At 33.6% G+C, this 144,179-nt stretch overlaps 4 protein-coding genes and 2 long non-coding RNA genes across 6 annotated transcripts; 2 read left to right on the top strand and 4 right to left on the bottom strand.

Moving 5' to 3' along the window:
• Window positions 1–11,769: 11,769 nt before the first annotated feature.
• LOC123666527 (protein lethal(2)essential for life-like) lies at window positions 11,770–12,714 on the bottom strand. The gene has a single exon (XM_045600603.1). The coding sequence runs from the start codon at window positions 12,547–12,549 to the stop codon at window positions 12,136–12,138; it is 414 nt and encodes a 137-aa protein (XP_045456559.1). The 5' UTR covers window positions 12,550–12,714; the 3' UTR covers window positions 11,770–12,135.
• Window positions 12,715–13,869: 1,155 nt separating this feature from the next.
• LOC123666644 (carbonyl reductase [NADPH] 3-like) lies at window positions 13,870–15,269 on the top strand. The gene is made up of 2 exons (XM_045600736.1): window positions 13,870–14,503; window positions 14,782–15,269. Exons 1-2 carry the CDS (start codon window positions 13,870–13,872, stop codon window positions 14,988–14,990), a joined length of 843 nt encoding a protein of 280 aa, XP_045456692.1. The 3' UTR covers window positions 14,991–15,269.
• Window positions 15,270–15,387: 118 nt separating this feature from the next.
• On the bottom strand, window positions 15,388–28,991 carry LOC123666439 (dual specificity protein kinase splA). Its single transcript, XM_045600530.1, has 16 exons — window positions 28,975–28,991; window positions 28,499–28,640; window positions 27,226–27,375; window positions 26,465–26,551; window positions 24,963–25,152; window positions 23,048–23,182; window positions 22,482–22,523; window positions 22,329–22,398; window positions 21,694–21,860; window positions 20,657–21,421; window positions 20,381–20,519; window positions 20,182–20,272; window positions 19,460–19,623; window positions 18,657–18,812; window positions 16,512–16,615; window positions 15,388–16,104 (listed from the first exon to the last, which is right to left on the bottom strand). Exons 1-16 carry the CDS (start codon window positions 28,989–28,991, stop codon window positions 15,809–15,811), a joined length of 2,715 nt encoding a protein of 904 aa, XP_045456486.1. The 3' UTR covers window positions 15,388–15,808.
• Window positions 28,992–30,149: 1,158 nt separating this feature from the next.
• Window positions 30,150–35,704, bottom strand: LOC123666646. The gene is made up of 3 exons (XR_006745299.1): window positions 35,550–35,704; window positions 33,631–33,732; window positions 30,150–30,222 (listed from the first exon to the last, which is right to left on the bottom strand). It is a non-coding gene; the product is annotated as an uncharacterized LOC123666646 (long non-coding RNA).
• Window positions 35,208–35,858, top strand: LOC123666645. The gene is made up of 2 exons (XR_006745298.1): window positions 35,208–35,296; window positions 35,589–35,858. It is a non-coding gene; the product is annotated as an uncharacterized LOC123666645 (long non-coding RNA).
• An 8,983-nt stretch (window positions 35,859–44,841) lies between these two features.
• LOC123666440 (collagen alpha-1(I) chain) lies at window positions 44,842–88,893 on the bottom strand. The gene is made up of 20 exons (XM_045600531.1): window positions 88,828–88,893; window positions 82,716–82,811; window positions 81,885–82,058; window positions 66,711–66,841; window positions 59,794–59,958; window positions 58,924–59,052; window positions 58,065–58,451; window positions 57,744–57,867; window positions 56,811–57,427; window positions 56,603–56,723; window positions 55,965–56,083; window positions 54,042–54,204; window positions 52,059–52,157; window positions 51,542–51,652; window positions 48,641–48,799; window positions 48,047–48,161; window positions 47,066–47,202; window positions 46,624–46,826; window positions 46,053–46,386; window positions 44,842–45,969 (listed from the first exon to the last, which is right to left on the bottom strand). Exons 1-20 carry the CDS (start codon window positions 88,844–88,846, stop codon window positions 45,224–45,226), a joined length of 4,149 nt encoding a protein of 1,382 aa, XP_045456487.1. The 5' UTR covers window positions 88,847–88,893; the 3' UTR covers window positions 44,842–45,223.
• Between the last annotated feature and the right edge of the window lie 55,286 nt (window positions 88,894–144,179).

A 144,179-nucleotide genomic window follows, 5' to 3' on the forward strand; every position in this document is an offset into this window, starting at 1 on the left:
AGAATACCTTCCTTCTTGAAATTCCCTCTCACTCCTCTTCCTTTTATACTAAATCTTTCACTGTTCAAGCTTCTCGACTTTGGAATTATTTACCCTTGCATATTAGACGTGTACAATCGCTTTCTATTTTTACTATTTGTGTTTACCTGCAAACGAAAAAAAAACCCGACTTCAATTACATCAACGAGTAATACAGCGTAGATCAACAAAAAATAGTCAAGTAACTACGCGTATCAAAGATTACTCAAAAAGTAGTTATCAGATCTCGATAAAATTCGACCACATGATAAATATCAGCTTTCGATAAAATTAAAATTTATTAAAATCGGGTACACCTAGTAAAAAGTTATTGCGAATTTTCGAGTTTCCCTCGATTCCTCTGGGATTCTATCATCAGATCCTGGTTTCCTTATCATGGACCAAATTAGGAATATCTCCTTTTTATCAAAAAAAGAATTATCAAAATCGGTACATTCAGTAGAAAGTTATGCGGTATAATATAACGTAGGTCGACGAAAAAAGCGTCATGTAAAAACGCATTATTAGATATAACTCGAAAAGTAATTGTTAGATCTCAAATAAATTTAAATGGGACCAAATGACATACACCACCTTTCGAATAAAAAAAATTGTCGAAATCGGTCACCCGCTCAAAAGTTCTGATGTAACATACATGTGCTCAAAAAAAGAAAAAATGGGTAGTACTAGGTACCGTTGTGTTGTGGGGTGTAAAATTTTTTAATCTCAGAATCGTGAATTGACACTTTTTAGTCGTTTTCGAGACGGAATCGGGAAATTAAAAAAGAGAAGAGTGGATAAAAGCTTTCAGAAGAATGTAAGTAAATATTATTATGACGATGCGATACCGGGAACGTATCGAGAATATACAAACTCCACATTTTCTGTTTGTGTTTTATTGTATGTTATATTTTAAACGGTTTTATTTAGCTCACCCCGTTTGTTTTATTTTTTATTCTTGGGTCAAATTTAGTAATTCAAATTTCACCCTCTTCCTGTCAACCGATTAATCTGAAATTTTGTATACACTTTGGATTTTGGTGACAATACAATTATGTTTATTTATTATCATTATAAATTTAAGATGGCCGCCGCTACAAAATGGCGGATAATTTATGTTTTATTAATCCCATCAATATGGGTATCAAATGAAAGGACTCAACAAGCAGAATACAATATACTATAAAAAATTGAAATACAAGATGGCGGCCGCTACAAAATGGCGGATAACGTAGGTTTTATCGATCCCATCAATATGGGTATCAAATGAAAGTGCTCAACAAGTAGAATACAATTTACTATGCAAAATTGAAATCTAAGCTGGCCGCCGCTACCAAATGTCTGATAACAATTTTTTATCAATCCCACCAATATGGGTATCAAATAAAAGGGCTTGACAAGAAGAATACAGTGCACTATACAACCTCAATATTTAAGATGGGCCTTGCAATAATGAAGCACTAAATGAATTAAACAGAATGCGAAATAAAAACTAAAAACTAGAAAATAAAAATAGGTAAAAAAACTTTTTAAGTTAAACGGTTTTATGTTAAACATACATTGCAATGTTTAAGATAAATGTACTAAAAACCAAAAAATAATAAAATAGATACAGTCGTGGGAATTATAAACATATGCATAGACTAGACTAAAATAAAACCGTGGGGCACGTCAATTGTCTACAAATTATCGACTTAATGTGCGATAGAAGAATCGTTTAATTCGTCGTTAAAATAGGCAGTTGGCCCGCAGACGGTGAGGAAATTACTTACTATTTTCTTGCTCATGGAAATTCCAATAGTTATACACTCCATGTAAATAAAAGAGATGTTTCAACTAGTTTATCGTTGGACATTCACACTGCTGGCTGGCGAGGAATCGTTTCACTGCTCGTAGTTTGTCTTTAATCGACAAAACATATGATAAAAGTACTACTCGCTCACCACTATGAAACCCTAAAACTCGCTTATAATCGAGCTTGCTAGCTTGTTTCCACATTCTAGCCCTACTTATCACACGTCCATCGTTGTCGGTTGAACAACTGCCTAATTATAGTGTAACATTACAAAACAAACATTTTAATCAACGATTGTAGACAATTGACGTGCCCCACGGTTTTATTTTAGTCTAGTCTATGCATATGTTTATAATTGCCACGACTGTATCTATTTTATTATTTTTTGGTTTTTAGTACATTTATCTTAAACATTGCAATGTATGTTTAACATAAAACCGTTTAACTTAAAAAGTTTTTTTACCTATTTTTATTTATTAGTACATTAGATAACAAGCCGTGGTAGCCTAGTAAGAACACTCTAATCGGCAGTGCTCATTTTGTTCTACTTAAGTAGCCATGTCCACTATTAAAAAAAGTAAATCAACAACAACATACTTATCTCAGCATCGTTATTGATAACAGATTTAGCTGGAAGCCTCACATAGACCTCGTCTGCTCTAAATTAAGATCTCTACTTAGTAGATTGTGTATATTGAAACATAAGCTCCCATTTAAAATACTGTATCTAAAAATGGTTCAATCTGTTCTCAGTTATAGACTAAGTAACTATGGTAGGACCGAATCCTGTTCGTTCACCATGCAAGCGATAGTAGTACGTTGAATCCGCGTACACGTGATGCTATTAGGTACGATTAATTGTCTTCCTTCACATGTGGAAAAATAAGTGTAACGCAGTAACGATGTCCGAATCGGAAAAATAATAACCACTTTAAAATTTTAATTTGTAAAATGCCGTTTCGATTGTGTTTTTGAAGTCTATTTGAATAAAATTTTTTTTTGAAAAAGAGAGGTTTGATAACTAATTCGAGTTTCAATATCAATCATAAGAAATGTTCTTTCATATCAACTCAGATAGTATTGGACGTAACATAAATCAAGGTCAGGTATGACCGAGCGAACAAAACACGAAGCTTTTGTTGAGGCTCTTCTTGAGTTAATACTTCAGTTCATCGACAAGTAATACAACGTAATAATAATAATAATAATAGTCCTCCGATGGCAGGTTGGGGCCCAGGCCACCGGTAGTTAAGGTTCCAGGCTGAGGAACCTCCTCACAATGCGGGCCGTTTCAAGCAACACTGCCTTTTGAATCCGACCCTTGATCCAACAGTCAAGTGAGAGTTTCTTAAGGTGTTGGTCGAAACTCTTCGCTAATAGACCATTAACCGATACAACAATAGGAACAATTATTGTTGAGTCTACATTCCACATGCCGGTAATCTCGTGGGCAAGGTCTAAATATTTACTTAATTTTTCTTTTTCGGCCTTTACGAGATTATCGTCATGTGGAACTGTAATGTCAACAATAATTGCTCGGCGCGCTGATCGGTCTACTAGCACTATATCAGGTTTATTGGCTGCAATAAACCTGTCAGTGACAATAGATCGATCCCAGTAGAGCAATGCACGACCATTCTCAAGAAATGGCGTTGGGCTATACCTATAATAAGGCAACTCATTTTCAACAAGGCCGTAACGAATAGCAAGTTGTTGGTGTATAATCCTGGCTACTTGGTTATGTCTGTGCAAGTACTCACCGTTAGCAAGATGACTACAATACTTTTTTTTTTTTTATCTTGTCATTAAATTTATTATTTTAAAATATATTTAAATATGAAAATACAATTAAAATATCACAAAAATGACTAATAACAAGAAGATAAAATGAATAAAGCCAGAGGACGACGCGCACAAAAAAGACCAAAGGTTCCATCGAGCTCCGAAACACAGTCGTCAACGACAGATGACGAATATCAAACACCGCCGTCCACCGCGGAATCGGATGCTTACGATGCTGACTCATCTACGAGAACATCTAACCGTCGACGAGTCATACGCCCGCCACCAGCTTGCTTGGAGGTTCAGGGACAATGCGCTCCCACAAGAAATCCCGCTGCCGGTGGTGCTGTGCGCCGCATGAGATGGACTCAAAAAATGAATGAGAGTGTCAAGCGAGCGTACTATGAGGCGACAGGTGGGGGAATTAACCTCACTGCGTATCGTTCAACGATGTTGTCTCTGTTTCAGGCGCTTGAACCAACCGTCACCGTAACCGCACAACGACTATCGGATCAAGTACGAGCCATTCAGCGTTGTCACCTCCTGGATGAATCAGTACTTGAGCGGCTGCGTACAAATTTACCACAACTTAATACTGTTAGTCACATTCGTGATATACAAACATCACAAAAAGAGCAAAGAGAGGTAATAAATTTTAATATAAATCATATATCTCCTAACAGTGTTGATTTGTCGGTAAACGAACAGGATAATGAGCCTATGAGGAGAGCTTTGGAGGATGCTATTTTGAAATATAGATCCTTGCCACCAAATATTAGGCCACAGCTACCTCGTTTGCCTATTCACAGACGTAATTTGGCTTTAGTAGGTGTTATGGATAAAATTTTACAACCATATTTAGACAGCACTCAAAATTTATCCGATACTCACTCACTTCTGTACTGTGGAGCTGCAGCTGTTTGTAATGTAGCTAATGTGAAGTTTAAATCAAATAAAATTACTTTACCATCCCATACAGCTCCAGCTTGGCAGGCCAGAATTGAAAAACGAATAAATTTAACCAGAACACTAATAGCCAAATTAACATGTTTCAGGGCAGGTAACAGGCGTCCAAAAATCATGCGGTTTGTACACCAGGCTTTTGCGGGTACAAATATAAGATCCAACGAGTACATAACATCAGTCTCAGACCGCATAGATTTTCTGAAGCAAAAACTCTGTGCATGGGCAAAACGCATTAAGAGGTATAAAAAACGCAGGGATCGATATCATCAAAATAGCATATTTCAAAGCGACCAACGAAAGGTATACAGGAATTGGGAACAGTGCACTACTAATGTGGTCAATGGTAATTTACCGACCCGAGAATCGATAATTTTTGGCGAAATATTTGGTCGAACCCCATTGACCACATTGAGAGTGATTGGATGGATGTTGTCAGGAGGAGGTGCAGCTCACTTCCACAAATGGAACAAATTAAAATAAATTCAGAAGATATAAGTTATGCAATCCGTTCAACGTCGAATTGGAAATGTCCTGGACTGGACGGATTGCATAACTTTTGGCTTAAATGGTTTCGTAGTTCGCACCCCATCCTGGCATCACAATTTCAAAACGCAATTTCAACTAATACTTTACCAAAATTTATGACGACTGGTACCACATTCCTGTTATACAAATCGGGATGTACCGCTGATCCTAAAAACTACCGTCCTATAACTTGCTTACCCACCATCTATAAGCTACTTACATCTGTTCTCGTCACAAAAATTACAAAACATATTACTACAAATAATATTTTGGCTACGACTCAGAACGGATGTAAGTCTGGTAGTCGCGGTACCAAGGAACTTCTCCTCATAGACATGACCATATGCCAACAGGTACGTCGAAACCGGAAAAATCTGGCTGCCGCTTGGATTGACTACAAGAAAGCGTATGATTCAGTGCCTCATACATGGCTTATGAAAGTAATGGAGCTATACAAAATTGATGCTGCTTTGTGCTCTTTTCTGAGTACGTGTATGAGACAGTGGAACACTTTTTTACGTCATCCGGGTGCGGTTGATGTTTCAGGATCGACTGAACCGATAAGGATTATGCGGGGTATTTTTCAAGGTGATAGTTTGAGTCCATTGTGGTTTTGTCCAGCCTTGAACCCTTTAAGCACTTTATTAGAGGATTCAAGGTTGGGCTTTCACCTTCGTAGAGGAAGCAAAGCAATCTCTCACCTACTTTATATGGATGATTTGAAGCTTTTCGCATCCAAACTACCAGACTTATACAAGTTGTTAAAAATAACAGAAACCTTTAGCACTTGTATAAGAATGGAGTTTGGTGTGGATAAATGCGCTGTCATCCATGTAGAAAGAGGAAGAACTGTATCATCACAAAATTTAAAACTTAACAACTCTTTGTCTTTTAGATCTCTCAACGAAGGTGAAACCTATAAATATCTCGGAATGTCAGAGGCATTGGGCATTGATGACGGAGCCATGAAACAACTGGTAAAGGAACGATTCTTTGGCCGGCTGAAGAAAGTTCTCAATAGCTTTCTTTCGGGCGGTAACAAGGTGCGTGCCTTTAACAGTTGGGTTATGCCCTTAATCGTTTATACCTTTGGCATTTTGAGATGGACTCAAACGGAATTAGATACCCTTGATCGCCAAGTCCGTAAACTGTTAACAGCGTACCGAATACACCATCCTCGATCGTCTGTGATGAGATTATACATCCCACGAAAATGTGGGGGTCGTGGCTTTTTAAACGCTAAAAATCTCCACAATCGTGAGGTGTATAATCTCAGACAGTACTTTTTAAATATGAAAAGCGATATGCACATGGACGTTGTTGCAGTTGATAGGGGCTTTACTCCGCTGTCCTTAGGCAAAGAGAAATGGCGTAAGCCTATAGTAATGCGTACCGTTGATCGCGTGGCCGTATGGAAGAGCAAGGAATTACATGGCCGGTTCTACAAAGTTCTGACAGACCCAGATGTAGACCAGCCCAGCTCTATATCCTGGTTACAACACGGGAACCTCTTCGGAGAAACCGAAGGTTTTGTCTGTGCAATTATGGACGAAGTTATTAAGACGAATAACTACCGGAAACATATCATGAAAGACGGAACTCCAGACATATGCCGGGCTTGCCATAAGCCTGGAGAATCCATTAGACATGTTGTTTCCGGTTGTATTCATCTTGCTAACGGTGAGTACTTGCACAGACATAACCAAGTAGCCAGGATTATACACCAACAACTTGCTATTCGATACGGCCTCGTTGAAAATGAGTTGCCTTATTATAGGTATAGCCCAACGCCATTTCTTGAGAATGGTCGTGCATTGCTCTACTGGGATCGATCTACTGTCACTGACAGGTTTATTGCAGCCAATAAACCTGATATAGTGCTAGTAGACCGATCAGCGCGCCGAGCAATTATTGTTGACATTACAGTTCCACATGACGATAATCTCGTAAAGGCCGAAAAAGAAAAATTAAGTAAATATTTAGACCTTGCCCACGAAATTACCGGCATGTGGAATGTAGACTCAACAATAATTGTTCCTATTGTTGTATCGGTTAATGGTCTATTCGCGAAGAGTTTCGACCAACACCTTAAGAAACTCTCACTTGACTGTTGGATCAAGGGTCGGATTCAAAAGGCAGTGTTGCTTGAAACGGCCCGCATTGTGAGGAGGTTCCTCAGCCTGGAGCCTTAACTACCGGTGGCCTGGGCCTCAACCTGTCACCGGAGGACTACTATTTTTATATTTTTAAATATTTTTATTTGTCTTTTTTATAAATATATTTAAAAATGTAATCATAAGAAAATATATTGAATAAAAGAAATAATAATAATAATAATAATAATAATAAAGCCTTTTTTATTTCCGCATGGAAATAAAAAAGGTAAAAAATAACATTACATTCGGTTCAAGTAAAAAATAACAAAAAAGACAAAAAGGTGTGTTTAGGGCATGGCTCCTCTCTGGATATAGGCCTCCTCCAACTGCTTCCATATTTTTCGATTGGCCGCGTTCGTCATCTAATCTTCACCGGCTATGTTTTTAATTTCATCGACCCATCGATCTTTAGGTCTTCCTCTGTTCCTTTTTCCACTGGGTCCCTTCCATTTAGTGACTCATTTAGTCCATCTCATGTCTATACTACGGGCGATGTGACCAGCCCAACTCCATTTGAGCTGTTGTGCGTGACATTCTGCCTTTATTAATTTTGTTGTCTTACAAATATCTTCGCTCTTGATTCTATCGCTAAGCTTAATTCCTAGCATACTTCTTTCTATAGCACACTGACATGAACGAATTTTATGTTTAGTTCTCTCATGGAAAACCCAAGTCTGTGCTCCATATGATAGACATGGTAACTTTGGTACTCCATATGATAGGTATGGTAACGTTTCTTTTTCAGTTTTAATGGAAGTTTTGATTCTAGGATTTCTTTGAAGCTCCAGTATTTCCTCCAAGTTATGTTGATACGACGCTCTATTTCGTCTTCATGTCGCGATTTCTTGAATGAGATTTGTTTTCCAAGTGTATAACTGTCCACATACTCTATCAGTGTTCCATTTACTATTAGCCTTTTGTGTACTATTTGTAGAGACGTTAGTGTTTAAATGTAAACCTATTTTTTTCCTGGCGTTGTTTAGTTCGCAAATCATTGTTTCCAATTGTTTTGATGTTCTTGTAAAGAGAATGATGTCATCTGCAAATCGTAGGTTGCTTATGATCTCTAAATATATTTTTATTCCTTTGGTTTTCCAATCTAAATTTTGCATTATATCTTGAAGCACGGCTATAAATATTTTCGGTGATAAAGGCTCTCCTTGTTTCACTCCTCGCCTTATATTTTTGGTCCAATTTTATCTAATTTTACCCTACTTGTGCTGTTCTTATATATGTTTCTGATGATGTTAATATATGTTGTATTTGAAACGCCTTGGTTTGAGAGTGCTTGCCATATGCTCTTGTGTGAGATCGAATCAAAAGCTTTCGCGTAATCTATATAAGCTATGTATATAGGTTGGTTAAACTCTTGATGTTTTTCAACTATTTGGTCAATGTGTGGATGTGGTCCATGGTAGAGTAACCCGGGCGAAAGCCGGCCTGTTACACTGGTTGGTGCTTCTCTATGCTGGTCGCTATTCTTTTTTCTAGACACTCGGCAAATAATTTGTATATTGTTGGTAACAGGCTGATAGGGCGATAGTTATTAATGTCTGAGGGATCACCTTTTTTGTAGAGCAGAATTATTCTTGACTCTCCCCTTTTCTCTGGAATCTCTTGTATTTCTAGTATTTTATTAAACAATGTTGTGATAAGTCCTATTAGAATGTTTTTTCCATTTTTAGGGCTTCATTAGGGATGTTATCGGATCCTGGGCTCTTCTCTGTCCTTAATTTATCTATACTTTTCAGGATTTCTGTAACATCAAAAGGTGTAACGGGTGGTTCTGCTTGTTTTTCTGTTTTTTCGTAAGTATTTTTTTGCTCTGTTCGTCCTGGTAGAGATTTTGGTAAAAGTTTGAAGCAATGTTTATTATCTCTTTTTGTGTTTGTAGTTTATCTGTTGTATTCTGTGTTTTCAGTGTTGGTATCCATCTTTTTTCTACGTTTAGTTATTTGTATGCTTTCTTCTGGCTTCCAGTAATAAGCAGGTTGTTTTCAATAATTCCTACCCTGTATTTTTCGTAGTCTTTTCTTAACATTTTATTTGTACTTTTATATAGGCCTGTAAGTTCCTCTTTTTCTTCTTTGTTTTTGCATGGTTTTGATTGCAGTGCAGAGCGTCTTTTAAGTTGTTGTTTAGTTTCTTCAGTTAAGATATCTTTCTTGGTTTTCTTTAAGGTAGCAGAGGTTAGACTCTGTTTAATGGCCGACTCTATTTTGAGATAAAATGTCTCTATATTATCTCTATCTTCCCACTGGATTTGATGATTATACTCAAAAATAGAAATCAACAAACTGAAAATCAAACTCTAGATAACAAGAAAAGAGCTCTTTCAGAGTCACCAGAAACGACGACACCAAATTCCAAAAAGAAAAAGCAATTAGCGAACATAAACATAAACAACAATATAGATAGTTACTTATTATTAAAAAACCAATTTTGCAATATAACTCCGAACAAAACACCGCATACCCTCGAGATTTAAAAAATAAACAATAGCAATCAAAACAGGCCCCTCTTCATCTCCCAACACGACCAGTCACCGCGGGAGAATACGACTGCAACCCTCCAACTAACCATCAACTCTACATATGCACTTACAATGTTAAATCATTGTTATCACCGCAAAGAATGATATTATTGAAACATTCATTATCAAATAAAAAATACGATATTTTAGGACTGTCAGAAGTTAGAAGAAAAGGAAATAAAATTATAGAGGATGAAAACCATATTTTCTGCTATACAGGAGAGACCCAAGGACAACATGGTGTAGGATTCTTAACAAAAAAGGAATATAAAAATAATATAGAAAACTATGTGGGTTTATCAGAGAGAGTGTGCCTTCTAAACATGAAGTTCGACCCAATAAAAATATCGATAATACAGGTGTATGCGCCAACCTTAGAAGCACCTGAAGAGGAAATAGAAAATTTCTACGACCAAATCGAAGCGGCTCAAAAACTTTCAAAAGGAAAAATTATACTAATGGGAGATTTTAATTCAAAAATAGGACAAAGAAAACCATTAGAAAATACAATTATGAGGCCATACTGCTACGGAATAAGAAACTAGACTAGAGGAGATAAACTACTCAAATATGCATTAGCTAACAAATTCACCATAATAAATACAACATTTAAGAAAAACCTTAAAAACCTATGGACTTGGACTTCACCAGACAATATAAAAACCAAATTGATTACATTATGAGCAATTGCCCTAAATTATTCTCAAACATGGAGATTTTAAAAAATGATATTTTTCCTACTGATCACAGACTACTCAGAAGCACAGTTCGATTGGGAAAACCGAGGCGAAGCAGAACGCACTTTAGTGAAGATCATACGGATTTAACTTACGAGAAAAATCAACAAGCATATATAAGAACTCTACAAGTAATATAACGTAGGGAGATGAAAATATAGTGAAGTAATTACGCGTTATCAAAGATTACTCAAAAAGTTGTTATCAGATCTCGATGAAATTTAAATAAGACCACACGATAAACATCAGCTTTCGCTTGGACGCTCGGCGACGACGAGTCCTGGGAGGCTATTGTCTCTTTCTGCGAGACAGTAATGTCCCAGAAGGAAAATAACGAGCGGGTGAGAGAGGAGGCCGCCGACGACGCCTCTCTCCGCAGGCGAGGAACGGGGGTGCGTAGAAGACGCTACTTAATGCACCTCCAGCAAAGCTCCTGTGCCGTGTCGGGCCGGGATAGGAACCCGGTCCCGCTAGACACGGCGTCGTCGGGATTGTTCAGAAGTGAGCTGGACAGTCCCCATGGAGGAGAAGTCTGGCCTTTTCGCCGAGGCCAGTCTGTCGCTGGAGGGATCCTGTTGCCTGCAGATCCGGAACCTTCCAATTGAAGCGGCTGGAGGCTCCCGCAGGGGTTAGGGGTACCAAAAAAAAGTACCTAGGCCTAACAGAATATCATAGCTAAGTATTACTGTTTTTAAGCAGTGTTGTGTTTCTGTTAGTAAGGTAACAAGAGCTCCTGGGGGGAATTAGGGATAGGGTCGGCAACGCGCTTGCTATGCTTCTGGTGTGACTTTCATAAGCTATGATAATCACTTATCATCAGGTGAGGCGTACGCCTGTTTGACGACCTAATACTATAAACATGAACATAATAGCAGCATCCAAACATATAATTATATGCTTCAATTAGAATATGTTTATAGAAAGATTATAGTATAATAACTATTAGGAACACTTTTTATTTGACTTTTAGAGGCCTGAACTTTGTATATAAGACTGGCCACATAACACACAAATTAAAGTCAAAAATAGTCACTCTAATATACAGAATTATTAGAACAGCCTGGCTTTATGTTCACCATGACAGATGAACTTTAAGATCAAATCGAAAAATCAAGCTATTTCAGTTTGGTATTGGTACCAGTGATGATCCAAGATTGATATGTGTGTTTTATCTACTAAGCCTCTCGAACAAAATAAATTTTGACAACAAATTAATAATTTCAATAGTATGGATGTTTCAAAAATCAAGTACATAAATAAGCAGTAAAATGTATCGTTTAGTAAGTTTATTACTAAATTTTTATAGATTACATATATATAAAGACAGCAATTAATAAATCAATTATTATGTACAGAGAATTATGATAGATTGCAGAACCTGGTTAAAGTTCAACTTATTTAAAATAATTTTAAATACTTTATACAATAATAGTTAAACAAATTATTATAATGTATAATATAAATATTAAAACATATTTAAATGCACCAATTTCTAGAAACGCTGAATGTTATCACGAATTTAAATCATATCACTTGCACCCTAACCTTAACCACAATGTTCACAAATATTAGGTTCATTATTTTATTTTATTACCTAGGTAGGTATGTTTATTTATTTAAATATTACAATTTTGATTTAACACTGCCTTCATGAGAAACTGGTATAACTGTATCCCGACGAACAATTGGTTTCCTAGGTGCAGTAATTGTAAGAATACCATCCGAAGATAGTTTTGATTCCACAGTTTCTGGCCGACAATATTCTGGTAGAGCGTATCTCCTCACAAAATGCCGCGAAATATAACCATCTTCATCCTTTTTCTCTTCGTGTTTGCCTTCAACAACTATAAATCCATCAGCCGTTTTCACTGTTATTTCTTCAGGTGAAAAATCTTTCGCGTGTAAACAAATGAGATACTTATCTTTATCCTTTTTTATTGATGTTTCGTTTCTCCATGGAAAATTTTCTATCCAATCAATAGAATGCAAAATCATTTCGTCCCCAAATAAAGGTTTCGCAGCTGGCCAAAAAGACATTATTAACCTTTGATGTTCCAGAATGTTCAAACTTAAGTAAATAAACAAACGAATACTATTCAGCACAGGCACAGTTGATATAAGAACGAGTGAATGAAAGTGTTTGTTAAGTAGAAATTCGATGAGCCTTTATAAATAATAGTCCATGGTTATCAACTTATCAGTGTCAGTGGACGTATGCTTATTCACACTGGCAATAAAATTGAACAGTGCAACCAACCTCAAAATAAGTTCAGCTTCAGCGCATCAATCGTTTCTTTTTCCTATAAGTTTTAACTGTTTTAAACCCCATATTTGTTTCTTGTACGGTTTACTGATTTTAAGTACCTACCTTTTGTTTATTATTCTGAGTATACAGCATAGATTATACACTATACCTATATACATTATACATTAGCAGTTAGCACCAGTAGCACAGTAGCTAGTTATAAACTTAAAGTGCATATTCCTAAATTTGTTGTTTTGTACTTTGTTTGTTACATTATTACGAACCAAATTTGGTGTCTCCGATGTTTGTAATTATTCGTGTTTATTTTTTATTTATTTAAATTATTATACAATAAATACACTAATACAAGTGTGTACAAAAGGCGGGCTTGACGCTATAGCATTTTCTACCAGCCAACCTTGATAAGTGCAAGAAAATATAGCGTTTAGGTGTACAATAAAAAAATAAAAATAAAAAATAAAACAAATAATATAGGTAATAAAATTATTAAATGTTTTCCTCGTAATATTTAGAGTGATGACATCATTATTAATTATAATTATAATCATATTATAATAAAAATAATTAATAGGTGTAGGTTAAAAAATATGAATTCTTAATCTGTGGTCTATGTTAAATTTAAAGTTAAAACTCAATTTTCCAAATAGGTATGTTATTACCACAGAGTATAGTAATACTTATGTTATTACGTATATTATTTGAATTTTGAGTATAAGAGAGAATATACAATATAGGTACCTACTACACAATATCTATGAGTATGTATAATTGTATAATACGTATAAACTATAGTCCTATACGCATATAAAATACTATTTTTTATTGAGAATTATTGTTTGTAATTTTGTATGATCTACTAATCTACTTATTTTCAGATCTACTAAATACTATCAGACGAATGAACTTCTAAGTAGGTACTCGGTAACATTTTACATATTTTATTTTGATAAAAGTAGTAGGTACGCGAAAGATCAGATGTTATCATTGAATATTTTTTACCTACTCATAGAATTTAAGATATAATATGCTGTTATCTATATTAAAATAAATTATAAGTAGTAAATACATTTTATACTAGGGTCGATCATACTATGAGTGAGGAAAAAATTGCTGTTGTAACGGGGGGAAATAGGGGTCTCGGTTTTGACATCGTCAAAGGTTTGTGTAAGGAATTTAAAGGTTCTGTTTTATTAACCTCGCGTGAGAAAAGTAGAGGTGAAAAAGCTTGTCAGGAACTTCAAAAACTAGGTTATACGCCGCAGTATCACCAACTCGATGTCACCGACAATGATAGTATTTTGAAATTTTGTTCTTTGTTTAAATCAAAAAAGATTGATTTATTAGTTAACAACGCTGGAATATTGTTTTTAAAAGATGCAAAAGAATCTATACAGTACCAAGCGGAACAAACTTTATTCGTAAACTTTTTTGCTTTAGTTAACTTTACTGAAGCAATTTTGCCTCTTATAAACGATAATGGTACCATTCTGAATGTTTCGAGTTCATCAGGCCATTTGTCCAGGATTCCTTCCGAGAAATTAAGAAAAGAAATAAGTGACCCTAATATTAATTTAGCTAGTTTAAAGAGTTTGATGCATAATTACATAGAATCTGTTAAGTTGAATAAACATATTGCCGATGGTTGGGGCGATTCACCTTACGTGGTTTCCAAAGTCGGCTTAAATGCCTACACTTTCATGTTAAATCGGAGACTTAGAGAAAGAGGTAAGTAGAGAAAATGACTACTTCCTATAAAATTGTAATTCGCTTTTATAAACAAAAATGAGATATATATTAATTACCCGCAATTACCCGCATTATACGCAAAATATATTAATTACCCAGAAGACAATGCTAAAGACCCATACATATACCTATTTATTATTGATTTTAAATTGAAAAATTGCTCAAAAATTTGGTTTTAATAGCTCTATTTATGATATTCAAAAAGAACTTTTCTTAAACGATAAAAAAGTATTTATTAATAAAATGTATTATTTCAGGTATTTTAGTCAATTGTATTCATCCTGGGTATGTAATGACTGATATGACCCGTGGTGCTGGAACAGTAAGTCCAGAGGAAGCTGCAAGGGTCGTATTGAAATTCGTCTTGAATGCTAAATCTGGAGGTTTATATGTATGGTCCAATGGTGAAATAGTTCCATGGGACGGACCTGATCCACGCGGTTATATTGATGGAAAACCTGTATAGGAAATCCCATTTAACATTCGTAGCATTTCTTTTGTATACCAATAATTTTGAAAAGTATATGTAATACTCTTTTTTGTCACACATTAGTGGTAAATTAAAATAATACATTTTTTGTATAATTATCTTGTGAGAAACTTATATGCAAAAATAATGTGTTATTGATTATTTGATTGTTATCTTTTACAAGTGTAATGTTTCAATTTGCTTATTTAATATGCAATCAAAACTAAATAGGAAATTTTATTGAAAATATATTTAATTATTATTAGTTTTTTACTATGCATAAGTTTCATTCATTATAATTTTGACCATTTATAATTTTTACAATTTAAATTAACCATAATATGATGTAATAATATATTCACGGTAAAGTAGGTTTGTGTATTAAAAGAATCAGTGATAATACTTCAATTTTAATGATCTTTTCAATGATGGATAATGGCTCAATAATGTACAACTGAACCGATAAATTGGCATCTCATTTTAATATAGAAAAAATAATCTGTTGTAACAGAGCTATGTCCTAGCAAGAATATAATATATAACGAATATACATATATCTTCAGTCGAGAAAAGAAGTAACAGAAACGAAATCTAAGAAATATGATAATACATGGGGAGCCGAATTGACAAAAGATGTTATAATAAAAATCAAACATTTTTTAAATAAAACAAATAGGTTAATTTATTTTACAAATTCCTTTGTTATCATATTTCTCTCGTTTAAAATATGCTCTCTTAATACAAAGATTTATCGATCACATCACCAACGGAAAGAGAATAATAGAAAATATAATCCGCTGCTTTTAGTGGTGGGTCTACTTGGCGTCGATGCACTCGGCGGGGTGTTGGGCATTCTTTGCTGGTGCGAAGCCAGGGGGTAAGGGGATGGTGTTGTATGGTGTCCCATGCTGTGGCCACAGCTTGGGCCACTGAGGGACCTTTCCATTAGGCTGTACTTGTAAATGGTTAAAACGAGCAAATAGCTCCTGTTGCTGCTGGTTCAAACTTCCCTGGGCGGGTGGTGCCTTGCCGAAGTTAACAGAGGTCGACATAATCGCAGGGTCCATTTGGGTCCAGTCAGAGAACATTGCAGTGTTTGAGTTGTTGTAACCTAGAAATAATTTAATATTTATTAAATTCATAACAGGTTAACGATAGCCACAGCACAACTATTGCTTGTAGAAAACAAAAGTGAGGTATTTGGTAAAATTAAGTTTTGCTTTACCACTACGCATCAAATGGATCTTTACACATTTTAGATTTCGAATGTTGACTTTTAAACTCGATAACTTCACAAAGAGTATACTAGATAATATATTTTTTACACATTAAAATATTTAAACACCCTATTATTAAAATTTTCTGGTCTGATAATATTTCATTTATATTTATTAGAGAAAGATTTTACAAAGAACAAGTTTAGTGTTTAAAATATTACAGAATGTAGCAAAACATTTCAACAAATATCAACACATATGTTTTATAACTATATAAAATAGATATAAATAAATAGTTTACCTTGATGATGAGTCTGGTGGCGAGGCACACCAATGCCAAATGCATTCATGTGACTAAAGCCGGGAGGAGGCAGACGCGACCGACGAACGCGATCCATATTGTCACTGGATATAAAACAAACACTAAATTAATATTTTATTAGCTGATCCGGCAAACGTTGTCTGTCATATAATATTTATCATTTATTTTTAAGAGACGTCGAATAATAGATTACGACCTATTCTCAGACCTATCAAATATACACATAGTTTCATAAAAATCGGTTGAGGCATTTTAGAGGAGACTGAATCGAGATTATTAGACACTAATATTAGAAAGCTGAGGAATTTTCCTGTTTGTTTCTTTGAACATACTTATATCAGTACTAGGATGGCCCATTTTTTTAAAATCTATTTAAATAATACGTGAAGCAAACCCTTTTTACAAAAATTGCGTGGACAGAGTAGGATGAAATTTCGCACACTTATGGTTTATAGAGGAGTGCAGAATGCTAAGATATTTTTTTAATTATGCATAAAAATATATTAAATCAATAAAAAAATCGCCGCGTTGGCGCAACGGTCACAGCTATGGATTGTGCCTGTTGCGCTAGCGGTTGCGGGTTCGATCCCCGCAAATGACAAACATTTATTATTGGCCATACAGGTGTTTGCCGTGGTCTGGGTGTTTGTGCAGTCCTTGTGGGTCTCCCCACCGTGCCTCGGAGAGTACGTTAAGCCGTCGGTCCCTGTTGTTATCATGTACACCTGATCGTTACCCATAGTAGGGAATAAATCTGCCAACCCGCAATGGAACAGCGTGGTGGATTAAGCTCTGATCCTTCTCCTACATGGAAAAGAGGCCTATGCCCAGTAGTGGGATATTACAGGCTGAAGCGAAGCAATAAAAAAACATTGCACACACTACCATGTATTTGACACACACACGCATATTAGCACTGGATGAGGTCAGAAATCAGGAACAACACACACTACTGGGAAGTGTTGAATAAGAAACGTTAACTCTTTTGTTGTCATAGCCTGTAGTCAAATTGAAAATTTAAAAAAAAAGGTTCTTTATTTTCATATTTTTTTGGTTTTCTTTAATTTAAATTTTTAATTATGGTTCGCATTTCAACCTCTGGGCGACCACTAGTAACAATAATTATTTATATCCACAATTAAATTAGTAATATTTTTAGAAGTAACTAGTTTATTTATACTTTCAACAACAAAAGCATCTGCTACTGAATTAAAAATATTTTAAAATAAAAACCTTGTCCACAGAAAAGGATCTACAAATCTTTTCAACGAATCCAAATATTAATTTTTTTTTTGTTAATTATTACTTTTGAAAATTACTTCCTTATATAAAACTACAAATGTCGAACCGAAGACGGGCAGCAGGATCTTCGGTGCGACAAAGCCAGCCCTATGGGCAACAAAACCGCCAGCCCAGTGTGGTGACTATGGGCAAAACACATGAGTTCACGCCATTTTTGGCGCGAAATTGTGGAGGCCTATGTCCAGCAGTGGACTGCGATAAGCTGGTGTGTGTGTGCGTGCGTGTATGTGTGTGTGTGCGTGTATGTGTGTGTGCGTGTATGTGTGTGTGTGTGCGTATATGTGTGTGTGCGTGTATGTGTGTGTGTGTGTGTGTGTGTGTGTGTGTGCGTGCTTGCGAGTGTGTGTGTGCGCGAGCGTGCGTGTGTGTGTGTGCGCGAGCGTGCGTTTGTGTGTGTGCGCGAGCGTGCGTGCGTGCGTGCCTGCGTGCCTGCGTGCGTGCGTGTGTATGTGTGTATGTATATATTCTTTTGTGTAAAATTCCATATACCCAGCACCGGATGAGGTCAGAATTCAGGAACAACACACACACTATTGGGAGGTGTTGAATAAGTAACGTTAATTAATTAATTAAATAGTATTAAGGGTCGTCCATTAACCGTGTGATTTTTTTTTTGGTACAAAGTATATTACAGTTGATAAAATTAGTCAGACAAACATTAAGGTTGCAGGGTTTGTGGGTTGTTTGCGTGGTTTAAAAATCGAGTATTAAACGAAAAATAAAATCACGTGATATTTCGTTTTTTTTTTTTTTTAAACTGCCCCACTGTCGAGCCTAACGTTATTAATGGACGACTCCAGATGTGTATGTTAATGCACTTACCCGCTGGAGATGGTGTTGAGCATGACCTCGGTCTCCATAAGCTCGGCGAGTGCTTTCTGCGTCTCCTTGAAGGGGTCGAAGTCGAGGTCATCGTCCCCACTGGCCGCCGCACTCTCACTCGGACCGGAAACGTCACTCGTACGCATGTTGTTCATTCTGTAACAAAGTTAATATTTTAGTTAATTATTAATTTTCTACTTATTGTAATAATTTAATAATCTTAACTGAGGTAGGGCACACCAGGAATTTTCTGCTTAAAATATGGAGCAGAGGAGAGCTAAATAATACTGTTTTTAAGCAGTGTTGTGTTACTGTTTAGTGAGTAAGGTGACCAGAGCTCCTGGGGAGAATTGGGTATAGGGTTGGCTACGCGCTTGTGATGCTCCTTGTGTTGCATACGTCTATAAGCTATAGTATCGCATCAGGTGAGCCTACGCTTGTTTGCCGACCTAGTGATATATAAAAATAACAAAATAAACTAAATTTTGTTTATAACACATTACATTTTCTTATCATTTTTTTTTCTTTTTATACAACTAGGTCGAAAAATAGGCGTACAGCTCACCTGATTGGAAACGATTACCGTAGTTTATAGAAGCCTGTAACATTGGAACCATCGCAAGTGCCTTGCCTACCGTACGCCTGACCCACCCCAGGATCTCTGGTCACCTTACTCACCACAGGAACACAACACTGCTTGAGAGCAGTGTTATTTAGCTGTGATCTTCTGTAAGGTCGAGTTACAGAATTACTAGAGGAGCAGGAAATTTCCTGCTATGCCCAAATATGTCTCAAGATCTCACCTCTGCTTATGCTCCATTTCCAGTCGCTCGGCACTAAGCATGGCGTGTGGAGGCAACATATCAAGGCGTCGCTCATCACGAGCCAATAGAAGTCTCATCTGCTGTGCTTTATGGAAGTCCGTGAAAAACTTATCCATGTTTTCAGCCTGGTAGCGACCTTCACTCTGGAATTGTTAGAATTTTTTTTAGAATGCTCATCTCTTCTATACATAGTTATAATACAATGTCTACGATTTTTACCATTAGATAGTCATATTAATAGAAATATGTATATATAAAATAGCATATGTATATATAGAAGACGCTTTGGGACAGCGATCATAGCATTGATTATAGCCATACAGATGTTTGCAATTGGCTGGACGTTTGTGTTATTGTATATTGTGTTACGGGACCCCCGACACAGGACATTTTAGTGGAGGGCTGTTGAGTGTGAGGCGTTTAATATTTATTTATTTGTTTTATTTTATTTATTCAGTTAGACTTCAATCAATTCTACATAAACAAGTCGGAGCTTGTCTTCCAGCCTTCTATTGTTACTAAGCAAGCTATGTAACTTAAATAGACTAGTAGATACAAACTTTTCTGTTTTGAAACTACAATACCTAATAATAACATGATAATATAATAATTATCCGCGCAAAATAGGCGCACTGAGACGTCGAGTTGCGGAAAAGACCCCGTGAACAACAAAAATATAATAATTATAAATTTCAACTTACAGTCTGTGGTGATTCGAATCCGTTAACGAGACCACTCGGCATCTGTGGACTTTGCATCTGCGCCATTTGCTGATTGTGTAACATGAATCCACTCATGGAACTGCCCAAAGAATTTCCCATGGAATTGCCCATAGAATTGCCCATGGAACTTCCCATCGAATTTGCAGCCAAACTGTTCGTGCCCATTGAATTTGCCAACGTATTTGCCGAAATAGGATTGGACAATGAGTTTGCAGTTAATGTATTTGTCATAGTGTTCCCTAAAGAGCTTGAGCCCATTGAGTTGTCTACCCTCATACCGAACGGAAGCATATTGTGATTTGGATGATAATTAGCACCTGAAAAGACACCGGCCATTTTTATGTCATGTTTTATACTACAATTAAGCAGTTTCAAAATCACATCCATGCATACACATAATGTTTCAAAATATTTTTGATACAATTATAAGAAAAATTCTAAATGAATACTCTACCTAATAATTCACTAGCAGACTCCAGTCCTATACTAGAGTTTGGCACATAATGCTTTGGTTCAACCATGACATTATGCTGCCGAGCCAGCATTTCATTCTGTCTCATTAAAAGGTTGCTCCGACTGCGCTCTCTGAGTAGCATATCCTTCTGGTCCATCAGACCGTGGTTAATTTGACTAATCTGCCTATCATTACCTAGATAACTCATTGTATCCCTGTCTAACAACCCGTATCCATTTACTAGGGGACTCTTCATTTGAGGCAATAAATGGTTATTATCTACTAAACCTGCGAGCATTTCTCTATGCCTTTGCATCATCATAACTTCATTATTTGCATCGTTTAAGAGATTGTGTGTGTTGTCGTCGTCTAAAAGGCTGTGATCGCTGTTGTCTAATAAATCGTGGTTTTCCAATAGACTGTGTCTGTCCGATTCTAATTCATCTAATTCATTTGATAAATAGCTTTGTGAGTCATTTTCGAACACTGAATTCTGTTGAGTCTGAAGGCTAGGACTATTCTGTTCTGGTTTGCTTTCAACTGTTTCTGTTTCGCTTTTTTCATTTGTATTACTATTACTATTCTTCTGTTTTGATTTGCTTTCTGATTTACTTTTCTTGTTGGGCTGTCCGTTTGTATTACTGTCCTTATTACTTCTATTTGGTTTGCTTTCTGTGTGATCTTTGCTGTGTTTTGTTTGAGACTGTTGTGATTGGAGTTGCGTCGGACTTAACGATTCTGATGTGCCATTTTCTTGTGACTTAACTGAAAATAATCGTTTGATAATAAGTAAACTGAACTGTCAAAATTTTATAACCATAAATTTACTTCAAAACAAATAGTAAGTCGACAATATTACACCTGTTGAATGAAACTTAAACATATTTCTATCTATAAATAAGACAATTGTATTTCAATGACGATGCTACTATTTTTATTTAGAAATTCTATTTTTCTAAAACAGAGATGCAAGATGGACTTGGTGCAATAAAGCACCATTTTTATTTTTCAAGTTTGAAAATAAATGGTGCACTAACCAATGTGGGGCTTGGGACTGTTCTGTTTTCTGGCCGGGCTGTCTGATGGTGGAGATGTACCGAGGCTAGGCCAGGCCTCTTTGCTATTCGTACTATTACTGCTATTGCTGCTATTACTGCTGCTACTGTTTGTGTTGCCGTTGCCATTAACCGATTCTTTCTTTGATCTACAAAAAAATAGAGACTTATAAACAAATTCGCTTCATAGTTTAACATATTATCTTTAGTTTAAACTAATGTGATTGATTCGTTGGTAGTATATTCATTTAGTCGTTTTTTATAGTTTAATAGAACAATCAGCACACACATCAGCCTATCGCAGTCCACTGTTGGAAAGAGGCCTTTACAAGTTCGCGCCAAAAATGGCGCGAACTCATGTGTCCCATGGTCGCCTCTTACGACACTCACGGGAAGAGAGGGGTGGCTATATTCTTTGTTGCCATAACCACACAGCCGCTTACGAGTAAGCATAGCAAAGGACAAGTAAAATTTTTATCATTATCATGTATCCAAAATATTTCCTTTTAATTATGAGTAACAACTATTTGAAAAGATATTTAATTGTTTTATACAACCTAATATTTGTTATTACTCATTACTTAGGTTTTTTTTTTAATGAGATTACATATACTCACTTAGATGTGCTGACTACATTTATTTGAGAGGATGTGATTACTGTTGTCGGTATAAAGTTCGATTGATTACCTGCAATATTAATAAGATTAATTAGATCAACTTAATTAAAGAATCAGTTTTACAAATCTTGACAAATAAAGATTCTGTCTTACCATCTTTGGAATTGCCTTTTTCTGTATTCGTACTGGAGTTACCTGTGATAGAAATATAAAGAATTTAAATAGTTTTAATCCCTTTAAGACACTAATGGTACACGACGGCTAAGAGTAACAAAATGTAGAAAAATATTATGGTATGAAGTGCAAACTTAGATACTTTAAAATTGTTTGTTTGTTTTCTGAAAGAGATTGTTGTTTATCGATAAGTCCGTCTGTTGAGCATTGTTCATTTATTTAATATCTATTTTTTTTTAGTGTTTCCAATAAATAATTCTAAATAACAATCTCCATAAGCTAGATAAGTTTTACATGATACGGTTGACAACTAATTGTGTATGGTGAGTGTTGCGGTGGGTGGTCTCTGTATTATAGTTATTGGCACGGACATTGAGTGCTTATATAAAAAATTTGTGATTTTTTCTGTTTTTTTCGGGCTGCACGATGCGGCAAGTGATCCTCACTCTGTCGCCGAGCATTACATATAATACGATCCCGCCCAGTATCTATCTATCCCGCGGGGTAGCACTGCCTACTGGGCAGCGGCAGACTGAGGCGCTCACCGTCGCTGCGCTCGTCGGGCTGCGCCGTCCGGCAGTCGCGCTGCTGCTGCAGCAGCTGCTGGTGCAGGCGCCGCTCGTACACCTGGTGCAGGCCCGCGTGCATCTCCTCCTTCGTGAACGACGCCTTCGGATCACCTGGACACAACATATTATTTACACTTCATTTTTTTATATGACTCACTCAGAGGGCCGCTCTGGTGTAGTTGTCTGAGTAGTCACCTAAAACACCGACAGTTTGCGGATTCGATTCCCGCTCGGGATGGATATTTGTATTTGAACAAATATATCTGTCTTCGTGGGTCTCCCCACCGTACCTCGGAGAGCACGTTAAGCTGTTAGTTCCGGTTGCTATCGTAAACACCTGATAGCGATCGATACTCATAGTAGAGAACATATCCTAGGCCTATGCGAAACAGGGGATGTTACAGGCTGAATGCACTCAGAGGTATCTCCACTATGATTAAATTCTTTTTTGTATTTTTTTTCCCATGTAAATAAATAAATTTTGTTTTTGTACTAATTGGTACAGCACATTTAATTCTAGCATTTTTCCTTCACATAGGTTTCAAACTTTGGAAGTGAAAACCGCTTATACCATCAGGCGGACGTCGACGATCTCGTTTGCCGTCTTTGTAATATAAAGCGGCTCACCTGATGGTAAGCAATTACAGTGTCCTATAGACGAATGCCACGCCAAAAAGGTCAACAAAAAGGTAACCTGAACTCCTACATAGCATTAGGGCATTAGCATCGACACTGTGCTTGCGACGCTTCTGCTGTTTCAGACTATTATAGGCTACGATAACCGCTTACCATAATATGGACCGTACCCATACACTCTCAATTGTTTATATAAACTGTTTTCTATACTTTGTAAATATCAGAATTATAAATTGAAATACTATGGGAAACACAAAGATATTATAAAAAATTTGCTAACAATAAGTATTCCCTATTTGTACTTTTACTAATATACATATTCACTCCCACATTTGTATTACCTATCCTCATTCATAAATATTCATTCATTATCATTCAAAGCAATTACTATACAATATGACAGTGTTTATTTACGTTTTCACAACTTATAAAACTCAATACTATAGTTACAGCATGTTATGACAGTCAGAAGTTTCATAATTGATATACCGTAACAGAAATTATTGCCGGGCAGTTCAGAGAAATGTGTTGGGTCAATGCCAATTACTATTAGCACTCAGAGTTATTCCGAGAATAGCAATTTAGTATTGACATTAATAAGTATGAACTAGCTAAACAACTTTTTTTTTCATTTTGGTAAAAGCATGTGTTCTGCTTATAATTAAGGGCCGAAGAAATGATTGACGGAAAGTTCCATGTTATAAATATTAATTTATGTTTCATAAAGCAACATATTACTCATTCATTTATTATTATTATTGATTCGAGTGTGTTTGATATTCTTTCACACTATCATTTTTGAACTAAGACCAAGTGCATTAATTTAAAATATTTTGAATATAATTGTAAAAAAGTGAGTCTTCTGTACAAAGCGTTCATTGATTTTAGATATCCATTACTTTATAAATCTAAAATTCCATGCTTCATATTATAAATAATCAATGACTGCAATAAAGGTTTAAAATAATTAAGTATTACTTTATATAAAAAAGGTAGTAATTGTAATCTTGATTTTGTAAAATTAGAGCTCATTCATCGAGGGGATAGAGACAAGTAAGAACAGACAGGAAAAAAGTACGTTTTTATGCTTTAACTAAACGTGAGATGATTTTAACTGACTTTAAAAAAGGAAGACATTCTCAATTGTTTTTTTTTTTATTGTGTATTACCTTAACTTTTTACTGGGTGTAACATTATTAATGATTCTTTTTTAAACTCAGTTTTGTAGTAAATAAAAGAATGTCGTGGCACGTACCCAGCTCGTGCAGATACATGCAGTCGGGCTTGGGGCAGGGCGTGTTCTTCATGAAGTTGGCGCAGTACTTGGTGGTGCCCAGCGAGCCCTTGAGCACGCGCCCGTCCAGCGTCACGTTGTTGACGCCCTGGATGGCGCGCAGCGCGTCCGCCGGCGACACGTACGTCACGTACGCGGACGCGGACGGACCCTGGGGACAAACGTTTTACTTTCTTTTCACTTGTTACACAGCATCCACGGGCTCATAACTTTCACTGCCTTCTAACGTCTAGCATTACATTATACCAATGTTTTCGTACACTATGACCTCGTATTTTGCAGAGGTCATTGGCTTCCATATTGATCGGCTATGTTGACTTTTATATATCCGATCTTCATAGCATCCACACTAAGTCATCCCGACCCTCCTCACCGAGTCCCGAGAGCGACGAGTAAACCTTCCGCGAAAGGAGACGCCTCGTCCCATTCGAAAAGTGCGAGCACTTTTTGTTACACTTGTAAGCATCGGTAGGCTGACTTGCCCGTCATCTGCAGGGTGAGTGTGTCGATTTTATTATGTTTTATGCTCGTTCTTGATGTGCCCTTTATATCAGAAATGCGAGCCCTGGCGACACCTATAATCGATTAGGGTCCTCCGGGCGACAAAAGCTAATACCTATTCTTTCTGCGTCGTCGCTCATGAAGAGAGCCACGCCCCACGTTCTTATGCCAGGTTAGCTACGCTCGCCTTTTGCTCCGAGTAACTCTGCGAACGTGGTATATTGCGGGATTTCTCTGATGCATTTTTTTCATGTCGATGGCCAGATAATGAGTAAACGAGGAACCGAGTAAACCGAGTTTTTCAAGACATCAAGCGAGGATCTTGAATCACTCAGAATATTAATTCAATCCGACCTTGATTCCTTCGCCATTCTGAACGCTCTGAACAATGCATATATTTCCGACTGCAAGAGAGTTGTGCGACTCGAGTCGAAATACTGACTGGAAATAATGGATTGCCTGGTTTCCCTACCCTCTTCCCACCAAGTGATTGCAGCTCACTTATAGCTTTATTTACATTTAGTTACTAACTAGCTGACCTAACCGTAGGACGAACATTGTCCTGTCCTGACTAGCATGAATAATGAAGGTAATAGCTATCTTTTCTAATGGATATCCTCAGCATTAGAGAAACTGCCAGTGCGTTGCCGGCCTTTTAGGTAAAAAATGTCTGTAGACGGGGCGCTCGAAACTCTGTTACTTTTTCGTTTTTTTTTTTCGGCATTTTTTTTTTTATTGTCATTCCATAAGAACCTTCTACATATAAAAAAAAAATCTCATTAATAATAACGTTTTCCAATTTGGTGCTTTACAACACATTAACGAATCATTTTTATTTATATATACTATACATAGACTGAACTTAAATAGTTTGTTTCAGGGTTAAGAATATAATTATCAACTAGTAAGTGACAATAATTTAACACAGAAATAACAATATAATCGAGAAATTAAGCCCTCACCTGTGACCCTGCATATGCAGTACTTTGGTTTATAACTACTTTGTGAATTTTGCCATATTTGCCAAAGTACTCTTGCCGTTTCAGAATCTGCAACAAACAAAATATATGTTATAATTCAAACTATTTGTATAAAAATTAAAATTAGCACTTAATATGTGTAAGCATGGAGGGGATAATGTTCTCGCCGCAAGTATCTGCTTAGGTAGCTTGTGTCTTTGCATCAGTATATCAATATTTATTTTTATGCACAGTATTATAGGGATGTAGCAAGAGAGACTCAATGATTCAGTTATGCGTATGTAGTTTTCTTACATAAACAATACAATCGCAATATGCGAATTTGATTGTACAAATTACAATAAAATCCGCATATTGCGATTACATATCATTGCGATACAGTATTTATATTCAAGCTAACAATTTATTAGCAAAGTATATAAAAAAGGAATTTTTATTACTCAATTTCTTGTGACATCATATTAAAATTTCAAACTATTTTAAAAATAATTAATCGTGACACACACACACACATACACACACAGTCTAAAACAAGCAATAGGAACGGACATCGTTCGTAGGATATCAGCTGCACCCTAGTACATATGAAAATACCATATAGACAAGTCTCCCTGACTAAGATAAGATAAGGTAATATAATGTAATGTAATGTAATGTAAGGTAAGGTAATGTGATGTAAGGTAATGTAATGTAAGGTAATGTAATGTAAGGCAATGTAATGTAAGGCAATGTATGCAATGTACCTCGGGGTCTGCGAGGCGCACGGGCAGGCCGACGACGAACACGAGGTTGTTCTGCACCACGCGCACGTTGGCGAGCGCGCGCCGCGACTCCAGCGTCTTGTTGCGGCGCTTCTGCTCGCGGGCCTTCTTCTCCGTCTTTATGGCGGCCACCTGCGCGCCCCGATACGAACTAGTTAGGTATTAGCGCCCACTTGCACATCAGTTTGGCGGGTTAAGAAATTGTTAAGTATTCGGTCCAAATAATTAATTCATTATTTATTTATTTATCGAGTATAACATACTACCTCAGTGTTAGTGGCCACCTCCAAAATGTGTACCTGAGAGCAGGTGAGTGGAAAGAGGTAGGCTACGACATAACTAATCTTATAGTGGTGATTTAGCACAGAAAAGAGCTCCATGCAGGAGCTTCATCTTATAATAGTGTCAAAAAATTAAAACTTCCACTTCAGTTCCTTGACCACATATTTAGTTGTGACCTTGTTTTTATATTACCAAAGCAGTAAGTAGTAAGCGACAATGGATAGAATTAGAAAATATTTTTAATCAAAGATGCTTAACACTTGACCAAAAACCTAATAAATATTTTTTTTAACAAAAAACAGCTCTTGTTAACACAACTAGCTCACTCTCTCACTTTCATGGTTAAAAAAAAATTTTTAGTGATCAAAAAAAACACGTATTTCAACTTTAAGTAATGGTTGGTTTATTTTCTTTCATATTGTTTTTTTTTTTTTCTATTGATGTATTATCGAGTACGTAAGAACTAAAATAAATGCTTTCATGCATATGTAATATGATTACGTCATTTAAAGTTAAAATTATTGATAAAAAATGTATGTAGAATAAAATACATATGTACATTATATTTCTACCTTTCATGTGAATTATACATATATTAGTAGCGAAATGTATAAAAATGATATTCTACTATATTATATACATTAGCTATATGAAAAGCTACTTTATATTTACAATCATTTAAATAAGCTTGACCACTAGTCCTACTTTATGAAATATAGATTTGTTTGTTAGCTATAAACTATTTTGTTGAACAAGTATATTTAAGAAATATTATACAAAGGGTGATATTCAGCTGTCAAATGACCTCACTGAGATTATTAATAAAAAGAATGATTTGTTTTTTATTTCGCAGGCAACTTGTGGATATATTTTAAATAGTCATGGTAGTCAGACTTACATAACGGTATATACATAATACTAATGAATAAAAATACTGTAACTTACACGTGAGTTAAGATAGTCACGTATATACCTGCTCTTGACTGAGAGGAGTGAAGTCTGCCGGGTTTTCCGGGTAGGCCTTCCGACACGCTGGACAGAGACCGTTCTCGCCTTCCCGAATACGATTCCAACAAAACCTGCATATCTGGAAATATAAGTTTAATCTTTTAACACTTTTTGATATTTAAAACTTATAAAAAAAATATTCAAAAATAAATCTAATACAACCAATATTAAAACATACATTAAATATCGGCTATTCTCAATCATGGGATACTGACACCAGTGATAAGGTTTTTTTTTTGCGATTCCTTGATAAAATCTTTCAACTGTCATGATAGTTTTAGTTAAAGATACATTACAAGACCTAATACTATTTTTAGGATAATAATACAAATATAATCCAATTAGACAAAAAACATATTCTTGGTTAACTTTGATTATCATAAAATAGATATAAAGAAGTCAATAAAAAGTTGTTGTAGAATAAAATAAAAACTAACCTACTTATTATTCTCATTCATATTTTGTTTACTCAAAACTTTTTATACTAAAATCTTATTTAGAGTAAATTATGTTAGTATAATTAACATTAAATATACCTACTATAAACGAAACATTAAAAAAAATTATAATGTAAAAATATTAAAGAAAACACAACATTCATTTTATATTTTGTTACTTTTTTTTAGTTAGAACCTAAGTTTTATTGTCAGGACAGAAAAATAAAATTTTGTTGTGATGACAGAAATATTTTTACATTAAGATTGTAAGAAAATTAGTTTAAATAAAGGCTTTAATTGTTATTTTTCTTGTTTTAGGTAAGAGAATATTGTAATTATAATGTAGTTTAAATGCTAAGAATTGTAAATATAGAAAATATGTGGTAATATAAATAAATTTCTTGTTTTAGAGAAACGCAAATATAGTCTTTATTTTGGGATTTCTATTAAAAGGAACAGAAAAAGTATATTTATTAGTGTATATATATATATATATATATATTTTTTTTTTTTTTTGCGTGAACTGCAACTGCAATAGAGTGAACTGGCTGACTACAAATAAAATTATAAAAAAAAAGTATATTTAAAATTCTATAGAACTTGTGCCAAAATTATATTGTAGCATAGGGGAGGTTGGCTGATCATGCTTAACACAGATTATATCTATAATCCATATAGGATGATCAGTCTGAACTCAAAAATTTTGTGTATTTTACCTTATGCATAAGTGAATTTTTGTAATTGTTACCATTTGTTTAAAATGTTTATTTTTAAATAAAGCTATTAAATAAATTTTAAAGTTAAATAAATATGGGAAATCATTCATAAAAAAAAAAAATTAAGATTAATAGTATATACACAAAATTCTTAATTAATTTAACTTTCCAGCTGTCTACATACACAGTTTCATCAAAATTAAATCGATAGTTTTTGTGCCAAATTAGAATTGATTTAATAAAATTGTAACATATGAGAAGAAAAGGATAAGAGCTCTGAAAGAGATAAGAAGAAACTTGCGTTTGTGAAGATACAGCAGAAATTGCAGAGTGACAGCATAAGAAAAGAGAGTCTAACAGATATAAGATAATCCTTCTATTTAACGAGTAGAGCTCAATAAATTGAACCTAATTGAATAAAACTATTTATAGTATTTTATATAGAAAAAACAATATCTCACTTGATAGCCACATGTGCACGGATAGAAGTGGAGATCGTCCACCTCCAAGGGTTCCATACACAGTGGACATTCCACCTGAAACAGAAAAAACCAGAAATTTATAAACTATAATATTTATGTTAATGTAACTTGACATATACTTCTATAGTATCACTGTTGATATCATGTACAAAATAATGTAACTATATATAATATAAACTTGATACACATTTGCATAGCATCACTACATTTAGTATATTTTTTCATATAATATCAAGATGTTATATGAGCAAGCATGTGGTATTGTTAAGTTACAGGTAGCAAACAAGTAAAGAACTCAAAATTAAAAACTGTATTTCTGATGATATCCTATCACTAGAAGTACGGCTTTCCTCCATATCTTAATTTTGTTAGGTTTTATCAATTAATTATAACGCAACACTAAAGAAAATTTTCTGACATATCAGATTATTTGAATCAATGACTCCTATTGAAGATGAGATTTTTGATGTCACTATAAATTAATAACTGTTTAAAACATTCTTGACATTTAAATAAAGTAATTTTAACTAACACAAATTCACAATTTTTTGAATATCGAAAAGACTTTCTAAAACAAAATATGTGGATTTCAACTAACAATTTACATTATTTACGTAACTGCTAAATTAAAAAAAAATGTTAACATCACCATAACATAAGATATAAAAATTAATTTCACTTATAACAATGATTTATGTTGTATAAAAATATGAATATTATTATTTAAATGATTTGAAATTGCAAAAAGTAATAAAAACCACTTTGTTTACAATATGTCATGTGGACCACACCCATCAATATCTAGTAATCTTAATGTATAAGTCATTAATATTAATGAATAGTTTGACTACAGTTAGACAAATTTATTAGTTTATTTAGTGACTGCTCAAATGTTTATTAATTTAATACAACATAATAGAAGACGATTGTTTTTACAATAATTTCAGGATTTTTACAAAAAGTTGTCTATTAAAGTTATACGCTATAGCCTGTAGTATCCCAAAGCTGGGCATAGGCCTCTTTCCCCATTTAGGAGAAGGATAAGAACTTAATCCATCACACTGCTCCAATGCAGGTTGGCAGATATATTCCCTACTGAGTAATGATCGGTATCAGGTGTACATGATAACAACTGGGACTAAACGAGCTCTCTGAGGCACGGTGGGAGACCCACAAGGACTGCACAAACACCTAGACCATGGCAAACATATGTATGGCCAATACAAATGTTTGTCATGTGTAGGGATCGAACCAGCAGCCACCAGCGCAACAGCCACAAACCAGTGCTGTGACTGTGCGCAAATGTGACGTCAATATTAAAGTTAAAGCTATGACTAATAAGTGAAGGGAAAATCAAAACCAAAAATTTCCTTACTCAAGCCAGCTTCAAAAGCACTTTGAATCATTATTTTACATATTAAAGTTTTATATTTGTTTTCAATGAATTAATTATAGTCGATGTGAAGCTTACATCAATTCAGAATGTAAATTTGAATGTAAATTCTACAGAGAAGAATGGGAATGAAACTGTCTTACTCTCTTAAACAACAACTCATTAAAAAACCTGTCTCATTATAAATTTTGCAATTTCTTGCATGAAATCATATATTCAAAGGGTCCTCAGTGAAGGAAATAAATACCCCACATTCAAACCTCTCTACAGTATAATTGTTTAAATATCGGTGTTTAACTATAGAAAAATATTGCACTGATTAGGACTTAAATAAAGGCCTAGACCTAGTTTTAATCATAGATTGCAACCTATTTCACATCTCTAACATAGCATGGTGACAGCTTGACACAATAAAAGTATAACATTTTCTTTAATAATATTTCCAGGAAAAAACGAAAGAAATATTAAGGTCCTTACAATATAATAGCTTAAAGATAATATTAGCTTAACAAATTACTTTTGAATTTATCTCAATTCTCTCTTCTTCATCTTTTGATTGCTTTTAAATAGGAAGAAAGGATCAACACCTTAATTTGATTAAAATACTACTTAATAGAATATCATATTATTAAGATTAAATATTGTGTTATACAATTGTCATTTTTTTTAACCAAAGTTTCAAAAAACAATGACGTAGAAGTGTGTATTGCTTTTTTCTTTTTAAGGAAGTTTTCTGTAACTTATATAAGAAATATAAAAATTATAAAATTAAACTCATCAACAAATATTTTTGATATTGCCTTATTCTTTAGGTCTATAATTAATTTTAAAAAAAAAATAAACAAAGTATTTGTCACACTATAATGAAACCAATGAAATCAATGAATATTATCAGAGATTAATAGAGAACTGACAACATTCAGTTATGTTTAGATAGTATTACGAAATATTTCTAGTTGTCTAGTGCAAATAAAAAATTAAACAAAACTGTGTTATTCCTGATCAATGTTTGTTGATATTATGTTATTGTGAAACAGTGTTAATATTTATAAATTTCAACTTATTTTAATACTAAAAAAAATTCACTCAACTTTAAAGCCTATATTTAATGCTTGTTAATTAATACTGGTCTAAATATTATTAGAAAAAAACACTATTATAATACAAAACGTAAGTGATTTGCATTGTGGTAAGAACAATATAAACATATCACATATCATATTATAAAAATTTAACTACATGTTTTAATAGGAAAGACTGACCCTAAATATATTGGGATGAAAATCTACAGTAAGTAATTAAGCCACGCTTTGGCTTATTACTTTCAAACTTTAACAACAAAATGATGAATTTAAATATGGATTTTTGATACTTTTTTTTTTATTAATTTTATAACCTTATATTACTAAAGTCATTTTGAATTCGATCTCTGACTAAAATTACTTAGATTCCATCTTCTAAATTTGTGTTCAGATAGTAAGTTATACCTAGCTGTGAAGTTAAGCATTGCAATGAAACTTACAGGTCAAAATTGTGTTTCCTCACAAACGAAAAAAAACCGACTTCAATTTCATCGACGAGTAATACAACGTAGATCGACGAAAAAATAGTCAAAAATCGGTACACCCAGTAAAAAGTTATTGCGGATTTTCGAGGGTTTCCCTCGATTTCTCTGGGATCCCATTATCAGATCCTAGTTTCCTTATCATAGTACCAAACTAAGGATATCACCTTTCCAACAAAAAAAGTATTGTTAAAATCGGTACAGCCAGTAGAAATTATGCGGTATAATACAACGTAAAAACGCATTATTAGATATAACTCGAAAAGTAGTTGTTAGATCACAAATAAATTTAAATGGGACCAATTGACACACACCACCTTTCGATTAAAAAAAATTGTCGAAATCGGTCCACCCGGTCAAAAGTTCTGAGGTAACATACATAAAAAAAAAATACAGTCGAATTGAGAACCTCCTCCTTTTTTGGAAGTCGGTTAAAAATATTCTGAGAAATGATAATCTTTTTATCACTTTAACTATGTTATGATTATAAATGCCTAAACTTTACCTGCTCTTCTCCACTCTGATTCAACACTGACATCCTAGCCCTAAGAGCTAAATGTTCTGTTCCTCTCACTAAATTAGAACAAACAACCCGTGCTTCTGTTACCTGAAATTAAAATATTAAACATATAACATAAATTTTTACATATAAACTCATAACACAGACTTGAATACATTGGAATTTAAATAATCTGCTGCATAATTAAAATAAAATATAATTAGAATAAAATAGTATCAATAAGAATGATTGTTTTAAAAAAAATTGATAAAAATGATATATTAAAAATATATTTTATTCAAAAAGAAAAAATATTAACATGTTTAGTACATTTATAAATGAAAATTAAGTCTGAATATGTCAAGAATATGTTTGGTATTTGATGAGATGCAATCAAAAGCTTCAATGATATATTATGTAAGTAGCATTAGAAAGGTGTTCATGATGCTGGGGGTCAGCACTCTGTTTTATTGCAAATTAATTTGTAACGTAATATTATAACAAAAATAGCATCATAATGCTATTCATATTATAATAAATTAAATATGAAAATTAAATCTAAAAATTAAATCTGATTCATAATTATGAATAGCATTCGTGTGTGCTTATTATTTTTTTGCATACAAAACAATATATTATAACCAAATAATATGTATTTTTATTTCATTTAAATATTGCGCGCCTTTGTCAAAAATTATGATATTTTTTATAAGGTAGATTAAAATAAAAATGTGGTAATGTAATATTTGTCAAGGTATTAAATAAAATTTCAAAATAATTTATGATTTTTAGGTTATGTTTTTGGTTTAATGTTTTTTATTGTAATAAACACTAAGAATACTATAATGTATTGCCTATAAAACATAATTATTATTGGTTCTTTTATTTAAACTAATTTTTTATTTCTTATTTCTAACAGATTACAATGGTATAGCTGTTTATCAATATCATAATTTAGATTAATATGGATAAACTTACAGTTTTTCTAATCCATATTTGTATAAGATTTATTTTGCAAAATAAGTGAATATCACTATTTATAAAATGTGATATGACAGCATAATTATGATCAATGCTCAAATGGATTTTCCACTACCTCATATTTAAAACATAATAAATTACACATAGAATCAAAACAATGTAAATGTCAATGTTTTAATAATTTCCATAGTGTTTTAATATTAAATTGTAAAGCAGCATCCAAATAACATGTTTTTACATTACTGTCTGTATTAATTTTATTTATTTGAGTGAAAGTTACCTTCTTTTAATAAGAAACAATTTTTTAAACACTATAAACAATACCTGTTCAAGGACACGAAGATATATTTAAATATGTAAAGGACACTTTGTTTTTATGTGAATCACAATAAAGAACTTTACCACATATATTCTTCACAGAAATCACTTACAAAATGTAAGTTTTGTTTGGACAATGTTTCATTACACTTGTGAAAATATGTTAAGATCCAGAGGTTGGCTATGAATTTTAGTAAAAGTAAACAGTGTAAGTATGATTTCTAGCAATAACTTAGAAAGATAAAGTGATTGCAACAATGACTCAACCTAGCTTTGACAAGTTCATAATTTGACATTTTACTGTGGAAAAAACAATTCTATTCACTATTTCTAGTCGGGTCTGGAAATATTCCACGGTAGTCCATCACTCACGGTACCACAAAAATAATAATGTAGAACACTAGTACACGGTTTATGTAGCATTTGATATACCTACTATTACGCTAAGATACGTCCGCCAGCTGCCATTCAAAAGAATATGTGGCATAAGTCAAACTTTCATTTCGTACAAGGATGCACTAAAAATAATTATAAACACTCGAGGCACAACATCAAACATTTGAAAAACTGTACTCTGCAGTAACGTTGACCGATTCCATTTTTGAAGAAAATAAATCGATGTTTACCTTACGTCTCCTCTCAATGCAAATCTTTTTCTATTGCAGAATCAAGACTGCTAACCCTTCCGCTAGAGTCGAAGATGAATCCTCTAGAGTAGGCCTACAATGCGGTACACGATTCAATTTAAATTAAAATGCAAAGCTGAAATAAATACAACTGTCCCGAAGATATTTTCTGCAAGTTACTATACATTTGTTTTATGAAATGGCCTAATCTCTTTACAAGATTCCGTTCTGTGATTCCATAGACAACTCATTTGCTTTTTAATTTTGAATAATGAATGAGTTAATTGAAAATTACATTAAATATAAAAATAAGTCTTTCAAATTATGTAGTATTCTAAAAATCAAAGTAAAGATATAATAAAGGTAAAATATAAATCTGTAACATTTTTTTTTGGCGTAATGGTAGTTGTTTTTTATATGGCAATAAGCATCATATTGTTATCATTTTTACGTTTTGGCAATTTGATATATTGGAGATAATGTCACAACATCTCTACATATTTTTATATTCACAATTATATTTTTATACATACTTATATACATGAATATAAAAATATGTAGAGATGTTGTGACATGATCTCACAAATAAGACCGTGCTCTGATGTTTTGATGTCGTGGAGTGTTTGCCATATCGGTGCCTACACACGTTAGCGGGTTTGATTCCCACTCGGAATGGATATTTATATTTAAATTCTTCCGATATGGATGTCTATCCTTGTGGGTCTTACCACCGTGCCTATTATCATAAATACATGTGATCATTAACTATATATACGTCTATGTATGCAACTTTCCATTTATTTATGCCATTTACGTACATATACTTTATTTTTATTTTTACATTATTTATTTGTCTAAATATATTGTAATGTGTTTAGATAAAACGTGTACACCAAAACCATCTACATATATACCATTTCCTCTGCCCAAAGGTTACCTGGAAAAGATCGCTCATAAGCGATAAGCAGTGGCGTAGCGTAGTGGGGGCGGGGGGGGGGGGGGCGCCCCGGGCGGCACTTTTTAGGGAGCGGCAAAATTGAACAACACTTAAATAATAAAAACAATTAGTAAATACTAGCGGCCCGGTACGTGCTTCGCTACGTATAAAGTGAAATAATAAAAAAAAATTACATCAAATTCACTTATTAATACAAAAAAAAAAATATATATTAATTGCTACGCTATTTTAAAACTTAATCCAAAACATTTGGATAAACAGTATTTTTTGTTTTTCCATTTTGAGAAGCAATAGTCGAAGACTTTTTCGTAGTCCACAAATGCCATACACAGCGGCTGATTATATTCTTCTGTCTTTTGTATAATCTACCGAACAGTATGGATGTGGTCTACAGTGCTGTAGTTATTTCGAAACCCCGCTGCTCCGGTAGTTGGAATTCGTCGAGTCTTCTGGCGAGACGATTCGTAACAACACTCGAAAACAGCTTATAGATATGGCTCAGAAGTGAGATCGATGTGTAATTCTTTGACAGAGACTTGTCACCTCTCTTAAAGAACAGCACCAAACACACTACTGGACCACACCTCTGGCGTGGTACCTCGGTGGGTGACGGCGTGAAAGAGTCTCGCCAAGACTTTTAGGGCAGGTCGCCCTGTGGCTTTAAGTAGCTCAGTCGTAACTACGTCATCCCTATTCTACTCAATCAGAGTAGCAATTTCTCTCGTATTTGAGCAGTGGAGGTCTTGGCGTACAAGTTTTCGTATCTTCTTGGAAAGAGCCCTCTGTTCTGGTGAAGCTGCTTGAGCAGTGAGCAACTCGCGCCTCCGCCACATTAGATCCAAGGCTTCGGAAGAGAGTTGGACTGCTTTGTTGACTTCGTCGGCAGAAAGTGCCTACGACCTAGTGTACACACCGTCTTCACCACGTTGTCGGTCATCTCTTCCACGTTGCCAGTAGTTTCCAGCGAATCGAATCGGTTTTGAAGTTCCCATTGAAACTGCTCGGAGCCACATAGTAATTGGGGCAGCGTACGTCGGAGAGTAGATTTCACTAAGCGGGCCCGCTCTTTTCGGTGGTATATATTTAAAGTACTCCGCAATAGCCGGTGGTTACTGCCAGTGTTAAACCAATTAACCAAGGAGACATCTCTGAATATATGCCTTTTATCCGCTATGATGAATCTATCTCGTTCCTCATCATAGTGTTGGGGCTTTGCCATGTAGGTACACCGCCTTTGGGGCTTCTTCTCAAAAAATTGAATTCATCAAGAAGAGCCCCTCTGACTCGTAGTAGTTGACGAGCATCTGCCTCCTGCGATTCCTGTGCCCCTCCCCGTGTGGTCCGATCCTCGATTCGTCGCGGTCTTGTATTCCCACTTTAGCGTTGAAGTCTCCCATAACAACGTTGTAGAAGGCCGAAGTAGTCCCATGCATGGCCCTAGTAATATCGTCATACAAGGCTTCGACTTTATTGTCAGATTGTGCTGAGGTCGGCGCATAGAGCTGTATCACTTCTAGGGAGTACCTGTCAGTGAGTTTAAGTACAAGGTACGCTACCCGGTTCGACACATTGCTGACTTCCACAACGTTGTTAGTGAGAGTCTTGTGGACCAGAAAATCGACGCCACCTTGGGAAAGCCCATCACCTTCACGGAAGCAGAACAAGTGCCCGGAGTCCAGGATCATCGTGTCTTTGCCCTCTCTTCAAACTTCAGACAACCCCAGTATACTTGGGTTGTCTGGAAGAAATGGCTAATTAGCCATAAGTCCGCCCATTGTACTTCACTGTCTGTAACTATCTTTATGCTTTGTCTGTAATATATTTGTGGTGTACAATAAAGTATAAAATAATAAATAATAATATACTTCACTTAAGTTTAAGTTTAAGACTCGATTTTACTTCCAGTTCGGTAAGGTTGTGGTCCAGCCGTAACATGCCTCCATTATACGTAACCGGTACGTAGTACCTGTAGTTTTGAGTGGCAGCCTCCCGTATCCCGGTGATCCTCAGCACCCTTCGCCCCACCGTTACCGCGGCCGCTGCTGTAGCCGGGAATAGTGGGGCTACCGAGAACTGAGGGCCTAAAATTCTACCGCGAACTCATGAGGGTTTTTGCCCATAGTCACTACGCTGGGCAGGCGGGTTAGTGACCGCAGGGCTAGCTTTGTCGCACCGAAGACGCTGCTGCTCGTCTTTGGTTGTGTATTTAAAAAGCTAGCTATAGGATGGCTATACCGCCATCGGTCGGTTTCACTACTTCCACAGTGGTATTGGAACTTTGCTATTTCATATTATTAACTAGCTGACCCGGCAAACGTTGTTTTGCCAATAAACTATCTACTATAATATAAGTGTGCGGGGATTTACTTATAAACGAAAGCGTTGTAGACAATGAAAGTATGCTTTATTTAGTGCACAGAAAAATTAAAATAATACGTATAACAGTCACTACTACGATCGGTACATAAATAAAACCAAAAAAAACAATGGCCGAAAACAGTATAGTGAGTAAGACAGGAGACCGGCTTTATTGTCATCCCCGTGATGTTTGCTGGATGAGAGGTGACAACATAATGTAGACCTCTAGCGGGGATAACTGATCGATTGATAGTTATCGACCAGCGAAGGCAGGAGATCAAATTGAATTGAGAAAAAAATCACAATTAGAGGAAATTATTAAAAATAATAAAAAATAAAAATTGCGATGGAAAAATAGGGCTTGATCGTAGAAAGGTTGAAAATTAAGTGTAATATATTTTTTTTTATTCTAAGTCATGACAACATAAATATAAAAATCCTGCCAAAAAAAATAAAGTTTATAATTAACAAATAAAATATAGGGGTTGATCGTAGAAGGTTGAAAATTTAGGGTTGTATGTATTTTTTAATGATGTATCATAAAAAAATAAAAATATAAATAATTCATCTAAAAATAAAAAAAAAATAAAAAGTTAGGGGTGGACTACAGTTAACATTTAGGGAGATGAAAAATAGATGTTGTTCGATTCTCAGACCTACCCAATATGCACACAAAACTTCATGAGAATCGGTCTAGCCTTTCGGAGGAGTTTAACTACAAACACCGCGACACGAGAATGTTATATATTAGATTAATTTATTTATTTTACATGAAATAGTATGTCTTAATAATGATCACTAATCTAATAAAATCTAATAAGTACTATTAATTATTTTGTATTGTTATTTAATTGATTGAAATTTTGATTTGGGCAAATTGAGATAAGGATTGATGAATTTTGCATGGAATTAAATAAAGCTTTATCATTATTATTATAGGAACTTTTCTATCCCTTAGTCACCTCTTACGACACCCACGGGATGAAAGGGGGTGGCTAAATTCTATATGTCGTAGCCACTCAGCTAAGTAAGTTTTAGTATACTTTAAATTGAAATACCTAAATAAAGGGGCGACAAAATTTTCTTCCGCCCCGGGCGGCCGACAACCACGCTACGCCACTGGCGATAAGGCTGCCTGTTAAACTTATCTCCTGTTTTTATTTTTGCAATTTTGCTCACTCTTGGTATACAATAGTTTTTAATTATAATTATGATCTTTACTCATAGTAGGAATATATATGCTAACCCGCAGTTAAGTAACGTGGTGGATTGAGCTCCAATCCTTCTCCTACATAGAGAAAGAGGCCTATGCCGAGCAGTGGGATATTACAGGCTGAAACGCGTGAGATCATACAGCTATATCCGCACGGATATTGAGAGGGTGTAGAGTCGCTTTGGGCATCATGCATGGTTTGTAATCAATTGTAATACAATAATTGTAAGCAGTAATTTTAATCTTTACAAAAATAAATAAAAGGTAAGTATCGATATCTATTGTATATTAATATGGTAGTCATTGCATCGCAAGTAGTTGTGGTGGCATCTATCGCGCGACATACAACTATAGAAAACTGACGTTTCCTACATCACGATATCACAGTCATCAGAGCGATTGAGTATTTAAACAAGAACCCGACAACAACCGTCGGGTGTTAGTCCTCCAGACACAACATCCGTCTGATCGGGGGTCCTTCCCTTTGCGAGGGTGGATGAGGAACTTTACACCCTATACCCTCGCAACCCCCAAATAGTCATTAAGGTCAATAAAAAATGATTTTTTAATTAAAAAAAACTAATTAAAACTAAAAGCATCAATTAGCGTCCTTGGGGCGAGGGAAGGAAACCATTCAGCAAAAGCGCACAAGTGGCAGTTTTGGCACGAAATATTATTGAGCAATCTTTGCACGAAATTATGATTACCTCAATCCTGTGCCTCACGTTCACCACAAGAGACCCACAAACCGTTCATGTGTTGGTTGAAGGTCAGCGCTCAATATTACTGCCGATAATTGTATAAGCTGGTATAAATATGTCGGAAGTAAAAGGTCAGACTGGTTAATTTTAATATGAGGTAACAGAAGATAGTTATAAGTTAACGAGGAGGGGGCCGAACTTCTCAGCATTCGATTGATTCGCCGTGTGGGTGCCGAGTCCATCGTATGGCTGTGGCTTACTCTCTCACAACGGTCTCGGTCATTGCGCAACCACGGACCCCAAGAAATACCGCTTCTACCGGGACTACGAAATAGCTATTGGCACGGTCAAACACATTACGGTCGATATAGTCATTTAGTCGAGTTTCTTAAGCGTGAACATATTATCAACAAGATCATAAATTACATCAATTTCGTCTGGTACATGACCTGCTGGCATTTTCCCTAACCTATCGTGAGCAAATTTTAGGTACGTTTACAATTTAACTAGGCCATACTATCCAACTAGGCCGCAACAACTTCGAGAAGGAGGTCAATAGAAGGATTCGGTTGAGCTGGGCCTGCGAAAGGAGAACAGCTCGACTATCCTGACAAAAATCTATTCAACATCTTAATATCTTATCCGGTCGACACTGACCACTTAGATTAGAAACAATTGGTTGTAAGGCTCTCAGTCATACCACTTCCTTTTTTTGTTTTCTAGTCAACCAGCAATTACAATTGCTCCAACGTAAGTATTTTTTTTTTTCAATTTACTTTCCATCTCCTTTTTACCATCTCTTTTTTTTTAGCAAAACTGAGTGCTCCCTAGCACAACTGAAAGCCATTAAACCCAAGAATTATTTATTATCACTATCAGCTCATCACTAAGATCGTTTTGATGACATGGACTAATCCGCTAAGTGAACCATTTCAGTCAACCTCATGAGGTATGACTCGGACTACACTTCAGCTAGACCAGTCAACTAGAAATATGAACTTAGACTATAATATTCTACTATGACACCATACTTCACATGTTTAAGCATCTAGACAAGTCAATCTGGTGTGGCTTGGACGACACCTTTCGTCTTTGCAAATAACCAGACAAGCCAATCTTAGTAGAGACGTGACCAGGACGACACCTTTCGTCTCTGTTGCAGCAAGACAAGCCAATCCTTGGCAGGATATGACCCGGATGACACGTTTCGTCTCACTTACAAGTAGCAATCATCCAGTCAGCTATCCGAACGGACCCGACTCGGATGACAACTTCGAACGTCGAATGATGCTAAGTACATCACAGTGACAAGCTGACCCACTGCATGGGTGTGGCTCGGACGACAAATTTCGTCTACCCTCAGCTTGGTCCAGATCGCATCTTGCTTAAAAAAACAAGAAATAAAAGTAAGTCAAGCGTATTGTTTTTAATAAATAAAAATGCATAGTTTTTCCAGTATTTTCGTAAATGTAGATTGGTTACAAGTGTGTCCTTTTCACGCATTTTATTTTTTTGTGTTGCCTCCGCGCGCTCGCAATACTGTTAAGCGATTTGCCATACTAGGTTTTTGAGGCGATGCTGCGGAATATTCTGCCATTCCTCTATTAGAGTTTCTTTCATTTCACGTAGCATGATTGGAGGCGCATTCCACTGACGTACACGTCGTCATCCTTCGCCCCACGCATGCTTACTAGAGTTTAGATCTGGGCTGCTTGCTGGCCATTCCATGTGTGTGTGTGTGTGTGATACCGACTTCTTGAAAATAGGCAAACACTATCTGTGTGTTGTCTTGCACAAAACGGCATTCTCCCCATATCCACTAAAAATGGATCAACGTAGTAATTCAGAATTTCAGTGACATTCACCACTAGCTCAGTGCGGCTTTCCAAGAAATCCAAGTCAACACGTGAAAAGAGCCTTCATCGTATGGTACTTTTTTTCTTTACAGGTTTAATGGCTATAGCACTCTCCCGTTGTTCTGTACAAAATTCTTCTTGAATTGAAGTTCTGTGTTCTGCCGGGCAAAACCATCAACTCAGACTTCTACTGTTAAAAGCTGATGCAAAAGATGAAGTAACAGAAAAGATGTGGTCTTTCATCACGACGGTGGTGTTAGGTTAGGTAGCATCAGGAGAGAGCTGTCGAAATTACCTACTTGTCGTATATATACTAACACCGGGTAGTGTTGAAATTATACCCGAAAAAAATGAAGCAGTATTAAAAACAGCTCATTACTACGTAACTTTAGACACATTTGGAAAAAAAAGTTGAGAAGATGTGGGTTAAGAGACTTACAAACTGTAAGCTCAGGTGAATCGGTCATAGACACGACTGACGATACAAACGTACACACGACTAACTAATTGTATTAATTTATTAAAGCGTTAGGGCAAGTAGTGCTTACTTGGTTGTAATATCGATTCTGATATCACAGTTAAATGGAAGCCCGCTACTTTAACAAAAGTTTTTTGTTTAATAAAACACTTTTTTCGGATTTTATCGCGGTTTATTGTTAACTTTTGATTCCCGACGTTTCGGATACTTTACAGCAACCATGGTCACGGGAAAACAAAAGTTTTTTGTTTAATTATGTATATTGAAAAAATATGTTTTTAACAATGATGTTGTTTAATAGGGTATTCAAAATATATAAATGGCTATGTGTAAATAAAACATGAGTGTATAAGCATATTATATTTTTTTTTTTATAATAATTAAGAATAAATTCTTACATCACGAGTTATAAAATAAATACATTTATGCCTTAAATTAAGTCCAAAAGTACTCTGTACAATTATTGTTAGCGATGTACAAACGAGAACGACAAATAAAAAATGTCCAAGAAACAAAAAAAAAATGGTCTTATCATGAACTTTCCTCATTAATCTGTGAGAAATCTACGAACAACTTAACAAATTGTGTCTGAATCACAACCAATAGTATGCATCTTAATTTCATCTCTTAATTTATTTTAATATTACACAAACTATTTTATATCATTGCTCTTCACTTAATCCTAAAACAAGAACCATTCTTTACCTTACATTATAATTACAATTAAATTAAGACTATCTAATTTCTAACAGGTGTTTGTTACTGGACTGTTGTGCTTTTATCTCGCAAGATTGCCACGCCCTTTTCTTCGGGTAGATACAGTTAACAAGCAACGTTACTAAACGTTCAATATATATTTTGTGCTAATTTTATTCTGATCTACATATAAAAAAAAAAACATATTCACAAGAGAGACGGAAAGAAAAACGATCGATCTAGTTACGTTGCTTGCTTGTATATACAGTAATCTCATAAGGATTTCAGATTTTGTGAGCAAACTATATGCGTGAGCTCGGGGTTCATCGCTCCGTAAAAAAGGCATTACAAAAAAGGCCACTGTGAAATCCACAATGTGCTATTACTAGCCTAGCGTTATTACATGCCCTATGTACTATAAGGTGTAGCATAAGAAATTATATTGGCATTTATAAAAGAAATAATAAAATAAATAAGATAGTATAAAATATCACGAAACTAAATTCATGTGGCAAATAATATGGCATCAGAATTTAAGTACTTTTATTAAAAGTGGGGCTGGCCCGAAATCATTAGGTTTCACTTGAGAATACATTTTACAATAAAATGATCTAGACATTTACATGTAAGTTAAATGAACGTAATGTAAGAATAGAATATTACGTTTGTGTTTAAAGATATGGAAGACAGAAAAACATTGCTATCAGATCAAAAACGAATTCAATATTCGTTAATATAATAAACTAGTACATTACTTCCAGGTGCTATACTGGCCACTCAGCCAAAATAATTAAATTAAACCAATTTCCCTAAAAAGAAATTCTAAACCTAAAATGGACAAAAATATTTTAACATAACAATTATGTACTTTCGTGTAATTCAATGGGACCAAACTGTGGATTCTACTGTAACACATACACTTCAACACAGGGCTGGGCATTTAATTTCAAAATTGACTAGATATCTGTGTGCATAGGAATCATATATAAAAATAGCTAAGTAAAGGAACGAATACACTGAAATTCTGGCATGTCTGATTACATAAAAAAATATAAAATTTATTATTGCCATACGCAAATATATTTCTAAAAATGTACTTTAAATTATGTAGACTACACGATAACACATCTAAATTTGTACAATTTGTACAAACTTCCGCATACGTTAAAATAAAACTCGTATTCATTCACGAAATATATATCGTCGAACAGAAGCGATATCGGTATACCAATACACCTAACGAAATTAGAAAAATTCGATCTCCCGTATCAAACAAATCTCACAATAACACGGACTAATTAAGGACACTAAACAATTTGATCTCTCGTTCACTGGCGTATCGTAATACATTAAGTACAGTCGGCTCGTCGGGAGCGTCGTATTAACAGGCGGGCCGCACGCGGCGGGTCGGTCATCACTTGGGGGGCTGGTAGGGCGGGTAGCCGGGGTGGGGGGCGGCTCGGCTGCCAGTCGCGTACAGTTGCTGTTGGAAGTTGTGGAACTGCGCCGCGTAGTTGGGGTCAGCGGTGGACGGCACTGCAAAGCCCTGCCCCTTGAAGCCGGGGGGCCCGCCCATCGACGGCGGCAACGCCTGCGCAGCGCCCATTCGAACGTTCCCACCCATGCCACCTTTTACCCGGAAGTTGGGCCCGCACATCGGGTTGGATACGAACGGGTCCCCGGCCATCTTGGGAGGAGAATTGAATCCTGCGGGATAGTGCGGCATACGAAGCATTCCGGGAGCGCGCATCACACCGCGCATGTTGCCCTCCATGTCCATTCCGCGCGCGGGGAAATATTGCACACCCTTGTTATCCATCTGCATTGGGTTCGTAACTCGCTGGAGGAAGTCTAAACTTGGTGGTCCCCGGGGTCCAGTGTTGCAAGGCATTTGCGGCCTCGTAGGTAAATACTGTATAGTATTGGGTGCGCTGGCTTTCACTTGAACGTTGGCACCGTTGAAGGGGGGCATCTTCCCTGCGCCTCCCATTCGGGGCCCCATCATGGATGCGTCGGGTCCCATTGGACCCATCGGCCCACCCATCGGTCCCCCGCCCATTTTCGGACTCAAATTCATGTCCGACGGAAAATCGCCGCCGCTCATCATTCCTTCCATCGGTCCGCCCATACCCGGACCTCCCATATTATCCATGTGACAACCTGAATGTAACAAATTAAATTATTTTAATACATCGATTTGGAAGTTAGGAGTTGTTAATATGTAAAATTTAACAGAAACTTACCTAAATCATTCATCATCATGTGGGGATGTCCATGCGGGTGCATAGAGTGGTGATGTTGCATGTGATGTGGTCCTGAGCTGAAAGGCCCCATCCCGCCGCCGTTCGGCCCCATGGGACCCCCCGGCCCCGGCCCCCCGCCGCCCACCGTGTTCGTCAGTTGCTGTGACATCTGAGCTAGCGACGAGATGGGGTCGAAGGATGACGTGGAAGTACCCATGGGGCCGTTCGGGCCCTGGTTTGGATTGATGGGAATGTTGTCTGGCCTGTTCATACTGCATGGACCGGGGAACGGACCAGGTAAACTCGTACTGTTAGGACCACCTGACAACGTTGTCTGCAAAAATGAGAAATCATTATATAACTGTTTGAAATATTCATTACAATTAAGAAGTTTGGATTTACCACGCCTTTTTGTGTATTGGTAAGTAAATCGTTTAGAATTCTTTTTAGTACTTACAATAAATAATCATACCTGATAACACATCTAGACAGTAAATAAAACTTCGTTACTAAATGCAACATGCACTATTCAGCATACGTGTTATAAGACCATAAAAAGATCTAATTATACCTCAGTGTTAGACGCCATGGTGTCATCTGAGTGTGAAGGTGCTGAGACGACACTGCAACTACTCTTAGCAGTCGAGGACGGAGCGTAGGGCCCTTGGCTGAGCGAAGACCCTTCACGCCCCTCTCGACCTTCCCTTTGAGGTGTCTTCGATGCGCTGTCTTGAGTGGACCTATTTGATGAAGGACTCGGCCGAGATTTCTCATCTGTTATAAATCCCAAAAAAGAAAAAAAAATACTGTTGTTATTCTAAATCTTGCATCCTTGTAAGACTTTTTCATTGTTCAAATGCTTGTATTAATTCAACTTGTTAAAAGCAGAAAAAAAAAATGTGCTATATAACGTTATGGTAGCAGCCAGCAGCAAGCAGTCCAGCAAGTTGTTTAGTTACAAAAGTCAGTATAATTTGTTTATTATACAAAAAATTAAAATTTAGAAAGCTCACCCTGACCACATTTAGTGCTAGACGCAGCCGATGTGGGTGTCTGAGGGTTGTTAAAACCGGGACTTTGTTCCATAGAGAAACGTCCTGCACGCTGTTCGGACAATGATGAGTGTGGCTCTGGTGTTCCTGGCATCATTCTAAATAAAAAATAGTTTTTGTTATTCAATTAGGCATATAAAAAAATATATTAATTGAATAATATTACCTAAAAAAAAAATGAAATAAAATACAGCTAAAAAATTAAAACACATGTCAAAATTTATTTAAAGAAATTTTAGTTAAACAAAGTAATACTGTATGTATATAATATGTATTATGGTTATCATATTTTACTTCTACATATCGACAAATCTATCTGTGTGGTTACGGCAGTAAAGAATATAGCCTCCCCCTCTCTTCCCGTGGGTGTCGTAAGAGGCGACTAAGGGATAACACAGTTCCATTACCACCTTGTAACTTATAAAGCCGACCGGTGGCGGGATAACTATTTAACTGCTGGCTTTGAAATACACAGGCCGAAGACGGGCAGCAGCGTCTTCGGTGCGACAAAGCCAGCCCTGCGGTCACCAACCCGCCTGCCCAGCGTGGTGACTATGGGCAAAACACATAAGTTCACGCTAGTTTTGGCGCGAACTTGTGGAGGACTAAGTCCAGCAGTGGACTTCAATAGGCTGAAGTGATGATATCGACAAATTTATATAGTGTACACAGTAACTTAAAACTATATAAATAAGTTCAAAATAGATAAAGTAACATGAAATTGGTGGTTTAAATGCAAAAAAACTGCAAATTTGACTGACCGTTAATACTTAATTTTTAACCCTAAATTCATTAACACAAAAATAAATAACTTCTACATAATATAGTCATATTATATCTGTGAAAGATGACTATTAGTGATAAGGCCGCCTTTGCGCCTTTCTAAGTTATAATTTTGTATTTCCTCATCTTTAAAGTTTTAAATAATTAATAATAAATTACCCAGCAGGTGATTTTTGATTTGAATTAGACTGGGATGTTTGTCCGCCACTGTTTGAAGGCGGTCCGTTGTCCTTCAAGGAAGTGTTGGGCTGTTTCTGTATCGTCAACTCTTGACCTATCCCAAAAAAACATATATTACAATAATGATGATGATGAGTTTATTATCAGATGAGTTTATTATCTTGTCGATAGAGATATACATACACAGAAAGAACAATTAGCCATAGAATATGAAAGTATGTTAGCACATTTTCACCAACCACCACCAAAATGAAACACACATTGCAATATTGTAAAGTTAAACATAAATGAACCAACTATAGTAATATTAACTTTTGATAATCTATCAAAAGTAAATATTACATTGGTGATACAAAAGCAGGCCAGTATTTAAATTATATTACTTATTTTTTAAAACATTTACAAATTCCATTTGGCCATTATTTCATGATCAAATTGAAACAAAACACAAAAAAGCGTCATCACATAGCACAAACTTTATACCGTGAATGAAAATAATTTAAACATATCATCCAATATAAGTTCTTAATGATTTTTTTTTTCAATTATTTTCTTCAACGGCATATTAGTTACCTTCGAACTGGTTGAGATAAGATATTTGTTGCGGGGACGGCACAGGCATCAAACTCGGTTCCTTCGAGTGCGAGCCTCCCTGTTGATTCTTCTGTTGCTGCGCCGCCAAACATTGGAGCGTACGGACGAACACACCGTCGTCTAATTTCTCTAATATCTCTATTTTTGGCCAAATTTTGTCCAACGTTTCGTCCAATGATATATCGTGTATCGTGTTTGGTCCAATATCGCGTATCGGCGGTTACGTTTTTATGTGACGTTGTTATTTCATCACACGTTGGGATTTCAAGCGGTCAAGCGTTTTGCGGGGGAAGGGGAAAACAAAAAATACGCATTACAACTACAGAAAAAAAATTAAACAAAGTGCACTTCAAACCAAACTTATTAAATAGATGATTGGAAAAAAAATAAAAAAAATACTGTGGTTGGGAAAATGTCTAACACAGATAAAATAACAACATGCATTTCTACTTCTATGGCTTCTACTTTTTTACTGTAAACGTTAATTATGTGTTATGTGTGTATCATATGAATATGTAGTGTTTATGGTAGTATAGGAGAAAACTTTCTTGAGAGGGTAATAGTATAATATAATAATATTCTTATTGGTATTTTAGTCACATTGGTTTATATGTAAAATTTGTCCAATATATCTAAGAGCAGTCGAACTATTTCAATAACTTTAAATTAAACACAAAAGACAATGCTCAAAAAAAACCCAGACCCGGCGCAAAAGAAAAGTAACTCAAATTATAGGTAATAATAAGTAATGAAATACTGCATAGGAGGCATCATCGAAATCAATGGCTATATGTATGAAATTGCCATTCCATTGCCATTTCCAGCTACCCCTGTAAAAATTTGAATTTTTACAGGGGTAGCTGGAACTTATAGTTTAATTAAAGTGCTATCTGAAAAAACAAACAAGTAACCAAGTAACCATCGGTCGTCGGTCGAAAGCGCGACTTCTCTGTCTCATTCACACGTTGTCGGAGCCAGTTATAGGCTTCTCACTTCGTGCGCGAGTGCCGCGTCGCCCGCGCAGTCCATCGACAGTATTCGTTGCGATCTGACCGTTTATGATACCGACCGTTTATGATATCCACCGTTTATGATGATCCGACCTGACCGTTTATGATAGTATGTGGGAACGGATACATTATAGACGTTACAGGACCATACGATGCAACAACCTCTGACGCATCAATAATGCAGCAGATTTTACAAAACCACGACGGTCCTATGGAAGAGGCTCCGATTAATTATTTTTTTGGAAGAAGGTGACGTCTTTATATTGGACAGAGGATTTCGTGATAGTATTCCTCTTCTAGAGTCATATGGCTATGTTGCACATGTACCCCTGTCTGTAACACGTGGTGAAAGTCAGCTGACAACTGATCTGGCAAATAAATCAAGAAGAGTCACATTATGCAGATGGGTCGTAGAGACAATTAACGGTCGATTCAAGCGCGACTTTAAAATATTTAGACACAAAGTATTTAATCGCACTTTACCAAACACCATGAAGGATTTTAAGATAGCCGCAGCCATTATCAACTGTTTTCAAGAGCCCTACGAGGACAGTAGGTACACAAACCAATTCATGGATATAATAAAAAATGTAAATAATCCCAATCATTTATGTGATTATGTGCTTGAACACAACTTAAATCGACAAAGGGTGGCGTTTATACGAATGCAAGCCGATCTTCCTGAATTGGCAGACTTCCCAAGACTAACACATGAAGATTTGATTTTGAATGCTGTGGGCACGTATCACTTGAAAATCGCCCACTCTTATTACAGTGAGCATATCAAGAAAACAGGTGTTTATGAACTTGAAATTTTTCGTCATCCCGAGTTAATACACATTAATGATGAAAACTGTGTCTTAATAAGATGTCGCATACAATCGAGGCACGTAAGAAGCAAGATCTATTACACCTACATTCTTTATAAAAGGGAAAATGGCATATCAGGATATTACTGCTCCTGTATTCATGGGAGGAGAACATTGGGCTGTTGCGCCCACGTCATGAGCGTTTTATATTACTTAGAGTGGGCTAGACATGAGGAGCAGTTCGCGCATCCCGCATCATTTTTGGATCATATCGTGTTAGACATAGAGAATCGATGACTTTTAAGCGTAATTATTAAAATGACAAGTACATTCATATCGTGTTTTTAGTTCTATCATCCTATTATCTTGTAAAAGTAGTTGGGATAGTAGAGAAGTTGCCATAAAAATGTCATTATATACATTCTTAAACCACAACTGTATCTGTTTATTTTTACAATACATTATGTTACCTATAAAATCTCGAGTAGCAATGTGGCGCAGATGTTAAAATTCGAATAGCAATTTCACACATATAGCCACTGATTTCGATGATGCCCCCTATGTAATATTTAATTACTTATTTTTACCTATATTTTGAGTTACATTTCTTTTGCGCCGGGCCTGGGTTTTATTCTCATACTTCATGAGCATAGTCCTTTCTAGGCAGTAGGTTGTCCAGCATTATAAAAAGGACACTTAAAAATTTAACTCATAACATTCGAATTAATTATTTTAAATCTAATTAAATTTGATTATATAAAATTAATACACACTAAATATGTAATCATGGCAGGACTAATTATAAAAATAGAACATTCTTGTTCTTTACTTAAAAATCTAGGAATCGCTCATATGTTTTTCACCTATATAAACAAAAATATATATTTTTCTATACGCGAATCTACAATGTTTTCAAGTCTATATAAAAATGACCGTCACGTATCATCTGAATATATACTCGTATATTAGGTAAATATGGAAGTGTGTATATTATAACTATCATAAATCTAACTAAAACGTGTGCGTGTGTATAGATAATTACAAGTATTAGTAACACTGACCTGGCGCGTCTGATTTTTGCTTGCAATGCGCCGGGCTGCTTAAGGCGGAGCCAGCGCGGGACGCCTCCGCCGACATCGGCATCACGGCGCCTTGCGACGGGGACTGGGTGGCTGGTGCCCACAAATATTATTCGTTCAATTACTATTTTACCAGACGTCGGATTTGTAGTGTGACCCACACGTTATTTACGTTGTGAACTTTTTTAGTGTTTAGTGTAGCTGCAGAGAATGTATTGTGTAAACAGAAGGAAGAACCACATGATAGCATTTTTGCAACTACTACCTTCACTCCGCATAGTTATTTTCTTTGATACACCAGACATAATTGACCTTCGTGATGTGATTATATTAAAGCGGGAATAATTGAGATTGAGCCATTAGTTCAGGTTCTCTGTAGTCGAGCTGAATAGTTACTTACTATTTTCACAATTCGTCAACGGTAATTTTAAGAACAGTAACATTTTCTATTTCAATAGTTAAGGCTATATCCATATCTTTGTACAAAACAATAACATACCTATAGGCACAGAGGCGGAACGGTGTAAAGGTGACGCACCATAAGGCGGAGGCGGTAAACAACCACCACGTTCTGAACATGGAGATTTTACTTGCGTACCTGGACATTTAAAAAAAAATTAAAAATATAAACAACACAATATTAGTAATGTATCATTGCGGGTCTCTTCACAGAAATGATTTTTTTTAATGTGCATAACGATACGATTCAGCTTGTAACATCGCACTGCTGGGCATAGGTCTCTTTCTCCATGAAGGAGTAGGGTCGGAGCTTAATCCATCACTCTGCTCCTCTGGGAGTTGGCAATATATTCCCTACAATGAGTAACCATCGCTGTCAGGTGTATATATAATATGATAACAACTGGGACCGACAGCTTAACGTGCTTTCCGAGACACGGTGGGGAGACTCACAAGGACAGACGACCAGACCGGAAATACATATTTGTATAAATACAAGTATCCATACTGAGCTCCCGCAAACCACGGGTTGTAAGGCGCGTTATTGGCACACGCCCCACTATACCAGACCGGATTTACGAGATTACTCAAACAGCAGTTATCAAATCTCGATATGGTTAATACTTTATACATAAAGAATATTACAACAAATCCTTAATTATCAAGTGCTAGTCTATAAAAGATTAGGTTAGGTAATCCTAAGACGATGTAAATCTTAAAGTTCACGTTGCTTTATATCTAAAACGAAATTTGGCTCAGGTATGTAAAATCGTAACATACGTCCATTAAACCTAATATCTTTCACGTTAATCTATAAATACAAGCAAAGATTTGAAATAAATAACTTAAAGCCAAGACCGGATATATGTAGATCAGTTAAATAAAAAATTTAAGTTCGTAAGTTATAGGTAAATCATGATGATGATGATGATGATGATGATGATGATGATGATGATGATGATGATGAGGTAAAACAAAAAAAAATATTCGTAAATAATGGAACATATCCATATTAATAAATTGATCTCTTTTTACATTTTTTTTTAAACGTAAGTAACCTGTGATTAAGCATGGAATATTTTATAACACAGACATCCTTTACCCATTTTAATAGATCAGATAGTGTCTGCGTTATTATTGTTATGTAAGAAATATTTATATTAGCAAGAGGACTTTTTATTGGTACTTATTTATACGACCATACAGAGATATATATTTAAACTTTTGTTATTAATTGTTACTTTTTCTTTAATATAGAATTTATCAAAGATTACTCAAAAAGTTGTAATTAGATCTCGATGAAATTTATATGTGACTACATGATAAACATCAGCTTTCGAATAAATTAAAAGTTATCAAAATCGGTACACTCAGTAAAAAATTATTGCGGATTTTCCAGAGTTTCCCTCGATTTCTCTGGGATCCTATCATCAGATCCTGGTTTCCTAATCACGGTACTAAACAAGGGATATTTCCTTTCTAACATAAAAAGAATTATCAAAATTGGTACATCCAGTAGAAAGTTATGCAATATAATACAACGTAGGTCGACGAAGTAAAAACGTCAAGTAAAAACGCATTATTAGATATAACTCGAAAAGTGATTGTTAGATCTCAAATAAATTTTAATGGGACCAAATGACACACACCACCTTTCCATTAAAAGAAAATTTGTCGAAATCGCTCCACCCAGTCAAAAGTTCTGAAGTAACATACATAAAAAAAAAATACAGTCGAATTGAGAACCTCCTCCTTTTTTCGAAGTTGGTTAAAAAATAGTCAAGTAAATACGCGTTATTATATATTATCGATCATAGATATCGATCAAATTTAAATGCGACCAGAGAACAAGTACCAGTTTTCGATTAAATAAAGAATCATCTAAATCCGTCTGCCCAGAAGTTTTGAGGCAACACACAAAAAAAATACATTTGAATTGAGAACCTCCTCCCTTTTTTTGAAGTTAAAAAACACAAATTAAATTTAAAAACACAAGTTTAGTAGAATGTACGAGTTAACTCACCAAGTTCACTGTCCATGTTCTTTTCATCAAAGAACTGATGGTGTAATTTCTGCCAGTCGATGTCGCCGGGCGGTGATTTGGGGCTACGCGCCGACTTGTGGCCCGCCATCCCCGCCATTCCCCCCATACCTGGACCCAGCCCGCCGGGATCACCGGGACCCATCTGCCCCACGAACATAGTTACTGACGCTGTATCTCATTTCTATAGTAAAATAATTAAGCTAAACAACTGTTTCAATAGTATAAAACTAACTGTGCTAGCACACGTTCAGCTCATAATATGTTTAGACGAGGTTAATCTGAGGAAGGGATGAGTTTACTCATATTAATGTTAATGTTTTTAAATTTGAAGGCATTTTCATTTAGCGAGGTAAAAAGCATAATACTATGATTTAGAAGCAGACCAACTAACGAAGGCTGACGAAACCATCGGTCAATTTAGTTAGAATATAAATGAAAAAGTAATTTTTTATGATAGGAATCTATCCATTTTTAATTTTATTTTCAGGATATCCTTCTTACTTAAGCTTACAACTTTAGTACTACTTAAAGTACATATAAAATTAAAGTGTCGAGTAGTTTAACCGTGTAATTGGGCAGGGGAACAAATGTCCCATTGGTTTACTAATATTAAAGATACGATTAAACCCTATCTGTGTGAGGACATAACAAATCCACTAGTTTTGTCTGGATAGATAACTGCTTTTATAGACCTCACCTCAAATACCAAAAAGTAAAATAGTTCAATTGCTTTACCCTCACACATACCAAAATAATGTATATTCTATTTTTTTTTTTTTGGAATAGTCTTAAATAGTAAACAAATATGGCGTTCTTCCGACCACAGACAATAGAGTAATAATAATAGTAAAGTGACACAAAGAGCAAATGAATGAACAATATTAATAAGCCATAGACGAATATAAAATTCATTTTATGTTCAAATATTTAACGCTAGCATATTACTAAAATTATTTCAAAACCTAATAATATATTGAATATTTTTGCTAAGAATTAGTAGAGGTACAGGATTACGAAAAAAAAAAAAAACTATAATTAATTGAGCATCGAGCATAAAAGGCAACAAATTTATATTTCGTTTATGTGAAATGGTCGGTAAAAGACATCAAAAATAAAATTTACAACAAAACCGCCTGTGTCTAGAAAAAAAGTCGACCCTATTAATATTATTGTCACATTATTTGTATTTACTATGAATAAAAAACCAAAATCCTTAAGTTTGTTACGCTTTCACGCAAAAACTGCTTAACCGATCATCATGAAACTTTGTATACATATTCTTGGAGGTATTAGAAGTAATATAAGATACTTTTATAAAAAAAAATCAATACGAGCGAAGCCGCGGGTAAAAGCTAGTTGATATATATTCAAACTGTAGAATACTAACTATACAGAAAGATAAATTTATGTGGCTTAGTATACCACAAGTAATGTAATCTAAGTATTATGTATGTTTATTATTATATATTATCTATTTGTACTTTATTCAATTATTCTAATTCGCACACCAATTATTTGTTTACTTCCTAACTGCATTTTCTACTTCGTGTCCTATACCCAAAGGTTGTCTGGAAGAGATCGCTCTTTGAGCGATAAGACCGCCTTTGTATATCTTTCATTTTATGTTTTTTTTATTGTTGTTACTTTTGATGGTGTGCAATAAAGAGTATTATTATTAAAATAATGGTCTAAAATAAAGTAAAATCAGTAATATTTTTAAATAAACAAAAAAATGTATATCTACAAACTATATTGCTTACCAAGACTGCATTTTTACCCTTGAACTCGTGAAAAACGCAACCTATTCCCAAGTGTTAATCTAAACCATACATCTTCGTTTATTCATCCACTTAATTTTACAACATACAGTGTTCAATGTTTACAAGAATGTGGACTACTTACATTTCTGCCGCGACCATAGTCGTCACACATGGGACCGTTGACATTCATGTGATGATCTGGTCCACAGTCTCCATGCGGTACCATACCTCCCATCATTCCACCTTCCATCATTATACCACCTATGAAAGTATAAAAAATAAAACAATAATATACTACAATGATCTAATATCTAAAATCTATATCTAATAGCGATAATCTACATTTTACTTATGACGATCGATCTATGACGATTCAGCCTGTAACATTCCACTGATGGATATAGCCTTCTTTCTCTGTGTAGGAAAAAGGATTGGAGCTTAATCGACCACGCTGCTCCACTGCGGGTTGGCGGATATATTCCCCACTATGAGTAACGATCGCTATCAAGTATTTATAATAACAACCGGGACCGCCCGCTTAACGTGCTCTCCGAGGTTCGGTGCGGAGACCCACAATAACAAGCAACCAGATCGGAAAGAAATATTTGTGCTAATGCAAATATCCTTCCCGGGCGGGAATTGAAACCGACAAGGGTCGGTGTTTTAGGCACCTACAACGCCCAACTACATCAGAGCGATTGTTATTGTTATAATGACAATAAAAATACTTAAATTTCTTTACGTTATTACTAAAATATAATTCATAATTAAATTAAGTACAAAAATACATACCGTTCATTGTATTGAGATTAGGTCCGGGCATCATCCGAGGGCCCATGTGTGGACCACCCATCATACAAGGTTTTGGACCACCCATACCACCCATGGGATTTGGCATACGCTGAAAGTTTATTAACATATGATTATTTATATCCTGATTTACTATTTAGTTTGACTCATAATTCAAAATGAGGTATGAAATACTTACACCCATAGGTCCACCGCATCCTCTTCCCATATGCATATCTGTACACATTCCAGACTTCATATCCGGTCCTCCACACGCACCTCTAATACCCTTCATCCCACACGGCCCCATCGGTCCCATTGGCCCATTCGGACCCATTGGTCCGTTAGGCCCCATTCCGGGCATCATTGGTCCATTTGGTCCCATCATCCCGTTGGGCCCCATGGATCCATGTCCCCCCATTCCCATGCCAGGTCCACCCATATTACCCATTGGACCACCCATAGGGCCGTTTGGACCCATTGACCCACCTGGTCCCATAGGGCCATTTGGACCCATAGGTCCAGACATTGTACAATTAGGACCACTGTTCATACTACTGGGCATAGACACCATAGGACCATTAGGCCCGGAGCCCATTGGTCCATGGGCAGACATTGGAGGATAAGGCATATTCATGTTAGCTGTTGAATTTGGAGGATTAATGTCTGAGGGTGGCTGAGAACCATCATTTTGCTGGTTTGGGTTGCTACCGCTCTCTGGGAACAAAATCTGTTGCATTTTGCGTATTGTAGCGAGTTGTTCTTCTCGGTGAGCGCGTTGCTGGGGCGTAAGATTCTCGTCAGGTATCTTAACACCTGCGGACGAAACTGGAGCTGAACATGGAAAAACATTCTTTAACACCAACATGCAAATGATGTCAAATCCAAAATAAACTCTATTAGAGCAGCCTTACAAGAGCCTAGACAAACGATTTAGTGTTTTACAATTACTAAGAAGATATATGCAAACTTATCTGTAGAAATAAGAAAAAAAAAGCTATTTTAAAAGAAAATCATTTTGTAATAGGCATAATTGAAATTCTTCGAACAAGTATTATATTGATTAATAAAAAGTTCAAAAATATCTATATACATATAACCAGATACATCTGTAGGACAAACTAATATTCACCTTTAGGGCCAGGCTGACACGAAAGGTTATTATCACCCGAATTGTTGTCAGCTCCTGCTTCAGAACAAGGCGGCATTTGTGTAGGACCGTTAGCCATACCGTTTGACATTACGGAGGAGTTTTTCTGTAATTTAATAAACTTACTTTATTCATATATGATAAAAGAATTTTCTTATAACAGCCGTTTTCGTATTTTGTTATTCATAAACTACTAAGTAGGGTAACTAAAGAACAAGTAATATATTGTTTAAAATTTATTTCATTGAATTTCAACCAATAAAAATACTGAATACCGAAATTAAATTGTTGATAAATACTCACGGTGTCCCAGGGCATTTCACCATCAGCACCGAGGCCGTCCATGACACCACAGGACGGGGTGCCCCCTGGAAACCCATCCATCGGTCCCATGCCCGGCCCCATCTGCCCCATTTGACCAGGTCCACCTTTCATCATCATCATTTGATTACCGGGACCACTCATACGATTAGGTCCCATCATATTAGGTCCCATGTGCCCCATCCCGCCGTGCCCCATCGGACCCATATTTGGCCCCATAGGCCCACCCATCATGTGACCCATCTGATTTGGTCCACCCATCATATTCGGACCACCGCGCATACCACCTCGATTTTTAGCCATCGCAAGATTGTTAAGCCACTGGGCGGGATTTTGTTTATTAAATTGACCCATTTTTAGTGGATGTTTCTGTAAAAAAATTAAATTAAAAATATTACAAATAATATAATTAATTAATTTGATTCCAATATTTTGTTTACAATATTAAATAAAGTTTTATACTCCTATAATGAAATAACCATACAATATTATGAAACGGATACAAAAAACAATTTGTTTAATTACATAGGAATATATCTAATATATAAAATTCTCGTGTCACAGTTTTCGTTGCCATACTCCTCCGAAACGGCTTGACCGATTTTGATGAAATTTTTTGTGCTTATCCGGTATCTATGAGAATCGGCCCTACCCCTAAATTTTTTTTTTATTTTTTAGACAAAATTTTTTATTTCTATTTTTTTATGATACAACATTAAAAAATACATACAACCCTAAATTTTCACCCTTCTACCACCAACCCCTATTTCTTAATAGCGTTTAGCGGCAAGACAACGTTTTCCGGGTCAGCTAGTAATTGATAAATAAATACAATAATTACCTCGAGGTATTTCTTAGTACCAGGTTGAGCGCAGTGGTATGCTATGATGGAGTGGTGTTGACCTGATATGACGGCTTCAGCACCCTTATTTGCAAGTAGCGTTGAAAAAACGAAGATTTGACTCTGCTGCTGGGAAGATATGAAAAGTACCATTTGAATCATACTTTTTTTTAAATGTATTCTTAATAAACATTTTTATTTTTATTTTAAAATCGACCGTTCCGTTTATTCTTAATAAGTTTATTACTAATACATATTTTTTTTTTTTAATTTTTTACTATCTGTTTAAAACTATTACTATATAGCTACTTAAGCAGAAAATAAATTTTAAGTATTCATTGTAATTAAAAGTATACAATAGTTAAAGATAAAAACGTACACTTCTGAAAATTCTTTTATTTATTTTATAAAGTAATGAAATTAATTTTTATTTCTTTTCAACGACTAACTGATTTCTTAATACAATAAATATGTAAAAGAAAAAATACATTCTTACTACCTCTTTAACACAATTAACTCGGTCCATCGTAATGGCACGTAACTTAGTAAATACAAGAATTTGATCAAGATTTTCAAAAGTGAAATCGAAAGGACTATTAGTTGCCTACGCAATTACGTGTCATTGGGCTTACAAAACAAAACAATTGAAACATGTGTTTATTACTTTACTTGGATCCTACGACATGTTTGTCTTACCTTCGTTGTAATTAAATATATTGTTTTACCCAATCGACTTGCTTAAACATTAACGATTTAAAAAATATATTTATTAAATATAAATATAATTGATATATAAAATATATTAGATTTAAAAAAATCAGCTTTTCGTCTATGATAGATACAAAATTAAATATATATTCTTAATTTTACCTCCATACTTCCAGACTGTTTACTGATGACATTTGATGGCAAGGACTGGGCCTCGCTGGACATAGGCCCCATAGAGACTCCCGGTCCCATGGATCCAGAATTACCCATACGACATGATCCCATGTTCTCTGGACCATTTGGATTACGACAGTTTTGATTACCATCCTATTAAAAAAAATTGTTGAACACGTTAAAAAAGATCGAATTTATTTAAAATATATTTATCATAAAATAATAACAATATAGCCTTTATTCAGATCTAACCTAAAATCTAATACATGTTCGGTACATTATATTATGTTGCTAGCTGGGTAACCGAGCTTAGGTCGGTATTTTTAGTAAATCGTGTTTAATGGAAATCATATCTAAATACGAATTACATATTTATAAAATATGAATGATGCTGTGTGGTTACGGCATCAAAGAATATAGCCACCCCCTCTCTTCCCGTGGGTGTCGTAAGAGGCGACTAAGGGATAACACAGTTCCACTACTACCTTAGAAATTAAAAAGCCGACCGATGGCGGGACAACCATCCAAAACTGCTGGCTTTGAAATACACAGGCCGAAGACGGGCAGCAGCGTCTTCGGTGCGACAAAGCCAGCTCTGCTGTCACCAACCCGCCTGCCCAGCGTGGTGACTATGGGCAAAACACATCAGTTCACGCCAACTTTGGCGTGAACTTGTGGAGGCCTATGTCTAGTAGTGGACTGCGAAAGGCTGCTGTGATGGCTGTAATGAAAATATGAATATTTTTTTTTACCGACAATTATAGAAAATCAAAAATTAAAAAAAAGTATTAAAAAATAATAATGATAAAATATGAATGATATTTTTCGATTTTATCGACATAATAATAAAAAATAAGAACTGGCTATTTAAGTAAAAAATAACGAATTAGAAAAAAAAGAAAAAATTATAATTTATCTGGAAATTTGAGGATTTGGACCGTGGTCTTTTGTGTCGATCGCGACAGGCCGATTTCCCACCGGAGCTATTACAACTCTATTAACAAATGCGAAATTTACCTTCGTATTCTAACGATATTGTAGCCATTTTTTCATTGTCTAAAAACAGGGATAAAGCGACATTTTCTAAAAATGAATCCTAGCTAGATTTATTTATCTGCCCCGAAATGCCCTGCATATTAAATATCATGAAAATCTTTGGAGCCTTTTTCGAGATCCTGATTCTCTATATATACAAGAATTGCTCGTTTAATAGTAGATGTTAAAAACAAAACAGAAAACTTAACCTACTCTGAAATTAGTTGTTGTTTTTTTTTTTAATTTTCAGATTTGTTTGCCAATCGGCAAAGGCTCTCCAATATTTCCACTCATATCTCTCTTGAGCTCTCTGTTAGACATCACGCCTGCCACTTGTGTTATATAATCATCCCACCTCTCATTTGGTCTGCCCCTCTTCCTTTGACTATCTCTGACATAGCATCTTGTTACAACTTTGCTCCATTTGTCATGATCTTTTATTATGCGTTCTTCCTTTTCCCATTGAAGTCTTCTAATCTTTAATGTCACATCTATTGTTTTTGTTTTATTTCGAATTATACTGTTTCGTCATTTATGTCATTTCTTTATATTCAGCATGCTACTCTCCATTGCACGCTAGCACGTTGCACGCTTTTTTGTAAATATCTTTGTTCAAAGTCTATGATTAGCAGCCACTAAAAGAACAGGTATACAGTATTAAATATTTTACTTTTTATGTTTATATAAAGTTTTTTTTATCCTTCATTGCCTCTTCCAAGCCCCAGTACCTCTTACAGGCGTTTGCGACTCTTCTTTCTGCCTCTTTGAGTATAGGTTTTTCTTGAGAAATAAGCTGACCCAGATATATCTATACTAATATTATAAGCTGAAGAGTTTGTTTGTTTGTTTGTTTGTTTGAACGCGCTAATCTCAGAAACTACTGGTCCGATTTGAAAAATTATTTATGTGTTAGATAGCCCATTTATCGAGGAAGGTTAAAGGCTATATATCATCACGCTAAGACCAAAAGGAGCGTAACGCCAATGAAGAATGTTTTAAAATCGGGGTTACTTTTTTCCTTTTGAGAGCTTCCGCTGCGTGCGCTGTGAAAACAGTTAAAGTTTCGCAAAAATCATGTATGACAGAATTGATCCTCTTGAAAAGTTCTAAAAAAAGTCTGCGACAGCATATATCTTTCAAGGTTGGCTCACTATGACCTTTTTTATGCTAACCAAGTTTGTTCTAAAATAATGCATTATTTGCAAAGATGTTTTTCTAAACATAATATTAATACTTATCTAAATAAATACGTTATTCATCACAAGTATTTAATTTAAAACATAATAGCCTTTTACAAAATTCGATTTTAATGAGTATCTCAGGAGATATCGCAGTTTTAAAAAAACATCGCAGCAAAATAATGATCAAGTATTGCGCGCGCCTCTGTTTCACGCGGACGAAGTCGCGCGCAGAAGCTATGCCTAATAAAAAAATTAGACACAGGTGTTTGGAATTACTTAAAGAATACAGATTTTTACTAGCTCCAGTATACGAACAAATTTCTTTGAGTAAGCGTGGTGCCTGTATTTCCTGGTCATTAGATGGTAAATTTAAACTTGACGTTCTAGCTTTACATAAAAAATTGTGTGCACCGTCAAACCCTTTGATTTGACAAGTCGCAGAGCCACGATATTATCTATTTCGAAATGTCGAGCTGTATTTAGGACCAAATCATATTTATTGCACATGTCTTGAAATGCACGTTTTGCATGCCAGACTAAGACACATTCTCTGACGATCCGTTCTTTTCATTTTCGTAGTTACTATTATGTTATTATTATAATCATCATTTCACGGACCGTACCGTAGTCTCTAATTTTTGTCCGTCTTTCTGTTGGCTTATCTTTGGAGCGGCTGAACCGATTTTTATGGGATAGTCATTAGAAGACAAAAAAGGTTGGGGGCCAAACATAGGCTCCTTTTTATCCCGAAATTTCCGCTAAATCGGGGTTTTACGCGGGAAAAACCATGTTTACCATGTCCGAGTACCTAACGCCCAGATAGATATGAAATAACCAAACATTTTTTATTAAATACGACAATTTTTTGTGATCAAATTCTTTTTGTTTAGATAATTGTGTTGAATTTTTATGGGACAATCATTAGAAGATATAGAGATATAGTGATGAAGGTTATAGGCTACTACTTTCCTCAAATTAACGCAGGTGAAACCGCGGTGCACAGCTAGTAAAATATATAGCCTGACCATAAATACTGTTACAATTAAAAATAAGCAAAATATTACATTCTAAATTTAGAATCTGTCATTTTTATATGAATGTTCATTTTATTTTGTCATTTTCGCGCCAATACGTTATAAAATATTTTGTGATATTAAAATAGAGTGGGGTGATCAAGAGAACCGAATTGCTGTGATTGCATTATACAAAGTAGGTATGGAGCCAAATACAATTTTTAAAACTCTCCATACGCTAGGTATTAAGTCAAATGTTTGTGTACCGAGCTATTAATAGGTATAATGAAACCTCCACTGTTTGTGACAGAAAAAGATCTGACTGTCCAGGTAGCGTTCGTACGAAAAAGGCGAGGAAAGAATTCGAAGAAATCCAACCGAAAGCAAAAGATTTTATCTCCGGAGATGAAGATAGCACCTAGAGCCATGTCCCGTACTTTAAAAGATGACTTGGTACCTGCAGCGCATAAGAGACGCTCTGGTCATTTCTTAACTGATAATTTAAAAAAGAAAATGGTGGTAAAATCAAAACTACTACTTATACGGTACGCAAAGGGAGAAATTTTTGAACATTTTTGAATATCATATCAAAAATTGACCGTTCCAGCGGGGATTGAACCTGCGTCTCCGACTGACCGTGTCGGCGCTCTAGCCAATTAAGCTATGGAACGATGTACCCGCTAGATCGAAATTTTTGATATGATGATTTAATTTTCGGTTTAAGCGAACCGTGGCGCCGTCTATAGTGAGTTCTTTACAGAAACCCGTAACTATTCAAAGTTTCATATTGCAACGAAAATCTTTGACGGGAGAGGACACCATGCTATTATTTAATATGTACGATTTTATTTTTGTGTTACCCACACATTAGGAATTCTAAACATTTTTGAATATCATATCAAAAATTGACCATTCCAGCGGGGATCGAACCTGCGTCTCCGACTGACCGTGTCGGCGCTCTAGCCAATTAAGCTATGGAACGATGTACCCGCTAGATCGAAATTTTTGATATGATGATTTTATTACAAAATTGTGTTTTTCATAAAAAATCCTACTCCATATTAGTCCAGAGTATCACATATATGGCAGAATAGGTAAACTGGATGAGATGTAATTCGTTCACCCGTTCTTCTAACTTCACTGAGAACGACTATCCGATTTAATTTGGTTGAGCGCATGTATCATGCAATGTAAGCACACTGAGAGTTTCGACGTAGATTTTTGCTTTATGGTGTTTGTGATGTTTGTTACTTTTTAATTTTGAAGGGATGTGGTCTTTTTTGTCGGTTCGAATCCCGCTGGAGCGGTCAATTTTTGATATGATATTCAAAAATGTTTAGAATTCCTAATGTGGGTAACACAAAAATAAAAATCTTAGATATTAAAAATAGCACGGTGTCGTCTCCTGTCAAAGATTTTCATTGTAATATGAAACTTTGAATAGTTACGGGTCGCTGTAAAGAACTCACTATAGACGGCGCCACGGTTCGCTTAAACCGAAAATAAAAATCATCATATCAAAAATTTCGCTCTAGCGGGTACATCGTTCCATAGCTTAATTGGCTAGAGCGCCGACACGGTCAGTCGGAGACGCGGGTTCGAATCCCGCTGGAGCGGTCAATTTTTGATATGATATTCAAAAATGTTTAGAATTCCTAATGTGGGTAACACAAAAATAAAAATCTTAGATATTAATAAATATTTGTTTATTTTTTTACAGCCCTTTTGGGCCTGCCGACTTGAATTGCTTTACCTTGCTTGAGATTTTGATCAGGGACAAGGTTCACAGAGGAAGAAGCACCAACTTGGTCTTGACTGACAAACCCAGAGATATTGTCCAGTTCAGTCTTTGACGAAATTCGATGTCGATTGCCATCAGTCCCAAAGATGATAATGAAACCATCCTTGGTCCAGCATTTAGATAATTCAAACCGTTGTCTTGCACACAGAAATGCTTCATGACGCTCCTTGGTCAGGAATTCAGAAATAGTAACACCTGTATTTTTAAGCTTAGCTTTGTTGAACCATATGTCGTTTCTTATAGAAATATCTTTGAATTTAAGAAGTATGGCCCATGGCTTGTCATTAATTAGCTTGCCAAGGTGATGAGAGCGACTCACATCATTGGAAGAAAGATCTGGCATACTCAGGTTTTCACTTAACGCTTTAATAGCAATACAAGTACAAGTTGTGTTTTCTTTCTTCTCTTCTGGAACACAATGCACTAACAGAATTTTCCTTCTGCTTCGCATTTCAAAAAGTTCCTGTTGCTTAGTTAGAATCGCAACTTGTTTTTGAAGGGATTCTAGAGCAGAGAGTACAAATATGCGAAAAGCGGAGAACTGAGCTGCTATATTTGATGTTGAACTTGAAGCAAGACCCGAAGCCTGAAGATTTTGTTGGAATTCTGTCATCTTCAAGTTAAAATGTTGAGTTAATTCTTCAATTGAGTGCTGGATTGACTCCATTTTGTAATTAATATTGAAGAAAAATAAAATAACACAAATGTGTATAGTTTACTTCAGTTTCTTGTACAAAACTTAATAATGAGATAACTGCTGGTAGGTAGGTTAAGTTAAAGTGCATTATGTGCATTAAAGATGCAACAATATAATTAAATTTAATAAAACTTGAGGAGCTCTTTAAAAAACGTGTTGACTAATTTTCACCTACCGCCCAAAAAAAAAAATCATCATCACCATGATATCTTAAATATATATATTTATATCATTAAGATATCGATAGTTCGTCTTGATAATCCAAGTGTCTCTGAACATGGAAAAAAAACCTAACTGACTAAGAAAGACTGTTGTTGAGATAAGAATTTTTTTTTATATTTATATCCTGGGGGATGGGTATCAAATTAAAGGGCTTATTATCAGATTTCATAATGATACATTACGACCATATTCTATTATTTAAAAAGATACAATAAGATTTTTTTCTTTTTAATAAATTTTTTTATTATTTTACTTGATATGTTACGTTTTAAGGTATGAAAATTGAATTTTATTTATCTATGGACTAAGTTTTGATTAATTATATATATTTATTATTATTATAATAGCCGAAATACAGGCTATGCCTAGTTCGGTTACAGATGCTAATCTCATTATTTCTGATATTGTTGCCACATTATCATTGTGATATATTTCTATGTTTGTGAAATTAAAGATATTATTATATTATATCTTGTCTGAGCTTAGTGTAATTTGAGTTCATTTTATGAATTAAGTTCCACTGATGAATTTCCTTGTAAACTTAACGATTTTGGCTTGGTCAAATACTGGCTTAATAAAATTTCTTCGCATTAATCTTGATATTATTTTTCTTACAATATAATATGTTACTGTTTGGCACTACAAAATTTAAAGAAAAAAAATATCATGCCTTATTATCTTCTGAGTGCTTGCTACTGTTTGATCAAGTTCTTTTCTATTGTTACATTAACAGGATAATTTTGCATCTCGTGTTTGCTTTAATATAGTTGTACATTTATAAATGTAGTCTATGATAAAATTAATATTGTAATGTATCATAAATGTAACAACTGCTAGCAAACCTTAATAAATAAATAAATAAATAAATATATATGTAAATTTTTTTTTTGTCGAGCTTTTTGAAATTTTTTAATTTATGCATTTCTTGTTAAATAATACTGAATAAAAATACTTACTTGTATATTTCCAGTTGAGCCTCTAAGACCAGTTTGAGGATCAATGATATCATTCGAATCTGATGAAAGCCGTTCTGATTTCAGAGATCCAGGCCCTCCGAGTTCACATTGTGGAGATTTTGTTGGATCACCTTAAAATAAATTCATTTATTCAGTGTCTTGGATTTACTAACATTTTAATACCAAGAGCTACCTAACTGCTATTGAAGTTAGAATTACTACCAAAATTTTAAAATATTGACTTTCTTGTAGGCACAGTTAGCAGTGACTCTGTTTTCTCCACCAGGGCGTGTGGGTTCCATTTCTGCCCAGAGTGTATTCATAGTATTTATATTTATTAATATACATATATTTATATATTACTTATATGTTCGTTTATTAAAAAAAATCTGAACCAATGACAACGTGTATATGTTTAACAGATTTAATATTTCTTTAAAATATATGTTAGTACATATTTTGTAGTATAGTAAAATAGATTTTATAATAGTAAACATTTCTAATTATAAAATATATTTTTTTCTTATACATTTTCAGGACAAAGCATCATTTATGACATTTTATACAATTAAAACTAAATAATCATAATTGTTGTTAATCGTTACTAAATCGTGTTTATTTTAAAAATATTAAATTTAAAGAAAAAGCTGTAATAAATTTCACTTTTTGCGAAAATAAGAACTTTTTTTTTTAATTTTAAAAACATCACTGACGCCATTTTATGGCTATTTTTTTATAAATAAACATTTGCTACAAATACAAAGATTTATGTTAGTATATAATTAAAACTAAAAAAAAAAACGCGAGACGCCCTTACAACAATGTTTACGATTCAGCCTGTAACTTCCCACTGTTACGCATAGGCTTCTTTCACCATATAGGAGTAGGATAGGAGCTTAAACTACCACGCTGCTTTGCGAAAATAAGAACTTTTTTTTTAATTTTCAAAACATCACTGACGCCATTTTATGGCTATTTTTTTTTATAAATAAACATTCGCTACAAATACAAAGATTTATGTTAGTATATAATTAAAATTAAAAAAAAAAAACGCGAGACGCCCTTACAACAATGTTTACGATTCAGCCTGTAACTTCCCACTGTTACGCATAGGCTTCTTTCACCATATAGGAGTAGGATAGGAGCTTAAACTACTACGCTACTTTGCGAAAATAAGAACTTTTTTTTTTAATTTTCAAAACATCACTGACGCCATTTTGTTATGGCTATTTTTTTATAAATAAACATTCGCTACAAATACAGAGATTTATGTTAGTATATGATTAAAACTAAAAAAAAAAACGCGAGACGCCCTTACAACAATGTTTACGATTCAGCCTGTAACTTCCCACTGTTACGCATAGGCTTCTTTCACCATATAGGAGTAGGATAGGAGCATCAACTACCACGCTGCTCCACTGCAGGTTGGTGCACACAATCCACAATGTTCGATTTTCTCAAATTATAAACTTTTGTTAAACAGTGGAGTTATGTCTAAAATATATTTTTAGTAAATAAAAAAACCTCGTAGTAATTAAAAAATACTCACAGCGTTTTTTTCTACCTCTTTTTCTTATATACGTTTTGCGTCGGGTTATTGCCATAGCAATTTTAATTTATACAATTACTTATTTAGAACTATATTTCAATAATTATAATCCAAACTAATTGCGCATGAGACACATCTAGCTTCCCTTCTGAGTCGCGCATGAGACACATCTAGCTTCCCTTCTGAGTCGCGCATGAAAGGTGTCGAAGTATCGGCCACAAATAATGCATATCGACCATTGAAAAGAGACAATCGGATAATTTAAACAATGTAAAGCGTTTTCGCGTTGATTGGTACTGTCCGTGGATGTAGTACTAATAAATAAAATAATAAAATAGTAATAATAAATAAAATGATTTTAGGGTATATTCTCCCGATTTATCCTATTTTAGCACATGAAACTTAAATTATACGAGTTTTGAGGTTTGTAACATTGTTTGTACCTAAATTTAAGTTTACATAAATGGTACTTTAGTCTTTGGTTTAATCGGACGTTGTCAGGTGCGCACTATATTCGTACAATTCGAAAAATGTACTAGTACACCTTATTAGTACTAATACTTATTAGTACTATTAGTGACCAAATGATAATAAATAGTACCTGGCTACAAAATAATGGTCGAAATACTTTTTTTTTCATCATTTTGTTTTTTTTTGTCTTCTAGCACTTAAGATATGATTGTGAAATAACAAACCTCATTATAAAAATTATTTGATTTCCATAAATATAACGTAAGCAAATTCCTTTTACGTAAAAGTGAGTCACCGTAACAATGTATAAACTATAAGTATATATTATGTATCTGTATAAGTACGATGTGTAACTCTCTTTATATATGCCTCTTTTACTATGTATTTATATATGTATATTGTTAAGTGTTAGTTAACTGCATCTCAATTTAGAAATTCTCTTATAAGCATTTTTTTTTGTGTATCAGAATGTACTGATTGTGACTGTTGTTTTCTTTTTTTTCAACGATATCTCCATAATACCAATTTGTTAACTTTAGGAAAGCCTGTTATTGGCTAAATTATTTGTTATATGCTTTATGATAAGAATAGTATATAAGAAGCTGTTGGTTTTTTGAATAAATAAATAAATAAATAAAGTGTATTTAATAGGTTTTTTTAATCACTAAAATTCTCAATTTTTACTTACCCACGCTAAACAATATAATATAACAAAAAAAAAATACTTTTATGTAAAAGGAATTAGTTTACGTTATATTCATAAAACTTTGATTAAAAAAGGTACATTAAAACACGAAATGAATAGAATGCGCGAAGCGATGTAACTCGTTCTTTCGAACGTCGTACGAAGGTACGAATAACATCATCTCGGACAGTCAGACAGTTGGACAATCGGACAGTGTGATACTCGGACCTATAGACGTACAATACAAACTCGTCGGACCGCGATGAACGTAGTTTAAGTAACATAGATTATACAGTTGATAGTACTGTTACAGTGTACGATTAGTTCGATTAGGTCCGAATAGCGACTGACGTTTGGTACTATTACATTTCGTACCTTACTAAGTAACGTAACGTTTTAGTACATCGTACAAGTGTGTAAGATAGAATAAAACTGTATTAATAAAAACGCAGTAAAATTTAAAAAAGTTTGTAGTGGAGATGATGAACATCACCAAGACAAAATTCATATTGTACTAAAACAAAAAGCAAAAATTAACAGCCCTGTAAAACTAAAATCATTTAAAAACTAAACTGTGTACAATTATTTACCCGAGTTAAATGAAATTAAATAGTAAGTAGCCAAGCAAAAGTAGGCCAAACAGTAGTGGGGAACCAACCCCGAGTGAGAAAGAGATGAATGAAAGAAAGAACAAGTATGCGGCATGAAAGTACGAGAGGCATGAAAGCGAGAACTGGAATGAAAGAGTTAATAGCAGAAAACACGCTCCGACCACTATATCGGAGGTATAGAATAAAAAAAAAAAAGTACATCGTACATGTACTACCCAAGACTATGGTATTTCCCAGAGGCATTTTATATGAGCCTCTTATTAAACAAGCCAATTTAAACTGTATTTTATAGTTACTGAGAATTAAATATTATTGTTCTTGGAATGGAGAGGCTTCCCACGGTTATCAATTCCGAGTGAAACACAAAATTTCAATAAAGTAGTAAAGGTTACAGATGCTAAGAAATAGGGCTTTCAAATCAAAGTAATGGACTCAAAACAGCTTTATGACAAAGTTACCCAACATAATAAACCGACCATAAGTCGATCACAATTTAAAAATTCCTATATTTCTGTAGATTTTAATTTAAAGTAATAAACATTGATTTATCTAATTTACGGTGTTTTCTTTGTTCATCTTATTGTTTTATCGTTATAATCAAGATAACAATATTTTACTTTTTCGTTGTAACACAACAACGAAAACATGTAATAGACTTTTAGTATTTTCTCGTTCTCTTTTGGTAGAATTTAGTAGTTTTTAACCTCCACAAGCAGTAGATTCGTTAAATGAAATCTGGTCACACAGACTGCCACAGAACACACATAATCCTGCCCAGGGCTGCCAGATGTACGGTTTTAATCGTACTCATACGATTTTTTTGCATTTTTAGTCATGTACGATCGCTAGACCAAGATCGTACACAAAATGTACGATTTTTATATTCCCATTACCCGGAAGCATTTCATAATTAAAAAAACGTCATCCACCGGCAAGCATGAATTTAGGAGAACTACCCCAACTACCTAACGCGTGCCTAAATCTTTTACTTGAATGAAGTGTCTTTGAATAATCATATAAGAGCAGTATTTGTTTGCTTTATAACAAAACTAATATATATAATATAGATATTTTCTATAAAAATAATTTGAAAATTATAAAACACTGGCTCAATTTGCTTTAAATTTGTTATGTTTTCCCCATTACAGTGCAGATTGTGAACGAGCATTCAGCGAAATTTATTTAATTAAAACAAAATTTAGAAACAGTTTATCTAATGATACACGTAAGGGCAAATTATTAGCTACTAGCGACCCGCTCCGGCTTCGCACGGGTATAAAATATAATTATAGCCTATGTCATTCACTGAAAAAATGATTAAAATCGATCCAGTATTTTTGATTTATTCATTACTGCCCGTGGCCTGCAGGCCTAGCATGCGCGCCACGACAAAATTTTGTCTACCCCTTTTCTCGTATTATCTCTCTATGTCTACAGTAGCTAACATGCGTGCACGCGATACTCTTCTCGTTACGTCAAGAAGAGATAATCATTAAATTTTAGTGATCTGTGATATTTATCTCTACGGAAGCTAACATGACATCGTAATTTTGTCGAATTTTGTCGTTTTAGGAAGAGAAACTTCTCGTCTTCAATATTATCGACGAGAAAGACGATAAATAAAAAATAAATAAAACCGGGTGCCTATTTTTTGTATACCATGGCGTTTCCCTATTATAATTATATAATTTCGGTATACGAAGAGCGGGAAATGCGAAAAGTCGAGTGAAGTGTGCCATATAATGGACACAAAAAACGTATTTGCGCCCTGTTGCTTCTTATTCTAAATAATAATAATAATAATAATACTTTATTTCAGACCAAAGTATAAGTCCATATTGGGTTAGTACAACAAGACAAGACAACATTCAGAATAAAAAACAAAACAAAATTATATTAAAAAAATCAATAACTAAAAATAAAATTAAATAGAATAAAAGTAAAATCAATAATCAGAAAAAAATTCAAAAATTCAAAAAATTTTAAAAATTAAAAAAAAAAAAAATGCGTGATAGAATTACAATTATCTAATGTGCGACAAGATATAAAGCACAACACGAGCATATTGTTTTACATATATAATTAAATTCATTTACTTACGCCGTTTTATTTTCCTTATTAGATTTTTTTAAATTAGATATACACTTTTTATCTTAGCCAAAAGGCCGAGAACATTGTTAAATAAAACATGTGTCACTCGTTTGAAATTGGTCAATAACCTTGTAAATTCAACTTTACGACATAAGAAATAAGAATGATATTCAGTTGTGATTATGGTTGATAATGTTTCTCTACTCGACAAGGCGAAGTCTTCGGAAGAGAATTTTGTCTCTCGTAGTGCGCATGTTAGGGTAATCGAGAAAATACTCGATGTAGACATTATCTCTCTCTCTCGTCAAGAGATATCTCGTTGTATGCATGCTAGGCCGGCTGGACGCGTTAACTTTAGAGTAAAAGCCGGCCGGAACCGCCGTAAACGCTACGTACCGCAATTTTTAAATCTTTAATATCTTCGAACATATGAATTTAAATTATATGCTGTAAAGGGCCATATATATCTATATTAAATTAACAATACATTTAAGGTATTTAATTAGATAAGGATTAATGCTGTATTGGTTAAAATCGCTTTGAAAATTAGCCATTATTTGTCATAAAAAGTAAATGACAAAAAAATGTTATTGTGGAATATCCATAAGAGATAGACATATACCATAGGGGAGTTTTCTGTAGACCTTTTCAATGTGTATAATACTTAGTACATTATTTTGATAAATCTCGTAGGGTTCAGGCTGCGTTTGCAATGTAAGCGGAAAAAATGTAATTATTTACGACATCACATTAGAAACCTCAAAAATAACAGTATTTTGCACTATTTAATGGATGTTATTATACATATAAACCTTCCTCTTCAATCACCCTATCTATTTAAAAAAACCGCATCAAAATCCGTTGCGTAGTTTTAAAGATTTAAGCATACATAGGGACATAGGGACAGAGAAAGCGACTTTGTTTTATACTAGGTAGTGAAGCAATTAATTAAGAAGAAACGATAATTTTACGAAGCTTAACCCAACAAATTCTTTTATTAAAAAATATGACCACAGAAAATTTTGTATGAGTGTAACAAATAGTTTTATTACATTTATTTTCTAAAACTAAACGAATTTTGATAATCTATAATAAAAAATTAGTACCTAGTCTTAAAGGGCTGTACGATCTTTTTATTTCAAAATTTCCTTGGCATACGGTTTTTTTTGTAGTTGGCGTACGATCACACTTTTTGTTCACCTGGCAGCCCTGATCCTGCCAGACACTCTCGAAGTCGGGAGTATTTATTGAGCATGACTTTAGGAAAACTGCACCGAATTTAATAAATATTTTCGTATTGTGTTCCTTATTTTCAAGCCAAGTTTTTTAATGAAAGGAAAATTAAAAAATAATCGATATATTCTCGATTCTATTATCGGCTCAGCTAGTAAATTATATAATTACTATAGTGTATTTCGAGGCTCCGTTTTACAGACTTAAAAATACATATCACGCGAAAACGTTTAAAAAAAAGTTTAAAATTCTTTATTTTCTGAAATAGATTTACACAATCACTGAATAAGATAAATATTATTTATATAAATGCACACTTAGTTGGGATAAAACAGATAAAATATTACGTTATATTCGTATTATAACGATTAAAGCACACAAAAATTACCAGAATAAGAAATAAAAAATATAACGAGGGTGAGACGAAAAAATATCTTCCGATGGTTTAAGTTGCGCGATAACAGACTACTCAACGTCAAAAAGCCATATTTTGTTGTAAATGTGCTTAGAGTTGTTCTAGGTATATTTTCAAATACACAGTATAGGTCCCGGCGATAATATTGGAAATCGATCTCTGGAAAGAAACAATCCGCTAATTTTGGCTTCGTACAGCGTTGTCTCTGGTGCATACTACCTATATTCAGGGATGTCAGACGTACGAACTTATTGGTAAACATTCTATTTTTTAGTGTCACGTGCCATGTACCAAGAGTACTCGGTCCGTCTCCAAAAAATACCAAGGTTGGCCGACCGAAATACACCGACAATACAGAATAACCGACAAATATTAGGGATGCATATGAACAAAAAAAAAAAAACACTCCAATAAGAAATCAGATTTCCTTTATGGTATAAAACTTTAGTATAGCAGTCTCGATAAGTCGTTACCATTTTCCATCAATCAATTTACTATAAAACTAATACTCAAAACACTAGAATGGGATTTCCGACACAGTTTACATTATATCAGTGTTGGCAGCGCCACAGCGGAGCACAGGGGTAGTAGTTTTCCGTTTTCAATACCAACTTTCAACTAAATCGGGACAATGATTTCTGGTGGCTGTCTTGATAGACGACCTTGCCTAGATTACGTTTTGCCTTCCTTGTCCTATCCTTGTTTATTGCTGTGTGGTAACGGCAGTAAATAATGTAGCCACCCCCTTTTCCCGTGGGTGTCGAAAGAGGCGACGAAAGGATATCACAGTTCCACTACCACCTTGGAACTTGAGAAGCCGACCGATGGCGGGATAAACATCCAACTCATCATTACAGCCTTTACAGCCCACTGCTGGACATAGGCCTCCACAAGTTTACGCCAAAAATAACGTGAACTCATGTGTTTTGCCCTACAACATCCAACTGCTGGCTTTGAAATACACAGGCCAAAGACGGGTAGCAGCGTCTTCGGTGCGAAAAAGCCAGCCCTGCGGTCACCAACCCGCCTGCCCAGCGTGGTGTCTATGGGCGACACATAAGAGTTCTCGCCATTTTTGGCGCAAACTTGTGGAGGCCTATGTCCAGCAGTGGACTGCGATAGGCTGAAGTGATGATGAGTTATTGTTTAATAGCGATAGAGCAAAGTCAAGTACAGTTCAAAAAAATTTTAACGACCCAAAATTTATGATAACAATAGTTTAAGGCTGGATCTTAAGGTAAAAGATAAACTTTTACAAGGTCAATTACGAGAAATCATTTTTTATTCTTATATTTCGTTACCGAAACCGGAGCATATAAGAAAAAAAAACCCGGCCAAGTGGGAGTCGGACTCACACACAGAGGGCAAAATTTTTAAAAAATATTTTTATTATATGATGTAACTAAAAATTTATGCTTTTCGCAATGTTTCCTTTATCTATGCTGTAAAACGTTGTTTCGTACCAAATTTCAAGATTCTGAGTTTACAAGAAGTACCCCGTGGGTTTTGATTCCTTTGAGAGTGTCGTAAATTTGCAGCATAAACGGTTGTATCTTTTGATTGCGTTAGCTTAGAAGTTTGATTTTTTTTCATAGCTCCAAAGGTCAGTAGACCTGAGTATTTGATACGAGTTTCAGCTTAATGCCTCCACGCGTTCCTGAGAAAAATGTTCTTGACAGACAGACGGACAACAAGGGTACAAAGAACAACAGAGGTACGGAACCCTAGAAATGAAGATGAAAATATAAGTAATTATTTTAAAATGCATCACGAGCAAGTTGTAAATGCAACTGAATTTTCAAGAAGAACTTTAAGCAATATCATAAACGAAGTCAGTACTGAAACTCATTCTACAGCAATTGTCTACTACCATATTATAACAAGATGACAACTTGCGAACTGTCAAAGGCGTGGGTTTTTAAAACTTGTTTTTTCTTCTGACATTTTCTAAAGTTTTGCGCAATTTTCTCAATATTTTATCCTGTAAGAAACTTCTTTGATTATATAAGAAAACTTAAAAAAATCAGCCAAATCACACGCTTTCGCGTTGTTCAAGTTTTCCGCTTACAAAATTTACGAACAATTTTTATTTATAATAATACGTACTATATATTAATACGTGAAGCAAAAACTTTGTACCCCTTTTCACGAAAATTGCGCGGACGGAGGAGTATAAAATTTCGCACTTAAAGCTTATATCGAAGAGTGCTAATATTTTTAAAATTATGCATTTTGTGCATAATTTTTATACATTAATCAATAAAAAAACACACTACCATGTATTTGACACAACAAAATAATATACTTTTTTGTTTATTGTTAAAGTTTGTGGTCAAATTGAGAATAGATTATAGATTAATATTGTTTGACTTTACTAAACGTCAAAAATAACCATAATAAATTTATTGATAACAATATATAATTATATTAGTTATTTATGGTCGAATTTCGACCACTGGGCGACCACTACACTATTTGCGCTGTAGCATGGTGCGGGTGACAGTTTCAATAACGTTTCGTTTCACTCTTGAAAGTTGCCGCGATTTACAAATTATGACTTAGTATTTTAGCTGTACCACCTTCGTAATATATTAAATCATTTATTACTGTAGTAAATTAAATTAAACCTAACCAGAATGTCTACAAATAAAATGTAATGAAAATAAAAATTAAGCAAAGTATTATGCGTATAGCGTAACGCCATAGACGTATTTAGTGATGACATGTACTGCTACGATGGATAGTCGATGTTTTTTTATAACGAAAAAATCATAAACCCGATTTTTATTATTTTATATAAGCACAAAGATAACATTTTCGACCGATACAATTTGTAATTTTTAAGTTTAAAAGAAGTATAAAATAATAATAATGTAAAAAAAAAATACATATGAAAGGTAACGACATCTCTTAGTCAATTTGACGTGGCAGATCTCTTTTTGCAGCAAAAAACAGAACAATACGGCATTTTTGAAGGACGTTGATTCAATCGCGCAACTAGATTTAGTCTAGTGATCAGTGCGGCTGCAACTAGTTTTATTGTACACGTAGGACCATTTGGACTTATACCTTGACAGAGGGGAACGCCTGTACATGGCTACTCCCCTCCGTGTTGCTCTATGCCGGTTAGTTAATTACTGCACGATATCACAAATAAGTTTTTACTTAAGGCTTAAGTTATATAAGCTTATTTATAAATTCATTGTGGTCATTGCAAAGTCTTTTTTATCTGTACGCTACCAATGTCACCCAGGGCCGTATACAACCGTATTATCATACGCTAATAATAACCGTATACCGTTACCGTTAAAAATTCGGTAACGTTAATTTGTCACGGCATACATAACGTTATTTATGGAGTAACGATACCTTAAATAACGTTATATTGGAGCCATTATATCGATATATTCTTTTGCCAATATTAACTCATTTAACGTACATATCTATACTGTCACCGTTAGTTACTATCATTACCTGTAAAGGTAACGAAATTATTACGCTTGTACAATGTATGAAAGAGAAAACAAAATTTAATCCAAGACTGTTTTAGTTGGTTTTAAAATTATTACTGAACGCGCTTTGCTTCTTTAGTGTGCGTGATTGTGTTCTATTTTGGAAAACAATGATGAAATATGATAAGTTCGTTGTTTAATATTATTTATTAAAGTGAATTATTATTCTATCGCCCCAAAATTTTTCGTTCTGTCGCATTACAGCTGGCCGTGGAGTAGGGATAAAATGAAGGCGCATGGCAGCGCAACATGTTTTTATTCACTAAAGTTCCATTAGCAGCATGGTGTCATAAAACCACACATTTATTTTTTATATTAAAACAATCTCTTTGAAAAAGTTTTTTTATTACCGACTGTATTCAAGTATTATAGTAATCTATTGATGAAAAATTGTTATAATATAAACAATAAAAAAAAATTGTATGTTTAATAAAGATTTATTATCTGTCTATTAAGAAAAGGCAACGTGTTAATAAAAATTGCATGTATAACTATGTATTTTTTTGTCATTAGGGGTCTTTCCGTTAAATACGATTGCCAATAAAGAGGGGGGGGGGGTTTGTTAAGCACGATGATATGTGACAATGGAAGGAGGGTGGGTCGAAAGTAATGAGACGTTTGTAGTTTACTTATGTTTTTTTCTGTTGTCCCATAACTACAATAAAAAATTTAATAATTTAAAATTTTGAACGGTATAAAAAATAAGGGTTGCAGGTTTGATCACCGAACATGACAAACATTTGTATTGGCCATACAGATGTTTGCCGTGGTCTGGGTGTTTGTGCAGTCCTTGCGGGTCTCCCCACCGTGCCTCAGATAACACGTTAAGCCGTCGGTCCCGGTTGTTATCATGTAGACCAGATAGTGATCGTTAATTATAGATGACCAGCCCACTGCCACTTCAACTTGCTAATTCTGTAGGCTATGTCGGTTACTTTCGTTCTCTAAGATAGATCTTCGAGAAAAAAACCCAAGCATAGCCCGTTCCATTGCACGCTGAGCGACTTTAAACTTGTGAACCAGTCCCTTCATCAGTGTCCACGTCTCGGCTCCGTATGCTAACACAGGCAGGACGCATTCCTCGAAGACTTTTGTCTTCAAGCATTGCGGAATTTTCGAAGTGAAGACTAGACGAAGCCTGCCAAACGCCGCCCAGCCCAAGCTAATCCTCTTGGCTCAATCAGATCATGTATCTGGACCGGACCAGGATAGAATGAGGCATGCCAGATCCAGCAAGCTCTATCAGGACCAGGTCTGGTACAGACAAGGATAGTCTGATGTAAAATATAATCAAGTATGGTAAAGCATAACTGCATCAGGACCAGGTCTGGTCCAAATCAGGATAGCCCGAAAGAAATTACGCGAACTAAGCCTGAATCGCGCTATCGATGTTTTCAAGCGCACTTAGTATATATACAGTTATCAGGACAGTCTAGCAGGGAGTCCATTTCTAGACAGTGGAGCAATCGTAAGTAGTAGGAAGTAGTTAATTAATAGAAGATAATTATTTTACTAATTATTATTTTAATTAATAGTAATAATTAATCAGTCATATAAAAATAAATAAAAATAATTGATATTTAAAGTAAAAACAAAAATAAATAATACATTGGAAAAAATAAACAGAAATAAATATCATAATAATTATTTTAAGTAACATATTTATAATATCAATTCACTTTTTTTTTATTAAACAATTTTTTCAAGAATATACATTCGTGTTTTTAACCGACTTCCAAAAAAGGAGGAGGTTCTCAATTCGACAGTTTTTTTTTACATCAGAACTTTAGACCGATTTCGACAATTTTTTTTAATCGAAAGGTGGTGTGTGTCAATTGGTCCCATTAAAATTTATTTGAGATCTAACAACTACTTTTCGAGTTATATCTAATAATGCGTTTTTACTTGACGCTTTTTTCGTCGACCTACGTTGTATTATACAGCATAACTTTCTACTGGATGTACCGATTTTGATAATTCTTTTATTGTTGGAAAGTAGATATCCCAAGTTTAGTACCATGATAAGGAAACCAGGATCTGATGATGGGATCCCAGAGAAATCGAGGGAAACTCTCAAAAATCCGCAATAACTTTTTACTGGGTGTACCGATTTTGATAATTCTTTTTTTGTTGGAAAGAAGATATCCTTAGTTTAGTACCATGATAAGGAAACCAGGATCTGATGATGGGAACCCAGAGAAATCGAGGGAACTTCTTGAAAATCCGCAATAACTTTTTACTGGGTGTACCGATTTTAATAATTTTTACTTTAATCGAAAGCTGATGTTTGTCATGTGGTCACATATAAATTTTATCGAGATCTGATAACTACTTTTTGAGTAATCTTTGATAACGCGTAGTTACTTGACTATTTTTTCGTCGATCTACGTTGTATTACTTGTCGATGTAATTGAAGTCGGTTTTTTTTTCGTTTGTCTGCAAACACAATTATTTAAAAAGACCGGACCGGGAGTACCCGACCAGGCAAGGTATGTAACGCAGATGATTGATCTGGACCCGATCAGGAAATCTCATCTCATCCTGATCAGGTCCAGACAAATCTTCTGCGCTACATACCTCATCCGGTCCAGATCAGGCATGCCCGATCTGGTTCTTCTAAGGAACACGATAAAATTTCTACTCGGGTAGTCGGATGGTATGGCCTAGGTATACGTAGTCCTGAACAACTTCAAGAAGAACACCGGTCTCGGTATGACTTGGTTGTTAAACATAACTTTTACTATTTGTCATTTTAATAATTAAAATTATATTTGTTTAGAAGAATCGACAAGAAATTCCAAAATTCTTGAATTCTGTTCAATGTAAACTTTACATTTATTTTAATCAAAAAAAAAAAAAAAAAAACTAGTATATTAAAATAAACGTTCGTATGTTATGTTTGTAATGCCGTGCCTAAACTATTGATCACATTGTAAAAGAACTATGAAGTGTGAAGATTCAGAACATCCTACGGACGTGCTGGATGCTGAATTTTACATTACATTGAACACAACAAACAGAAAAGACCAGTAAGTTTGTAATTATTAATTATTTAATAACTACTAATAGCTAAATCTTTATTTGATTTTTATCTGTGTAAGTTAGCTAAACCAGTTAACAATATAATCACTTCAAACTCCTATCAAACAGCTTGCTACTCCTAAAAGTATATTGATTTTCAGCGCCTGTTACTTCCTTCTTCTATTATTTTGATATTACACATAATTGCGGGTTTTTCCGCTTTCCACACTCGACTCTAATCGCGTTTTATTCTTGACTACTTATCAAGCGATCAAACTTTTAAATTAAATACTTTCCTTGCTAATGTTTTACATTTTTATTAATTGTTATTTCTAATATTGCTGGATAACATTTATTATTAATAATAATAATACTTTATCAATAAAACATTTCCATATTTGTGTATATGGTTTGTGTTTTGTGGAATATTTTATTTAGATTAGGAATAATTACTGTGTCAAACATATAGTAACGTTTCCTCTATTATGTATGAACTAGAAGACACTCACAGTTTCACTCACTCGCTTTAAATTACTTTGTTTCTGTTCCACAACTATGAGCAGCTTTGTGATGCTTTAAAGCCTAACTTGTAACTGTCTTAATAAGACAAAAATATTCTTTAGTTTAGTAGTACGAAGCCCGCTCAGGATGAATATTTCTTTTCATACAAATATTCCTAGCCGGTTTGCATGTCTGTCCCTACTGTGCCTCGTAGAGCACGTTAAGCCGTCGATTCCGGTTGTTATCATAAATACCTGATAGCGATTCGCCAAACATATCCGCCAACCCGCACTGGACTAACGTGGTGGAGAAAGAGGCCTATGCCCAATAGTGAGATGGTACAGGCTGAATGCGAATATTAATAAATAAAAATTATTATCATACACACAAGGTTGTCTGTTCCTAAGACAAGATCTGAATGCTTGTGTAATAGTTACTTGTGTTTAGTAAAATATATACACACACACATAAATATATATAAAATATACACCCAGACTTCGAACAGGAATCAAACCCACAATCTCCAGAGTAGAAAGCAATGTCACTGAACAGTGAGCTAACTGGCTAGTTAAATAGATATTATTAATATAAATGACAGGAGCCTATATTATGATGTAATGTATGAAGATGTCCATTAGATAGTTATACAGTTTTCATTTAAAAAAAATAAGTCATAATTATTTTCTGCCATCCATTATACTACTTAACTTATTAATTTTTTCATTAATAAATAAGATGGATCTTAATGCACATCTATAAATGTTTCAAATTAATTAGCTAATTAATTGTCAACTGAAGCTAAGAGAATTATTTTCGATAACTTTTAAAATTTAACACCAAAAAATTTACTAAGATTCAATTATCTGTATAACTTCAATATTTGTAACTATATTGTGAATACAAAAATGTGACTTTCATTTGCTTTTACGTTAAGTCTTTGTAGTCCCTTAATACGAACAACAATATGAAATAAGGTAAGATTTACTATAAAGCCCTATTGGAAGTGTTTGTCACCGTTAACATTGCGAACCTATTTTGTATAATTTTGTAATAACCAGTAACTTATAAAAAAGTTACAAATTTACCGTCACTGTCCATGAGGCCATCGATTTCAGTCTTAATACCGTCGACACCCATATCTGCACTGGAGTCCTCGCCCTGGTGAGGTTCCATTTTAACTCTATGAGCGGGTTCGTCTGGTTCCTTTTTTAGCGCCGCTGGTGTTGGTAGCGACGCGGAAGGCGGCCGAGATCCGTGCCCTGTAGCGTTTTACAGAATACTTTACTTATATTATAAATACAATAATTATATTATTGAGGTATTCCAAAGCAGGAAACATCCCGCGGTCATCCTGCGGTGAGGAGTAAGATGGCCAGAGCTCATAGGAAGAGTATAGTAATATAGGCTTCAGTAACTGCTGGTGGACTGTGCTCTTGTTTGCCGACTTATAAATGTATATATAAAATGCCAATTTTATTTATATATAATTGTACAGTTATCTAACAGCTTTAAATAATCTACAATTGGGCAGAACCTCTTCTATGAAGAAGAGTTGGAGGTAAGTCTATATCACAATGCACCAATGTGGGTTGGATGGGTTGGTGGATTTACGTATCATAGTTTATTTCTAAACAAGTTCCTTATGATGATTTCATCACCGAAAAGCACAAAATCATATAAATTTAGCACTTTAAAAGCTAGTTGTGTTGGCAGGATTCGAACCATGCCATTGTTTGGTCATTCATACATTCTAATGACTGGGTCATCTCTACTGACATTTTAACTTACTAAAATACAATTTTCTATTATAACTAATTATTCTCTACTTAAAACAAATTGTAAAAAATATTATTTTACTATTTGTTCATACACCATTCACTCGGAATAGTCCTGTAATAAATAATTGTGATATATACCAGGTTCGGCCGGATCATTGGGCTCATCTTTAAGGCGGGCACCCCCGCCCTTCTCCTTCTCCTTGATCATTCCCCTACGTGCCTTCGCCAACTTGACTGTGTAACATAAATTTTCATAATAACAAAATTTAAAAGTAAAATAAAACAAAAAAAAATTTAGTTTCAATCTCAAAATTTGTCGTCAAAGTCTGAAGAGCCCTGGAATTTTTATTGCGCACAATAATATTCATGTTTGTTTAAGTTATGTTAGTATGATTTCAGATGTAGTTCATAATTGTTTAATTAAATACTATGATATTTAACTTAATTACCTGATTATAAGCAATGCCTAAAGATGTTTACTACTTTTTGTTGCATTTTAACATATTTTAATATTGCGATTCTAAATTATTATTTTATTTATTTTTCCTACCGAATTACTAACAAGTAGTCAAGTCATGTGATATTGTATGTTAACACATACTATTTTTTATACTTTGCAACTATAAACATTTTACATATACTAATATTACAAAGAGGTAAAGTTTCTAACTTTGTTTTTTTGTAGGGGGTAATCTTCGCAAATACTCATCTGATCACGAAAATTCTTTCACTAACAGAAAGCTACACTATTTAGGAGTGACATAGGCCATATTTTATTGGGATTGAACAAAAACTTCAGTGAAAAATCTTGTATAGAAGATTCTCGTGTCACAATATGTTAGTTATAATACTCCTCCAAAACTGGACTGTTTTTTGTGTGCATATCGGGTAGGTCTGAGAATCGGCCAACATCTATTTTTCATACAGCTAAGTTATAGGGGGAGGGGGGGATTAAGGGGGGTTAATAACATTGTGGAGTCAGCTAGTAGTATATATTAATGTTTTCATTAATACTGTAAAACAGGCATGTTTATTAGTCATTTTGTTGATCAACATGCCTTAAATAATGTAACCGCAGGAAAGGCCACAAAATAACATTCCCTAAATGCCAGCTTAAAAAACAATAGTGTTATTTAAAAAAAAACTAATAATTGAGCTTGATCAGGCTATGTCTATGAGCTTGGTATGACATTAGATTCAGTTACTAATATTGTAAGCAGGTGACACGTGGTGCTTTCAGCACACACAATTGGCTGTCTTGTGATTGCTCTGATCATTTCATTATATATTGTTAGGTTTTTTTTTGTGTATAATTCATCAAATTTAAAAGTATAACAAGTATTTTAATTAGTAACTAAGATAAATTCCCCTCGGCCTACCCTAGGGACATAATGTTGTTATTTACTGTAATATTTAATAAAACCGATGACATAACAGGAACGTGATATCTACCAAGATACTAGCTACAAACTTGGTAATGTACCTATTGGTTAAATGTAGCAAGGTTTAAATTGACTGTTGACTAATGTTTATACTACCATAACTTATTGATAGTTTATTGAGTGTAAGTGTAAATACCCTTTTTAACATTTGTTGTGTGTACCTTTGTCAAAATCAATGTTATAAGTTCATTTCATTTTACAGAACTAGTACCTAGTCATTCTAAACATTGCATATTTTTTGTTTAGGAACAATGTCAAGTTATTTTACTATTAAGAATAATAATGGGATTATGGGACTGACATTTTCAGCCTAGCTGTAAAAAGTCCCAAAATCAACAGGAAAAAAAAATAATGTAAATATAATTGTGTCTTAAGCAGTAAACTACAATAAGACATTTTTGAAGTAAAACTTCAACACAATCCCCTTTATATATATATGGCTAATTAGCCATAAGTCCACCCATTGTACTTCACTGTCTGTAACTATCTTTGTGCTTTTTTTTGTAATATGTTTGTGGTGTACAATAAAGTATAAAATAAATAATAAAAATAAATAAATAAATAAATAAATAAATAAATATATATATATATATATATATATATATATATGTTTCTTTTTGGATGTTTGTATAATGGTGCTGGTTAATTTTTTGTTTTTGCATTACATAGGTAACAATGTTTTTTTAAATTTTTTGTCAAAAATGACAGGATATAACTTAACACATAATATAAACACTTATGATTATATTAAGTCTTTTAAAGTACATGAAAGCTCTATTAAAATTTAATTTAAAAATTCAATACCACAAATTTGTACCCCCAAACAATTCTTTCTTTTAACAAAATTATATAGGTGAGATAATTATGTATTAGTTATTGTGGTGACTTTCACTACTTTTTCTTATCCTGGGAAGTTAGAGTGTGGCTATATTTTGACCTACTGTAGCCACACATCACTTGTTATATGACAAAGTTGAATCAGAATTTTAAATTTCGTCTGCATATTTGTGAACATTTCTTTAAAAAATAGAAGAAATATGTACCTACTTATACATTTGTTTATATATTAAGTTTATACATATGTTTATACTTAAATGTATACAAATATAGCTGCATGTTTTTTTTTTGATACTTATAAATAGTACACATTATATTAGTGAGATCATATCTGTGCCTCCTGTGACAAGTGATACAAGTCGAAAATAGTCATTTTACAGGAGAGCAAAAACAAGGTTTAAAAAATTCGTGGGCTAGGTTCAATTCATATCTTTCTTTGTAGAGTAAAACATTCTCTTAATAAAAGTACATTGAACATTTTTGCCGACTTCAAAAAAGGAGAAGGTTTCTCAATTCGACCGTATATATATTTTTTGTGTGTTCGCAGATAACTTCGTCGTTTATGAACAGATTTTGATAATTCTTTTCCTGTTGGAAAGGAGATATCCCAAGTGTGGTACCATGATAAGGAAACCAGGATCTGATGATGGAATCCCAGAGAAATCGAGGGAAACCCTCGAAAATCATAGTGACGTGTTAATTTTTTTCGTCTACTTACATTGTATTACTTGTCGATGTAATTGATGTCGGTTTTTTTTTCGTTTGCTCGCAAATACAATTGTAAATATTTAATTTTAAAGGTAATTTACGAAAATAACTTTTGAGTTGTACCTTTTTTCACATCTAAAAGTGGTAAAATTTTGACAAATAATATTTGTACAGTTAACTTACTTTAGGTCTATCTTTGTATAAAATATGGAATAAATGATCCTATTATAGCATAATATGTTTTAAACAAAAGATAAACGTATATCCTTTAAATTTATTAATTTTTGTTATCACTCGTTTATTTAAATAATTTACCTGAATTTTACCAGTTTACGGATTTACGGGTTACGGGTTTTTTCAAAGGGATATAACTCTAGTTACTTACGTGTTCACTAAATATGTATTGAATATGAATGTGAAATTAAATATAATCACAATGCACGCATGAGTTTGAACTTGTGGAGGCATCCAGTAGTGGACTGCGAAAGGCTACTGTGATGATGATGATGAAATCACAATGCATGAAAAATAGCCTTGAACACCTTGAGTGATTAATTACTGACAAATAGGTATTACTTGACAAATATCAATACTCGCGAATTTTTCCACTCAAACAAATCGTTACTTTTTTCTGATAATACCGATGATGACATCACAAAAAGGGTATAACTTAATATCACTTATCATAGGAGGCATGGAATTATATAACACTACCTCTCGGGGCAGGAATCGAACCCACAATACCTAGAGTAGAATTGTTATAAATTTTGTAGTTATTCAAATTATTTTATTTATGTGTATAGGATGCATTTTTGGTTAACTTTTTAATAATATATTTTACTTTATGAACAATATTTTCTTATAAATCTAGGAATTTCCATCGACAAAGATTAAGTAGTCAAATAGATATTCAATGAAATATGCATTATTATATATATTTTAGGAATAGCTCAAAAAGTACTCAGCAGATCTCGATCAAATGGGACCACATGACAAACACCAGCTACTAAACTAAAAAAAAATCATCAAAATTGGTACGTCCAGTATAAAAAAAAACTTATCTAATAACCTACAATACGATATCGAATTGAGAATTTCCTCATTTTTGAAGTTAGTTTAAAATTACGTTTATTGTTAAATAAAATACATTTTCTCAGTTACATATAACTTCAAAATTATTAAAATTTTATGATTGATGATAGAAATAATACTATAATAAATAGTGCCATTAAGAAAATTTTGCAGCATTATAATTTTAAATAATTATACAGTATGTTTTTGACAATTTTCAAGATAAATCAATTAATAATAAAATATATTTAAAAAAGTTGTATCGCTTTATCTTTATTTTTGTTATATTTCATACTTTATCTCACATTGCTATATTAATTTGTTATATGTTTATAATAAAACAGTTATTGAAATGTTTACATACCTAAAAATTGGTTGCTAAGAACAAAACCAAGAATGACTGGACAAATTAGACCATTTTTTTTTTATCTTTCTTAAGTATTGTAGATTCTTATAGACTGAATATATGGTGGGTCAATAGGTAAATAAAAAAAAAATTATGACATATGAAATATTGTTACATTATAGTCACAAGAATAGCTTTCACTATTTACCGTTTTGTTGTATTTTTAACTATAAATGTCTGAAATCTGAAATTATATATTTTTGTGTAATAATATTATTAATAAAATATGATATGTTCAGTTTGACAGTTGTGTCGTTAACTGCTTTTATAACAACTTTAAAATGCCGCCACCACCACTTGAATGGACTAATATTTATCATAAAATAAGATGTATTTTGAATATCTTTAAACTAATATGTATAGATAATTTTACTAACTTTTTATTTTGAATAAAAATAATAAAAGAGGAAAGGAGTTTTCTCTGTGATAATAATTAAAAAGTTCTTGTCGTGTATTCTGTTAGATTATCAAAAATATATCAAAACATTGGTTACGTGTAATACCTGAGAAATAAAAAAAATTCTTCAGATTCTATATTGTCACTAAACATATTTTTTTTGGAGTATAGTTCAGAACTTTAGTTAGTAATTTGCATATATTTCTAAAATGCTCATAACTGTACATAGTACATCAGTCAAAAATCAAATGTTAAATGATTATAGAATACTTTTTATGAGACAAACTATAAGTGTCAATCAAAGAAAAATATTACATTAGGTAATTAATTGTTGAGATATATACTTGAGGCTTAGGTAAATCAAAGATATATAGAGATTAGTATTGTTTTTAGTTATAAGGTACATAATTATTTATATACTGTGGGTTTGTTATGATAATATAATATATATATATAGTTTGAAATTCACTTAGAATTGTGACATATTTACCACAGAGAAAAGAAACAGTGATAGAAAACTAAATAAAAACTATTATATTATATATAATGAAAAGTAAGTAGCACAAAATTATAAAGAATAAAAACCCTAAGGTAACACTTTAAATAAACAAATAGCCTGTATTTTAGCTTCATTATTTTTGATTTAGCACCTTACAAGATTTTTTATTAGTGATTACAGTGACATTACATTGTAATGAAATTAGCTTAGTATTCAAGTTTAATAAGGGGAACTATTACATTTTAATATTGAACATACAATTTCATTTGATGGAACATCAACAACTAAATAACTTCTATGAAGCGTTAAAATCAGTAAGAGCAATAACAAATAATCACCATTCATGTTCGAAAGTAAACAGAACTAAGTATAAAAATTTTGTATACATACAAATACAAAACGTTCCGCGGGTCTTTCATCACGGGCGCAGTAATTGGCACATGTCCCACATATCCACGGAACGGCACTTCATTACAAGAATGTCATTATGCTGCAGCAAGCGATCGAGAGATTATTATAAATAGAGATCTGTAAGAACCTTGGCGGTCGCGAAGACGCTCTCGGCGCCCGCGGCCCCTCCGCCACGACCGGCCGTCACAAACGTCGATTATATCCAAATATACAATTAAAACTAAACTTCACACCGCGAAACGCAATAAAAATTCCAGGTTTACTCTCCATACATAAACAATGAGATAGATCGGGTGTAGACAGGCGCGAAGCACACTTAACGCACGTTTATTATGGCCGATTTAATACATAAAGCACGCCGTTTCAACGAGACGACACCTTCAGAGAAAGCGTCTAATATTAATTTATATCATTCGTGTGATCTAATTAAGGTATAACGAGGGGTATGCAACGAGAAACAAAAAATCGGGATCGCTGACATTTTTGTTTATGGTACATCGACGAGACGAGATCCAGAATCCACAAATAGCGAATAAACGTACATGATTACCGCCTCCTGACGGATTTTCTAGCACTTGATAACACTAAACACCGTGATTCTTCACATTTGTGTAAACTTCATCGTTAAAATGTAGTCATTTATTAATTTCTTTCTATCAGCATATAACACAAATCACCACGCACACACAACACAACATACATAGTATATGTAGGTACACCAATACACATGGGATGGATACTTCTCACTCACAATTTCCTTTTCTACACAAAAACAACAAAAGTGCGAGAACACTGAGATATTCGTTCGGTAACGCGCACCAATAAATAATGTTTTTTTTTTAATCAATATTATTCATTTTACGACTGTCTTTAGTTTTACATATATGTTTTTTTTTTCTATATTATAACAATTTGTAAAATAGTAAACATAACTTATAGTCAGTTGTCATTTTACACTAAAAAAACTTCTCATTTCACATTATTTGGACAATGAATTATGTATATAATTTAAAGTCAAAATTTGAAATATATTTAAGAAGTAAATTTTTTTCGATATTTTGTAGTAATGCGTCAAGTATGTATTTTACTTTTTTGTATTTGTTACAATTAGTCGCTGTACCATTAAATTACAATTTATATTTACGAATAATATTAATAATGAAACAATATTTAATCGAAACTTGAATGATATTTTACAACTACGCCTATATACTAACATAAGATTTGGAAATAAAAATAATACTCATTATTGAATTAGGATTAGGAGAAAACAAAATTAATGTTTGAAATAACAAGTATCCGAACGTGTTAATATAAAATGCCTAAATATATTGAACGTAAATTCAAAATAGTACCTAGTTTAAGATGTCCTATAGTTAAGATATTACTTGAACAACAATTCTTAAGCCCATATTTAGGCATTTATTTTATTTATAAATATTGAATTTTTCTATGATTTCAAATATAGTTTAGTCATTTCTGCGGTAATTGATTATGGCTATATTAAAATAAAAGATTAGGGGCATGTTCTACCTGTTGTGGATATAGCAATTTGGCGGATGACAGTGTTCGACAGTAAAAAGTTTTTATTTCATTATTCTTTTTTACCATCGAATTCTACTATATTTCTGAGATATTTTTAGTCGCAACGTCCAAGTCAACTTTTCAGTCGCAAGTCTCATTAAAAGGCCGTGACAAATAGTTTTGACAGTCCTTTCTTGATGTTAACTTTACTCTAGCTAAAATATACTGAATAGACCGCCAGATAGGGGCTAGGTGGTGGGTATATTAAGACTCCCCAGTCAACTTTTTCAATTTTGTTGAGTAGCTAGAGACCCATGTGGTCGAGCGTTGTCGCGATAAAAGACCACATCTGTGTGTGTTTCTGTTGATCAATTCTGGCCAATTATTCTTTTCTTCTCAATTTCTTGCTTAAGTCTTATCAGCTGTTGACAGTAGAAATCCCAGTCGAAGGCTTTACCTGGCGGTGAAAGCTCTTATTAAATGATGCCCTTCCAATCCTACCACACATTCAATATCACCTAATTGCGTGTCAACCCGGGTTTCGCAATAGTCTGTGTAGCTTGATGAACCTTTGACCATGATCTCTTTTATATATTCTTATCGTAGGTGATCCATTTTTTGTCGCCAGTGTTTAATCTCTTCAAAAATGGTGGCTTTTTATCAAATGGGTAAAAACTATTTTATGTTCAATTCACAGATTTTCAGTTATATCGTTACGACTCAAATGTCGATCTAGCTCCACTTTTTTAAAAGTGTTGTCACGTTGTTCAGTTACGGTAACTGGACAACCGGAGCGAAATATATCTTTACATCAAAATTTCCTAGCTAAAAGCGCTAAAATTAATTTTGTGCTACCTTTGCTCATCCTGTATTAGGTCATTAGCGTCACAAATTTGTTTCGCGGCTTAAGTTGCATTGTCCCTTTTTTAAAGTTAATCTTTAAAACGTACCAAATTTCTTCTTTGAATTGACCTATTTTGGCGGATAGAAAAACAAATGAAAAGTAGTGGGAAACTGTTTTTAACAGTTTGTTATTAATAGTCCGTTACCAACAATACAACCAGAATTCTTATTTAAAATTTTTACTAGCAAATACGAATAAACTTTTCCTCAACTCAATATATTTTGACACTAATAGCTTCAGCCTGTAATATCCCACTGCTGGGCATAGGCCTCTTTGCCTTTGTAGGAGAAGGATCAGAGCTTAATCCACACGCTGCTCCAATGCTGGTTGGCGGATATATTCCCTACCATGAATAACGATCGCTATCAGGTGTACATGATAACAACCAGGACCAACGGCTTAACGTGCTCTCCAAGGCACGATGGGGAGACCCACAAGGAGTGCACAAACACCCAGACCACGGCAAACATAAGTATGGCCAATACAAATGTTTGTCATGCAGCTGCCAACGTAACTGCCACACATCAATGTTGTGACCGTTGCACCAACGCGTCAACTCTATTGAAAGCCATTAATTCCAAATAATGATAATAATAAGCAAAGAGTTGATAGTACCCTATATTTATTGTATTACAATCTGCCTGTTATTAGAATACTGCACATGAAGCAACGAATTTTGTTGCCATTAAGCAAAATATTTAATATCATTTTGAAGTGTTTTAAATGTTTTAATGCTTAGTTTGACGAGTCCTATAATTAAGTATACTTTATTTAAGTATAATAAGACATAAATATAATGTACCTACACAAATTGAATACGACGTTTAAATTAAACATTAGCAAATTTTTGTAATTAAACAAAACTATGTGTGTATAGTAAGAAGTTGAGTTATTTATTAATAAAAATTAATTTTATAGTATTGTTGATGTATTTAATTACTATAGTAGGTAATTTTAGGCTTTTATATATTAGCTGAAATTAAAGGTAGCATGAAAGTTCACTGAATTTGTCATAAAAAAAATCATTGTCTATGATTATTTCTCGGATTCTCGGTGAAGGGAGGAGGGGCAACGATAGATTTCGCTTCGTTGTCGCGTAATAAATTTTTTAGTGGTTTGTGTTAAAATCGTTATAAATGGATTGAATCGAGTGATATTATTTTATACTGTAAGAGTGCATCGGTTGCATTGAAAACTGTTTTTCTGCACCGGCGATTACATTCCGACCGCTCCCAGTGCGTAGAGTACGTCAGTCATCAAGTATTTTTCATGCTTGTACTACTTGCGTATAGTAGGGGCCGTGTGATAGTAAAAGCTGTTGGAAAGTGCATTCATACGGGAAACTGTTGCCGTAAAAACAAATCTCACGTTACGTTTAATATAGAGCGCTAAGTGTTGTGTTGAGTTGATAGGAATTGGATGTTTGAAGCCATTTTCGGTGAGTGTTCATATCAGTAGTATTTACGTTCATATTGGCGATAATACTGTGTTCAAAGTGATTAGTGACCCTTTAAGATGCTTCTTGTGAGCTTATCACTTAGTCACGTCAATAAGTAGTCTCATTCTTTATGTATTAGACATTATAGGTACTTTTGTTTTATTATAGCAATGTTGTATTAAAATGTACTATTTGACCGATATCAAAACAATACCATAGATATGATTTATTAAAATTTTCATTTCATTAAAAATAAGTAAAATCGATATTAATTTGGTTGTACAAATTTCTCTAAGTTTGTTATTTTACAATATAAAGTAAGAAAATACCATAAATAATGTACAATTTATTTTGTTATATATATATATATATATATATATATATATATATATATATATATAGCCTATAAGATATCTTCTTTATGTCTATGGTTTTCAAAACCTTTATTATTCAAAATTTGTCATAAAAAATTATTGTAAAATAATAAAGTTAACAAATATTACAAAATATAAGCACACTTGTTAATATGAATCTGAAAACTTTTAAGTTATTAAACTTATTCTGAACTTAACTACTAATGGTTGTTCTGAACTAACGGTTGTTAAAGTTATTCTAAAATATTTAAATTTACTGGCTAAGTTACCTATATTGTATACTAAAGCTCAAGTCTTCTTTCAATTGAATTTTTACCCCTTTGATTACATTACTGAATTCCATTTCAAGTTTTATGTTAATATGTCAGTATTTATGGTTTTATTTACATACACATACATACATATAATCACACCTCTTTCCCGTAGAGGTAGGCAGAGACTACTGCTTTCCATTTGCTACGATCCTTACATACTTCTTTCGCTTCGTCCACTTTCATTATTCCCTTCATACATGCTCTTCGGTTTAGGGTACTTTTGACCTGGCCCTTTATGGTTTTATTTATTAACGCTTTTTTATCTTATATGTTATTGAATGTACAAACGACAGGCTTAGTACTAAAAGCACTATCTACCAAACATTAACGTACAAAGAGTGCACCAAAGTTACGTCTCAAAAAAGGCAAAAGTGGATAATAAAATAAGTATCAAATTTATATAAGAATAGTTGTTATTTTATATTGTATGCTAGTAATGATACGATTCCATACAAACCTTTATTACTTGTTTAGTTTTGTGCCTTTATAATGACCTACACACTGGCAGTTTTGAGTTTAATTCCTGTTCGGGATGGATATTTCATTTGTGTAAATATTTCTTTCTGGTCTGAGTGTCTGTCCTGGTCTTTCCATCATACCTCGGAGAGCATGTTAAGCTGTATATCCCGCTTGTTATCATATAAACCTGATAGAGATTGTTACTTAACCTACAGTAGAGCAGTATGGTAAATTATACTCCGACCCTTCTACATTGAAAAAAGAGACCTCTACCCTGCAGTGGGATGTTACAGACTAGATCAAATCAAATTAGTAATTATTTTCTATACCAGTGGTATCGTGCAGTCTGTTATTATGTAAAACTGTTAAGATGGTGACCTAACTTGTGGTAAAAACTATTATTTACTAGCTTTTACCCGCGGCTTTGCTAGCATTGAAGTTTTTCTAAATAAAAAGTATCCTATGTTACTTCTAATACCTCCAAGAATATGTGTACAAAGTTTCATGATGATCGGTTAAGTATTTTTTGCGTGAAAGCGTATAAAAATAAACTTACATTCACATTTATAAGATTAGTAAGGATTGTGTCGTAATATTCTTATACTTTTCATATTGCTGAAATGGCCCAGAAGAAGGATATTAAATAACAATTCTCAAATTTTTTGTTTGGCACAAGTGATGCTTTGTTGCGAACTCATGGGTTTTTTGCCCGTAGTCACCACGCTGGGCAGGCGGGTTGGTGACTGCAGGGCTGACTTTATCGCACCGAAGACGCTGCTGCCCGTCCTCGGTCTGTGCATTTGATGAAGTGAAGTGATGCTTGCCAATCACTCGTGCTCGAGTCACTGGACTAGTTGCCTTGTTGTTTTGGCATCCAAATTAGGCGCCGTAAGTGGCTTGCTAAACTTTATGAGGCTTTATTTTGAACCTAGAGTCTAGTATTTTGAGGTTTGCTTAGTACTAGTACCTACCCACATTCAACCACGAAAAGTAGGTGTGCCCAACTGAATGCACCTGTCGGACCATCTCCTCATGTAAATTTTTTTTCTTTTGATCTATGTGTTGTTATCATAGTGGAACAGTGTGAATATGAGTCTAGTGGTGTATGATAGGAGAGGAGATCTTTGCATGTGTGTACGCCTACGCTAAGCTTCAGCCTGTAATATCCAACTGCTGGGCATAGACCTCTTTCTCCATGTAGGAGAAGGATCTGAGCTTAATCCACCACGCTGTTCCAATGTGGATTGGCGGATATATTCCCTTTTATGAGTATCGATCGTTATTAGGTGTATATGATAACATGCGGGACCGACGGCTTAACGTGCTCTCCGAGGCACGGTGGGGAGACCCGCAAGGACTGTACAAACACCCAGACTATGGCAAACATCTGTATGGCCAATACAAATGTTTGTCATGTACGGGGATCGAGCCCGTAACCGCCAGCGCAACAGCCACAAACCAGTGCTGTGACCGTTGCGCCAACGCGTGGTCTCGAAGTCGTTTAGAAGTTAGTGATAGGGAAATTATTATTATGACCATAGGAATTTAAAATACTATGAAAACTTAAAGAATTAACAACAACAATAAGAAAAAACTGCTTAATCAATATAGTTTTAATCTATTATGCGAAAGACAAAGATAATTTTTTTTATCATGTCTTGTACTAGCTTACCCTATCTATTTATAATTGATCAATTGACAATAAACTATTTTACAAAATAATATGTTAAATGTATTTTCCCTTTTTTTATTCGTAAACAGCGCCGTAATACTCGTATTGCGTGATTCAATGTTTAAATATTTTAGGTGTTCATTATATAAATTTCATTCATATCCTTTGGGCTCCTGGTGACCTTGCCGACCTTTACTTGTGTTCATCGAAATTTGTTTTTAAGACTAATATGCGCCTATGGCTTTGCCCGTTTTGATTATAAAAATTGTAGAATCAAAACATTTGGACTTGGTTTTAGTCAATTGACTGCCAAAATTTTAATCAGTGAGGAAAAGTTCTACGAAAATATAATAATGAAAAAAACAAAAAAACGAAAAAGAAATCAGCAATCAAAATTGTCAAATAACTCCTTTTTTGGATGTCGGTTAAAAAAATTTAGAAAGAGGGTTAAAAATAAACTTATATTATGACACTATAAATATTCTCATAAAAAAACAAGTGTGCCTTAGACTACACGAATGAAGAAAATCTTCTTTAGGAATAGGCCTCCACTGTCTTAGATCGTAGATCGTCTTAGACGTAACTGGCTATGAGAGAAAAAGAGAAAGAAAATATGTGCTCGCACCTCTCTTGCTCCGTTCGCCTCGCCCAATCACACTTTTCGTAACGCTCTCGTCACGCATTCACCAGCTTACTTCCCCAGTTAAGCGTGCGTAAAGAAGTTTTACTTCAGTAATAAAGTATATTATACTAATGATTAAAACAATATTTCCCGTCAATACTTATTAACGATGCACGTCTGGCGAATTTTTAAAGTAGGTAGCTTATGAAATGTGTAATTCGAGTGAACTGCTTTTCGACGTATTGGGGGTAACATTTAATTAAAATGATATATAGTAGGAGATCCGAACTATAGACGAACTTCACCTATCCGCTTAATGGATGAAAATTATTTTATATTTATTTCAGTATATTAGCAAAATAATCGCGAAAGGGTTAACTGAATCATGGCCGGGCTACATTTAATTTAAAATTAAAAATTTATTTTTATTAAATAACCTACGAGCCCAATCATCTAGCGACAGTATGAAGCCTGTAGAAAATGCAAACGTTGGGTTTGTCTATTATTTTCCTGGAATAAGTACAGGATGACAGGTATAAACAGTTGTAATAATATATAATGTTCTTGTTACTTTTACTCACATGTTTAATAAATAAATCTTTATCAAAATGAGCGCTGTTTCAAGGCAAATACGATGACATAGGATTTCTTCCTAAAAGTCTGGTTTGAATGGCGGTTGCCGAATATAATATAGCCTAGCTAGGCATCTTCCAGTCAACTTTATCGTGATTTGTCTTTAACATAGTAAAGAAGATAATTATTTAATTTTTATCCACTAAGCAGATGGGCGAAGATCACGTCTTCTAGTTCGTATCTTAGGCTAATGATAAGTGTCACAGTTTAATGGAAAAATGAATATGTAATGTATTACTGAGAGTGTAACTAATTAGTCCATCGATCAGTAATATTTAAAATAGTATAGTGAACTGACAGCTGAAATGTTACTAAAATAGTGTCTGACTTATTACAAATAAGAGCGGACAGAAAAAATTTAAAAGTCTAATTATGTAAAATATTAACAAATATGAAACTGGGTACTCCAGAAGTAACAAAAGAAAATGATTTAAAAATTAGAATTAAATGATTATCTAAAGTTTGGATAGTTTATTTAGATTCTAAACCTAGAGCACGTGTACTAAATTTTCGGACTAACGCCAATATTAGATGATTTAAACGTCCTTAAAAGGCTCCAATGACACCCAGTTCTATTAGAAACTATATCGTACTTTAATCTTTGAATCTAATCCAAGTTTAAGGTTGTTATAAATATTGATCCGATTATAACGGAAGAATTAATAATAACAAGACCTTAGATATACCTAATTGTTCTTATAAACAGTAGTCGAAATTGCAACAGAACCACACATATAACGCTTTTTTTTCTTTCTAAATAAGTAATTGTAAGGAATATGTTTTTAAAATTGTGTTTATACTAGCTTCTGTCCGCAATTTCGTCCGCATGGAATAGTTACTTTGGGCTAGCGCTAACTTGATTAATTTGCGAAACTTTAAGTGTTTACGCACCGCACGCAGCGGAAGCTCTCAAAAAAAAAATCCGGATGTTGAAACATTCTTCATTGATGTTCCGCTCCTATTGGTGTTAGCGTGATGATATATAGCCTATAGCCTTCCTCGATAAATAGGCTATCTAAGTCTGAAAGATTTTTTCAAATCGGACCAGTAGTTCTCGAGATTTGCGCGTTCAAACAAACTCCTCAGCTCATATAGTATAGATTACAGGTTTTTATAAACTTATACGAAATATGCAATAACTTTTAAATTTAATGAGTGTAAAAAGGTAAAATAACAAACAGGTAGATGGGTCACTTTTGTATTTTATTGGAAAAAGATTTTGTTTGACGATAAATAAAATCTATATACCTGTTAATACGTGAAGCAAAAACTTTGTACCCCTTTTTACGAAAATTGGGCGGACGGAGGAGTATGAAATTTCGTATAATTATAGTTTATATAGAGAAAGAGTGCAGAATGTTCATATTTTATTTAATTGTGCATTAAAATATATTAAATCAATAAAAAAAAAAATTACACACTACCATGTACTTGACACACACACGCATATTTGTTGATTTTAAAGTCTGTAGTCAAAATGAAAATTTTAAAAAAAAGGTTCTTTATTTTCATTATTATATTATTATTTTTTTATCTAAATTTTTAATTATGGCCGAATTTCGACCACTAGGTGATCACTTGTTTTATTTAAAATCGTCATCGTGACTACATTTTATTATATTGCTTATAAATCACGGATCATCACTTCAGCCTATTGCAGTCCACTGCTGAACATAGGCCTCCCCAAGTTCGCGCAAAAACATCATGGCGCAAACTCATGTATTTTGCCCATAGCCACCCCGCTGGGCAGGCGGGTTGGTGACCGCAGGGCTGGCTTTGTCGCACCGAAGACGCTGCTGCCCGTCTTCGGCCTGAGTATTTCAAAGCCAGCAGTTGGATGCTTATCCCGCCATCGGTCGGCTTTTTAAGTTCCAAGGTGGTAGTGGAACTATGTTATCCCTTAGTCGCCTCTTACGACTCCCACGGGCAGAGAGGGGGTGGCTATATTCTTTACTCCCGTAACCACACAACAAATAAATGACGGATAGGACATTGTTTAATTTTATTAATATTTTACGTTTTATTGTGTAGGTTTTACTTAGTATATATTTAGGCACATTAATATGAGGATAGATTAAAACAGTGGCAACGGCAGCTGGCTTTTGTGCTATGGTTAATTGTTGTTCTTATCGTTTGTGTAATGTGTTGTGTATGTTTACTGGTGCTCAACTCAGGTTCCCATTAAAATGGGGGCCGTTGAGTGTGAAGCGTCTATTTATTACTATAATGACTTTATTATTCAATAAACATTAAAAAAAAATAGCGAAGAAAATAAATATTTTAATAGAATATTTGAAACGGCTATTTCACGCTAGTCAAAATTAATTTGAATAGTTAAATAATGATTTGAATTTCCCAAGTCTTTCGAGACCTCTTTCGCTCTCGGGAAAGCAAAAACTCCTATGAAAGAAACTAATTTTATATTAATTAGGTAAACTTAAAAAGGTAAAAGTAATTTATTCGTCTCTTCATTACATCTTATTTCAGTAATGTTAAATATTTTTTTTCTTTCTAAAAAGCTTATTAGATCAGTACCCAACGAAATCCGTCAGTGCAGTTCAGCGTTTACACTTCCACTGTTAATTGCAAGGGCAATTAGTATGATTTGAATGCGATGTGAACGAACTCATTGCCATAGCTCCTTCAGAGGACAAACGTACTCGTGACCTTTTAAACAAAACCTTTTATCACCATTTTCTTATCCTCATTATCAAAGGTAGCTTATAGCAGAACATATTTTTATAAACATCTGATTGAAATAAATCATAAACAATCTTTTAGCTTTTAATGTAAGAAATTTTATGTTAAAAATTATTGTTAGGACTACTTTCTTTTTAAATAAACCATGAAATATTCTTGATCTAGATATTGATATTCTTAATGTGTTAAAAATGGTAGGTATAAAAAGATGAGTCAGTAATAATATTTTATATGTATACTGTATTACTAACGTATTTGTATATCACTTACTTAACAGTTAGTGTTATACATAGGAAAGCTATAACCGCAATCTTGATCATTTCCTGTCTAAGGTAAGCTAAATAAACTCCGTATTTCGAGTAAGAATATTAATGATAAGCAAATTCGGTAATCCGTGTAAGAGCTGCGTAGCGGATTATGCCAATCATATTAAATAAGTATGATAAGAAATATTTACACAAAAATATATTTAGTACTTGTAACTGTCGCTTTTAAATGAATTATTTCGACTCAATTGTAACTCTGCTTTAGAATTAAAATTATTTGTAAATGACGGTTCGAAATTGCTTATATATGTTCAGTTGAATAATTTATGTTCTGAATTTCAATCCTTCATGTTTATAAGGAGAGGCTTTGTACTAAAACAGGATACGTATTAGGTCATTCAAATCGTATTCAATAAATAATATTAGTTGTAATTCAGAACGATTCGTTCGAATCGAATCGTCGTAATTCAGAAATAAAGTTTTTGGAACGAAATGTGTTTGTTGTGTGCATTTATTTACACGTCATATTAAAATAAAGATGAAATTTATTTATTTATTTATTTTACACTTTATTGTACACCAAACAAATAATATAAGCAAGCAACATTACCAATAATTTGTAGAAAAAAAATTGTAGTAAATTAAGACGAGAATACATTACATATAGGTTTACCGGATATGGATAAAATTTATAAAATAACTTCTAAATAGTTAAACAATGACTCACACAGCAAAATATTACGGTGAGGGTTACGACCAAAAAGAAGAAACAGCGCATACCATTCAACTTAGTAACTTTTGATATTGAAATAATCAACGGCCACAAAAAACTTGGGTTTAACATAAAATTTGTTCTCATATTATTTAAAAATTAAATAAATATTAATTTAAAATTTTAGGTTTTTCAATTTATTGTTTTTGTTTCTTTCAAACACATAAATTGTTTTTAGTCGAATTTCCATAAGAAGTAAAATGCTAAAGTAAAAGTAAAAAGCAAAGTAAATTAAGCTAGTACAAAATCTAAAATACCGGTCACTGATTTGAGCGTTGTAAATATTAGGTATCTGGTTATATTTTTTGTCCAAAAACATTAGTTTTCGTTAGTATTAATGAAACATCAAATCCATTAAAGTTTAGAGCAGAATATATATATTTCCGAAAAAGCGACTAAGCAAGTTAAATCGAATGATTAGTATGGCAATTGACAAACTGCAGTTATCAGAGTGAAATGGAGTTTAAACCGATTACTAGCACCTGCAGTTTCTGCACTAAATCTTTTATACTCTTAGACGTTGTGACTTGAGAGCCTAGATGTATTTTAGACAGTTTATAGAGCGGAATTATTCACATGTTTTGTAACTTATTCTGCTATAATTTATATTTTTCTAAAACAGTATATTTTCTTTAAATAAATATGATTAATTTACACATACGGTCGGTCCTGAGATAGGCAATTTAATGCCTGTGTTATAGGTAACAGGCAAGTGATAAACATACTATACGTACCTATATACACTATTTTTTTGGAATAGTCCTAAATAGTAAACAAATATGGCGTACTTCCGACCACAGACAATAGAGTAATATTGTAAGTATAGTAAAGTGACACAAAGAGCAAATGAATGAATAATATTAATAAGCCATAGACAAATATAAAATTCATTTTGTGTTCAAATATTAACGCTAACATATTGCTAAAATTATTTCAAAACCTAATAATATATTGAATATTTTTGCTAAGAATTAGTAGAGATTACAGAATTACGAAAAAAAAAAAAATATTAATCGAGCATAAAAGGCAACAAATTTATATTTCGTTTATGTGAAATGGTCGGTAAAAAAGCCGCCAAAAATAAAATTTACAACAAAATAGGGCCGCCTGTGTCTATAAAAAAAGTCGACCCTATTAATATTATTGTCACATTATTTGTATTCACTATGAATAAAAAACCTTGCGCCGACCTTGCGAAACCCGACCGCACACTCTCTAACACTCAACAACTACAAATAGATATATCACATCATGACTCAAAGAATAGAACTCTACACCCTAGGAACATTTAAACAGGATCATTGACAACTGCGCCAATGTTTTTTGTATTAGTTTTTAAGTTATAACATGTAAATTATTATCGAAGATATAGTCACCAGTATTATATGATTTATATAAGGTCTTATGTTAATTAACGTTCTTAATTCATTCGAAATTGTTATATTATTTTGTTTATATAAATTCACAATAACTAGGTCAATAGCGATGACATTATGACAAAGTTACATTTACATAGTAAAATAAATATTATTGATGACGAAGCGTCACAATTACTATTAAACTAGCTGACCTAGCTTCGTAACACTATTTTTTTCGGGAATATAACTTTTATTTTCAATAATGAACATAAAAAAAGAATTATTTAATTAATGCATCATTCGGAAGTTTTGTCCGTAGATATACTACATATTTCGACAATTCATTTTTATTTTAACAGATTTTTCAAATGTTTTACATACTATTTTGCGAACTCCTCACTAACATTAGCAGCTCTTCCATTTAAACAGGAATAAGTCCATACGTCCAAGAAAACGCCCATTACTCATTTCCAGCTATATACACTAATTACTTTTTAAGTGCATTTCAACTGGAAATAAACAAACATTTTAAAATTTGTTTCAGGTATAATTCGCATCGAGTACCATCAAGAATACATAATGACTTTAGTATTTAATACGTTTATACATTAATCGGAGTTAATTTAGACATGATAACAAAACCACAACAGACATGGACGGCGTGAAAAAAATACATTCGGGAACTCTGTATCGGTAAGTTTTTCTTTATTCTCAAAAATGGAACAAGAACTGCGTTGACCTGCCTAGTTTTTTTATTTTTCAGACAGATGTGATCTAAAAATAGTTTGAATATGTTTGCTTATGTATGTCTATTTATTGTTTTTATTCAAAGATGTATTATAATTAAAACCTTTCTAATTATACGAGTTTATAATTTAGAGCTTTGGTGTTCGTGTGAATGGTAAAGACCAGCCGGATCGTTTTCAGGTCATTAGGATAATTATGTTTATGGTTTTTTGTTTTATCTTTATTCGTATTGTTCGGTCCCCATTACCTGTATCACGCTAGCTAACGATCCTATTCCAAATATTATGTACATTACGTAATAACATTTATGAATGTAAAAGAAAATAGTCTTTATTTTCTAAAAATACCACAGAATCTAGTATTAAAAGTAAACGTAAAACCTCCATTCTCATCTTAATATATTTTTTTATCTGGTTCAACTATTCTAAGGCCACAGCTGCATGGTTCTGATTCTTTAATATTATAATTTAAATATTCTTTTTATATTCTAGCTTCAATGAAGTAGCGTAGGCACGGGCCATTAAATGCGTTTCAATAGTGCCTGAATTCAGATCGTGTCACAGGTTCGAATCATGTCACTTGAGTTTGGTTGACGCTCCTATAAGCATTATACCTCTAAGGCCGTGTATACGGTATTCAAAATACATTTTTAGTAATGTAGGTTATGATTACGGTTTACGGTACTAAGCTTATGATATGTGTGTACATTAGTCAAATATTATTGTAATTTATGTAACTTGTAAATAATAAAATTGTAATTGTAAAAACTGTTATCATCAAAAAAAAAAATCCGGTTTGCAGGCTGTAATAAATACTTCATAAAACAAAATATTTCGTTTGGCAATAATGATAAATATGAAGATATTCATTGAAACACGGAAGAAATGATAGAAAGAAAAGATAATTTATAATTGCTTATTAAACGAATTAAAATATGGCCTTAAAATTGTTAAATTTAAATAACGTGTTTATGTGTTAGTAATATACGCTTCAGCCTGTAATATCCCACTACTGGACATAGGCCTCTTTCTCCATGTAGGAGAAGGATCAGAGCTTAATCCACCACGTTGCTCCAATGCGGATTGGCGGATATATTCCCTACCATGAGTAACGATCGCTATCAGGTGTACATAATAACAACCGGGACCGACGGCTTAACGTGCTCACCGAGGCACGGTGAGGAGACCCACAAGGACTGCACAAACACCTAGACCACGGCAAACACCTATATGGCCAATGAGTAGTATATCAAGAGTGAGTAATTTATCACAAATAAATAATTTCTGATATCCGTTGATAGGTCGGCCCACGATCCATATAAATTATTATATTAAATTAATGTACAATAAGTTCTACGTTTTAGTTTTCTCGGTCACATGACATTAGGAATAATAGTTATATATAATATTCTCGTGTCACAATGTTAGTTGAAATACTCCTCCGAAACGGGATAACAGATTTTTATGAAATTTTGTGTGCATATCGGATAGGTCTGAGAATCGGCCAACATCTATTTTTCATACCCCTATGTTATAAGGGAGGGGGGGATTAGGGGGTTAATAACATATATGGCAAAACGTTTGCGGGGTCAGCTAGAATATACCTACATAAAATCATTTCGCTTATGTCTAAAGATAGACAGAAGAAATTGTAAATGAATATTCAGATAATTAGAAAATATTTTGCTCAAAATTTGGAGCAGCCCAGCTGGTGAAGTACATATATGAAACTAAAAACATATTAAAAACACATTGATAAACACGTTAAAAAAAGCATTTAGAATTTTATTGTAAACGAACGAATCAGTACGTATTTTTCCTAACGACATTCCCATGTTCATTACGCAGTCACCAGTTTTTTCACTGTGAAGGTTTGTATTGTTGAGTTTTGTTATGAAAATCCAGTAATTAAAGGTACAAAGGATAACATTATGAGTAACGGTACCAATATATACGGATTTCCATTTTATATACGGGATCCAAGAGTAACATAATAAAAAATATAATTTTTAACAATTCTAAAGTTTGACTTTTCACCGTTTCTAATTTGGTCAAATGTTATGAATATACAATACGGTTATATTTTTTATTGTCGTGTAAAATTTTGATTTTATAGTAATTAATTATTATTAGTAGTAGCTGTGTTGGCTAACTTAGTACCGCCATATTATTTTTAATGCAAATTTTAGTTTATTTATTTATTTATGTATAGTAATATTTGCACCACCTCCTGACAATAAAAAACATAAGAAAGTATATCCAATTTGTTGTAGTTTGGAAGTTGCGCGTACATAATTTCGGCTATCCATTTTTATTAATATATAATTATAGATTAAGATCTGCTTAAATGATATTAGAAAAAAATATAACTCAAAATATGTTAGTTCATCTCAGTAGTGTGTATGCACCTTAAGCATTGTTGACTACGAATAAACTAATGCTAGTTTAGGTTGTGCCGGCCAACAGACAGTTCCATTGTTTGTGCTCTAAGCCGGGATTATCCTGGCCAACCTGCAATTGTGCTTGTTCTCGCATTTAAATACAGCCCCGTGAGCTACATTATATTTTTATGTTGTATTTAATACGCTTTAGCTTTAACAAAAAGTCATGTTTATATATTTTTAGTTTAGTAATAATTATATCAAATATATTTTGCATCTAATAAAATAATTACGCATCATATTTAACGTACAAAACGAACAATTGTCGTTTATTTTCGTTCTTTATTTAAGAAAAGAATCAATATATTACTCATTAAATATTTTAATTGTTTTTGTATTGTACCTATTAAATATTTAATTGTTTTTGTATGTTATATTTTAGTGTATTATCTTGTATATCACACTTAAATATCGTAGCCCACTTCAGTTTCAATTAGTATTTTATATACGTACAGAAATAAAAACTGTCACTATGTTTTAATTTCAATCACGTCCAGACAGATAATCTTTTTCTTTCCATTCTAGCCTCATTATTCACAGTTTAGACCGAGTTCGTCTAAAATTTAATAAAATAGCGTGATTATCTCGAACGATTCGCCATTAAAAACTTAACGTCGATTTTATGACGTCTACGCTTCGTTGCCTCTTAATAACATTTCTTCCAGCGTGTTCTTTTTTATTGAAACCGCAAAATGGATATTTTTAAATAACAATCCGTAGAGATGATATTCGTAGATTAGTATGAGGATATAATTCAAAATTTTTTATTTAATTTTATTCAATAAAGATAGATTACAGTTAGTCATTGTCAAAATATCCCGTTAGTTTGTGAAATACAAGCGTCGAATCTTAAGTAATAAAAATATGGCTGAATTTTGTTAGTTGGTTAGTTAGAAACTGAAGATTGGTTGCTTTTAAAAATTATTTTTTTTTACTAAATATTAAAGCTACTATGTAAGTACGGCAGTAAAGAGTATAGCCACCCCCTTTCTTCCCGTGGGTGTCGTAAGAGGCGATTACGGGATAACACACTTCCACTACCACCTTGGAACTTAAAAAGCCGACCGATGGCTGCGATGGATAACTATCCAAAAGCATCGTCATCGGTGTGACGAAGCCAGGTTGCGGTCACTAACCCGCTTTCCCAGCGTTGTAACTATGGGCAAAACACATGAGTTCACGCCATTTTTGCTACGAATTTGGGGAGGCCTATGTCCAGCAGTGGATTGCGATAGGCTGAATTGACTGACTGACTGAAATATTAAAGAAGAACTTACCTTAACTTTAATATATCTAACTTAGATCGGAATTTGAATGTTATCTTACAATACGTACAAATATATGCGAATGCGGCGAAGTGTAATTACACTACACTTTTAAAAATGGTATTTGTACAGCCCGACTGGTGTAGTACCTCGGTCTTACAAAGATCACGGCTAAACAATACTGTTTTCAAGCAGTGTTGTGTTCCTGTTGGTGAGTAAGGTGACCAGAATTGGGGATAGTGACGACAAAGCGCTTGCGATGCTTCTGGTGCAGCCATTAGGTGAGCCGTATGCTTGTTTGCCGACCTAGTTATATTTTAAAAAAAAAGTCATTAATGTTACAATCAGTTCTACGTTCTTTTAATCTGAACGCAGCATATTGGGTTGGAAGGTTCAGCTACGTGTACACTTAACATAGATCTCCATACATTACTCCAGTTCAATGCCGCAGCTTAGTTCCATTCGAAATAAGTAATTTTATTACCTATGTAACACTTACCTACTACTAATAACTAGCTGGGCCCCGCGGTTTCACCCGCGTTGATTTGAGGAAAAAAATAGCCTGAAATGCAACAAAAAATTTACTGTCTATCATATTGACGTCGTTTCAAAATCAAAGCCGCCATATATATACTCGTAATTTTAGTAACTAATTAATTTACAAAAAAAGCAATAATTTTTTTTTTTGTTGTGGATGCCGGAAGAGCAAGCAATTGTCTATAAAATGATATATTATTAATATTGAATGATATATTATGTGGAGTAATTGTGAAATTTTTCCTAAAAAGGGAGGCAAACCTTAGCGTATTAATATAATGATATTACCTAGCTCCGTGTTACGTAATCATGTCCGACTTTTCCTTATTATTACTAATGCTTCCAGTAATATTTTTCTCTTGAACTAAATAAAACTCCTTGAGTGAATCACGGCGTATTAAAAAATATATAAGAGCCACTTTTCTATAAAGTTGACGTAATGGCTAAACGCCTTCAGCAACGTTTTTTCACATTGTAGTCAGCTAGATATAGCCCTTAAGATTCTCTAATATACGCGTAGTAAATGTAATATAATGTTCAACTCAATAGGTGTTAATTATGTTGAGGTATTATAAAATATCTGTAAAATATTCTTTAATAAAGACTATCCGTCACAAAATTGAAATTTCTTAATTAATTCAATGTTATAACCTTTGTTCGAACAATTCGGTTGTTACATCAAAAATTATTTTCCACCAATTTATTAGGTAATCAAGCATAAAGTAAGCATCTACCTAGACTAGCTAAGTCTTAGGCTTTTGTACAACGGTATTTAACATGTAAATGTCTTTTGACTGGAATAAATTGTAATACTTCAAAATTAATGTTTCAAAATTTAATTAAAATACGAGTTCGGTTAGTATTCTAAGCATTCTATTTATTTGGTCTACGTTCGAATTAGTTTAAAACCGACAAAGCATAAAATAGCGGCGAGGGTCCTGTAATTTAAGTTTGTTTAAAAAAATCTAATGGAGATTTACCTGAATAATTCATTTCATATGGGACGTAGTGTTTTTAGAGTAGAACTATGGAATTAAAAGCTTAGTAGATAGATGTTAAGGTCGTAAAGTGGAAGTTGAACCGTATACAAAGGTTAATAAGCGAGTTCTAAGTAGAATGGTTCCTCTGTAAATGTTTTAATATTTTTTCAAAATGCACTAAAAAAACATGGTACTATTGTTATCAAAGAAACACACACACAATTGTCACATTTTATATTTACTACAAATTAATAAATAATTAATTTTCAAGTATTTTGAAATTAGTTTCTAAATGATAAAGCTATGATTATAGGTATATAAATATAATAATATTGATATTTATATAGCCAAGCTTTCGCAAACATTCAATATAAATCCTAAAAATTTAATTAGAAAACGGAGGTAGATTTTCCATTAAAGTCTACCTATTGAATTAGCTGTGAAGGAAAGGTTTATTTTTCTACGGATTGATCATTGGTTGATTGGAAAAAAAGTAGGAATTTTCCAATAACAAGGGACCGCCTCGGTCGGACTATATTTGACTAGTGGTTATATATTGTTACCGCTACGGCTGGCTGTGTATTTAATCTGAAATTCTCTTTTATACAAAAGTAATAATGTGGTAGATAAAGTCAATATTAATTATTTTGTATTGTATTGTCGTAGATATATATTTAGGATATCGAAAAAGTACCGTTGAAGTTGTGAGAGTAAAATTAACTTTTAATGAGGGTAGTTTTGTTTTTAATAAGCGTTACGCGATAGGTATAATAAATTTATAAAAATCTTCCGAATAAAATTGTGTACACTTAATAAATATCGGAAAGCATCTGTTTATCTTATTATACATAAAAATATATTACATATATATATTTTTTGAATTATTCATATTCTTATACTAAAACGTGCTTGAAACTTTTTTAGATTACGTAAACTTATTCGTTACTTGGAATTTGTGTGCACGTGTTTCGACGTCTAAATCCGTGCACAGATATATTCATATTAATGTGAATCATATTTCAGTTATCGCAATTTGCGGATATAGATAGATAGATAGGTAGAATAGGTAGGTAGATACTTAAAAAATATGAATCCAACCAGAATCACTTAATGACTTACTTCAGCCGTGTGGTCTACAGCACGCTCGTTTTATTGCTTCATCAGAAAACCTGTTCATTAATATATTATGCTTTGTCAAGTTCACAATACAACGCACGGTAAAGTAAATATAAAAGCAGGAGAAACTGCGCGGGTCAATAAGTATAACGCGTTTCTTTAACCATGTGTATGTATACAACCTCAAACTCGTATGAAGGTTTTTCATCAATATGCGGATTGTATTAACAATGGGATCAGTGAAGATAATTGGGATGCTAATTCAAAAAGTAATTTCCATTTTCATATCTGAGCTGGGTAAAAACTACGATAGACTAACTTTGAACTGCAATAACTCGTATTTTTTCAACAGCTCTCTTCCTATCTAGGGTTTAATTTTAAAGAAAGTGGAGATGAACTTTTACACTTTACTCTAAGAACTAAAAAATATCACTAAACTAAAACGACGTTTATCTATAATGCTTAAGATATTTTGGAGAGGATTTTTAAGAGTCGAACATATAAAAATCCAGTTCAAAATAGTTGTTCCTTTAATTGCATTCTTTACTTACGTTTTGGTGGTCTTAATGTGTTACAGCATAAAATGGAGTATTGTTTTAATGTGTTATTATCAAAACAGTGACGATGTATGCGATGTCGGTCAGGCTTAACCAACTTTAAAAAGATAAAATGTTTTATAACTTCATAGTTACTTTGAAGCTGGCAATCTGTATTTTTTTTATAACCGTGGAGTAAGAAACAGTCAACCAGCCCTAAAAACTTAATGAATGTCAATAATGTCTCGTGTACCCCTGGGTTAAGTTTCTCGATGATTGACGGAAACGGTCAAAGTCAATCGCGCAAAAGTGCATATTCCGTTAAATCACTATCGCACCCAACTCTAAAAATAAATATAAATCTATTATATGAGTACATTGGTTTTATTGTCACAAAAACAATTAAAGTAAATTGAAATTCTCTTATAGTTGTAAATTCACATACACATTTCATTTTATTCGGTTGTCAAAATTGAAAGTCGTGGGTAAAACGAAACAGTTTTAGGTTTAATTTATAGAGATCCTAGCGGTCCCTTCCACCGGCTTCGCACAGGTGGAATAGTGATACTAAATATAAAATAAATATTTGCAATGTAAGCGCAAAAAATGTGTTTATTTAGGACATTATATTAGAAACCTCTAAAACTATCAGTGTTCCTCTGTTATATTATGCATGTATTATATAACTCTATTTACTAAAGAAAACCGAATCAAAATCCGTTGCGTAGTTGTAAAAATCTAAGCATACACTGAGACAGACAGACAGCGGGAAGCGACTTTGTTTTATACTATGTAATGATAAATAAACAAACTGGTTTGTATTTAGTTATTTTTTAAAAAGGTTACCTACCTACCATTGTTGCCAACTCTCAAATATTTATCCCCCTAAATCCCCCAATCAAAAACCCCCTAAAATCCCTACAATTACTTGGGAATCCCCCTATTTTTTATTATTTATAAAATAAATAATTAAATATTTTTAAATAAATAATACAGTAAAAATAATTAATAAACAATATAAATATCATTAAACAAATAATAGTATATTTTTGACAATGCTCTTTTTTTCTAACATTAGACATTTTAACGAATTACTTACTGGTAAAAGTACGAATTAAACAAGCAAATAACTAATAATAATCGACGTATTTGTAGTAAACATAAACGCAGTTGAACTTCGCGTTTTATTTAACTCAGCTTTTTTAGTAACAAGCAAACGCACTAGATGTCGCTAAGGCGGTATGCATAAAAATGAATATGATTCGCTACTCGCTAGATTGGATTATCCCAGGGCCTATTCTATTACACCTTTATTTTGCTTATTTTGAAATAAAAAATAAAAAAATATTTCAAGTTATAAAAATCCCCAAAAATACCCCTACAAATATGACACCCCTAAAAAACCCCATCCCACTTTTTTCCCCAAAATTTGGGGGTAAAACCCCTAAGATGACATCACTGCTACCTACCTAACTATGTAAGAATGAAATTTCAAATTTTTTTGGTGCTCAAAACAAAAAAAAAAAATCAGGTAAAATATAGTAGTTTTAAGTTAATATTTTTAAGTTTTCTTTTTATAAAATTAATTATTTAGTGTTTGGTTTGATATATAATATTAATCAAAAATTTGCTTAGTACTACGAATATATTGTGCTGTACTACTCCGATTACAAATAAATATATAAGTACAAATATCTCCCAGATAATATATAACCTGCGACCGTCGAAGGTAATGTAAGCTAATTATTGTCTACACCTACAACAATAGATAAATTGAACTGCCGCTCAATTAGCGGCTTATAGAAAGTCGATAATTGCGTGCGCCAAGAAGATTAACAGTTGTACAAATACGATTTAAATTAATAACATTATAAAAAAAAATCAACCTAATTTTAACGAACCAACAATTAAAACTGTCTAGCGAGCAACAATTTTAACTGTTACGTGCATGTCGACAAATTAAAACTAACTGCATATGTAATTTTACCGTGTTGTAAATACGGTAGTACGTACGTGTTGCCTAAATAAAGACTAGGAACGAATTGTCCCAAATAAAATATACGAAAAACATGTTATTTGTACAAACGATACGCGATCGTTTTATTAAATTAGTACTGATTTTTGTATTTCCTCTATAAGACTAGTGAAACAGAACTAGATTTTTATTTTGCGTTCGGTGACCTATTTTATGAAAGTGTACTCGTAGGCTATAGAACGTCGCGTTAGGATACATGAAGATAAGTGTTAATCATAAATATCAATTAATCTGAGGAATATCAGTATTTAATTAAGGACCTATGGAAAACTAAAAAGAAACTACGATACTATGAAATTATAATATCCTTATTACTTGCTATGTTTCATCCAGGATGCCCGGGTAGGCATTCCTAGACCGTATGTCGGCTTCAGCACTTGGGGATGCAATACCGACCAAAACCCCTGCGGGGAGCCTTCAGCCGCATTAATTGGAGGATCCTGGATCTGCAGGCAACAGGATCCCTCCAGCGACAAGCTGGTCTCGGCGAAAAGACCAGACTTCTTCTCCATGGGAACTGTCCGACTCACCTCTGAACAATCCCGACGACGCCATGTCTAGCAAGACCGGGTTCCCATCCCGGCCCGACACGCGCACAGGGGCGTTACTGGAAGCGCATTAAGTAGCGCCTCCTACGCACCCCCGTCCGTCGCCTGCGGAAGGAGGCCTCGTCGGCGGCCCCATCTCTCATCCGCTCGTCATTCTCCTTCTGGGACATTACTGTCTCGCAGAAGGAGACCATCGCCTTCCAGGACTCGTCACCGAGCATCGCGGTGATAACGCTCGGCAGTGACAAGTCCCCTCCGAGGACTGTCGTCAGATCGCAATCGTGACATCCAGTCGTCGGCTCCCATTGGGCCGTCCGACACAAGTATTTACCAAAGCAGCCGTGCCCAGTGAGAACTTGCGTCAGACGGAAGGTGAGAGGCTTGCGCTTACGGCACATCCACCGCTCTAGGATCGGGCGCAACGCTGCCGCTAGGCGTGTTCCATACTGCTGCTCCGCCAGGTCCTCCCCCCACCTCCGCATTAGCGCTTCTTGCCCCCATCCAGCGTATCCGTAGGATTCCGTCCAACGTGGGGTTCTCACCGAGAGTCCTCCTACCCGAGACGAATGAGTAGGTCTCGGCAAGGACCTCCGCCACGAGCTCTCACGGGGGGTGCCGGCTAAAGCAGTAGCTGCAGCCCACGATACCGTACGGTACCCCCGGATCACCCTCATCGCGATGATCCTCTGCGCCGATCGCAGTGCGGCCTTATTCATCGCATTGAGGTGATCCGCCCAAACCGGGGCACCGTACGTCGCCATACTCCGGCAGACTCCGGAATATAGCTGCCTGCAGGCGGCGCTGGGTCCTCCGAGGTTCGGGAGGAGTCTGCCCAGTGCACTCGCCACCTTCACAAACTTCGGTCCCACCACAGCGAAGTGTGGGCCGAAGGTCCACCCTCCGTCAAGGATGAGCCCCAGATATTTCATTTGGGGGCTCATCCCCCCTCCCCTTTCCGATCTGCAGGGTAGCCCTCGGTGGGGGTCCCTTGCGTCCTGTCCCGCGGAAGAGGAGGGCTTCGGTCTTGTCAATAGTGACACGAAGCCCCAAACTCTTTATGCGGCTGAACACGAGGTCGAGTCCGATCTCAGTCAGCCGCGCCGCCTCCTTGTAGTCTCGTCCCCGGGAGTAAACGAGGGTGTCATCCGCGTAACAGATGACACCCATCCCGGGGAGGAGACTGCCTCGCAGGACCCAGTCGTACCCGATGGATAGGATCGGTCCCAGCACCGATCATGACCCCGACCGATTTTCGAGGTCTACTTTGCGATCAGAGTGGTACGCCTCCAGCAGCCTCCCCAGATACGGGGGCACTCTGAAGAATTTCAGTGCCTCCCCCCAAACCCGAAACCCAAATTGAGATTCTGAGAGTCCGGGTCCCGAGCCCTCCTCCAGGTGCTGAACGAGCCGGGAAGCCACTATTCTCTTAAAGCTCAAAACTTTCTTTTATTCTTGTTTTTACTTTTTTTCTCCATTCGATTGCGATTACAATTATAATTAAGAAAAAGGGATAAATAACCTTGAATGTAAATTAACTCTAATCATATTTATGACAAGTGTCGAAAAAAAAAGGATACAAGGCAGTATTTCGTGTAAGACATAAGGTTTCCGCTATTGATATTAGGTTTTAACGCATCGTTTTCGGTATATATTATAATCAGCAATAAGCCCAGCTACCGTAAATTACAATTATTTGGTCCTTTGAGCAGGATTTTCGCAATGATACCATTTTCCTGCTGAAATATACAAAACTAGAAGTTTTGAGCGAGAGTATTGTATTCGTAAACAATATTTAGTATTCAGTATATCGTTAGGTAGGAGACGTGGCGGTATATCTTTGCCTCGTTCGTTATTTTTTGTTTCCCTTCTCGAGACAAAATCTCACATTTCCTCAGACTTAATTGCTCGTTCTAAATACCCGGATCGTCGTAGCCGAGATTCGTGTTTTTGTTATGTAACACTAACTTTATCTCGATGCTTTGTATTAGATTCGGCTAAAAATATTCTGTATATTTCTCTTCAAGGAAATTTACGACGAGAAAAATGTCTTTCTGTTCTAAATGATACTTATTAAATACTACATTTTTTGTGTTTATAGTTTGACGTTTATATTAATTCAGTATTCTATGTATTTTTATTCAATAATATTTTATAATCTGTAAAAATGTACTATAGAAATTTCTAGATCTCTGTTAATAAAACTGGAAAATACTCCAAGAAAATTTTACTTATTTCAAAGGCCCCACAACATTACAATTTTTTGTTATAATAGTTGTCATTTACTTAATAACTTGAAATATTATGAATCTTACAGGAGTTACAATTATATAAACACAAACACACAATGCACAGACACATATACATACGTATAAATACACTTAGGTATATACGTACCAATTTTGAGATTGACATCTTTTTAAGATTCTTTCGTCGATGTCAAAGCTACTTTTATCTACTTATAACTTGCAGCAAAATATAACTTTATAAATATACAGAAACTAGCTGACACCGCAAACGTTGTTTTGCCATATATTTTATTAACATTCTCATTCCTCTGATGATCTTATTGCTATACTTTTGTCTCAAATTTTTATTAAACCATATATTACGAGTATACCGATATATCATAATTGGTTCTCAAGTAAAGGTATCAGGAAAATTACTTGTATGATAAGTACAACTTTTTGAATCTTTAAATAAGTAAATAGCTATTTAAATACTAATTTTGGAAGTTAAAATAGAAAAGTTAACATACAGGGTGTGGCGTAAATAGTGGTCCACCGTTAAGGATTCGATAAACCAGGTAATTTACTATAACATATTACAATTTTATTCATTTTTACCCAAAGGTTCCGGAAATATTTTTATTTTTAATTTTTTTACGATATTTGTACCCCTTGTTACAAATTTGGTTGTAGTTTTAACAAATACCATTATTTTTTCATTTTGATTACTGTTAATTACTGTTGAACACTAGAGCTATCGTTAAATAACACGTTTTTAATGTAAATTTAAGGCTTTTGAAGAAAAAAATTGGTTTTACTCTACTTTAAACCCAAATTTTTAACATATCATGCTAATTCAAGAGCGATTTTTGTAAAAAAAATGTACTAAGCTGTCAGTGCCCATTCATTTAAAAATATGCCTACTAAATACCAATTTCAAAATGGTATCACAATAGCAGATCCCTTTGTTTAACAGAAAGATATCCAATTTTAATTGAAGAAAGGAAGATTTTCATTAAAATACATTTTAAAATTTAGTTGCGTTAATACTTATGATTTTTGTAAAAAAAGTAACTACACTGTCAGTGCCTATTCATTTTAAAATATTCCTACTAAACACAGATTTTAAAACGATTTGCCATCCCATTAATAAAAAAAATTATTGCAATTTTAATTGAAAAAGACTTAAAATAAAAATAAAAAATTACTACTGTTACAGAGTGATCTTGGCCTAACTTGTAAATTAGAACAAGGCATTAAAAAATAATTGTGTTTGCTCACAAACGAAAAAAAAAACCGACTTCAATTACATCGACGAGTAATACAACGTAGATCGACGAAAAAATAGTCAAGTAACTATGCGTTATGCAAAGATTACTCAAAAAGTAGTTATCAGATTTTAATAAAATTTATATGTGACCACATGATAAACATCAGCTTTCGATTAAATTAAAAAATATCAAAATCGGTACACCCAGTAAAAAGTTATTGCGGATTTTCGAAAGTTTCCCTCGATTTCTCTAGGATCCCATCATCAAATCCTGGTTTCCTTATCATGGTACCAAACTAAGGATATCCCCTTTCCAACAAAAAAAGAATTATCAAAATCCGTACATCCAGTAAAAATTTATGTGGTATAATACAACGTAGGTCGACGAAAAAAGCGTCAAGTAAAAACGCATTATTAGATATAACTAGAAAAGTAGTCGTTAGATCTCAAATAAATTTAAATGGGACCAATTGGCACACAAAACCTTTCGATTAAAACAAAATTTGTCGAAATCGGTCTACCCGGTCAAAAGTTCTGATGTAACATACATTAAAAAAAAAAAAAAAAATACAGTCGAATTGAGAACCTCCTCCTTTTTTGGAAGTCGGTTAAAAACAAGTCATACTGTCATCGTTTATTATTATTCTTTGACATGATTACAAACACTGTATATTCGACGTTGCAGAGCATGTATAGCTGCGAATGGGGGCCATTTCGAGCATTTAGTGTAATTTTTAGAGTGTTTGTAATCATGTCAAAGAATAATAATCAACGATGACAGCATGACTTATTATTTTTTAATGCCTTGTTCTAATTTACAAGTTAGGCCAAGATCACTCTGTAACAGTAGTAATTTTTTATTTTTATTTTAAGTCTTTTTCAATTAAAATTGCAATAATTTTTTTTATTAATGGGATGGCAAATCGTTTTAAAATCTGTGTTTAGTAGGAATATTTTAAAATGAATAGGCACTGACAGTGTAGTTACTTTTTTTACAAAAATCATAAGTATTAACGCAACTAAATTTTAAAATGTATTTTAATGAAAATCTTCCTTTCTTCAATTAAAATTGGATATCTTTCTGTTAAACAAAGGGATCTGCTATTGTGATACCATTTTGAAATTGGTATTTAGTAGGCATATTTTTAAATGAATGGGCACTGACAGCTTAGTACATTTTTTTTACAAAAATCGCTCTTGAATTAGCATGATATGTTAAAAATTTGGGTTTAAAGTAGAGTAAAACCAATTTTTTTCTTCAAAAGCCTTAAATTTACATTACAAAACGTGTTATTTAACGATAGCTCTAGTGTTCAACAGTAATTAACAGTAATCAAAATGAAAAAATAATGGTATTTGTTAAAACTACAACCAAATTTGTAACAAGGGGTACAAATATCGTAAAAAAATTAAAAATAAAAATATTTCCGGAACCTTTGGGTAAAAATGAATAAAATTGTAATATGTTATAGTAAATTACCTGGTTTATCGAATCCTTAACGGTGGACCACTATTTACGCCACACCCTGTATAAATACATACTTGTGTATGATCAATATTTATCAATAAATCGTCTATAAAGTTGCAAACTTCGTTATTACTTTAAGGAAGGCGTTGTCCAATAACTTGGTGTCTGTGCTGTCAAAGCCATAGCTCGAATTCTAACGATTTCATCTTTGCTATGTTAAGAGTCGTTAGGTATATTTGTCTCAGAATTATTTTAATAGGATTTTATTTCTTTTTGAGCTATATAGGTATGTTGGCGGTTGAATTATTCAAATCTGTATTCAAAACAGTATTTGTAACATAAAATAGATACAGCAATTTAAGAAATTTGAGTTATATGTCATGTTCGCTTACGAGGTAATCTGTTAATGTACCATCAATTTTAATATATAAAATCTTTTTTCTTTTCCGTGTTTTAACTGGCAAACTTTCTGACACAACAAAATTAAAATGGCCGTCTTGTAATTCTAATATATCAACTGATTTCTTTTAAAATTTAGTTATTTAACCTATATTCTCTAATATAACTAAATAATATACAGAACTCTGACGAGTTGTTGAGTAGATGTTCGTTAAATAATTGGTTCGGCAAATATTTCTATGCAAATATTTATTGATTTACTGTAACGCTCTCGCTCAAGCAAATACCCTATGAATATGTAACTACTCTATTTATTTAACGTGATTAATATAAAATCAATTATTCTACGGTAATTGGCTGAAGCGTTTTTAAGGTATTCAGTAATAAAATGTACATTTATATACCTGTAACATTTATTAGGGCAGGGTATACCCTGATATAGTAAAAAAAATTTTGCTCAAAATTTGGAGCAGCCATTGTAGCACACACACACACACAGACTGAAAAAACACGTACATTTTACAGACTATCACAACTACATCATACTGGTTTCAAGTATTGTTATGTTCCTGTAGTAGTATGGTAGCCACAGATTCAGGAAGAATCAATTCTAGAGTCAGCAATACGCCTGTAATGCTCCTGGTATTGCAGGCTAGGCTACGGTATCTGTGTACCATATCAGGCGGACCCACGGCGGACCGTACGTTTGTTTGCCACCTTTGTAGTATAAGGAGTAAAAATAAAACGTGCATTAAACATTACTATATGTTCAGAACATGTGTTGTGTTATCCCTAAAAGTAACAAAGGAATGTTAGTAATAGTCGTAATGAAAGACGCGTGTAAGAATTTAAAATAGATATTCGTGAAAACATTAAAGATTCTTCACCCTTTGTTTGATCTTTAAAATACAAAAGCTTCCAATCCCAAGAATATATAATCCCAAGAACCTACCTACGCATCTAACGATATGCTAATTCTACTTGGACATTTGAAAGTCATAGACAGGTGCGGGTTGAACGAACAATAGATTTGAGTTTTCATGTAATACATAACATTAATTATGTAATGCTTCGTTTGAAGACAATAATAGTACAATGAAAGAAAATCATATCTTTTACAATATTATAGTTGAAGAGTTTGTTGATCGTAAAAGTTACTACTTCTTTGCTAATTTGTTTTTATTTTATTTATTTGTATAGCATTGTAGCCAAGTTATTGATTTCTCTACAAGTTATATTAAAAAGTCAATAAATAGGTTACAAAACTTGGCGCTATAACTCCTAGTAGTGGAGCACTATCTAAAACTGAATCTGAAAGGTATAGAACCTCATTACGGTTGTTGTATTGTGTACTGTATAGTTTATCCGAGTAGTGTGAATAGTAAAATAATGTATTATTACTATAAATGCAGAAGGAACTGTATCTGTTGTTAATTTTTGGTTTTCCGGGCTAATTTACTGAAAATATTATAATAAAATTCATGTTGGGACTAGGATCGTAATATGAGCGTATCAGCATAATTTCCCCATGACCAAAACGCTTAAAAATCAATTACGAAGCATAATTCGATATTCGAAGGGGTGGATTTCGATGATCATTAAATATTTAAAAAAAGTTAGAATTAAATGTTGAATATTTAAAGAAAATTTGTTTTTGAATGATTAACCGTTTATTTTTGAGAAGAACTTAAATCCCCGAGCAGCAGCTCGCGTCGTTATAATTAGAGTTGGTATCTTTGTTTGCTTGAAATCAACGTAAGAAGGCGGAAAATCGTACTCCTTGTTAAAACAGAAAACTGAATAATACTGTTCAGTTGTACCGTTGTAGATTATTCTTTGAAGCTACAGTCAACCGTATGACGCGATACCCGTACAACGTAAAAGAAGCTTGAATTAAAAATTCTCTTACTAAGACGTTATTAAGCAGAATGTGTTTTTATAAATACCCTTTTTTATTGGCCAGTGCATAACAAATATGCTTTTGCTATTTAAGTACCACGATATCTTCACGTGTTTATCTGTGTAAAGAGTCATTCAGCTAATTCAGTTTGTTTTTGCATAAAAATATTTTTTGACGCTTGATTTGGTTGTCGTAGTACTTTAGTACATTTCTTGTAGTCCTTTGGGCAGTACGTTTACGTATTCTGGTATTATAGCCATCAGTTCTTTTTCCATACTTATTGTTAATTTTTGGTAAATGGTATTTATGGTTTGTATCAAGTTGAAGTCAGCCTTTAAGTCTAATTTTTTATTTAACAGGTTTGAATTATTAATTTGGGTTAGAATAAAAATTTAACTTTATGATGTATATTCATAATATTACAATACCCAAACAGCCGATCATAGTTGTGCTTATAATTAGTACGTATGCGTTTAGGTACAACTGTTTTTAGTAATCTTAATTGCCAATTGTAAATATTTTCCAAGTTTGATTTGCAGGATCTGCCGTAATCAATAATACCATCACCGATGACCGAGTCAGCCAAGGTCACGTATAGGAGTCGCTATAGAAGTTGAAACGGAATTATGATTGAGATCCTTTGCTGATTAAGCTCTGAACAAAAATATGTTAATACGTACGATTTTTGCAATGACACAAATCTACTTACGATTGTATTTTTATAACACTTTAAAAGTATTATACTTTAAAAATACAACTTACAAACCTAACAAAGTGCAAAGGTGGTCTTATCACTGATAGATTTCTTGCAGACAACAGATGTCTATAAAGAAAACTTTAGCTTGCATGTAAATTTAATATGAAAAGTAGTAATTGCTACAATGTGTATAAGCCACATATATCAAATGAAGTACGTATAAACTAAATACTTACAAAAATTAATAAATAAATCTCATATAAATCTTATTTTGCATATGTACTATAAACGTACGCAGTAGTACAATGCTTTGTAAAGGAAACAATGATGCCAAAACAATTCATAAACGTATTTGCCATTTCTCATATATTGTGTATGAAAACTCATAGTTACGACGAAGGTTCCTTCGAAGTTTCGTATCACGAAGGTCAAACGTTCAAGAGCAATTATCGGCTGTTTCAAGAACAATTTTAGTTTTCGTCTGAATTTGTACGGAGTATTTGTAAACGGAGGCGCGTTTTGTTTGAGTCTACAGTGACTTATTTAAGCGTGGATTGTATAACGTGGAAAATGCTGGATAGAATATTTTTATCTTTTCTTATGTTATTTTTTAAAAATATCTTTCTTGAATTTTTTTTTGCTGTATAATTTGTAATGATAGGGATATAAGACTTATCTTGTTAGTTTCTGAATTACTTCGAAAGTTTTCTGATATTTTTTTTTAATTACAATTTGCTTGTATAAATTTTTCAGTTTTTATCACTAGCCCACTGAACTGATTTTAATGCACTTTATTTTATTTTTATAAAAATCTTGTGACTTCCTATATACCTATCTTGTATTGTTTTTATTACTTATTTACATTGATTTTTAGCAATCTGATCAAAAGATACAAATCTCTTGTCAAAATATAAAACACCAGATACTAATTTAATAATATATGATAAACATTTGATCAATTTTCTTCTATCAAATGATTATCATAAAATTTATCTGATTCGAATATACAATGTCCAAATGATAAACAATAAACTGAATATCTTTGAAAATGTTGTTCGAAAATATTTTTAGCTAAAGCGTTCTGTATATCTCTATAATTAATCATTAAAGCCAAGAAAATCTGGTAGATGGCGCACATAAATCTTAATTAAAAATCACGGATTCAAAATGTAGGTAGTGTCACGGAATTTTTAAGTGCTTACTTAAAACTGCTATTCGAAGTGCAATTAGTAGAAGAGATGCTTTTCCAACAAGATGTTATTTATGAGTTATTGCCGTACACTGGTTATTATATGTTAATGAATAATATATAACCTAGATTTTGCTTATGTTTGGTTTCATACCTACATATGTAGTTTCCAAAAATTCAATATTTACCTTGAGTCTTGTTTCAGCGGTAAATTAGAACGTTGTTGATTGCCGATAGTATTTCATGCCAATACGTAACAAATTTATCCGTTTTATTATCTACATACACAATAATATACGAGTGTACTTCAATGGTTTTGAATCGTACAATTTGTGTTTCATTTGATGTGTAAATTGAAGTTGAAATGCGGTAAAGGATATTGGTAATACGAATTATCGCTCTTATATCGAGGGCGTTTGTCGTTTTTATCAGAGTTAAAACATTGCAAAAAAAACTAAATTTCAGATTAATGTGTATTCGATCTATTTACTAACGACTTTATATACTAGCTACCCGCCCCGGCTTCGCACAGTTGCAAAAACTATCAGTGTTCCTCTACTATATTATACATGTATTATATATACATAATATAAATCTTTAATGAATTTTGATGCGGTTTTCTTTAGTAAATGGAGTGATTCCTCTCGTAGTTTTAAAGATCTCAGCATACAAGATAGCGGGAAGCGACTTTGTTTTATACTATATAATGATTTAGAATCGCCAGATTCTTTATGATACTAAATTACTTTTATAGTTTTTATCTCGTATATCTAGAGGTATGAAAGAAAAGTAGATTAAAAGAAAAGTTAATATAGTACCTATATACTAACGGTATTGTGATTAAACATTTCTTTATTTTTAACCGACTTCCAAAAAAGGAGGAGGTTCTCAATTCGACTGTATTTTTTTTTTTTTTATGTATGTTACATCAGAACTTTTGACCGGGTAGACCGATTTCGACAAATTTTGTTTTAATCGAAAGGTTTTGTGTGCCAATTGGTCCCATTTAAATTTATTTGAGATCTAACAACTACTTTTCGAGTTATATCTAATAATGCGTTTTTACTTGACGCTTTTTTCGTCGACCTACGTTGTATTATACCACATAACTTTCTACTGGATGTACCGATTTTAATAATTCTTTTTTTGTTGGAAAGGGGATATCCTTAGTTTGGTACCATGATAAGGAAACCAGGATCTGATGATGGGATTCTAGACAAATCGAGGGAAACTCTCGAAAATCCGCAATAACTTTTTACTGGGTGTACCGATTTTGATAATTTTTAATTTAATCGAAAGCTGATGTTTATCATGTGGTTACATATAAATTTTATCGAGATCTGATAACTACTTTTTGAGTAATCTTTGATAACGCGTAGTTGCTTGGCTATTTTTTCGTCGATCTACGTTGTATTACTTGTCGATGTAATTGAAGTCGGTTTTTTTTTCGTTTGCGAGCAAACACAATTATTTTATAACTGTTTAATACATTGGAGCAGTGTTGTGGGTGTGTATGTTTTATATTTGTAAATTTATATTACCTATAGATTTAATGAAGGTTCGAGTGTCAAAAAAGTTTCAGACGTTATCAATGTTCTAATATATAATACGATGAGAGGGAAGATGTCGCCACACTTTATAATTACGTAGATCCTGTCTAAAACGAGGTACAAGCTATACGAGGCTGCTATACTACGGAATATCTGGTGAAGATTGCCTACGTCTCCGCTGACCCACTCCGGCGTAGACGTACGGCGGCAAGGAGAAGACGGTTTGCCCCCCCCCCCCCCCCCCGTCGTAATAGTGGGGTCGCCGGCCGGCCGAATCGGGGGACTTCGGCCGGCCGGACGACACGACCCCACACGTCTGAGGGGTGGCCTTGTTGTGAGCGAGGCCACCCCACCATTGTGCCGGGGCCCAGGGGCTTTGTCCGGGCCTACCGCCGGGGCGAAGTGGCGAATGCTAGCGGGACCCATCTCGCCCCACCCAGGCGGACGACAGCTCACACGTGATGGATTTTTAGTCAGTAGGAGTCTGACATAACCCTCTGGCGCCCCCGCGTTGGAGGGTATCCATTAAGGATTGGTAATAATTTGAAAGGAAATGGTATAATTTAATTGGAAGGAAATGGTATCAGTATGCGTGGCATTGAAAAAAAAGTTGGCGAAATAAACAATTTACACGAAAGATCATGGGTTTTGATCACCCTAGAATGTAAGGCCTAAATGGGTAATTAGGTACTTGGGAGTAAATTTACGTTCACTACTTCGGAGAGCACATAAATCCGTTAGTTCCTGGTTGTTTTCACGAATAACGTATAATGGTAGCTACGCGCGGTAGAAAACTTATTCGCCAAACTGCGGGAGAGTAGCGTAGTTGATATAGAGATTTTTGCAGATTTCTTGATTTCATTTTAAGCTAAAATAAAAGAATCAAATTAGTTGAATTATGATTTGGTTTCATCAAAGAATGTGCATTTAATACTAAACGTTGATCTCTAAAACGTGTACGCTATAATTTTTTTTTATTATTACGAGCGGAGCTAGATCCATTAGGTCGGTTTTGGTCTTTTATTTTCTTTGATTTCGTTTGCGAAAAACTAATTTGGAAGTCCAAAAGTTATACATGTTATTTCGTTATGTTCTCTAAATGTGTTACAACGTATTTTATTTTATAAAGGCTGTTTCACAGTTTGCTTATAAATTTGATCTCGCATATAAGTTACGGATACGTTTATTGACAGGAGCTAAAACAGTCCTTAGGGCCTTGACTAATAAAATACAATTTTTGGATTAATAATTATAAATAAAAAGGTATGTCTAAAAGATAAAATGGAGTTTGATGATGGAAAAGAAAATTATATATATAAATATATATTTGAGGTAATATACACGTCAGATAAGTTTATCAGCGACCGGTGAAACAGGCAAACGTACTTATAATTAAAGTTATTCATTATCACATCACATTCTCGTTATAATTTTAACTCATTTTCGCAAGTCATGATAAAATATTACTCCAACGTAGTGTATGTGATAGACTTATACATAGGAATATATATATGTACAAATACAACTATGCGAAAAAGCGTGGTGTACAAACAAGTTTTGTTCAGCAAATGATAATGTTTTTAACTTCAACCAGTAAGTTATCGTGAATTTTAAACGTTTTAATCTAAGTCCCAGTTTAAACAACATTTAGTGGAATGTTGTGGTTTTTTTTTTATTGTCTCAGTTATTGCGGTCGCTTTTTACTGAAAAATTGTCAGCATTTTTTGGGTAAAACTTCTTATTTTGTTTTTTTTATTTCGTTTTGAGGTTTTTACAAAGTATAATATTGATGGTTTCGATAATTACAAAGCATGTAAGCATTTTTTTTTTATTAGCCACTTTATTGATACAACTAAAAGTTTTGTTTATGGCTGGATGCAAGCATGAAGGCAAATTGAATATTTTTAATTTTGAAATGTAACAATGTATATAAGGCTTCAAATTATAAGTATAAATTCGTATACATACGTATGCAAAGGCGGCCATATCACTTATTACGATCTTATCCCCTTTGTCACCTATTGTCTCACCAATCAAGACCCCTTCCCTCTTTTGCACAACATATTTAATGAACACGCCCTCATACAAAAAAAGTCTATTTCTTCTCGAGAAATAATTTCACAATTTAACTTCTATTTCATAAGCAATAATGTAATATTATATTATACAGTCGATCAATATTATCGTATTCGTAAAAGTAAACACATTAGCATTCTTATGTACATTGTAATACAAGTGGATTTCTTGAAGTTTACCTTGAATTATTCATGAAGGACGCGAAGTTACAAGTAAACTTATCAGTATCTAAGGACAAATAAGTATAGTAGATATATATCTTTATAGAGATAGATATATGTTAACCGAGGTAGCGCTAAGCAAGAAATATTCTGCTTAAAATCTGGAGCAGCCCGACTGGGAATAAATCGACCTTAAAAAAGATCACAGCTAAATAATACTGCTTTCAAGCAGCGTTGTGTTCCTGTGGCGAGTAAAGTGACCAGAGCTCCTGGAGGGGGGGGGGATTGACAGTTAGGGTCGGCAACGCGGTTGCGATGCTTCTGGTGTTGCAGGCGTCTATATACTATGGTAAAAGCTTACCACCAGGCGAGCCGTAAGCTTGTTTTGTAGACTAAGTTAGATATTTAAAAAAAAAAAGATATTTCATACAATAGCTGCACTCCGATATGTCTTTCTAACTTGATGCTAAAGTAGATATTAAAATAATTTTTATCCATTAAGCAGAAGAGTGAAGATCATATCTAGTTCGGATCTCAGACTTATTGTTTTAATTTTGTTCATTGACGCAAAAAAATGATAAAAAAAAATATTTATCTTATGAGTAATGGAATTCAATTTATTTATATCATCATTACAGCCTATACAGTCCACTGCTGGACATAGGCCTCCACAAGTTTACGTCAAAAATAACGTGAACTCATGTGTTTTGCCCATAGTCACCACGCTGGGTAGGCGGGTTGGTGACCGCAGTACTGGCTTTGTCGCACCAAAGACGCTGCTGCCCGTCTTCGGCCTGTGTATTTCAAAGCCAGCAGTTCGATGGTTATCCCGCCATTGGTCGGCTTCTTAAGTTCCAAGTTGGTTGTGGAACCTTGTTATCCTTTAGTCGCCTCTTATGACACCCACGGGAAGAGAGGGGGTGGCTAAATTCTTTAGTGCCTTTTAATAAAACACTTTTTTCGGATTTTATCGCGGTTTATTGTTAACTTTTGATTCCCGACGTTTCGGATACTTTACAGCAACCATGGTCACGGGAGGACTTCTTTAGTGCCGTAGCCACACAGCATATATACAATCCGCAAATAACTTTAATAGTTTATAAGTTGTTAAAATATTACTAACTAAAGAAAAGAATAATAATTTAATAATATTTACGCGATAACTTTATTACGAATGAAGCACAAAAAAAAAATTGCATTTATTTATCTATATTAAAGTTATTTACATAAATTTGATATAACAGTTTATTTAAAATATTATACATATTTGCAATTCACAACTTAAGAACTAAATCAAAATCGATATCAAAAACAACTTTATTCAAATAGGCCTCAAGAGCACTCTCAAAACGTCATATTTATAATATATATAATATTCACATATAGTTTATTATTATTACTATATAGTTTTACTAAATAGCTACATTCTATAAAAACTTTCGTTGCAAATATTATTTATTTGATAAATCGCTAAAGATATCATGCAATTTTGATAACGCTTTTGACGCCTGAATACGACGATGAAATTATTTCTGTATATTTAGATTTTTATTTTCAAATAAACGACTAAATTACAATGAAAAATAGCAGTTCAATTTATTGCAATCAACACATGAGACAGGGATGAAACTTGTCGTAAGTTTCCGCGAAGATAGCCTTACAGATCTTCCAGCTTAATTTTATAATTTTTTCATAATTTTTCACATGTTTGATATAGTTGCGTTTTTTGCACTGTCGATTATTTGTAAGTATGTGCAATATAAAAAATCATTATCAATATAAAATGAGATATTTTATGGAGTAGATAAACATAAGTGGAATAAAATGTATATCAAGTTTAAGCTTCAAATAGATAAATGTAGTGATGAATATAAAATGCAAAAAATAATAAACCCAATAGTTGCACTCATAAATCTGTTCATCTCATGTAAAGGCATAAAAATTTGAGTAGTTTAGTGTAATATTACTTTATTCAAATTTAAATTAAACAAAACGACATTTACAATCCGATTCCAAGCTATCGTATCGAAAGCAACTAATTAATTTTTAAATTAATTTTTCTTGTTTTATTCAATTTTTGCTGCGACTGTCAAAATTAAAATACATTTAATGAGCGTTGAATATACAATTTCATTTCGAGATTTCAGTTTTGTAAGTTCTCGTTGGAAATTGTCGAGCGGTTACCGCTTCAATATCGATTTTATTGTCGAAAAAAACGAATGAATATCGTCTTATGTACGTAACTTATATGCTAGCAGTAGATGAAATTTCAGCGTTTTTAAAACGAACTTTCAACAAACTTTCGCCCCCTACAGAAACCTTCTTATATAATTAATTTGAAGACCGCTCTGGAGCGTGTGCAGTGTTGGCGGCGCCTTAACACCGGCGGCCGCGGGTTTGATTCCCGCTCAGAGTGGATATTTGCGTTTTTACAAATATTTATTTCCGGTCCGGTGTATCATATACACCTGATAGCGATTGTAACTCATAGTAGGGAATATTTCTGAATATATCTAATCCTTCGCCTACATGGATGGATCAAAAGCGGCCTTTGATCTGCAGTGGGATGTTACAGGCTGAATCGATCGATCGATAATTGATTTAAGAAGTCTATATTAATTGATTTGAAGATTTTTTAGACTATAGTTGTTATAACTTACATAATATATTTTAGCAAGCAATGTTATAGGTATATTTTGTTCTGTAACGTTAATTTTTGTATCGTGTTGTACCGTTTCTGTGTTGCTTCCTTTGTGTACAAGGCTGTCTATTAGAGATCACTGGCAATGATAAGACCGTTTTCCTCCTTTTTATGTTTCTAACTTTGTTATATATAATGTATGTACTAAAAAGAATACACAAATAAAACAAAACTAAAAGAATTTTCCCGGAGATTACTCTCAACGTATACAAAGTTCGCGCTTTTTATAATGCTAATTTGCATTAGCGCATGAAATTTCGCGATACTTTATATATGCCGATATCTCGTAACATCGTAAATCTGAAGTAGTATAGATTGAGACATTAGAATATTTAACCTGAAAATGTTATTTATTTTAAAATTATCTCTATACTGAAGCTAGTGCAAAGTATTTGTAATTTGGAAATAAAGAAACCCTTAATGCAATCAATCGTACAGTTGGTATCGTATGACTAACATTTAAAACATTTTAATTTACCTTACCAAAATGAACCATGCGTAGCTGTATTTCCATTTGTTTTAGTCCGAATAGGTATTCAATAGGTATAAAAAAGTTGTGACTACCTCATTAAATAATATATTAAGTTTGCTATCTCGTATCATTACCGGTTCTTGCATTAAAAACTGGACGAAATTCAGTCTCGCTAAATAGTTAATGAGATCTCACGAGATTGAGATAGCAGAAATGGTGAAATATATAAGAAATTCCTTTGCAAATTCTTTCAGACGGTATCTTACGTTTTTAGACTTTGTCGGTACGTAATAGAAAATTTGTTAACATAAAACTTATTAAAGAAACTAAGAATTATTTTCAATATCGTATTCAAATCGTATTTCAATATTGTAATAATTAACATTAAATTTTGTTCTGCTTCGTCTTCACAAAATATTGTTATCATAACTATGCAATTTATGTAGTGGAAAATTCATTAGAGACAGCATATGTCTATGGTTAGATTTCTTTTTTTCTTTATTCTTAATATGGAAAAATCCTTGATGGAAAACATCAAATTCTGATTTCAGCATTCAATATTATGAATTTAATAATGTTGGTACCGATGTTAAATTGTTCTATTTAAAAGGATTACACTTTATTGTTTAGGAAGAGAATATTTTAAGTATCCGCTAAAAATAGCGGTTCAATAAACGAAAGTGCCAAAAAAAAATTGACGACTATCGTAAATAAAACTGCACGTGACGCCTAATCACAGAAAATAGTGTTCCTAAAATTTAATTAATAATGGACTAACCAAAAGATTAAAATAAAATAAAACATTGATATTTCATAATTTAATGATCTATAATATCACCTGTATTGGAAGACATAGACAATTTGGCAGAGCCGCCAGTAGTCCGTAGGCGTTAGTGATAAAACTAAATTGTGACCGCTATCTCAGTTGACTGCTCGGGTCAGAATAAAAATTTTGATATTTTTATATTCTCTAATATTGATATTATAACTTGTGAATGTTTAGTCTGTTTTAAATAGATGTTTATATTTTATATTATGATATTTGAATAAAGCTATTTTTGATTTTGATTTTGATTTTTAAAAAATAAAGAAAAGTACTTACTATTTACTCTATAGGACAAAAAGTGATTTTTTTATTTTATAGCAGCAATTCATACTGGCATTCACAATATTTATTTTAAAATATTAGCAATGTCTGGTAATATTATTTTTGTTATTACTGTTTATTATTCGCCAAGAGAAAAGAAAGATTTATTTATTTATTTATTCTTAATTTACACCAAAATATTGAAAAGATTGAGCCTGCTACAAAAAAAAAAAACAAAAAAAAAATGTTACCTTCTTACTGAACATATCTAATGTTATTTATTATAATTATACAAATTAAAATATAGAATTTCCATTTTCAATATTCCGGTAGTAACTAAAGGCTACTTTTATTTTCGAAATTTATTTGTTTTATAACTCTACGTTCAGAACAATAACTTTTTTGTTAAATTTCACGTTGACGAAGTCGCGGACATAGCTAGTCTATTTTCTATTTATATAAATAAAAATAAATGTTGTTAAGCGCATTACTCGAGAATAGCTCAACTAATTCTGCTAATTTTTTTTGCCCATGGAAAATTTAATACAAAAATAATAAAAAAAAAATAATAATAATAATTAAAAAGTCAAAAAAATTTTAGTTCGGTCGCTCAGCCAAATGTCAAGCCTGCCGTAAGGAACTTCGTTCCAAAAATACTATTAACTTTTGATAGAACGAAGTCTGTCCGGGCAGCTAGTTTAAAATAATTATGGTCGAATTTTGACAACTGGGCGACCACTACTTCAAAAAATATTGTCAAATCTCAAGTCGTTATCACAGTAGTTAATATTTTCAGAAGAAAAATCCCCAATAGGGGAACACCGGGCAAGACGGGGTGGTGGGCAAGACGGGGCATCAGGCTTTTCAGGTGATTTAAATTGATCAATCTCATTCGCTCTGCCATCTCGCTACTGGCCGCCACGACAACTCTTAGTCACACGAGTACTAACACGGCGGCTATTCATTTGTTTTAGTTATCGTCGAAAATTAGATTTCGTTTGTTCGTATTAAAATTTCTTATATGTACGTTTCGTAGTGCATGAAACTTGTATTTGGTTAATTTTAAGCGGCACCTCGGTTAATCCTATCTACAGTACATTGCAGTAGCAGGTAATAACTTGTTTTGTTATGAAACATTATTCATTTTTTTTTGTTTGAATATTAATTTTGAAACGAATCAACGGGCAAGATGGGGTATCTGATACCCCATATTGCCTGACACGATTTTGATTATTTATATTTTTTATATATTGTTTTAGCATGGTATATATTTAAAAAAAGTCATATATGTTTATAAAAGAAACTCAGAAAGAGGAAAACGGTCAAGGGAAGCACTGAACAAGGCGATAGAAGTTGTTTTGAAGCGAGAAATGGGGTTGGCTGCAAAATTTTTCTTAGTCCCACAAACTACATTGGAATGAAAGGTAAAAAAGGCTAAAAAAGAATGTAAAGGTACCTTTGGGTACCAGTATTTTCGCAAAAAGAAGAAGAGGATGAGCTTGATGGATTATGTACTAGACATAGAAATCGGTTTTTTTAACTGTAGATACTGTGGCAGCACCTCTTACAACAACAGCAACGAGCACTGCAGTTGTTGTTACAGATCCTGTTACTTCAACAGTTGTGACAACTAGTACAACTGAAATTAACACATATTTAAATTTGAGGCCTTCCCCTAGATTTTCTTATTGGCCTAATTTAGTGCATTAGCCAGCCCAAAGCAACTATTGCCTCTTCCAGTGACCAAGAAGACATTAAAAGTGACGAAAAAACGCGGTAAAACTACTATTTTAACCTCTTCACCCTATAAACAGAAGTTGTTAAGAGTTAAGTTAGAAGAATTTATTAAAAAAAAATGTGACAGAAAAGTTAAAAAAGCAAAACAAGGAAATCAGACAGAGAAAAAAGGAGCGAAAACAGAAAAAGGAAGAGAAACAAAACCTATTTCAAGACTAAAGCCACAAAGAAATATAATTCAAAGAAACGTATTAGACAGTCGTCTTCTGAAAATAGTGATGTTGAAACCGAAAACACTCATTGCCTACATTCTACAGGATTATATTTCGACTCCAAGAAAGGTTGGATTGCTTATTCTTCTTGTGGTAAATGGTTACATTATGGCTGCGCAGGAGTGATGATAATGATGCCGAAGCAACATTCATTTGCGAGTTCTGCACTCCTGAATAGTCGAGAGAATGGCTATACCCCATCTTGCCCATTAGGCCCACCCCATCTTACCCGACCTATCGGGCATGATGGGGTGATATGTCATATTTTACATTTTGTTATATTATTAACAATTCTATGGTGCTGTGTTCCTGATTTAAATTTAATATGTAAGATTGATAACTACAAGCCTGATTAAGAATAAATATGATTATGAAACCATGAACCCCTACGATTTCTGGAGCTTTAAACCTTAACTACCCCATCTTGCCCGGTGTTCCCCTACTCATGTTTTAATAAGAGTATTTGTCGAGATCAAATAATACGAAAAATCTGAAGGATTTCAAGATTTGCCCGGGCTTTAGCCGCTCGACGGCCTTGTAATTTGCAATGAGCTATGACACTTACCCCGAAGGGGATGGGGTGGCTACCCGACTACTTTAGATTAGGGTATGTTCGCACTATTGGTTTTTTGACAACTACCTTCATTATCACTAGTGTACAAGTTCCTTGGACAGGGTAAACAGGATAAATCGAAATGTACGTTAGATATGTGTTTATCCTGGCGACTGCGTTTATGTGCTTGGACATTTTATAGATGTTCTCTATAGGTTATAAAATACAAATTGAATCCCTTCTCACATGTAGCGTTAATAAAACGAACACGGCTAATTTATATTTCTAATATCATATGAAAATGTGCTGTGTGGCTACGGCACTAAAGAATTTAGCCACCCCCTCTCTTCCCGTGGGTGTCGTAAGAGGCGACTAAGGCATAACAAGGTTCCACAACCACCTTGGAACTTAAGAAGCCGACCGATGGCGGGATAACCATCCAACTGCTGGCTTTGAAATACACAGGCCGAAGACGGGCAGCAGCGTCTTCGGTGCGACAAAGCCAGTACTGCGGTCACCAACCCGCCTGCCCAGCGTGGTGACTATGGGCAAAACACATGAGTTCACGTTATTTTTGGCGTAAACTTGTGGAGGCCTATGTCCAGCAGTGGACTGTATAGGCTGTAATGATGAAAAATAAATAAATAATAAAGTAATAATATGAAAATATCGTCTTACAAAGTTAGACAGCTTGACCGATTTTTAAGAAATTTTTTATCTCTGAAAATAGTAGAGGTCGTACACTATTTTTTATACTCCTAGGTGATAACGGTATCCCTATCCTCATACATATATGGCTGATAAACGTTTGCCAGGTCGGCTGTTATTTTTATAAAAGTTTACGTTGATTTATAAAGTTGCGATCGATTTTTATACATATTTATTTTTATGTGTTGTCAAAAGCATAATAAATATTTTTATTTATATGCAATTTATTTTTTATTTGTTCCATAGTTGTTATATCAACAAATTTGAATACACAATAAAAAAAAATAATTGTATAATTATTATGACCAGAATTTTTTTGTGTATTATCTTCAAACTCACAAATCCATAGTGGAGGCTCATACTATAGATAATATAAGTTATGGTTTTCAAAAAACATGATGTTCGTGCTAAAGGCAAGCTTGAACTGAGGTAGGGCACAGCAGGAAATATCCTGCTCAAAACCTGGAGTAGCCCGAAAGGGTAAGTACCTCGACCTTACGGAAAGTAACAGCTAAATAATACTGATTTCAAGCAGTGTTGTGTTGCTGTGGTGAGTAAGTAGACCAGAGCCCCTGTGGACGATTGGGTGTAGGGTTGACAACGTGCTTGCAAAGCTTCATAGTTATTATATTTTATTTGTGGAATGTGTTCGAAACTTTTTGTGTCTATTACGTATATATTAAATATTCTTACTTTTATTGACGAATTAGATATATCCGACTGATGGACACTGGATAGTATACCTCGTTGTTTGTGGAAACTTGGAACTTTCTTTGGGATATTTTATCCGAAAACCGCTTCTGAGTGCTCTGTTACCGACTAGTTTTGCATTTTATACTTTTAAAAATTCAAGTTTTCATCAAGAAAATGCTAATATCGCATTTGAATGCTTTTAAAATATCAATACTGTTTCGTATTATTTTAATTCAATGTATTTCGGTTATAACGTGAAATAAATGTTTGATATATCAATTGTATTTTAATATAAATAAATACTCCAACAAAAATAACGTAAGATGAACTTATTGGTATGAAGTCTGCGGTTTTACCTTTTATCAGGGTAGGTAAATAATCCTACCGAAAGTTTTGAGCTGTAGAGGTAGACTGGAGTTTTCATCCTTGTAAAGGTTGATTATACTCAAAAGGTTCTCGTATATGAAACGGAAATATCATTGGTTCAATTGGAGCCCCTTGCTTCAGTAGGAGGGAGAATTAAGGATACGGAAAAGAGATTGCTTCCGTTTCTCCACACATAGTACGAAACGTAGCTATAGGTAGTTGCTTCATGCTGGTTTCCTGTGTAAGTGTAGACTAACGCAGCCTTGCTAAACGATAATTATAAAATGAACATTCAACCACCTATACTTCGGCTCTACTGCTATAAAGTTATATATTTTAGAAACAAAAATTACTGTGAGATACTTAAGATGGCGTATATCCAGTAAAAAGTTGATTAAATAAAAAACGAAATTAGGAACTACCTAAGGATTTTTACAGATAACATTAAATAGAATTGTATCGCGTATTGTACTCACAGATAAAATCCGTTGATACAATAAATTATTACATTTTGGTCATTAAACGTTTCTAAATTATCATTAAACATTAATACTATGTTAAACTTCGTTGTGGGTGGCGCTGGACGAGATAGTCAGTAGCGTTGTAGGTCATTTTAATCAGGAACACAAACAGAATGGCCAGTATTAACCAGTTGCTCGTAATCGCTCATTACTATTAATTAAGGCATAAGGAGTTTCATTTTTAAATTCCGGGTAGTAAAAATCTTAGAAAAGTAATATTGCTCTTTACCAATGAGAGAACGTGGGAAACAATTTTGAATGTCCACCCCTCTAATTCCTTAATCCATAGTACCTTTTTTGGTATTTTTGTATTAGTGTGCGTCGCACTTCGGAATAAGTTCGTGAACCGAGGTGATGACTATCCATGAGTTTGATGAGATGTGTGCACTAATGTATGCATTTGTTACGTATATTGCTTTATTTAAGATGGATGTATAGTTTAAAACATATTTTTAAAAGTAAAAAAAAAAAAAATGAAATTGCATTTTCACCTAATCGAATTAATTACTTCTGTGGTTGGCTGTCGATTAAATTATAATTATTTATTTTTTAATTTCGAATATTGTAATATAACACGATATATAGGTTCTAAGTTCTGCTCATCTCCTCTAATAAACCAATTGTTAACTCGTACACTAATAAATGTACTTATTATTTATTAATTAACGGATCAAATAGCTCCGACCATTTCTAGTGATGCGTCAGAAAGGTCGAGTAATTAGCTCGCCTCAAAATCTGTCAGGTCCAAACCTAAATTTAGATAATAGATTACTAATGTTAAATGCAGAATATATTAAATGTGCATTTTTAATTTAATGGTTATTATGGTTATTACAACAGTTATATATAAATGTGGTTTCAGAATTTAAGTGTAAAGACATGTTGAGATTGTGCCATACCATATACCACTTTTACAACTGTTTATTGGAAAAAGTTCGAATAAATAAAATAATTTTTATATTTAGACGTCCATTAAAAATACATGCGAAGCAATATTAACAAATATAATTATAGTTGAGTGTAAAAAGTTATGCATTGTGGTTTTGGTAACAAATTAAATGTAGTAAATTTAGTCTGGATTGAATAAATTGGTAAACCTCGAAATGGATTAAAAATTGATTCGATATTAATGACATATTTGGATGATTCTCTGTAGGCACATAATCATCTGTACAAAAATGTACCTAATTCTTTATTATTAAAAGCAAACATAAATATGTTCCTTTTTAGGAGTTATATAGCATTATAATTTGAGTGTCATTGTATCCTGACCTACCACATTAGTACGAAAACAACTTCCTTTTCTGTACTATTTTCAGAATAACGATGTATTTTATTTTAGACTAGCTGGGCCTGGCGGTTTAACCCGCGACAACTTGAAGACAAATAGCCTTTAGCCTTCCTCGGTAAATGCGCTATCCTACACAAAAATAATTTTTCAATTCGAACGATTAGTTCCTGAGATTAGCGCAACTAAATAAATAAACAAACTTTTCGGCTTTATAATAGTTGTAATAGTAGTATGCGTGACTAAATAAATACCCATACAAACTTTTCGGCTTAATAATAGTTTAGTATATATGTGTAAATTTGCTCGCAGAAATTGTCCTAGTTTATAGAAAAAGTTTGGTTATTTCATATCTATCTAGAACCTACCGGTTTCTCGGGGGTATTACGGGATTCCGCTACCCGAATTATCGAATCCTGATTTAAAAAGTAGCCTATATGTTTATCCACACTTTCCTCTATCTTTTAGCGAAAGTCCCATAAAAATCAGTGCAGTCTTTCCGAAGATTAACTCGTACAAACAGAAATACAGACAGGCAAAAATTTTAAAATCTTTTGTTTGTGTTTTAGTATCGTGTACGTGTACGTGTATATATATGTACTTGAACTTTAAACTTATTTTATATGTATGATCTATAAGAAATAATTTAATTCTTATAGTACGTATATATGCAATGATTATTTTTAAATACAATTAATTAACTAAGTTTTCTTCGCAGTGAGTAATAACTAAGTTGACTTATTCTATTCATTTCATAAAATAGGGGAACCTAACTTGTCTGAGTTTCATGTCGGTAGCGCGAGCGGCGCTGTGCTGTTATTTAATTAATTAACAGAATATCGTTATGGTCAGAGATTGTTTGGTTTGTTTGGACTAACAGTCTCCTGATGATAATTATTCTATTTAATGTTTATCAGTCGACTTTCAGAACTACATATTTTAAGATAATACACCTAATATATTAATGATTTGAAAATTCCGCAATGCTTAAAGACAAAAGTCTTCGAGCAATGCGTCCTGCCTATTTAACTATATACGGTGCCGAGACGTCGACGTCGACACCGACGAAGAGATTTGTCCATATATTTTAAAGTCGCTCAACGTGCAATGGAACGGGCTATCCTTGGGGTCTCTGAAAGATAGGATTAGAAATGAGACTATTCGTGAGACGACGAAAGTAACCGACATAGGATTGAAGTAGGTAGTGTAGTATGAATTTCATTAGAGTAATTTACCAGTAGGTATTTAAGCTATTTATAATATTATTATTTTTGTTTAGGGTCTGGCTGCGACTTCAACCAGTAGATACACATACAAATAATAGTATTTTATTAAAGGTAGGTTAGGTTAGGTAATAGGTAGTAGGTTTACATAAGACGTTTCAAATTGAATCTTTATAAGTTATTTGTTTATTTTTAGTTTTTGAAGTCGGGGTTTTAAACGTAGTTTTTTTTTTAATTATACGCTTACGCTTCAGCCTGTAATATCCCACAACTGGGCATAGGCCTCTTTCCCCATGTAGGAGAAGGATCAGAGCTTATTCCACCACGCTGCTCCAATGCGGGTGGGCGCTGGCGGCTGCGGGTTCGATCCCCGCACATAACAAACATTTGTTTCGGCCATACATCTTTTGCTGTGGTCTGGGTGTTTGTGCAGTCATTGTGGGTCTCCCTACCGTGCCTCGGAGACCACGTTAAGCCGTCGGTCCCGGTTGTTATCATGTACACCTGATAGCGATCGTTACTCATAGAAGGGAATATATCCGCCAACCCGCATTTTTAATTATATGTAGCATTAATGTTTTTTTTTTCTAGTCCTGGTATCTTACAGGGAAAAAATTAGGATTATAACAGGGTATGTACAAATATATATATGTAGAAGCAGAAAACGTATTTACAAGGAATCGTCTATTTACTGACATGTTGATTGAAATTTATGTACGCTTAATTTATAATGAATTCTGTAATATGGATGTGATTTTAGGTGTTCTTTATTATTTTTATTAAAATCTTACAATTTTTTATATTTACAAAAATCGAAATTAATAAAACCTCTGTCAATTAGGAGCAGATGTTTTGGGTTAAGTAACAAATGAATAGTTGGTGATAGAGGCAAGACGAGGACAAATTGGTGCTTAAGATTTACGACAGTCAAATGAAATAATTACGGTTTTAATGTTGCTAATAAACTTATACAATGAGGGTACTTAACTTCCAAAGACTAGTAAGTAGACAAGGTAAGCATCCTCAAATGAAGACAAATTTTGACGAAACGTATGCAAAGGCTTTCTTTGTTCGTAGCTTAGAGTTTAAATAATTTTTGTGCAAAATAATTCGTCACGCGTTTCAAAAGGAAGTGTAATCTTTACAAATTTATATTTTTCTGAAGAAACAATTTGTATTATATATCACGAATTATTTAAAAAAAATTACCTATCAAAAATGTGTATTTAGCTAGCTTAACTTGAGCTTTGGAATAAGTTTTAAATTATTCATCGTTTTTAGAGGAAATGCGGCTAGCATTGCATCTTAAGATTTATTTGAATACTTGGATAACAAGTGTATGGGCGACTGAAGTTGGATTCATATATGCTTCATGAATTTTAATGTTCAATATATTAGGGATGCGCCAATCCGAGACTCTTCTTCAATCCTAACTCGATAACGCAATTCGAATATAAAAATTTTAGACTATGTTTAGTTTGGCGATGATTGTTTTATTTTATTTTTACGATAATATTTGATATTGATGAATTCTTAAATTTAACAAGAAATTTTCGAGAAGTCGTTTTAATTAAAACCTTGTTTTCGTTAAATAATATTTGAAAAAAAAAATAAACAATAATATTTTATTGTATTTTGAAACAATTTATGTGATTATAAATTTAAATAATTACGATGAAAGTATTAAAACTCACTTTTCAATAAAATTAATTTGCATTTAAACATTTTATATTATATTCTATCATTAAGCATGCGCTACGTGATTATCTAGACTGAAATTTTGATTTAGTTTTCTAAGTAATTTACATACTCATATGAAGTTAGTTGGGCGGCGTGCGTTGTGGTTTCGGTGATAGGCGTGCATGACAAATAGTGTTACCACTATTAGATAGCCACTACTGATGGTAAAATCTGCTATAGTCTCTCTTGATCTTTCATTATTTGTCAAAAATTTACAATTGCTATTGTATTAGCAGAAAATATTTTGCTAAAATCTGGTGCAACCTTACAGAAGATTAAACCCAAATAATCCTTATTTTAAGTACTTATTGTTGTATTTCTATGGCGAGGTAGCCAGAGTTACTGTGATATATTGTTACACATGCTTTTGGGCACTCTAGTATTTTAAAAGAGAATCTTAACGCAGCCGAATGTTTTCTTAGCTTGGTGATTTATGAACTGAACGTATAAAAAAGTTCGTATAATTATGAGCGCGACTGCTCTAATTTTAACGATCCCTTTAAGTGTTATTTCAAACATTAACATTTTATTATTGTCCTATCGTAGAAAAAATTACTTCGTATTGGTTTTAATCTCTATTGTTGATGATTTTTTTTGTAAATTGAATGTATACTAATATCATCTAATACGCTTATTACTTTGTTTTAACAAATAAGTATAATAATTAAGTTTATCGACAGTATCTTGCGGTTTCACTCGTATAAAAACATTTATAATTAGTTAGGTACTATTTCGTTACGAGTAGTAGTGAGCTGTTATATATCCTATATTATTTCTTAATAAAGTAGATCTTTAAAGCATCTTTACAAGCGATTTAAGAAACATATATTGAGTGAATGTTGACAAATCAATCAACATTTTGCATATTGATTGATAAATCAATTTAAATTCAATCATGATAAACAATAAAAGGAAAAAAAAGAATCACTACGAGTACTCGTATCTCCGCACAGTTATTTATATATTATTCATATATTCTATTCTCGTCTCGGAGACATATTAACTCAACTCTTGGCTATCATTGAAATTATCCGATGATAATAATCATTCACGCCTCAGTCAGGTTAGTAATTACGTAAACCAAGACGCGCAACCCATTGATTTTTATTAAAAGGATTTTCCATTAAAGGGAATTGATTATGAGTTTTATTGATGTGTTTTTTGAACGATCGCTTAAGACTCTTGTTTTTCTTGTCTTTGAAACTGTCTTTAAATATAGTGGTGTTGTGTTATGATGATGTGATATTGTAAATTGATTTAAATTTTATGTTATATAACTTAGAAGTACGTTTAAATAAAGCAAAGTGTTTCGTTTTTATTTTATTAATTGATATTATTATTTTCCTACACGGGAAATTCTTTCTATGCCCAGTAGTAGGATGCTACAGGCTGAATCAATCAATTAATCAACTGTTATTATCGCGGTTACTCCCTCGAAATGTTTTAAGACTTAAAAACCAATATTATCCCTAAAACGTGACGCTTTGAAGTTATTATAATTTTATAAATTGCTGCTCATGCATTAGTCAACATTTGCAAAAATATTCTAACTTTTATCTACGAAGAACAACTTACAAATATTGAAAATATAAAGATATCGAAGTTAAAAACTAGTATCGAGTTCCAGGCAGTTTTTTGCTTTTCTTTGCGTTTATTTCTAAATATGATAAAACCAATACCTTGCCGTGACTAATATTTCTAAATACTCTACTCCTATAGACCTGATCCATTTTATGCTCAAATGGAATCTCAGATGTCCTAAAGATCCTCCAAAATGTAATTAAGTAAATATTATAAATTCAAATTTTTAGAACAATCACCTACCCGCACAATTCTTTATTGCGTTGAATGGCGCTAAGTATGCTAACATCATCTGACCGTTGAATAGTAATTCCGAATCTCGGGAATATAAAGAGGGGGCACTGGATCCAGGATGTTAATCTTTTGAAATTCTTTACGCTATTTATAAACAGTATTCTTCATATCTGTTGTACCGTTTTACTGTTGTTTGTTGTTTATAGGTTTGCATTTATTACATAAATAACTAACTTCTAATCTAACCTTACCCGACTAGAAAAAAAATCAGGCTCAACCAGATCATGTATCTGGACCGGATCAGGATAGAATGAGGTATGCCAGATCCGGCAAGCTCTATCAGGACCAGGTCTGGTCCAGACCAGGATGGCCTGATGTAAAATATAATCAAGTATAGAGGCGACCAGTAGCTTTTAATGTAAACGTTTTCAAATAAAAATATAACTTTTATATTAAAGGTATATTACGTAATTTGAATCTAATTTACGACTACTGTATATAATATGTAGTTTAAATAATAATTTTAATATTTTATTGTTTATTTTAACAAAATTTAGTCTTTTTTCGGAGTGTGTTTGTAAGTGATACCACCTTCGCACTTTTTAAATAATAAAAACAATGAGTTTACATTGCAATCTAGTTCTCTATATTGAAAATATTATAACATATGCGATAGTTTTAATGGAATTATACGGTATTATTTGTTGTATATACATCTGTGCCTGCTGTCTAAAGATTATAATATCCTTCACAACGCGGTTGCCTGTTAGATATTGCTATATAGTGATAAGATTGCCAAAGTATTGCTATAAAAATCTCTGCGGTTTTATCTGATTGATTTTAGGTTTGTTTCTGTCTGTCATAGCCCGAATTCTAAAGCTTATAATTAATATCACACGTAAGTTATCGGTAACGTTTAAAAAAAGTGTTTTTAATACATCTGTTACCTGCAGATGTAACAATGTTCATGTTCTTATTTTATTTAGCTCCGATCGATTATAATGACATGTAATTGTTAATATCTTTATGCAGGAATGTTATATCTCGCATTGACAGTCAGGGCTTATTGAAATGCTCGCAGCGCACGCGCTTGCATAACGCACACCATAAAAAAACCTTAACCGACATTCCATACAGTTGGCTCATTACTCCTGCGGTTGAAGACTTTTCAATTTTATATTTTTGTTTTGTAATTGATGAAAAATTTGGTATATTTACTGAACAGCTGAAACAGAATGGTTTTATTAGCGTATATGTATGTATCTTTATAAATCTTAGCCGTCGTAGACTAAACAGTACCACCACCCGTCATACCCGTCAGGGTCGAAACAAAGCATAATAGCGCGATCTACTTAGGGTATGTGGTAGGATCCATAGGGTAGTTAGATTTTTGCGACAAACTACATTTTTCTTCTATAAATTTATAATGATAATTATTATAAAACAAAATAGTGTGTTAATTTACTTTTTCTAATTGAAAAGTATAGTTTTCGTTACAATATCTGATTATTGAGTTACATTTAAATGTTATAAATTTTGATTCTATATAGTTTGATATTTCAGAAATATGGATTGAAACAGAAACAACGTAAGTCAAAACGGGTGATTGTCTAGTCATCTAGTGAGTTTTTAATTTCCATAGGGTCTTACATTTGCAGTTTATTTTATTTTGACAATTTTGTAGAATAAAATTGTTGAAGACGATTATATTGTTTTTATATTTTTAGTTACCGTTCACAGTGTCAACACATAGGTACTGTCGATCCCGTAAAGGATGACTATTGTGCGTGCTTTCATAGAATGTTCAAATGAGGTTTCGCTCCATACAGGAAACGAGTTAATTTCTGTGTGGATTTTCTATTTAGGGATCAAATGATTTTTTGGAGCGTTAGCCTTTTTTTTGTCGCCGTCGGGAATATTAGCTAAATGAGGCCTCTTTTGTAAAGGTTTATCTAACATGGGTTGATATTAATTTCTATTTCACTAGGTGATGTTTACTTCAATTTTAGGTGGATTACATGAAGATTTTTTTTAAAATATCATACCATAAATATCGACCGTCGGAGATGCAGGTTCGATCCCCGCTGGAGCGGTCGATTTTTGTTATGTTATTTAAAAAAATGTTTAGAATTCCCTAATGTGTGGGTAACACAAAAATAAATGATAACGATTATATGAATTTGAAAGCATTGCAATCTGCAACTTTTAATACATCATTATTAGATTTATTTTACTTCTAAGGTTTCTATATATATATATATATATATATATATATATATATATATATATATATATATATATATATATATTAAGACATTGTTATACTAATATAAATCAAATAACCAATAGAGACTGATTTGAAAAGAAACTGAATTGAAAGAGTGATTGATGACAAATGGAACGTACTCATTTACTTTTCCTTATTTTCTAAAATATTTATATGCAGTTCTTTTTTTTGAGTTATATTATATCTTCTTTTAAATTATTATTACCAAGTAATACTGAAATTGAAAAACAGTTATTTGTTACTTTGTTTGTGATCATATCATGATTTGATTTAATTTGTCGAACTTCATACGATGTTGATTATTTATTAGTAATTCGTTGTTTTAACATCCATAGGCTCTTAAGTGCCCATGCCTTTTTTTATTTACATTTAATTTTCAAAGCGTTGAGGCGTATTAATTTCAACATTGCATGCTTCAAATTGCGAACTAAAATTTATTTTCTTTAATTCGATGGTGAGTCCAAAACTGACCGTGAGAGATATATATACCTATAATATATATATATATATATATATATATATAACTACATGCTTTATACATTACATGTGTAACTCTACAATATTAATTTACCGCATTGTCGACGGCCACTCTCATTTTTCTAAAACAGCGCCCGCCGCCAGCTTCGCGATTACATCCTCAATAATGCATCATCCTCAATAGTGCATGTGGTGTTAGCCTATAAGTAGTTTTTACATTTGCATACGATTTTTTTTCTCAATATTAAATTTTATGAATTGATATAAACAACCGTTGGTTGACCAAATAAAAAAGAGCAAATTGCTTCATTGTAGCGAAACATATTATCGGATGACATTTGACAACGGACGGTGTAGCGACGCATATGGTCACACACGTTAATTACACGTAAAGACCTTAATTACACCGAGTTGACAATTAACTGGTTACGAATGTTGCTAATTCGAGATGCTTACGGTATCGCGTTGATATATGAGCTCTTTGAACTCTATCAACTCAGATATCAACTAGGTTTTTATTTGAAGACTCGAAAAATAGTGAACGGAAAATTGATATTAATCATTTATGTGTGAGTTTTTTTTTATACCACCGAAACTCACCTAGATATTAAATTCTTAAGTCGATTTAGATATCTTAAAATTATTTCAGATACTAGACGTTGTTAAATTTTTTGTAACGTTGATTTTTTTCTTTTAAATAAATACAATACAAGTACAATACAATTGTGTTATTTCGATTTGTTTAAAATTAACGAGATAATTATCTTATTGGGATATTTTTTTGATATATTTTAGTTTTTATTAGCTGATATTTTACTATTTTCTATAAGTAACGCATTACTATAAGTAAGCTATTAAAGCTTATCACGTTTATCACTATATTAATTGCTTAAAATAAATTATTATTTGTTTCAATTGATAAAATAAATGTATTTTCTGTGAACGCGGCCAAAACGTGGAAAAATATATACTTTCTATTTTAAATCTACTTTAGGTATATCTTTCACTTGTAATGTAAATAATTGTCAAGATTACTTTCTACTAACAATATGTTATACAATATTAATCGGGAAAGTGAAATTATTTCGCTTCTTTGCACTTTCTTTATGTGACATCGATTGAACAATAGAAGTGAATGAAGACCTTTCATTTATTTTATGTAACATTATATAGATATTCAATATTTATTAAGTATTTTTATATTATTATTTATTTCTTGTAATTATTATGTATGTTTTAGTCTTTTAAAATACTAAAATAACCTCTTTAGTGGAGTTGGGACGAAACATCACGCCAGGGTCCCCAGTTCATTATATTCCTAGTTATTATTTCTAGTGGAAGTGTAATGAATTATCGTCAGTTCTTCTTTTACAGTATGTGGATACGCCACATCACCGTACTCACCGTACCACTCTCTAGAGACCGTTCTACGGGCGATAATACTTGGGTATTATTATTGACAACTCTGTACATAGTTTTAAATAGGCGAAGTGAAGATACACTCTCCAGATATGATTCTAGCTCGGCATCATTGTATACGGGTTCACAACAATTCTGTAACAGTATGTGGGTACGCCACACCTCGGATGATCTCGCCATTGTCAAATAGTTTTTTTTTTGAAAGCTTGTATAGAAATCGTAAATACCAACGTTACAGATCAATATATACCTAAATAACTCTTTAAAGTATATATTGCCATTGCATAGAAGTTATAA

The sequence above is a fragment of the Melitaea cinxia genome, chromosome 26 (assembly GCF_905220565.1).
Source record: "Melitaea cinxia chromosome 26, ilMelCinx1.1, whole genome shotgun sequence".
NCBI lineage: Eukaryota > Metazoa > Arthropoda > Insecta > Lepidoptera > Nymphalidae > Melitaea > Melitaea cinxia.

What these genes read in the sequence shown, in the direction of transcription:
- LOC123666527 (XM_045600603.1), bottom strand. Translation starts at nt 12,549, where the DNA reads ATGTCTTTTTGGCCAGCTGCGAAACCTTTATTTGGGGACGAAATGATT.
- LOC123666644 (XM_045600736.1), top strand. Translation starts at nt 13,870, where the DNA reads ATGAGTGAGGAAAAAATTGCTGTTGTAACGGGGGGAAATAGGGGTCTC. An exon ending in TCGGAGACTTAGAGAAAGAG is followed by an intron (nt 14,504 to 14,781) that starts GTAAGTAGAGAA and finishes GTATTATTTCAG; the next exon opens with GTATTTTAGTCAATTGTATT.
- LOC123666439 (XM_045600530.1), bottom strand. An exon ending in CAGTCCCAAGCCCCACATTG is followed by an intron (nt 21,422 to 21,693) that starts GTTAGTGCACCA and finishes GATTATTTTCAG; the next exon opens with TTAAGTCACAAGAAAATGGC. An exon ending in GAAATGGAGCATAAGCAGAG is followed by an intron (nt 18,813 to 19,459) that starts GTGAGATCTTGA and finishes ACTTTGTTACAG; the next exon opens with AATGAACAACATGCGTACGA.
- LOC123666440 (XM_045600531.1), bottom strand. An exon ending in CCATGGCGTCTAACACTGAG is followed by an intron (nt 46,387 to 46,623) that starts GTATAATTAGAT and finishes TCATTTTTGCAG; the next exon opens with ACAACGTTGTCAGGTGGTCC. An exon ending in CATGATGATGAATGATTTAG is followed by an intron (nt 45,970 to 46,052) that starts GTAAGTTTCTGT and finishes TGTTACATTCAG; the next exon opens with GTTGTCACATGGATAATATG.